Consider the following 143,485-nt stretch of genomic DNA (forward strand, 5'->3'; position numbering starts at 1 on the left):
CTGCTTGAGGTTGAGTTCCCAACATACTGTCCCCTTGAGAGCATACTTTCCATTTCCATGGAGATTCTCCTTAGGACAGGCCCTGAGAACTGACATGTGCCCAAAAAAAAACTTAACTTTGTCACAGGTGTCAGCAGTTACAAATAGAAATAGTGAATAAAGAGCAAATTGCTCTCTGATGCTTATAAAGCAATCAGTTTTGGGTCGGTGCTGTGGCAGCGGCCTGCAGTGGCCTACAGCGCTGGCATCCCATGTGGGTGCCAGTTCAAGTCCTGGTTGCTCCACTTCCAATCCAGCTCCCTGCTAACATACCTGGGACAGCAGCAGAGGACGGCTCAAGACCTTGGGTCCTTGAACTAACTTGGGAGACCTGGAAGAAGCTCCTGGCTCCTGGCTTTGGATCAGCTCAGCTCCAGCCATTGAAGCCATTTGGAGCATGAACTAGTGTATGGAAGATCTTTCTTTTTGTCTTTATTTCTCTGTAACTCTGTCTTTCAAATAAATACAAACAAATCGTTAAAAAACAAAACAAAAAGACCAAGTTTTGTGTGGGATAGGTTGTTTTCAAAGACCAGAGACTTGTGGTTTTGTGCAGACAGGGCCAGGGACCCATTCTCCCTCCTCCCCTCCTCACCCCAGAAAAAGGATAAGGAGTATTCTGGAACAGGGCCTCAACCCTCTGGTACTGGTAGCCCCATTTCTTTTGTTTCTGAAGCAGATAGACATTTCTAAACAAACAGCTTTCCTATTGAGAGAGTTATTCTGGCCAAATAAGGTACCAGCCTTGTGGAAAATGTCAGAAATAACAAATATGATCTCACACAATTTCTGGTTGGGTGATCTGGCTCAGAGTTCCTTATAAGGCTGCACTTAAATTGTTGGCCAAGAGTAGTCTCTCGAGATTAAACTAGGGCTGGGGATCTACTTCCAGCCTCACTCTTGTCAGTAGGCTTTAGTTCCTTGCCATATGGACCTCTCTCCATGATTGCTCATGACAGGCATGACTCCCCTAAGCATAAATGGAGAGGGGAGATGGGAGAAGAGGGTGAGGTGGGGGAGGGTGGGAAGAGAGAGAGATCTATTGGTTTACTCCTTCAAATTGTTGGCTATGGCCAGGGCTGAGCCAGGAGAAAGCCAGGAACTCCATCTTGGTTTCCTACCTGGGTTGTAGGGGCCAAGGTACTGGGCCATCTTTTATTGTCTTCCCAGGTACATTGGCAGGGAGCTGGATTGAAACAGAGCAGCCCAGGGGCTGGTGCTGTGACCTTCGCCTGCAGCACCGGTATCTCATACGGGTGCCGGTTCATGTGCTGGCTGCTCTACTTCTGATCCAGCTCTTTGCTGTGGCCTGGGAGGGCAGTGGAGGATGGCACCAGTGCTTGGCCCCTGCACCCATGTGGGAGACCTGAAGGAAGCTTCTGGCTTCAGACTGGTCCAGCTCTGGCCATTGCAGCCATTTAGGGAGTGAATCAGTGGATGGAGGACCCCTCTTCTCTCTTCCTTTTCCTGACGGTGACACTGCCTCTCAAATAAAAAAGAAACAGGGCAGCCCAAACTGAATCTCAAACCATTACTTCAGTCATGGGATCTGGTAGCAGTGTCAGCTTAACCCTGCTGTGCTGCAATGCCAGCTCCTTGCTGTGAAATTTAAAGTCTCCTTTCAGTCACCCATTTCCTTATCTCCCTTTACAATAAAACTCATTGAAAGAGTTGCTAAAATTATGGTCTCCAATTCCTTCTACTGTAAGTATACCCCCAACAGGTTTTGCTAATTGCTCCAGACGTGCTCGTTATAAAAATTATGAACTACTTTCACATTGTCAAATCCAAGTCAATTTTCAGCATTCATCTTATTTGACCTGTCAGCAGGATTTTAACATGGGTCTGTCTTCATTGGATCATCCTTTTTTAAAAAACATGTCTTTCAAGGTATTATGTACTCCTGGTTTTCTTCTTTAGGTTACTGACTGATCCTTCCCAATTTCTTTGCATTCTTCTCCTCTTGTTCTCAGACTACGATTAGAATACACTGTGGGACTGGTGCTGTGGTGTAGTGGGTGAGGCCATCGCCTGCAGCACCACATCCCATATGGGTGCCGATTGGAGTCCCTGCTGCTCCACTTCCAATCCAGCTCTCTACTATGGCCTGGGAAAGCAGCGGAGGATGTCCCAAGTCCTTGGGCTGCTGCACCCACGTGGGAAGACCCAGAGGAAGCTCCTGGCTTTGGATCAGCGCAGCTCCAGCCGTTGCAGCCAGTTGGAGAATGAACCAGTGGATGGAAGACCTCTCTCTCTGCCTCTTCTCTCTGTGTAACTCTTTCAAATAAATAAATAAATAAATAAATCTTAAAAAAAAAATACTGTGGGGTTAGCTTTAGACTTTTTTTTTAAAAGCCTGTCTTTAAGTCACATTACGGCATTCCTTTGCTCAAAACCTACAATGGTTCCCTATCTCAACACCTTATGGTGGCATACAATGCTGCATATATGACTGACCACTCCCTAACTTTTGATTTCTGGTCTCAACACTCTTCCCCTCTCAATCTGCTAGTCACACCAGTCTCCTTGCTGTTTCTCAACCACCTGGGGGCATTTGTACTTGCTGTTCCTGCTACCTGGAATACTCTTGTAAAATACTCCCTTGAAGATTACGGTGGCTTGTTCCATGTAAGACCTGTTTAAAAGTACCTCAAAGAAACCGTCCTTGAATATCCAATATGTCAATACTTCCCACACAGTGTTGTAAACGTAATGAGTCGCACAGAAGATTAGTACGGTTTATTGTTGGCTTAGTCTGTTTCTCTCGGAAGCCCTGTTGCGCCCACCTTCCTTTCATCCTTTTTCCGTGCTTCACTCAAGAAGGACCTCCGGCCCGTCCTGTCGTTCTGCTCACCAGCCCAACATATGTCTTTTATTGGGAGATCTGGGATTGTCCCAGCGTTGACAGAGCCACGATCAGCCAGCAGCATTCGAGCTCGACCACGGTCCCGCAGCCCTCACTGACCCCGCTTGTTCCCGCCCCACAGTCCGACAGGAAGCGGAAGTGACGAAACCACTGGAGCCTGCAATCCCGCCCCTCCCGCCTTGCCAGACCTCGGGATTCGACTTGGGGCCCGGAAGGGGCGGGTCGAAGGCTGCAGAGAGGCGGGGGCCGCACCGCCCAGCGGAGAGTGGCGGTTTACTTGAGGCTGTTACCTTAGTACTGGAGCAGTTTTGAGCCTGTGGCTAGCAGCTGACCGATACCTGTGCGGTGCCATCAGCAAGAGTGAGCCTCCGGTGCCTCAGAAGCAATCTCCCATCTGGCCCGGGACTCCCACTTCCCCCAGGTTTACCCCCTCTTCCTCCGGCCGCTACTGTCATTCGTCCCTTTTCCACTTCACTGTTCCCGCTACTGGGCATGAGTCTCAATTCGCTTAGTCTGAGCTGCTTTCTCCTATCATCGTCTTTCCTTCCAGAAAGGGATTTTAAAACGTTTCCTGCCCTCCGTTTCTCGCCACTTGTCTTCTTTCCTTCCTCTTCCCGCTTTCCCTAGAACCCTTGTTTTTCCACTCCTTGCTAGGCTTCTGCTTCCACCAGGGCTGCTTCGCTTTTGAAGATTTTTAAGCTCCTCCCACCCGCTTCCCTTCTAATTAGGAGTCCCAGATGCCAGGAGGCATGGCGCCCCTCAAGAAGCCTCCAAATTCCACAAGGTTGCCCCTGGCCTTAAACCCCCAGAAGAGCAAGGACGTGCTGGCTGTGCTGGCTGAGAGGAACCAGACCATAGTACCAGTTGGGGCCTGGGTGGAACCTGCTTCACCAGATAGTTCCGAAATCCCAGCCTATGTGAGTGTCAACCTCTCCCAATTATTAGCCTTCTTTAATCCTTGGCGTTTAGATAAAGGTAGACATCTGCGGGTGCTGCTTCTGTACAGTTATAAATAGATGTGTTCTTGTGTAAGGATTATAAAACAAACATGTATTTGCCAAAACGTGGGGTGGCAGCTTTAGCTGGCATAATCACATGTTTATTACTTATCTACTATACATACAGATCATCATCGATGTGGGATGTGGGTTGGCATATGGTAGATCTTTTTGGAGTGTTTATTGAATGAGTAAATGAGGAAATATGACGGTACTTCCAAAAGTTTGTAGAAAAATAGAATTAAAATGAAGTTTATTTTGGTATAAAAATTGTTTGAAATCTATGCACAGTTGTTTGAGGGTATGAATTTTGTATGAGCTTTTTGAAGACCTCTCCCATGGTCTGTGGGGGTCCTTAAAGAATGATAATGCAATAAGTACAGATGTTGGGGAGGAGCATCTTAGATAAAGGGAACCTTTTGGAAAGTTAACATGCATATGTTTACATGATGATTCTCATAGACCAATTAGTCACATGGAGATATTTTGACAGTCTTTCACTCCTCACATTTTATTGTGGCACTTACCATCTTATATTATGGGAGGTGACTTATATATCTACTTTTCCTGATAGACTGTGAACACCTTGAGTGTAGGGAACGAATCTTATTTATCATTACACCCCTGCTTTTCTCTTAAATAAACATGGCCTGATAAATAGAGGCAGTCAGTAAATTTCGAAGGCATAAAATGTGTGAAGGTCTTTTGCGTATACAGACAGGGTACCGAACATGGGTGCAAAAGTACATGTAGTTGATATAGGAGAAATGAGACATGTTTAAATGTTAAATAACAATACAGAATATTCATTCATTTTAGTTATGTTTGTATGTATGTACATATATGTTCATTGGTTTACTCCTACCCTGCCTATTTCCAGAAAGGATTTTAAGCGTCTTAAAAGTATATAAGGAAGGCCGGCGCCGCGGCTCACTAGGCTAATCCTCCGCCTAGCGGCGCCGGCACACCGGGTTCTAGTCCCGGTCGGGGCGCCGGATTCTGTCCCGGTTGCCCCTCTTCCAGGCCAGCCCTCTGCTGTGGCCAGGGAGTGCAGTGGAGGATGGCCCAGGTGCTTGGGCCCTGCACCCCATGGGAGACCAGGAAAAGCACCTGGCTCCTGGCTCCTGCCATCGGATCAGCGCGGTGCGCCGGCCGCAGCGCGCCGGCCGCGGCGGCCATTGGAGGGTGAACCAACGGCAATGGAAGACCTTTCTCTCTGTCTCTCTCTCTCTCACTGTCCACTCTGCCTGTCAAAAAAAAAAAAAAAAAAGTATATAAGGAAGTGCTGAAAATATGATGCTTGATCAAAAAAGAAATAGATGATTTTGGTTTGATGCAACTCACAAAAGTTTAATGAAATATTTGGGTAATCAGAGGAGAAGGAGATGATTCTTCTATAAGAAGAATGGGGGCCAGCGCCGCGGCTCACTAGGCTAATCCTCCGCCGGCGGCGCCGGCACACCGGGTTCTAGTCCTGGTCAGGGTGCCGGATTCTGTCCCGGTTGCCCCTCTTCCAGGCCAGCTCTCTACTGTGGCCAGGGAGTGCAGTGGAGGATGGCCCAAGTGCTTGGGCCCTGCACCCCATGGGAGACCAGGATTGTGGGGAGCAACTCGGACTAGACTGTTACTGGAATTAAGACTTATTCTATGCATCTGCTCTCCCACAATATGGCGCTGGGAGAGGAGGAAACAGCTTCTACACAGCTGCCTCCAGTTCAACCATTAAGCAGCAGGACCTGCTCCTGATTGGAGGAGAGCAGCGTACTCGGCGTGTGGGTAGCAGAATTGGGATTGGTGGAAGAGGACTATAAAGGAGGAGAGAGACAACATGCACCAGGAACATCTATCTGAAGGAACACCTGAGCAGCCCCCGAGAGAGCCGGCCGGCCGGCGGTGTGCCGCTCCCCCGCGGAAGTGGGGAAAGTGGCAGGGGGAACCGCCCTTCCACGGAGGTGGAGGGTCGGTGGAGGGTCGGTAGCCAACCCGGGAAGAACCAGCAGCAAACCCGGGGAGGGCCGAGCAGACAGAAGAACAGCGCAGGGTCCTGTGTCGTTCCTCCACGAAGAGGGGGAGCGACATAATGGTGCCGTGACTCGGATATGAAGCCTAGGCAGGGTTTAGTGTCGTTCCTCCATGAAGAGGGGGAGCGACAAGGATAAGTACCTGGCTCCTGGCTTCGGCTGTATGCCATTGGAGGGTGAACCAACGGCAAAGGAAGACCTTTCTCTCTGTCTCTCTCTCTCACTGTCCACTCTGCCTGTCCAAAAAAAAAAAAAAAAAAATGGGGAGGGGTAAGAAGTAGGCAAGGATTCTAAGGGTGGATTAGATTGTTTGGAGTGGAAGTAGGGTACTGTAGGACCATACACAATTTTGGAAAAAGGATTGAGTTTATTCATTGTAATATTTACAGATGAATTTCATGACCAAAGTTTTCTGGGTTTAGAGGGGGACTGGATCATGGAGGACAAGTTAGGATATGATTATGATAATTTAGGCATGAATTATAGTATCAAAACTTCTTTGTTGGCAAGGAATGGGGAGGAAAAAACCAAGAAAACAGTGGCTAGGGCCGGTGCCGCGGCTCACTAGGCTAATCCTCCGCCTTGCAGCGCCAGCACACCGGTTCTAGTCCCCTTAGGGGCTCTGGATTCTGTCTCGGTTGCCCCTCTTCCAGGCCAGCTCTCTGCTGTGGCCCAGGAGTGCAGTGGACGATGGCCCAAGTGCTTGGGCCCTGCACCCGCATGGGAGACCAGGAGAAGCACCTGGCTCCTGCCTTTGGATCAGCGCGGTGCGCCAGCCGCAGCGCACTGGCTGTGTGGCCATTGGAGGGTGAACCAACGGCAAAGGAAGACCTTTCTCTCTGTCTCTCTCTCTCACTGTCCACTCTGCCTGTCAAAAAAAAAAAAAAAAAAAAAAAAAGAAAGAAAGAAAAAGAAAGAAAACAGTGGCTAAAGTGGGAATGAAAAGGATAAGTGCCAAGAAACATTCCAAAACAATCAGTAAGATTTGGTGCACTGGTATTTTGCTTCTTAAGTTATTGACACTTTTTTTTTTTAAAGATTTATTTATTTATTTGAAAGGCAGAGTTACAGAGAGGCAGAGAGAAAAAGAGAAAGAGAGAGTGAGAGTGAGAGAGAGAGAGAAAGAGAGAAGCAAAGAGAGAAAAGAGGTCTTTCATCTGCTGGTTCACTTCTCAAATGGCTGCAATGGCCGGAGCTGGGCCGACCTGAAGCCAGAAGCTAGGAGCTTCATCCAGGTCTCCCACGGGGGTGCAGGGGTCCAAAAACTTGGGCCATCTTCTACTGCTTTCCCAGGCTATAGCAGAGAGCTGGATTGTTAGTGGAGCAGCTGTGACTCAAACCAGCACCCATATGGGATGCCAGCACTGCAGGCAGCCACTTTGCCTGCTCTGCCACAGTGCGGACCCCAATACCTTTTTTTTTTAAATTTAATTTAATTTATTTGAAAGACAGAGTTACAAAGAGAGAGGTCTTCCATCTGCTAATTCACTCCCCAGGTGGCCGCAACGGCCAGAGCTGTGCTGATCCAAAGCCAGGAGCCAGGAGCTTCTTCTGGGTCTCCCATGTGAGTGCAGGGGCTCAAGGATGTGGGTCATCTTCCACTGCTTTCCCAGGCCATAGCAGAGAGCTAGATCGGAAGAGGAGCAGCGGGGACTACCCACTGTGCCACAGCGCTGCCCCCCCCACTACCTTTTTTAATTGCTCAAATTATGACATCTTTATAATGCTAGTAGCATCAAAATATCTAAAATTTGACACTGTTTAGCTTTTCTTGTTATAAAAGGGTTGAATCTTACATTTCACTATATTAATTCAAATATGTGTAACATGTCTCATTTTCTTTGTTTAGAAACTTCTGATAATTTCAAGCCAAAAGGAATTTGATCAAGCATCTAGTAGATGCTTTATGGCTTTACCATATCTAATATGTGACTACCCTTATTAACAGATGTAGCTATGTCAACTCAGGATAGATGCTCACTTCTCCTAAGACATGGTTACCTAAGATCATATCTGTTCTAAAGGGAGACTCCTACTCATTTTCTCCTCAAAGCTTCAGGGGGTTATGAGAATTCCTAAAGATATCATAGCTTCAAACACCCCTTATCAATAATTAAGTTGGCACCTGAAGACAGTGTTGTTCTACCATCATATATGGCTGTTATTATTTTATACATTTTCCTGATTATCTTTTGCGATGTAATAAAGCACCCCAGGACTTAGTGGCATAAAGCAAATAATGATGTGTCAGGAATTTGAGCAGGGTACTGTGTGTGTGTGTGGGGGGGGGGGGGATTATCTCTGCTCCGTAGTATTGGAGGCCTCTGTGGGCACAGATCCAATAGCTGGATATGTCTAGAACAGCTTAACTGGATTCTGGCTGTTGGTTGAATTCCTTGGTTCTTCTTCATGTGACACCTGGTAGACTGCAGTGTCTAAAATGGCTTTTTCACTCACATGTCTGGCACTTGGACTGAGATCACTAGAATGACTATGGACTGACTGGGCATTTTTCTGTTTCGACATGGCTGAGTTGGCCTAATAGCTCTGTAGACTCCAGGTGGTCAGAATTCTTATGTGGTCCTGACTTCTCCTAGAACAAGTACTCCCAGCAGCCCCAGGTAGAACTTGCTTTATGACCTTGCTTTGGCAACTAAAGAACCAGCACTTCAGCCTTGATCTTTTAAATATGCAGAATCAGACAAAAATCAGTATGGGAAAGGACTACACAAGAGCATAAATGCCAGGAAACTTGATTCGTTGAAATGAGGGGAGAGAGTGTCTTTGGAGAAGTGCTGCGTAATCTAAGCATTCCTTTCATCATATGTGAATTATCCAAATGTGTTATTTGATTGTTGTGAGAAACACTTCATTCCCTAGATAGTCCTTAGGATGTAAAAAAGAAGTTAGTTATACAATCAAGACAATATTTAACCTTACTTATTCCAATATTTCCCAAATTTGTTTGACTTTGGGAACCTTATCATATCCCACTGAATAAAAGGTCTTGGGTTCTGATTGCCTTGCACAATGATATTTGATAAGAAAACTATATTTTAAAAATCTGGAACATTCTTACCTGTGGTTTAAAACTGAGTTTCACAGTCTGCAATTGATGAGAACACTTCAATGAGATGTTTGAAAATCTCAGCATGAGAATAAAAGAGGGACAGACAGAGAAAATGAAAGAGCAAGAGGCGAAATAGCTTAAACTTGTCAGGGGCTTGAGTTAATCTGGGTCAGTTATTTTCTCCTTTGGAATTTTTTATCCTCATCGTTCTTTGACATTTGCATTATACACTTCACTCCTGTGGTCCATCTCTTGTAGAAAGTTTATGGGATCTATTTCTTGGAAAACTTAATCTAAAAATTTAAACCATTTTAATATGGAGAATTTAATGACAGCCTTTAAGATAATTTGAAGCACCCTAAGAAAAAGAATAGGTAGGAGATAATGATGATGATTTTGTTTAATTAGAAAATTCCTTATAAAAGGAAACTTGCAGGCAAGAGAAGAACAGTACAGGATAAAACATAAATATTAGAGTCAGAGAGACTTGTAGCTCTGCTACTAACCAGCAGAACTCTAGTTCCTTATTTGTATTCTAAGTCACTGTAGGTAGTTTGAGGATAAAATGATAGAATGTAAAGAGCTTGTCATGTAATAGATCTTCAATAGTGATAATAACTTCTTATTATCAAGACTGTGATTGTTATTCAGAGCACACAGAGGAGTTGAATGCAGAACAGGAAAACTTAAGTGGAACAAAATACTCCAGGTTGTTTAGAATATGTTTTAGAATTGAGAAATTATATAAATATCTATTGAGCACTTTTATAGTCAAGACCCTGTACTATATGCTTTAAGGGAAACAGGAGAATTAAATACACCTCACCTGCCCTCATGGAGTTCATAATCCACTGGGGGAGTTAAAAAGAACTATACCCATATAAGAGAGTGCAGATGAAGGAGTTGTGGAAGGCTCTGGGGGTGGGGAGTACTAGATGATTTTGAACACTGAGTAGGTTTTTTACTAGATGGAGATGAGAGGAAGGGCATGCTGGGTTAAAAATGAAATATAATTCTGAGCATGAATGCATTTTTACAGTAGGTCAGTCATATTTGGTGGGGTGATAAACCAGTCTGTTGTATCTGGGCTGTTACTCATTTTAGAAAATGTGTAACATAAGGTGGATTTGAAGTGATTCATTAAGAATTAATGAACATAGAGCCGGCGCTGCGGCTCACTAGCTAATCCTCCGCCTTGCGGCGCTGGCACACCGGGTTCTAGTCCTGGTCGGGGCACCGGATACTGTCCCAGTTGCCCCTCTTCCAGGCCAGCTCTCTGCTGTGACCAGGGAGTGCAGTGGAGGATGGCCCAAGTGCTTGGGCCCTACACCCCATGGGAGACCGGGAGAAGTACCTGGCTCCTGCCATCGGATCAGTGCGGTGCGCTGGCCGCAGCGCGCCGGCTGCAGGGGCCATTGGAGGGTGAACCAACGGCAAAGGAAGACCTTTCTCTCTGTCTCTCTCTCTCACTGTCCACTCTGCCTGTCAAAAAAAAAAAAAAAAAAAAAAAAGAAGAAGAATTAATGGATATAGATACTGTTAATTTCAATTGTATAAAAATTTAAGATTTAATTTGAGTGCTCACAAATTTCAATTCTTAGTTTGCAACTTGGTTTCTTTGGTACTTACAAGCTGTATCTAGATCATTGTCTCTGAGCTCTTGTGATTCCCTTACTCTTCTGGGAATTTCAGATTATAGAACTCTGTTGTTTTTTTCAGGATTGTATTCTTACTGCTGTGTGTTTACAGTAGCCCTAATGGGCAAAACTTGACATTTTGTTTTCTATCTGTCTTCTTGAAAGACTTCAGCATGCATGATTGAAGAAGAACTGAAGGAACAGCAAAGAAAAAAGCAAGAAGCTTTGAAGCGTTTTCAGAGACAAGTCAAATGCAGAGTAAATCAACAAATTAGGCTGAGAAAAAAGCAACAGCTTCAGAAGTCGTATGAGGCAGTAAGTTCAAGAGTGGGGCTGGGTACAGACTGGGTAGAATGTGTTTTGAGATAAACTGTTAGGCAGTAACAATCACTTTTAAAAATTCCATGCCTTCTGTTATCTGATTGCTATTAGGGCAGTGGATTTTTATTTATTTATTCTAACTTTTTTGCTTTCATCAAATAGTTAAAAATAATATCAGAATTTGGATTCAGATTTGAGTTTGAATATATTAGCCAGGTGACTCCAGGCTAATTATTTAACTTTTCTGACTGTAGTTTCCTCATCTATGGAATGCAGATATGATACTTGTCTCACAGGATTATGTGAGAATTAGATGAGATAACCTGAACTATTAGCACATAGTAGATACCTGGTAAGTATAAGTTTCTCTGCCAGCGAAAGCTTCCCCCCTGCCCCAAGTGAAAATTTTTTGGACTACTTGGAGGCATTGTTTGATTGCACTGACTTAGAGAGGGATCTCACTCTCGGTCCCCCACCTCCACCCCTCTTCTTCCTTTATGTAGGCAGAAAAAGAAGGCTGTATAGCCATGCAGTCTTCAAATACAGCACACTTCACTTCTAAAAGGACAAGTGTTTTTCCTAAAAAGTTGAATGCTGCTGTTGGAAGTCCTAGGTTACCTCGTTCCCAGATGCTTGGGGATGGAATAGAAGATGGCGAGAATGAGAATGAATTATTCCAACAACAAGCTCAGGCAGTAAGTACAGATTCATTTGATTTTATGTTTGTGATATTTTCCTTATCTCCTAAACTAAAAATATGATATGAAGTAGGGATTAGGAGATGTCACATTCAACCTCACATTTCATCATCTCTTGTTTTACCTTTCTCAAGTGGGGAGTTGTGAGACAATGCTTAATTTTTTTGTATGTATATTTTAATTTGCATTTTTTGGGTAAGATAATTTTAGAATCATCTAAAGAAAAGTGCCGAAGTATTACATTCAGGATTTGTTAGAAAGTACTTTAGATTGAAGAATGGATTTTCCCAATTATACTGAAGTTATTTTTGGGGTAAGTTATTATCAGTTTGTAGCGTGTAGACAGAAGTGATTCTTACGTTTGTTGCAAAGAATTTCAGTACATATAAAGGGGTCTTTCATTTATTATTTGTCTTTATCTCTTTTTTTCTTAATACTTTCTTTTAATCTGATTACCACAATGATGAATCTACCATTAAACATCAGGCAGTGATATAGCAAACACTTAATATCTCCAGAGTTTTTGGAAAAATGTAACTTCTGTCCACTAATTTTATACCCAGACATTTAAAAATTAACTGCTGTGAGTAGACTAACCCATTCAAGTCACTTGCCTCATCCAGTCATTTCCCTCTGTAGACTCCTGGAGCTAGTGTTGAGTTAATACATTCTGCAACTCTTCCTTGGGTATTTTCTTCACCTTATTTAAAAACATATTCTTAGGGATAGTGACAGGAAGAAAGGAAGCATGGGAAATGATGAGTATGTGGAAATAAAAGCTGTGTTATGCCTAAGCTAATGTGGTTGGTCATAATTCCACTGTTCTGTTAGTGTAAATGGGAACGCTTTAGAAGTATGTTGAAATACTTTCAGCACATTTTTTTCTTTGTTCAAAACTTGACTTTTTCTTGTCATTATTCAGTTTGTAACAATCATTTTTTTTTAAGACGATGAACAATTTGTTTAGCAAATATTTACTGAGCTAGACACTGCAAAAGGTAGAATGGATAGACCATTGACTAATACAGACACAGTCTTTGCCTTCATGGTGCTTCTAGCTAAAAAATCCCGTCATAGTGAGGATTTTACTTCCTCTATATAAGGATGAGTAGAACTCATCAGTCAGCAGATATCTGAATATATGTGTCAAGCATTGTAGAGATTCTAATGAAATGCTAAATAGAACCCTCTGTGGGTTTATATTTCCAAGTAGAGATACAAAGCTAATAAAAACACACAATCTAGATAATAATGTAGAGACATTTACTGTGTTTCACAATAAACTTGTGCTATGAGAGTTCAGAAATTTAAAATTCCAAGGAAAGGGTAGAGGAAGAATTCATGGGAGAGATGGAATTGAACCTATATAGTTTGAATTGGTAAGTTGAATTGGTAAATTCAGGAGAATTTTTGAGATAAGAATGGTTAAAAGCCTAAAATCTGTAATGAATTTAATATATTAGAGAATAAGTAATAGATAGAGCCTTTCTAAAATTGATAGTTCGTAAGAGAGTATCAAAGAATGATTGGATGCCTTGCGGAGCCGGCACACCGGGTTCTAGTCCCGGTCGGGGCGCTGGATTCTGTCCCGGTTGCCCCTCTTCCAGGCCAGCTCTCTGCTGTGGCCAGGGAGTGCAGTGGAGGATGGCCCAAGTGCTTGGGCCCTGCCCCCTATGGGAGACCAGGAGAAGTACCTGGCTCCTGCCATTGGATCAGTGCGGTGCACTGGCCGCGGCAGCCATTGGAGGGTGAACCAACAGCAAAAGGAAGACCTTTCTCTCTGTCTCTCTCTCTCTCTCACTGTCCACTCTGCCTGTCAAAAAAAAAAAAAAAAAGAAAAGAAAAGAAAAGAAAAGAAAAGAATGATTGGATAGGTTGGGGGAAATCAGGTTATAAAAGGCTTTAAAAGTTAGGGAGCGCTGCGGCTCCCTAGGCTAATCCTCCGCCTTGCGGTGCTGGCACACAGGGTTCTAGTCCCTGGGAGACCAGGAAAGGCACCTGGCTCCCGACTTTGAATCAGCACGGTGCGCCGGCTGCGGGGGCCATTGGAGGGTGAACCAATGGTAAAGGAAGACCTTTCTCTCTGTCTCTCTCTCTCACTGTCCACTCTGCCTGTCAAAAAATAAAGAAAGAAAAAAAGAAAACTTAAAAAAGTTTTTATACTCTGTTTGTTTTCCCCTTGAATGAAAATGAACTACTGAAAAAAGTTCAGTGACTATTATTTAGGGTCTGTGAAAACTTGAATATACAACTACATAGTAGGTTCTTTTAATTTTACCAGGTCTGTTACAGTTTTTATCCACTAGATGTCACTATGAAACTAGACAATGAAACTCTCCCTTAGTTGATCTAGAACTGGTTGAGTGAAAAACATAACTTTCTGAATGTTAGTGGACTTTTCCATTTTCTTGTATCTTGGAGCCACAGAAACACAAAATCTTGGAGGTCAAAGGTTTTTTTTTTTTTTAAGATTTATTTATTTATTTGAAAGAGTTACACAGAGAGAGGAAGAGAGAGAGATGAGAATGAGAATTGATCTTTCATTCATTGGACCAGGCTGAAGCCAGGAGTCAGGGAGTCAGGAGCTTCTTACGGGTCTCCCATGTAGGTATAGGGGCCCAAGCACTTGGGCTATCCTCCACTGCTTTCCCAGGCACATCAACAGGGAGCTGGATTATAAGTGAAGCAGCTGGGTCTTGAACTGGCACCCTTATGGGCTGCTGGTGTCACAGGTAGAAGCTTTACCTGCTGTGCTATAACACAGCCCTGCAGTGGAAGTTTTTTTTTTTCCCTCCCAGAAATCTTTTATTTAAGGAATACAAACTTCATGCATTTCATAAATACAACTTTAGGAATGTAGTGATTCTAACCACCGTACCCACCCACATTCCCACCCCTCTAGTGGAAGTTTTTTTTTTTTTAAAGATTATTTATTTGAGAGGTAGAGTTACAGAGAGGTTGAGGCAGAGAGAGCTATAAAGAGAGGACCTCCTTCCACTGGTTTACTTCCCTAGTGGCTGCAACAGCTGGAGCTGGACCCATCAGAAGCCAGGAGCCAGGAGCTTCCTCAGGGTCTCCCACATGGGTGCAGGGGCTCAGTGACTTGGACCATCTTCCACTGCTTTCCCAGGTGATAGCAAAGAGTTGGATTGGAAGTGGAGCAGTGGGACTCGAACTCGCTACACCACAGCACCAGCCCCTAGTGGAAGGGTTTTAAAAGTTTATTTAACATAAATATTTAAGGATTAGATGATTTGACATTTGGAATATGCCTCAAAATACTCCAAAGATGAGGTAAAGTAAGGAGTTATGGATAGAGCAAGATTGGCCAGGAGTTGAAAATGTTAAAGTTCGGAATTACTTAGTATTTTTTCTGCTTTTGTGTATGAAGTTTTCCATATGTTTTAATTTAAGCTTTTAGTTAAACATTAAAACAATATTATTTCATCCAGGCTTTCTCTCTTTAAAGAATTATTTTGTTCTAGCTCTATTATATAGTTGTTCATCTTATTTCTGCTAAAACACTTCTCTTATTGGATAATTCATTACTTTCTCAGAGTGCTTCATATGTAGAAACTTAAATTTACATCTTTTTTTCAGTATATGCTATAACTTTTACTCATGATCTTAGTTTTGTCTCTTAAAGAATAAAATCCATCTCAGAGTACTTCAAGTATTAAATTACAGTTATCGTTTTTCTTCTTGGGGTTTCTATATTCCAGATGCCTTGATTGATTTTTCCTATATGGTGTATAGTTTTTTAGTGCTCTCAAATATAGTCCCCTAAACTGAACACAATACTGTATTTCAAATATGATTTGTCCAGCACTTTTCTTATTCTGTACTCCTACCCAACACTCTGCTTACTAATACTTGGTATTATCTACTTGTTTAGAGATGAGACGGGGTGAGCATTGTGGCACAGAGGATTAAGCCACCTCTTCTGATGCCTGCATTCTGCATTGGAATGTTGTTTTGAATCCCAGCTACTCTGCTTTGGATCCGGCTTTCTGCTAATGTACCTGGGAAGGTAGCACATGATGGCCTGAGTACTTAGACCCTGGTCACACACTTGGGAGACTCAAATGGAGTTCCAGGCTCCTGGCTTCAGCCTGGTACAGCCTCAGCTATTGAGGGCATTTTGGGGAGTCAACCAGTAGATGGAAGATTCTCTCTCTCTCTCTCTCTCTCTCCCCCTCTCCCCTTCTCCCCCCTCCCCCTCCTTCCTCTCCCTCCCTCTCTTTTCTCTCCCTCTTGCTCTTTCCCTTTCCCTCCCTCCTTCTCTTTCTTTTCCTTCTCTCTCTGTCTCTCTCTCTCTGTCTCACACACACACACACACACACACACACACACATTCTGCCTTTAAAATAATAATGAAATCTTTTAAAAAGAAAGATCATATAAAATCAGGCACTTAAAATTAGGAGTTAGAATCATAGAACTGTAAGAAGTTTTAAGTGTCACCTAAAATAGAACTATCCCTTTTTTTTGTTAGGACTGATATTTAAGGATTAAATTTCTGTGGTGTCCCATGATAACTTTATTTTGGTGGAGTATGGAAAACCAACTTATTACTGTTTCATTTTCACCATATAATAATTTTTTTAGAGATTTATTTTATTTATTTGAAAGGCAGAGTTACAGAGAGAGAAAGAGAGAGACAGAGCTCTTCCATCTGCTGATTCACTCCGCAAATGGCCACAGCAGCCAAGCCTGGGCCAGGCTGAAGCCAAGAGCCAGGAGCTTCATCTGGATCTTCTATATGGATACAAGGGCCCAAGCACTTGGACCATTCTCTACTGCTTTCTCAGGCACATTAGCATAGAGCTGGATTAGAAGTGAAACAACTGGGACTTGAACTGTGGATCTTCCAACCACTGGTTCACTCTCCAAATGCCTGCAACAGCTTGGGCTGGACCAAACCAAAACAAGGATCCCAGAGCTCCATCCCAGTCTCCCACGTGGGTGACAGGGATCCAAGTACTTGAGCCATTATCTGCTGCCTTCCAGGATACACATTAGCAGGAAACTGGATTGGGGCCGGCGCCGCGGCTCAATAGGCTAATCCTCTGCCTGCGGCGCCAGCACACCGGGTTCTAGTCCCAGTCGGGGCACTGGATTCTGTCCCAGTTGCCCCTCTTCCAGTCCAGCTCTCTGCTGTGGCCCGGGAGTGCAGTGGAGGATGGCCCAAGTGCTTGGGCCCTGCACCCATGGGAGACCAGGAGAAGCACCTGGCTCCTGCCATCGGATCAGTGCGGTGCGCTGGCCGCAGCGGCCATTGGAGGGTGAGAGGGTGAACCAACAGTAAAGGAAGACCTTTCTCCCTGTCTCTCTCTTTCACTGTCCCCCTGCCTGTCAAAAAAAAAAAAAAAAAAAAAAAAAAAAAAAAAAAAAAAAAACTGGATTGGCAGCAGAAGAGATGGGATTTGAACCAGGCATTCTGTTATAGAACGAGGATGTTCCAAGTGGCAACTTCAACAGCTGTGCCAGAGCCTGCTCCACATTTTTCTTGCTTTTTAAGATTATGAACTTAGTTGCATTTTCTAGTAAAGGTTTAAATGATGTGAAATAACCTATTAAATTCTCTTGTACTCTACCATTGGAAAAAGCAAAGCTTTTTTAGCTAGGATCTTTTGGCTACAAGAATTCAGGCTAAACTAAGTAAAAGGAAAGTTGAGTTCAAGAATATACATGAGATATTAGAGGGACAATGAGAATATCCCACAAATTCAAACTCCCCTAAGGAGACTGCAGCTGGAGTTTTTCTGGATCTGAGGTAGCTCTAATGGCTGCAAGGGCATGGGACCTTTGATTGTCACACTGGTATACGATCATTAATTTGACTGATTCAGTCGCTGTTATAGGGTGACTAGCATTCCTCATTTGCCCAAGAAGGAGAGGTTTCCCAGTATATGGGACTTTTTAGTACTAAATTTAGGACTGTTCCAGGCAAACCCAGATAACTACTCACCTTGCTTCTACATGTGTGCTTTTTTTATTTAGTTATTTTTCTATTTCTAATATGTATTTCCCCCTCTTCTTCAGTTTCATAACTTTGAAATACTTGAGATTCTTCTTTGTCTATTTTCTTCTGTTTAACTCCTTTTAGGTTCTGGTCCTATCACTGACTTTTCCCTAAATGTTTCCTGGTTCATTGTCCGAGATAAGGAATCTTTAATGGCCTAGCTTGCCTTTCTACATGAGGTGTAGGTTACCAGCCATCCTATAGATTGATAGTAATAGTGATAAAGTTTGTGCTTGTGGACTATAAGAAGAAGCTCATGGGAGATCATGGTTGACTTTTTGTGGCCATCAAAAAGTCAACAGATTTAAAAATCAGTATGGTATCATTTGTAAATAAACTACATTGTACTTTAATAGAACTCAATTTTGGGTAGATTTTTATGGTATAATCACACATTTTCAATTGGTATTAGGACTCCATTGGAATAGAATAGATGATATTCTATGAATTTTAATGAAATTAAAATTTATGAAGTTTAATGTTAGCTCTCATCTATACTTTTTTCACATGTCCTACATGGTGGTATTGTTTACTTCATATAATTACATATAAATTTCATGTTTATAATTCCTAATTGGCTAAAAAATGAACAACTGAAAAAGAACTGAAGAAATTATGAACAATGAACAGTATCATAGATGTATATATTTTTAAAATTTTATCCTACATATATACTTGATTTTTTTTCTTAAGATTTATGTATTTGAAAGCAGAGTTACAGAGAAGCTAGGAGTCTAGAACTCAATCCAGGTGTCCCATGTGGGTAGCAGAGCTCCAAGTACTGAGCCATCACATGCTGCCTCCCAGAGTATTCATTAGCAGGAAGCTGGAATCAGAAGCAGAATTGGGACTCAAACCAGGTACTTTAATATGAGATATAGACATCCCAGGTGGCATCTGAACTGCTGTATCAAATGCCTGTACACCTTTGTTTGCTTTAGATTTTAAGATTTAAATCTCAGAATTCATTTATAAAGTACAGTATTTGATACTTCACACAAAAGCCCCTTTGCTAATTATTAATGTTATTATTTCTGTGTGTAAAATAGACATTGCATCAAGACCTTTATTTATGAGTGTTTGAAATCCTGGTGAAGAACTCCCGCTCCAGACAGCTAAAGCAAGGGAGGAGGCACAAAATGCTGTCCCTTTATTAGGGCTTGTAAGAAGGGCAATTTTTCTTGGAAGGTTCTGTGATTGGTCATCTGGTATGACTGGAATATAGTCTCTAGAGTTCAGTGCAAGTGAAGTTTGGTTGGCAATAGTTTTTCTACTGGATGGAAGAAAATCTAGGCTTTGTGTGGGTGTTTTGCACAGTTGGTTAAGATGCTGCTTGGGCTACCTGCATCCCATATCCAAGTGCTAGTTTTAGTCCCAGCTACTCTGCTTCTGATGATGTTGGCTCAAGTACTTGAGTTCCTGCCACCCATATGGGAGAGTCAGATGGAGTTCCTGGCTTCTGGCTTTAGCCTGGCCTAGCCTCAGCTATTGCTGTGACTTTTGGGCAAGGGAACCAGTAGACAGAAGCATGATCACTTTTTCTCTTGCTCCTTGTCACTTTGCCTTTAAAAAAATGAAAGAAAATGTAGGCTTGTTTCTCTAGAACATTCCTGAGTTCTGGTTTATGTGTATATCTATTTATATATGCAATTGGGGAACCCAGAATGCATCTACATGCTTATTTTTTTTTCTTTGACAGGCAGAGTGGACAGTGAGAGAGAGACAGAGAGAAAGGTCTTCCTTTGCCGTTGGTTCACCCTCCAATGGCCGCCGCGGCTGGCGTGCTGTGGCCGGCGCACCGCGCTGATCCGAAGGCAGGAGCCAGGTGCTTCTCCTGGTCTCCCATGGGGTGCAGGGCCCAAGCACTTGGGCCATCCTCCACTGCCTTCCCGGGCCACAGCAGAGAGCTGGCCTGGAAGAGGGGCAACAGGGACAGAATCTGGCGCCCCCGACCGGGACTAGAACCCGGTGTGCCGGTGCCGCAGGTGGAGGATTAGCCTATTGAGCCGTGGCGCTGGCCCATCTGCATGCTTATTTAAGAGTAATTGTCGGGAGCCGGCGCTGTGGTGTAGCAGGTAAAGCTGCAGCCTGCACTGCTGGCATCCCATATGGGTGCCAGTTTGAGTCCCAGCTGTTCCACTTATGATCCAGCCCTCTGCTATGGTCTGGGAAGGCAGTAGAAGATGGCCCAAGTACTTGAACCACTGCACCCATGTGGGAGATCTGGAAGAAGCTCCTGACTCCTGGCTTCAGATTGGCACAACTCCATCTGGGGAGTGAACCAGTGAATGGAAGACCTCTCTCTTTGCCTCTGCTGTGCCTCAGCCTCTCTGTAATTCTGTCTTTTAAATAAATAAATCTTTAAGAGAAAAAAAGAGTAACTGTCAGGGAATCTTTTTCCCCTTTTACACTTCTAGTTTTATTAAAATTATTTATGCACATAGTTATATATGCACATAAAAAAGAAATAGTTGTGTGAAATGTTTGTAATTAAAAAACATATTTTGCCCATTACCTCATTTCAGTCTCCTCAAAAACAACTACTTGAATTATTTTAGTTAAGCTTTTGGTATCAATATTCCTATTTCTAAGCAATCTATACTGCTGCTTCTTGATTTTTAAAAAATTTAGTCATTTTTATTTATATCCCACTGGGAAAAATGAGGACTGAGCTTTCTATCCCCTCTTGCCACTTATACATGTTCCTTGTTCACCTCTTGCCTCTTTCTAGTTACAAAAGTAATTTTATAGTTTTGCATAGATTGGTATTTAGCATTTACATTGCTATGACTATGTAGACATTAACCATAGCTGAGCAAGGCAGTAGACTATTAATTTTCTTTCTATGTATGGCTTTTTGTTTTCACTTGACTTTTCCAGCTTTTGGTATCTACTGGCTATTCCTTTGCTGTGACCACATGGTATCGATCTCTGCACATCACCTTCTGTATGTTGAATCTCCCTCTGCCTCTCTTTTATTATGACACTAGTGATAGCACTCAGGACCCACCTGAATAATCCAGAATCATTTCCTCATTTTAAGAATTTTAATCACATCTGCAGAGGACTTTTTTCCTTAAAAAAATCAGTTTCCAGATTTAAGACCTGGTATTTTTGGGTAGCCATTATTTAGCCTTTTATGGTCCTCATTGGTGGATCATTGAAAGGCCTTTACAAAAATGAGGCTTGGTGCTTGCTTCATCAGCTTTATCCTTCATCTGCTTTATCCTTGCTTCTAGGTCTATACATCTAGCTAGAGAAATTCACTTGAAACATTACTATTTGTCCTACCAAGAGGAGTTGCAGAGTGGATAAAGGGGTTAAGACAAATAATAAATAAAAATTGAGGCTTGATGAAGGCTTATGGTAGCCAAAGAGAAACGAACAAATATATGTATATTCCAACTGCTGGGCCATTTGAAATATCCTGTTTAAGGACTGTGCTCAATTTGACTGCACTAGGAGTTTGGACTTGTGAGGGAAATGGAGACTCTGAATCCCTATTTTATTTTTTATTTTAAAAAAGGTTTTAATTTATTTATTTGAAAGGCAGAGTGATAGAGAGGGAGTGCCTGCCTCCTGACCACCTATTTTAGATGGGGATTTTGAATCCTTGGTCACTTGGTGTTGGACATTAGGATGAACCATGCATGGGCTTGAATTAAAGAAGGTGTATTTATGGCTCTTTGTATCTTTTTTAAAAAGATTTATTTTATTTATTTGAAATGCAGAGTTAGAGGGAGAGAGAGAGACAGAGAGACACCAACCCTCCATCTGCTGGTTCATTTCCCAAATGGCTGCAGTGGCTGGGACTGGCTCAGGCTGAAGCCAGAATCCAGGAACTCCATCTGGGTCTCCCACCTGGGTGGCAGGGGCCCAAGGACTGGGGCCATCTTCCTCTGCTTTCCCTGGGCACATTAACAGGGAGTTGGATTGTAAGTGGAGCAGCTACTTCCGATCCAGCTCTCAGCTGTGGCCTGGGAAGGCAGTAGAAGATGGCCCAATCCCTGCACACACATGGAGACCCGGAGGAAGCTCCTGGCTCCTGGCTTCGGATTGGACACAGCTCCAGCCACTGTGGCCAACTAGGGAGTGAACCATCGGATGGAAGACCTCTCTCTCTCTGCCTCTTCTTTTCTCTGTGTAACTCTGACTTTCAAATTAAAAAAAAAAAGTGGAGCAGCCAGGACTTGAACTAACACTCTTGTGGATGCCAGTGTCCCATTGGTTTAACCTGCTATGCCACAATGCCCGGCCCTCTGTATGTAATTTCAATCGATTATATATCTCTTTGCATTGCATATTATTGTCTTAACCCCTTTATCCACTCTGCAACTCCTCTTGGTAGGACAAATAGTAATGTTTCAAGTGAATTTCTCTAGCTAGATGTATAGACCTAGAAGCAAGGATAAAGCAGAAGTGATGTACTGCCAGAAAATGAGACTGGTAGTGAGAGACAGTGTTTTTATCCCTAGCTTATTAGTAGTTTAATCATAAAGTATTTGTTAGTTAGATCTGTAATTCATGGTCATCATTTCCCTTCAAGGGACAAATTATATTATTAAACTTTCAGTGACTGCCTGTGGTCCTGGCTTTGCCGTCATTTCACTAAGTAGTGTAGGGATATGCTTTTCTTTCACGTGATACAGTACGTATGCTAAAAAATGGTAGTTATTTTTTTCTTTTCCTGAAATGGGGCATTTTGGGGCACTTTTATGAGATATAAAATAGCCTTTGCTTCTCTGAAAAAGAAGTCGACATAGGTGTATACTGAAATTATTAGAAAGAAGAGTAACACGAAGTCAACATATTTTGTGTTTTTTTAAAAAAGGTGTATTTGTTTAGTTGAAAGGCAAAGAGAGAGAGAGAGAGAGAGAATCTTCCATCTGCTAGTTGATGTTCCAATGGCTGCAACAGTGGGAACTAGGGCAGGCCAAAGCCAAAAGCCAGGAACTCCATCCAGGTCTCCCATGTGGGTGGCAGGAACCCAAGTACTTGGGCTATATCTGCTGCCTCCCAGGCACGTTAGCAGAAAGCTGGATTGAAAGTGGAGACAAGACTTGATTTTAGGCATTCCAATAAGAGATGTGAGTGTCCTAAGTACTAGTTTATCCTGCTGTTATAAAACACCCATCTTAGCTGGTTTAATATTACTAGTTATTTGTTAGATTCTACTTAGAGTAGTTGAAACAGGTGGGTTCTGTTGAGTTGGTTTGAGTTTGTGTTCTTAAGTCAATTTAGGAAGGCCTACTGAAGGAAGGGGCATCTGAGAAAAGAATTTAGATAACTGTAGTCTTCAAATGTTAGGAGTGGAGTAGTGATTCATGAAAATGGGAAAAAGAGCTTAAGGGAAACTAAAAATAGAGTCTTGTAGTACAGAATGATTGAAAGCAATTAGTTATGCAAGGACTAGTTTAAAAAATAACTCTTTACTGAAAAGATAAGTAGAAGGTAAGGAGTATGCCTGCTTCAATGATTTCCAAGTATATTAATTCAAACTTTAAGTTCTGATATTTTTGTGTATGTACTTAATATAAAATATATATGAGAAAAACAGTTTTAAATAACAGCTTTTAAATCAAGTTCTTAAGTACAGTCTCTTAGAAAAATAATGATAATAATGTTGTAAAACACTCAGCAGATCAAAGTCTTCTTTGCAAGTAATCCTCTTGTCTTAGGCCTGGCTTTTTTTTTTTTTTTTTTTTTTTTTAATAACAGGGACCTGTTTTCTTGTTGGAACATTGAGTACTTTTGATATTGAGACTTTAACTTGTTTTTGTTTGCTTTTTTTTTCCCCTTTCGCTGGCAGCTTAGTCAAACCATGAAACTGGCACGTCAAAGGCTGGCGTCCTTTAAAACTGTGACTAAAGAAAAGGCATCAGTGTTTACAGATGATAAAAGGAAAAGCATTCTCACTCAAGAGGTAAATTAATTTCTAGTACACTGCTTTAAAAATACTGATAAATTTTATTAATATCTCACTATATAATTAAATAGTAAAGTGATTGGAAACAACCTTAATATTCAATAGTCAGGAATGCTTGAGTAACTCATTAAATATCCATATACAGGCATTCTAGAAGATAATGTGTTTTCAAAGAATATCTGAAGACAAGGGAAAGTGTCCCTGTTGTAAAGTGAAAAAAGCAGGGTACAAATTGATATTATGATATGATCAGAATTTTAAAAATTTATATATGTATATTCACTCAACAGATATTTATGGAATACCTGTGATTACCAGACATTGTACTAGAAGTAGGACTTAATAGTAGTACAAAGATAAATAAAGATTCCCTAAGGAGCTTCTATGATAGTGAGGACATATATAATGATCATGCAAATAAATAATAGAATTTAATATCAAGTGACAAGTACAGTGGAGAAAAATAAATAAAATGAAGAAATGAGGAGAAAATGCTACATGCATAGACAAAAGTCTGATAGAAATTGTAAAAGAGATTCATACCAACTATTTCTCCATATTATTGTAGGTGATTTTTTTTTATTTTCTTCTCTTTATTTTTAAAATTTTCCATAATTACATGTTTTACTTTTTTTTTTTTTTTTTTTGACAGGAAGAGTGGATAGTGAGAGAGAGAGAGAGAGAGAAAGGTCTTCCTTTTGCCGTTGGTTCACCCTCCAATGGCCACCATGGCTGGTGCGCTGCGGCCAGCGCACCGCACTGATCCGAAGGCAGGAGCCAGGTGCTTCTCCTGGTCTCCCATGGGTGCAGGGCCCAAGCACTTGGGCCATCCTCCACTGCACTCCCTGGCCACAGGAGAGAGCTGGCCTGGAAGAGGGGTAACCAGGAAATAATCCGGTGCCCCGACCGGGACTAGAACCCGGTGTGCTGGCGCCGCTAGGTGGAGGATTAGCCTATTGAGCTGCGGTGCAGGCCACATGTTTTACTTTCTAATCAGGAAAGAAACCAATGCTATTATTTTTAAAAATCAAAGAAGTTATTTTGATTCAAATGTAAGGTTAGAATGAGTAATCGGAGCCTAACTGTGGAGCTAGGCTATTTAAGTGTACACTTGTAAAATGACATTGTTGATGTGCCTGTTTATTTTAGAATTCATAAATTTGGAAGCCAAATTCATGTGCTTTCCTGTGTTCACTTAATTTTGGCATTAATTTCAAGTTTTGATAGGCAGCATCTAGTAAAATAGACCGCTAGCCTTTTTTACTTTATTATCTTTTTGCCATCATCACCTGGCTTTTATTCAGTTCTTTCACAGTTTTATTTCCTAATTGGTATATTCTTTTACATTCTCCTGGATTATGTTCCTGTACAGTCATGTGTTGCTGAACAAGGTGGAGATATTCTGAGAAATGTATCCTTGAGATATTTTGTCAGTATGCAAATATCATATAGTGTACCTACACAAACTAACAGGGCTACTAAGTTCTAGGTGGTAATAATCTTATGAGACCTCTGTTGTATACGTGGTCTGCTGGTGACTGACACGTTGTTATGAGTACTGACTATATTTTAATATTTTTCCTTAAGTATCAAAATTTTTTTCTTAGGTATCTCAACATTTGTCTCTATCTCTCTTCAGTAATAATTAAGAATTATATAGTTAAATTTTAAAAAATAAGTGGGCCTGGTATGTGTCCACAATATCTATCCCAACCTATCCTAAATGCATTCAGTGTGGTTGCCTTTTTGTACCATTGTCTTACTGTGGATCTTGAGATGGAATTTCTTTTAGACTTAAATTTTCCTCAATAATTTCCATACCCGCTATGAATTTTGCAGTTCTATAGTTTAGGCTATTAGACTGACTCTAAGGTACTGTTAGAATGAGGTGATTGGATACTTTCTAAATAAACCAGGACAAAAAGGGTTATCAGAGGCTAGTAGTGACTGATATTTTATATTGTTTGGAACATACTCAGACCTTTCCGATTGGTGTTTTTCCAGAAAGAGTACTATTCACAGGTCTGACTGAAGTAATTATCCAGTAGAAGGGAGGATTAACTCTAAGATAACATCCTTGTATAAACCAGTTTTTTACGTCACAGGTGCCATTTAAGTGCAATTTATTATTGTTATGATGATGATAATGAATTCAAGTTGACTGCTTGTTTCCACAGAATATAGTGGTGTATTTTTTTGTGTAACATAGCAGAACTAAATCTCCTTAATTAGGAATGATGTAAGAAATTAGTGAAATTTTTCTTATCAGTTAGATCAAGTATTTCCCTCAAATCTGAACAGTTTTATGCCCTCTCAGTTGTGTGAAGTAGGAATCTGCCAATCAGAAAGAATAATTGATAACCCAGCTGAGCCCTGATTTCATTTCCTTTTTAGACTTTAGTGACATTAGGATCTATCTGGTTGTTATTGTTGTTCCAGATTTGGAGATATAAGTAGAACATATATTTTTTGTTGTTGTTTTTTTTTTTTACCCAAAGAAATCTTTTATTTAATGAGTACAAATTTCGTAAGTACAACTTTAGGAATACAGTGATTCTTCCCATCATACCCACCCTCCTACGCTCACTCCCACCTCACTCCTCCTCCCTTTCCTATTCCCAGTCCCATTCTCTCTCTCTCTCTCTTTTTTAAAAAATTTATTTTATTTATTTGAAAGACAGAGTTACAGAGAGAGGTAGAGACAGAGAGGTCTTCCATCCACTGGTTCACTCCCCAGATGGCCGCAACGGCTGGAGCTGCGCTGATCTGAAGCCAGGAGCCAGGAGCTTCTTATGTGTATCCCACGTGGATGCAGGGGCCAAGGACTTGGGCCATCTTCTACTGCTTTCCCAGGCCATAGCAGAGAGCGGGATTGGAAGTGGAGCAGCTGGGACTCAAACCGGCATCCATATGGGATGCTGGTACTTCATGCCAGGGCTTTAACCCGCTGTGCCACAGCGCCAGCCCCCTCCCCCACATTCTCTTTTAAGGAAAAAAAAAATACAAAACAAAAAAACTTGTTACTTGACAGTCAAGACAAAGACTTCATGTCTCAAGGTGTCCATTTCACTTCTACAGATTTCCTTTTAGGTGCTCTATTAGTTATCACAAATTAGGGAGAACATATGGTATTTGTCCCTTTGGGACTGGCTTATTTCACTAACTATGATGTTTTCCAGATTCATCCATTTTGTTGCAAATGACTGGATTTAATTTTTTTCCACTGTTTAGTAGTCCATAGACTACATATCCCATAACTTCTTTATCCAGTCTTCAGTTGACGGGCATTTAGGTTGATTCCATGTCTTAGCTTGTGAATTGAGCTGCAATAAACATGGGGGTACAGATAACTCTTTTATTTGCTGATTTCATTTCCTTTGGCCAAATTCCCAGGAGTAGGATGACTGGGTCATATGGTAGGTCTGTATTCAGATTTCTGAGGTATCTCTGAACTAATTTCCATAGTGGTTTTACCAGTTTACATTCCCACCAACAGTGGATTAGGGTACCTTTTTCCCCACATCCTCACTAGTTTTTGTTGTTTGTTGATTTCTGTATGAAAGCCATTCTAACTGGGGTGAGGTGAAACCTCATTGTGGTTTTGATTTGCATTTCCCTGATGGCTAGTGATCCTGAATATTTTTCATGTGTCTGTTGGCCATTTGGATTTTCTCTTTTGAAAAATGTCTAAGTCCTTGGCCCATTTCTTAATTGGGTTGTTTGTTTTGTTGTTGTGGAGTTTCTTGATCTCTTTACATATTCTGGTTATTAATCATTTATCAGTTGCATTGTTCACAAATAATTTCTCCCATTCTGTTGGTTGCCTCTTAACTTTGCTGAGTGCTCTTTTACAGAAAGAAGCTTCTCTAGTTGATGTAATCCCATTTGTTGATTTTGGCTTTGATTGTCTGTGCCTCTGGGGTCTTTTCCAAGAAGTCTTTGCCTGTGCCAATGTCTTACAGGGTTTCTCCAATGTTCTCTAATAATTGTTTGGTATCAGATTGCAGATTTAGGTCTTTAATCCATTTTGAATGGATTTTTGTATAAGGTGTAAGGAGGGGTCCTGCTTCATACTCCTAGTTTTCCCAGCACCATTTGTTGAAGAGACTGTCCTTGCTCCGCGGATTGGTTTTAGCTCCTTTGTCAAATATAAGTTGGTTGTAGATGCTTGGATTGATTTCTGGAATTAGAACATATACTTGTATACTTGTTTACCCTCTGTCAGTTGTCTGAACTAAGATCATAAATCTTATAAAATTGTTATTGGCTAGAGTAGTAGCAAGTTGTTATTTATAAAGTTTATGTATTCTCCTACCAGTCTTTTTCTTCCTGTATGTTTGACATGTGGTTGGTTGATTGTATGTTTGAACTAGAATTCACTATTTTTAATTCTTTTTTTTTTCTTTTTTTTTTTTTTGACAGGCAAAGTGGACAGTGAGAGAGAGAGACAGAGAGAAAGGTCTTCCTTTGCCGTTGGTTCACCCTCCAATGGCCGCCGCGGCCGGCGCGCTGATCTGATGGCAGGAGCCAGGAGCCAGGTGCTTTTCCTGGTCTCCCATGGGGTGCGGGGCCCAAGCACCTGGGCCATCCTCCACTGCACTCCCTGGCCACAGCAGAGAGCTGGCCTGGAAGAGGGGCAACCGGGACAGAATCTGGCGCCCCAACTGGGACTAGAACCTGGTGTGCCGGCGCTGCAAGGCGGAGGATTAGCCTAGTGAGCTGCGGTGCCGGCCTTATTTTTAATTCTTAATTCTTAATTTTTTTAAAAAAATTATTGATTTGAAAGAATTCCAGAGAGAGGTAGAGACAGAGAGAGAGAGAGAGAGAGAGAGAGAGAGAAAGAGGTCTTCCATCTGCTGGTTCACTCCCCAAATGGCCACAATGGCTGGAGCTGAGTCGATCCAAAGTCAGGAGCCAGGAACGTCTTTCTGGTCTCGCAAATGGGTGCAGGGACCCAAGGACGTGGGCCTCCTCTGCTTTTCCAGGCACATTAGCAGGGAGCTGGATAGGAAGTGGAGCAGCCTGGACTTGAACCTACACCCATGTGGGATGCTGGTGCTGCAGGCTGGGGCTGAGCCACAGTGCCAGCCCCCAATTCTTCTTCTTCTTCTTCCTTCTTCCTTCTTCATTCTTCCTTCTTCTTCCTTCTTCTTCCTTCTTCTTCCTTCTTTCTTCTTCTTCTTCTTCAATTTGAAAGGTAAAGAGAGAGAGAGAGAGAGAGATTGGTTGGTGGATCTTTCATCAGCTGGTTCACTCCCCAGATGCCCTCAACAGAGGCTGAGTCAGGCTGAGGACAGGAGCCTGAAACTCCATCTGGGATCTCCCACATGGGTGGCAGGGATCCATACTTGACCCGTCACCTGCTGCTTCCCATGGTATACATTATCAGGAAGCTGGAATTGGAAGCAGATCTGGGACTTGGACCAAGGCACTCCCATGTGAGTTTTGGGTATCACAAGTGTTATCTTAACCACTATGCCAAATGCCTACCCTTCTTTATTCTTTAAAAATACTAGCATAACTTGTGGGCTAACGCTGTGGCCTAGCAGGTAAAGCTGCCGCCTGCAGTGCCAGCATCTCATGTGGGTGCTGGTTTGAGTTCTGGCTGCTCTACTTCTGATACAAAAATACTAGCATAACTTACTAAGATCAGGTGTTTCAAAAAAACTCAGCTTAGTGTCATGAGAATATTGCTTTCCTTACATCATTTATATATTTGTATTGATTTTTCCCCCAGAGAGCACTTTCTAGGAAACCAGCATTCATCAGGATAAATATAGGAAGAGGAGAGTTCTCTTTTAAGGGCCATCAAGATCTTTTAACTACTGTACATTACGAGAACTATATGGAAGATCAGGTAGGGAAATGCAAAGAGTAAAGGGGAAAAACAGTGGTTTGTTAGAACTTCCACAGCTATTTTAGGATAGAATTAAGGGTTAGGATTATAATGTGTAGTATTTATATTTTTAGCCAGCTTTATTTTATTTTATTTTATTTTATTTTTTTTTTTTTTTGACAGGCAGAGTGGACAGTGAGAGAGAGAGACAGAGAGAGAAAGGTCTTCCTTTGCCGTTGGTTCACCCTCCAATGGCCGCCGCTGCAGCCGGCGCACCGCGCTGATCCGATGGCAGGAGCCAGGAGCCAGGTGCTTTTCCTGGTCTCCCATGGGGTGCAGGGCCCAAGCACCTGGGCCATCCTCCACTGCACTCCCTGGCCATAGCAGAGAGCTGGCCTGGAAGAGGGGCAACCGGGACAGAATCCGGCGCCCCGACCGGGACTAGAACCCGGTGTGCCGGCGCCGCAAGGTGGAGGATTAGCCTATTGAGCCACGGCGCCGGCTCTTAGCCAGCTTTATTGAGATGTACTTCATATACCATACAATTCAAATTGTACATTCAAACTGTACAGTTGAGTGGTTTCCTAGTATATTCACAGGGTTATGTGACTGTCACAACAATTTAATTTGGAGCATTCTGTTCACTCTTAAAAAGAAACCCCCATCCCCATTAATGGTCACTTCCCATTCTTACCTGCGCCTAACTCAGTCCTAAGCAACAACTAATTTGACATTTTAAAAGATTTATTTATCTATTTGAAGAGGAGAGTGATATAGAACACACACACACACAAACACACACACAGAAAGATATCTTCTATCTGCTGATTCACTCTTCAAATGATGTTAATGGCCAGGCTGAAGCTAAGGCCTGGAGCTCCATCCAGGTGTTTCACGTGGGTGTTAAGGGCCTAAGCACTTGGCCATCCTCCACTGCTTTCCCAGGCACATTAGCAGGGAACTGGTTTGGAGGCGGAACAGCCAGGAACCCAACTGGTTCTGTGACCCAGAATGCTGGCATTACAGGCAGCAACCAAGCTCTCTGCACCACAACATCAGCTCCTACTTTTTGTCTTTATAGATTTCCCTATTCTGGGCATTTCAAATAAATGGGATCGTGTGATATGTGGCATTTTGTGACTAGTTTCTTTAACTCTGCATTTTTTCAAAGTTCACCTGCATTGTAGCATGCATCAGTACTTTCATTCCTCTTATTGTCAAATAATATTTCATTGTATACCACATTTGGTTTATTCACTCATCACTTGGTGGACATTTGGGTAAGTTCCGCTTCTTGGGTTTTATGAATAATTGTGTTGTGAGTAATTGTGCATCCATTTATGTATGGATATTTACTTCTCTTGAGTAGATACATAGGAGTGAAATTGCTGGGCCACTCTATGTTTAACATTTTGAGAAACTGTTAACCTGTCTTCCTCTACCAATATATAATGATTCCGTTTTCCCCACATCCTCTCCAACATGTTATTGTTGATCTTTTGATTATAGCTATCCTTGGTATTTCATTGTACTTTTCATGTGCATTTTGCTGATGGCTAATGATGTTCATATTTTTTCTTATACTTATTGCTCAGTTTTACCTCTTGTGGAGGAAATACCTATTTAAATACTTTGCCTGAGGCTGGCACTGTGGCACAGTAGGTTAATCCTCTGCCTGCAGGGCCAACATCCCAGATGGGTGCCAGTTCTAGTTGTGGCTGCTCCTCTTTCTGTTCCAGCTCTCTGCTGTGGCCTGGGAAATCAGTAGAAGATGGCCCAAGTGCTTGAGCCCCTGCATCCACATGGGAGACCCAGAAGAAGCTCTAGGCTCCTGGCTTCGGATCAGCTCAGCTCCAGCTGTTGTGGCCATTTGGGGAGTGAACCAGTGGATGGAAGACCTTTTTCACTGTTGTAACTCTACCTCTCAAATAAATAAGAATCTTTAAAAAATATTTTAAAGAATTCCTTTTTAAACTTTTATTTAATAAATATAAATTTCCAAAGTACAGCTTATGGATTACAATGGCTCCCCCCCCCACAACTTCCCTCCCACCCGCAACCCTCCCATCTCTCGCTCCCTCTCCCATTCCATTCACATCAAGATTCATTTTCAATTCTCTTTATATACAGAAGATCAATTTAATATATATTAAGTAAAGATTTCAACAGTTTGCACACACACAGAAACACAAAGTGTAAAGTACTGTCTGAGTACTAGTTATAGCATTAATTCACATTGGACAACACATTAAGGACAGAGATCCTACATGAGGAGTAAGTGCTCAGTGACTCCTGTTGTTGACTTAACAAATTGACACTCTTGTTTATGGCGTCAGTAATCTCCCTAGGCTCTAGTCATGAGTTGCCAAGGCTATGGAAACCTTTTGAGTTCGCCGACTTCGATCTTATTCAGACCAGGTCATAGTCAAAGTGGAAGTTCTCTCCTCCCTTCAGAGAAAGGTACCTCCTTCTTTGATGGCCCGTTCTTTCCACTGGGATCTCACTCGCGAGATCTTTCATACAGTTGTGGTTTTTTTGTTTTTGTTTTTGTTTTTTGTTTTTTGCAGAGTGTCTTGGCTTTCCATGTCTATAATACTCCCATGGGCTCTTTGCCTGTGGATTTTTTTTTTAGTTGTGTCATTTGTCTTTTTTTTTTTTTTTTCCCAAGATTTTATTTGTTTATCTGAGAGAGTTACAGAGAAGGGGAGAGACAGAAAGGTCCTCCATCCACTGGGCCACTCTAAAGTCAGGAACCAGGAGCTTTCTCTGGGTTTCTCATGTTGGTGCGGGGCCCAGGCACCTGGGCAGTTCTCCACTGCTTTCTCAGGCCATAGCAGAGAACTGGGTCAGAAGTGGAGCAGCCAGGACACAAACTGACACCCATATGGGATGCTGGCCCTGCACGCGAAGGCTTAGCCTACTATGCCACAGTGCTGGCTCCTTTGTGTTTTTTTTTTTTTTTATTTTTTTTATTTTTAACTACTGAACTGTAGGTATTCTTTATATGTTATGAATAGCAAGTCCCTTACTAGATTGAGTTACATATATTCTGTGGGTTGTCATTTTATTTTATTAATGGTATCATTTACAACACAAATCTTTTAATTTTGGTGTAAATTTATTTTCTTTTTCTTTTGTCGCTTATACTTTAAGTGAAGTATCTACTAATCATTGATTAACCCATAGTCATGAAGTTTTATTCTGATGTGTTCAAAAATTTTACAGTTTTAGTTCTAACTTTTAGGTCTATGACCCATTTTGAGTTAATTTTTATATAAGGGGTGAAGAAGTGTTTCAATTTAATTCATTTACATGTTGGTATTCAGTTATCCTAGCACTATTTTTTGAAAAGACTGATCTTTCTCCATTGAGTAATCTTAATACCCTATTGAAAATCAAGTGATTAGAAATCTGATAGTTTGTTCTGAATTCCCAGTTCTATTTTATTGATCTCTGCGTCTGTTCTGCTAATATCACACTGTCTTAATTACTGTAGGTTTGAAGTAAGTTTTTTTAAAAAAAGATTTTATTTATTTATTTGAGAGGTAGAATTACAGACAGTGAGAGGGAGAGACAGAGAGAAGGTCTTCCGTTGGTTCAATCCCCAAATGGCCTCAATGGCTGAAGCTGTGCCGATCTGAAGCCAGGAGCCAGGTGCTTCTTCCTGGTCTCCCATGCGGGTGCAGGGGCCCAAGCACTTGGGCCATCTTCTACTGCTTTCCCAGACTGATTAGTATTCCACTGTGTTTATATATCACATTTTCTTTATCCATTCATCTGATGATGGACACCTTGATTGATTTCATATCTTGGCTATTGTGAATAGTGCTGTGATAAACATGGTAGAGCAGGTGTCATCTTTTTGGTACAGTGATTTCACATCTTTTGGATATATGCCCAGTAATAGGGTTGTTGGATCATATGACAGTTCTATTTCTAGTTTTTAAAGAAATCTCTGTATTGTTTTCTGTAGTGTCTGTACTAATGTACATTCCCACCAACAGTGTGTAAGAGTTTATCTACATCCTCACCAGCATTTGTTACTTTCTGTCTTTTAGATAATAACCATTCTGACAAGATTGAAATATCTCATTGGGGTTTTGATTTGCATTTCACTGATGGCTAGTGATTTTGAGCCTTTTTTCATGTATTTTGTTTTGTTTTTTTTTTTTATGAATGTTTTACTTTTAAAGGTCCTTTCACATGAGTTTCTTGATTAAGTTATTAAATTCTGCAACAAAGCCAGCTGGCATTTTAACTCAGTCAAATTTGGGAACTATTGCCATCTTAACAGTATTGTCTCCTAATCCATGAATCTTGGATCTCTTTTCATGTATTTAGGTCTTTAATTTTTTCAACAGTGTTTTATAGTTTTCAGCTTACAATCTGTCACTATAAACATTTAATTCTACTTGACTATGCTATCCTGGTAAAATTATATTTGCAGTGTCCTGAAGCCTAGGATTGTATTATAATCACATTGTTTCTACCTGTAATAATTACTTTTGCTGTTTTTTGGGTTTTTTTTAAAATTGTTTTTATATTTTCTTTAGGAACTTGACTATGAGGAAATTTCATCTGTTGTAACCAATGAGGAAGGAGGAGATTTATTTCAGGGGGATCAACAGGATCTCCTTTCTGAAGACAATGATGTGTGTTTCAGTAAAGTTCAGGTAAAACAAGGAGAAAAAGTAAACTCGTTATGATTTGGATTATGGATTGCTGATACTGTTGTACTGGTTTTGGGTTGTAAATGTAAGGTTCTGTTAAATTGGGCAAAGATTATAATTTTACATTTTATGTTGGTGATTTCTTTGACTACATTATTAAGATTATTTAAGGAATCTTGTGTTAAGCCTAGAATGTTGCTATTGTGTAACATTCTATACTTTATGTTTACTTTTAGAAAGTAAAATTCAAAAGTCCCTTATTTGTTGTGATGGAAGGGGAAGAACAAACGCCATCATATCTTCAGGGCTTTCAACATATTCTTCCAGAAGCCCAGGATCATCTTCCAGAAGCGCAAGGTGATCTTCCGGAATCCCAGAGCGATTTGACAGACGTCCACAGTGTTGACTTGGAAGCTCAGAGTGTTGAGCCTAGTGCTCAGGCTGTTGAATTTCAAGTTCAGGCTGTTGAGCTGGAATGCCAGACTGTTGAGCTAGAAGGCCAGGATATTCAGACGGATACTCAGAATAGTATGATGAAAGCCCAGAGTGTTGAGCTAGAAGACGAGAGTACTGAGTTGGAAGCCCAGAATTTTTTACCCCCAAACCAGGCTTTTCTACCCAAAGACCAGAACACTCTACCTGGATATCAGGACCAGGATTTTGTACATGTACGTGAAGACAGGGATATACTACCTGAAGACCATAATGTTCTACCTAACTGTCAGGACCAGGATTTTCTGCCTAAAGAAGATCTTCTACCCAAAAAGCTGTGTGTTCTCCCCAGAGACGAGAATATTCTCAAATGTCAGAACCAGGATTTTCTGCCCAAAGACCGAAGTGTTTTCTCCAAGGGTCAGGATATTTTACACAAATGTCCAGACAAAGATTTTCTACCCAGAGACCAATGTGTTCTCCCCGAAGAACAGACTATTTTACCTAACTATCAGGACCAGGACTTTCTACCTAAAGACCAGAATTTTCCATTTAGAGATCAGCATGTTCTCCCCAATAACCAGAATATTCCATCCAATTATCAGGACCAAAACTTTCTACCTAAAGACCAGAATATTTTACCCAAAGACTACCATGTTCTTCCCAAAGACCAGACTTTTCTATCCAGATGGCAGGACCAGGATTTTCTCTCTGAAGACCAACATTTTCCCTTCAGAGATCAGCATGTTCTCCCTGATAACCAGAATATTCCATCCAATGATCAGGACCAGGATTTTCTCCTCGAAGACCAGAATACTTTACCCAAAGGTCAGAAGCAGGGATTTCTACCCAAATACCAGGTAAAATAGAGTGGTAAGGAGATACAACAAGAAGAAATAAGCTACTTTTGCTTGTGGAGTGAGATTTATAAGAACTGTGTTATAGCTGATTTGGAGATTTGTAGTTTCCTGATTGATTTCTCTATAATCTAGGATTATTGGTAAGTGTTGAAGTATTATCAGCAGTACATTTCCCCTATTTGACAATTTTTTTTTTTTTTTGGACTGGCAGAGGTAGAGAGAGAGAGAGAGAGAGAGAGACCGAGAGAAAGGTCTTCCTTCCATTGGCTCACCCCCCAAATGGCCGCTACGGCCGGCGTTCTGCGCCGATCTGAAGCCAGGACCCAGATGCTTCTTCCCGGTCTCCCATGTGGGTGCAGGGCCTTGGGCCATCCTCCACTACCTTCCCGGGCCACAGCAGAGAGCTGGACTGGAAGAGGAGCATCTGGGACAGAATCTGGTGCCCCAACTGGGACTAGAACCCCGGGGTGCCGGCGCCGCAGGCAGAGGATTAACCTAGTGAGCCACAGTGCCGGCCTTGATAATTTATTTTTTAAAAATCTTCTTTATTAGGAAAAATGTTTCTGGCAGCCATCATCTGCTCTGACAGCTGAAAGATGGAAAAGGAGAGGCTCACAAGCACCCAAGAGATTCCAAGGCCCGTCCTCCACCAGATAGCAGTTAGAACATAAGGAAGAAGGGATCAACAGGAAGTAAATTACTTAGGGCTGTGGTTGGACTTTTGATGAATATAATTTTTTTTATTATTCCATAAGATGCCCAATTTTTTTCTGACCTCAGTTAACTACAGACTTTTCCTTAAAACCTAAAGTCTTAGTTAAGCTGTAATTCTTAGCTTAATAAGTGATATTTTTTAGAAAACAAACTTGCAGCAGCTGGCATCAATTTTGATAGGTAGCAGAGGGAGGGAAGCACATCTTTTGGATGTCCATTGGGATTTTTTATACAGGCTTTTTCAGGAGCAAGGTAGAACAGAAAAAGGCCAGGAATTAGTAGGAACTGAATTGTTTAGGGTTTAATTTGGAGCTTACAAAGATTACTCTCAGCTAAACTTTAGAACTGACAAAAAGTAAGATTTTCTGTTTTATTCCATAATATTTCATATCATTCTGAGTTTTAAAAAATGCTCTCGACAGAGCCTAGGATGTTATCATGTTACTCCTACCAGACAATTTATAGTTTGTGTTTTTTCTCTTTTAGAAAGTACGCTTTAAGGAGCCATACTCTGATATGACAAATGAGGAAGGGAGAGAAGACTTTTCTTTGATGGACTATCAGTATCAGTCTCCCAAACTCCAAATCCAGGACGTCATCAGAGATCAGGTAGAGCAGAATAAAAAGAGATGAAGAGTCAGGAAATAAAGTAACTGGGTTTTATAAGTTCTCACTAACTGGTAATTTTGGTATCATTTTGCATATTTTAAAATTATTAATTTTTCTAAAATTAATATTTTGAGAGCCCTTGCTATCTATTTAGACAAGAATTCTAAATACCAGCTCAAATGAAGCAGGTGATGTGGTAAGGTTTAACATTTATTTAGAGAGTGAGAGAAATACACAGGAATGTAAGGACTTTATTTAAAAAAGAGAGGGTGATCAGAAAAATAAACTGGGAATTCCATACCAGGCAAAAAGCAGATCAGGGCCTACATGTAAGAGTTCACAGGCCAGAGCCATGCAGAGAAAACCATGCAGGCAGGAATGATTGCAAAATGGTGTAACATGCAGGCAAAACAGGGGCAGGCCCAGGGTGCTCCATGCCTTTTATTTGCTTCCAAAAGGGAAGTGGTTACATAGTTTGATTAACAGATACGTGTATACAGGTGGGATCAAGTAGGGATGGCTCTAGCTCATGAGCCAAATCCTGTCTGTCTATATAAATTTGAATGATAGAATCAGAAACTTTAGAGTTAATGTAAAAATATTATATCTTTGATTCTTTCCCACGTTAGTGGGAAAGTAGTCTTAAGTCCTATTAAAACAGGAGCTCTGCTTCAGGAAGGATGGGCACAGATTGTTAAACCCTAAGCAGTTCATTTCCTGCTGGTCTCTCCCCTTTTCTCTTCACCCTTGCAACTGATGATACAAAAGACTGATCTAATGGACTATATGAATGAAATCAGTTGTGTCACTCATGAGGTTAACATACCACATTCATGTCGATTGAGTTGGGCTAAAACTATAGCATCCTCACTCATACCAAAATGTATCAGAATATTCTTACTTGGTACCACTTCCTAGGGGTTCTCACTGAAGCCTACAATATTATGATTAGTATATTGCCCTGGTTAAATAATTTGCTTTCTGTTTTTGTTGTTCCTTTAGAACATGTTTCCAAAGCAACCCTCATATTTTATGAGAGAAGAGAAAGTGAGAGAGGAGCTACCTCTCGGGTATCATCAGCATGTTCCACCTAAAGTTCAGCAACAAGCCTCCCTTAGAGAACAGGTAGAGCTGAATACGGTAGAAGGACTACATATTTTCTAAAAGAGCAGCAAGACTAAATTACTTAAGACTGGGGACAGAGCTTGTCAAGTTAGCTTGTATGTGGAATACATAGAATTAAGGCATCCAGAGTTAGGTTAAAAGCAAAATGTCTTCATGTTGTTTCAAAATGTGCCAAGATAGTCTGTGATTTGCTTTAAAATCCTCTAGGAAAACAGTTGAGTTAGATGAAAAAGCAAAATGGGACTGGGCATTCAACCTAGTAGTTGGGTTCTTGTGTCCTGTGTTGGAGTATCTGGGTTGATTCCTGGCTCTGGCTTCTGATTCAGCCTTCCTGTTAATGTAGACTCCAGGGGAGGTGGGGGGCGGCAAAAATAATGCTTAAGTAGTTGGGTTCCTGCCACCCATGTGGGAGACCTGGATTGAGTTCTCAGCTCCCAGCTTCAGCCCTGGCTGGTCCTAGCTATTGTGAGGATATGGGGAGTAAACCAGCAGATATTAACTCACTCCCTCTGTCCCTCTGCCTCTCAAATAAATAGATAATTTTAAATAAAAAAGACAGTGTTGAAGCTGAGTGATGGATATCTTGGGATTTATTATGGTATTTTTCTCCTTTGATTGAAAATTTTTATTTTAAACACATATACCCCAATTATGTTCTATTATATTCACCTATTATCATTAATCTGGGTTTGTCATTGAAGTCTATAATATTGTTACTAGCTCATGACTTCTGTTCAATCAGTTTATATTTTGTTGTTCTTTTAGAACAAGTATATCAAACAACCCTCATCTTTTGAGAAATGGGAGATTGCAAGAGAAATTGTTTCAGGAGTGCCTTTGGTATGTTTCCCCAATGTTCTCTGTAATTTGATGTTATTAGGTTGTAAATTTACGTTTTTCATCCATTTTGAGTAACTTTTTGTGTAAGGTGTAAGATAGAGGTCTAGTTTCATAATTTTTCATGTGGAGATCCAGTTCCCAGCACCATTTGTTGAAGAGACTGTCATTGCTCCAGGGATTGGTTTTAGCTCCTTGGTTGAAGATAAGTTGGTTATAGATGCGTGAATTGATTTCTGGAGTTTCTGTCTGTTTCATTGGTCTACCCGTCTGTCAGCCCAGAATACTGTACCCTGCAAAGTTCACAATTATGAATGAAGGTGTAAGAAAGACTTTCCATAACAAACAGAAATTAAAAGAATTTGTCACCACTCGTGGAGCCTTACAAAAGATACTTAAGGATGTGCTATGCACAGAAACACAGAAAGCCATTACTATAAAAGAATGTGCAAGCAGAATATCCCCCAGTAAAAGTACCAAAAAAATCCAAAGTAAACAAAATAGACTTTAACACAGAAACTGTTCAAAAAGACAAAGAAGGGCACTATGTAATGATTAAGGGATCAATTCAACAGGAAGATGTGACTATAATAAAAGTATACACACCCAATTACAGGGTGCCTGACTATTTAAAACAAATGTTAATGGAACTAAAGGGAGACATAGACTCCAATACAATAGTAATGGGAGACTTCAGTACCCCACTTTGATCAATAGACAGATCAACTAGACAGAAAATCAACAAGGAAACAACAGAGCTAATTAACACTATGGACCAAATGGACCTGATATCTACAGAATGTTTCACCCCACAGTTGCAGAATACTTATTCTTCTCACCAGTGCATGGAACTTTCTCTAGGATAGATCAGATTCTAGGCCATAAATCAAGTCTCAGCAAATTAAAAAAAAATCAGACTCATGCCGTGCATCTTCTCTGAGCACAATGGAATGAAGTTGGAAATCAATAACTTGGGAATCTCTAGAACATATCTAGACTGAACAACATGTTCCTCAATGAACAGCAAAAATTCTGGAAATGAATGAAAATGATAATACATCATATCAGAACTTACAGGATATAACAAAAGCAGTGTTAAAAGGAAAGTTTAGGGGCCGGCGCTGTGGTACAGTAGGTTAATCCTCTGCCTGCAGTGCTAGCATCCCATATGGGTGCTGGTTCTAGTCCCAGCTGCCCCTCTTCCAATCCAGCTCTCTGCTGTGGCCTGGGAAAGCCACAGAAAAAGATGGCCCAGGTGCTTGGGCCCCTGCACCCACATGGGAGACCGGGAAGAGGCACCTGGCTCCTGGCTTCTGATTGGCGCAGCTCCGGCCATTGTGGCCATCTGGGGAGCAAACCAGCGGAAGGAAGACCTTTCTCTCTGTCTCTTCCTCTCACTATCTGTAACTCTACCTCTCAAATAAATAAATAAAAATCTTTAAAAAAGAGAGAAGTTTATAGCAATTGGTGCCTACATGAAGAAATTGGAAAGGCACCAAATAAATGAGCTATCAATGCATTGCAAGGACCTAGAAAAACAACAAACCAACCCCAAATTAGTAGGAGGAAAGAAATCATTAAAATTAGAGACGAAGGGAATGGCACGTGGCACACTGACCCAACTCAATAGAATCAGAGATGAAAAATGAAATGTAACAATAGACACCACAGAAATAAAAAGAATCATCAGGAATTACTACAAAAAAACAGCTGTATGCCAACAAATCAGGAAACCTAGAAGAAATGGATAGATTCCAGGACACATAAAACCTACCAAAATTGAGTTATGAAGATATAGAAAACCTAAATAGAAAAATAACCAAAATGGAAAGTAAGTCAGTAATAAAGACCCTCCCAACAAAGAAAAGTTCAGGACCAGATGGCTTCACTGCTGAATTCACCAGACATTTAAAGAACTAATTTCAGTTCTTCTCAAGCTATTCAAAACAATTGAAAGGGAGGAAATCTTCCCAAACTCCTTCTATGAAGCCTGCATCACCTTAATTCCTAAATCAGAAAAGGATACAACAGAGAAAAGAACTATAGACAAATATCCCTGATGAACATAGATGCAAAACTCCTCAAAAAAATACTAGCTAATTGAATCCAACAGTACATCAGAAAGATCATTCACCCGGACCAAGTGGGATTTATCCCTGGTATTCAGAGTTGGTTCAACATTTGCAAATCAATAAATGTGATACATCACAATAACAAACAGAAGAACAAAAACCATATGGTTATCTCAATAGATGAAGAGAAAGCGTTTAATAAAACACAACACCCTTTCATGATGAAAACCTTAAGCCAATTGGTTATAGAAGGAACATTCTCCGACACGGTCAAGGGAATTTGTAACAAACCTACAGCCAGCATCATATTGAGTGGGGGAAAGCTGGAAGCATTCCCCCTAAGGTCCAGAACAGACAAGCTTGCCCACTCTCACCATTGCTATTTAATACAGTCCTGGAAGTTCTAGCCAGAGCAATTAGGGAAGAAAGAGAAATCAAAGGGCTACAAATTGGAAAAGGAGAAGTAAAACTATCCCTAATTGCAGATGGCATGATTCTATATATGGGAGATCTAAAAGACTCCATGGAGAGACTGTTGGAACTCTTTATAAAAAAGTTTGGTAAAGTTTGGTAAAGTGGCAGAAAAATCAATGGCCTTTGATACACAGATAATACCATGGCTGAGAAAGAACTTTTAAGATGATGAGTCCCATTCACAATAGCTCCAAAATAATTAAATACCTTCAAATAAATTTAACCAAGGATGTCAAAGATCTCTACAATGAAAATTACAAAACACTAAAGACAGAAATAGAAGAAGACATACACACACACACACAAAAAAGGAAAAATCTTCCATGTTCATGGATTGGAAGAATCAACATCATCAAAATGTCATACTATTTACCGATTCAGTGCTATCCCAATCAAAATACCAGCAACATTCTTTGCAGATATAGAAGAAATGATGGTGAATTCATATGGAAACACAAGAGACCCCGAATAGCTAAAGAAATCTTGTACAACAAAAACCAAGCTGGAGGCATCACAATACCTGATTTTTTTTTAGATTTTATTTATTTATTTGAGAGGTAAAGTTACAGACAGTGAGAGAGAGAAAGGTCTCCCGTTGCTGGTTCACTCCTCAAGTGGCTGCCATGGCCAGAGCTGCGCTGATCTGAAGCTAGGATCCAGGTGCTTATTCCAGGTCTCCCATGTGGGTGCAGGGGCCCAAGCACCTGGGCCATCTTCTGCTTTCCCAGGCCACAGCAGAGAGCTGGATTGGAAGTGGAGCAGCTAGGACTAGAACCAGTGCCCATGTGGGAAGCCGGCAACACAGGCAGAAGATTAACCTACTCCACCACAGCGCTGGCTCCACGATACCTGATGTCAAGACATACTACAGAGCAGTTACAATCAAAACAGCTTGGTATGGGCACAAAAACAGAAGGATAAACCGTCGGTATGTTTGACCCAATAGTCACAACCTAGCCCCTCCCAGAGAATAAGTGGAGCAGAACATGTTGAAGAGTAAGTAGAAGAGAGTAAATTCCTTTGGTTTTGGCTCAAGACTGACAGTGATGTAGTAACTACCTCAGGGCTTTAGTGTTAAGGTCAGTAATAAAGGGCAAAGAATAGAGTCCTCTTGTTCTGCATGTAGCACATCTTTATCAGTTACTGTAACAACTTCAGAAGCTTTAAATATTGCTACCACAGCATGATGCTCCTGCTTAGATAATTTGTGTTCAATGTTTATGTTGCCTTTTAGTACAGTAGCTATGGATAGGCCTCACATGGTAGGACAGATGAGAAATGGAGAAATGAGTTATTTCCAAGCTGCCATAAATGTGTTTTATGTAAAATCCAGGATCCAGGCTCTCTCAGAATACAGGTAGAGCAGAGTATAGTAAAGAGGAAGCGGTGGAGAGTTTGGATTGGTTTTGTCGGATCTGTGTAACTAACCAAGATGATAATAGTGTTACCTATTAAAATAGCACTAATGAAATAATTTTGCTTATTAATATTTCCAAAATTAATAAGCTGTGTGGGCTCTTGCCATGAATTCAGAGAATTCTGAATGCTGGCTCAAATAGACCAGATGACATGGTAAGTTTTAAGGATTTTATTCAGTGAGAGAAATGCTTAGGAGACTGAGGGCTATATCTAAGGGAGAAGGGGAAGTCTAGATCCATACCAAGAGGAGAGCAGGCCAGGAGCCACGTTCAGAAAGCGTTTGGTTATGAGCAGTGACAAGCGGCTTAGCAAGGGTAGCGAGGCAAAGGCGGAAAGAGAGCAGGTGGACAGAAGGTCACCCACCCTGAAGGTGCAGGGCAACAAAGGGCAATGGTGAAAAAAGGGCCAGGCCCACTGTGTTCCAGGCCTTTTATCCACTTCCAAAGGGGAGTGGTTATGTAGCCTGATTGGCAGGTGGGCATACAGGTGGGGTCAGGTAGGGGTATGAGGTCACACAGGGGTGTGGTGAAGGCATGGCCTTCCAGCTCACAAATTGATCGATTTTATCCTATCTGCCTGCCTACATCACTAGTATTATATATAATGGCTTGCATTCATTGAACACTTACCATAGCCAAATTGGTTTCAGAATTTTGTGTGCATTATCTCATTTAATTCTCACAATAACCCTGGGAGACAGATATGATTATTACTTTATGGATTAAAGTCTGTGATCTGGGTAGAGTTAAAATCCATGATAGTGACATGAAATATAATGTCTTGTATTATCACTACTGTTATGTCACTGCTCACACGATGTGATGTGCTGTTTTCTCTTTCAGAGCTTATCCTTCAGGCAGCAGCCATCTGTTGGGACAGCTGAAAGATGGCGAGAGGATTTGCCACTGGATAGCCATCAGCATCTTCCATCCAGGACCCAGAGAGATGCTTCCAGCAGACGACAGGTAGAGCAGACCAGAGTATGAAAAGTAGATTTCAGACAGGATTATAGGTACCTACTAATTGAGGGCAGTAAGGTTGATCAAAAGGCAGATTTTTAAGTTCATAGGATACAAAACCTGTCCTGATCTAAGATGATTTTAGAACTCTCACTGAAACCTAGGGTATTGTGGCAGCACCTATTGCCTCTTGGAAAACCCGAGGTCTTTTATGGGTATGGGAATCTTCCACCAGAGGCTAAGAAGAGAGCTCCATCAGGAAGTTGGTAGAGCATCAGATACCAGCACTAGGAAATCAATTGCTTGAGATTGGGCTGGAATTGCCTAAGGCTTGGGGGCATTGAGTTAAGATAAGAGCTATAGTTTTCAAGACAGTGTTCTCTTGGCTTACTAAAATTTGCTTAACTGAAGACTAGTTTATTCCCACTAGAGTTTTACCACTCCAGATAATTTCTATTTTGTAGTTTTATGTAATTTAAAAAACAAGGCAGTAGGAAGTGTTAGATTACATATGAGAGATAAAGAGAAATTTCCTTAAGTCTTCTCTAAGAGAGCAGAATGAAAACGGGGCAAAGTGACAGAAAGTAGGATTTGGGCTAAAATTTCAGGACCAAACTCTAGCTCTTTTGTGATTTTCAATTTGGGTTTCTAGAGTTGGCTAAAAGGTAAACTGTCATGTTTTATTCTAGGTTGGCATTTATACATATCCTGAGTTACACCTAGCTCTTCCCTTCCTCAGATTGTTTTGTATATGTTCCCCTCCCCGACATAATCATCCCTTTTTCCTGAAAAATTTTGTCTTTGCTCATCCTTCAAATTTCAGCTTAAAAGATACTTCTTTGTGTCACCAGAGAAAAGAGCCATGGAAGCCTTGGGGTTCTTGTCTTCACACGTAAGAAAGAATTCAGAATGGAAGGGATAGGGAGAGAGTTCCTGGTCACTCGGACTGGGGGAGAGTGAGGTTACATGGTTGAATGGAGAGAATACACCTGAGTAGGCCAGGTGGTGGGTCAGCAGAGAGCGGAGAGCTGAGCGCCCCAGTCTTTGTTTAGACTGGGGATTTTAAAGGAAAAAGGGGGCCAGGTTTCTCCTTCCCCTCCTCCTTCTCTATGACAAAGGGTTTGTAGAGGGTAAATTAGCAAATTCCTCCCCAGATATGTTGGCACCAGGCAAAGGGGGCCGTCTGTGAAGGTTTTATTGCCCCATGTTGTCAGGTCAGGTAACCCATTTGGTCCTGAGGAGAGAGAATTCTCCCAGGAGCTTTCCTTGGGGAAGGGCTGGGACCATCTGGAAGATTCTTAGGGTCTGGGCAGGACTTTCAAGTGCAAAATTCTGGGCTTCTGGGGCTTCTTCAGTAGGTGCGGGTCTCCAGGCCCTTCTCACACACACATGGGCTAATTTCTCACTTCCAGCCTAACACTTGGAAAAGACCACCCTGATCACCTTATCACAGCTTTTCTCTTTTTCTCCATCCTTGCATTCTGTTTGTTTGCTTCTCAGTGCAAATATTTTCTCCTATGTCCCATGTTATCTTTCTACTATATTCATAGTGACCTTTGATGCGAAACAGTTTTTAATTTTAATTAGCCTGATTTATCTATTCATTTCTTTTGTTACTTACGCTTTTGGTGTCATATTCAAGACATCTTTGCCAAAATCAATGTCTTGAAGCTTAATTCCTGTGTTTCTGTTTTAGCTAATTGGGCCCAAGGTACATGGTACATTTTGAATTAATTTTGTAGATAATGTGTGGCAAGGGCACAGCTTCATGTGGTCAGTCCAGTCTTGCCGCCCCTATTTGTTGAAAAGACTGTCCTTTCCCCCTCAAATGGCCTTGGCTCTTTTGGTGAAAGCATGTTGATATTGTCTAGCCTATTAATAATATTAAATATTAATATTTGGTGGGTTCTTGCTGTCTATTCAGAGAAGAATTCTGAATATCAACTTGAATAAACCAGGTGACATAGTAAGTTTTTAACATCTATTTAGTGAAAGAAATACACAGGAAAGTGAGAGCTTTATTTAGGGTAGACAGAAGTCTAGAAGCTAAGTTGGGTCCATACCAGGCAGAAAGCAGGCCAGGAGCCACGTAGAACAAAGCCACAGGTAGCATAGTGCAGGCAGGAAAGCAGAGACAGAGCACCAGAGGTGCGGGACAACAAGAGCAGGCCCACTGTGCTCCAGGCCTTTTATTTACTTCCAAAGGGGAGTGATTATGTAGTCTGATTGGCAAGTGAGCATACAGGTGAGATCAGGTAGGGGCATGAGTTCACACAGGGAGCGTGGTCTCCAGCTCATAAGTCTAATCAATTTAATCCTATCTGCCTGCCTATATAGGTCTTGGCTCCCTTGGTGAAAACATGTGAACATACATGCCAATATTTCTTCATGGGTTCTCTCCTTTGTCTCATTGGTGTTTAAGCCAGTACCATATCATCATCTTATTGATTACTGTAGCTTTGTGATAAGTTTTGAAATCAGGAAGTGTTAAACCTGTAATTATTCATCTTTTTTTTTTTTTTTTTTTTTTTTTTTTAAGATTTTATTTATTTGAGAGGTAGAGTTACAGACAGAGAGAGGGAGAGACAGAACAATCTTCCATCTGGTGGTTCACTCCCCAAATGGCTACAACGGCCGGAGCTGTGCTGATCCGAAGCCAGGAGCTTCTTCCAAATCTCTCACGTGGGTGCAAGGGCCCAAGTACTTGGGCCATCTTATGCTTTCCCAGGCCATAGTAGAGAGCTGGATTGGAAGAGGAGCAGCCAGGACATGAACCAGCATGGGATGCTGGTGCTGCAGGCAAAGGATTAACATACTACACCACAGTGCCGGTCCCTATTTATCTTTTTAAAGATTATTTTGCTGTTTAGAGTCTCTTGAGATCTCATATGAATTTTAGAATGCATTTTTCTATGTATGCAAAAATAATGTCATTAGGATTTTGTTAGTAATTGTATTAATTTTATAGATTGCTCTGTTGGACCTCAGAGAATGATATCCCAAAGGAGGTCTCACAAAGCAAAGTCTCTGACCTGTCCTCCTATCTCCTGTTTTCCTTTCTCCTTCCAGAAGGCAAACGCTTGAAACTAGAATTTCCCTTTCACAAGGCAAGTCATAGAAAGTAGGAATCCTTACCTTGTTTTATGATATTTCTGTGAAAAGACACCTTACTTAATATATTGAGTTCACAGCCAATAGCACTGTAATTCATACCTAGCTTGAATAAAGCTTATCTATATATTTTCTCCGTAAGGCTAATCGCACCTATTTTGTGTTTAGAATTGATACATGGTACTTCAGTAGTAAAATAGGGCCCATTTTAAATGGTCAAATCACCAACAAAAAGCCCCCAAAATACAAAAAAAAAAAAAATACAAAACTACAAAACAAAACAAAAAATCCTGGCCTAAATAGACTACAAAAAGTACATTTATCTATGAGGGCTGAAACAAAAAGGTAGAGCATCACCTTTTTTTTTTTTTTTTTTTTTTTTTAAAAAAAAAAAAAGAAAGAAATGCAAAGTTACAGAGAGAAGGAGACAGAGAGAGATCTTCCATCCGCTGGTCCATTCCCCAAATGCCTTCAATGGCTGGAGCTGTGCTGATCTGAAGCCAGGAGCCAGAGGCTTCTTCTGGGTCTCCCACATGGGTGCAGGACCCAAGGACTTGAGCCATCTTTCCCTGTTTTCCCAAGTGCATTAGCAGGGAGCTGGATTGGAAGTGCAGCAGCTGGGACTCAAACTGGTGTCTATATGGGATGCTGACACTGCATGCAGTGCCTTTACCCACTATGCTACAGGACTTGCCCTACTTTTTATTTTATTTTTTTAAGATTTATTTTATTCACTTGAAAGGCAGAGTTAAAGAGATGGAGAGACAGAGTGAGAGAGATCTTCCATCTGCTGGTTCACTCTCCAAATGGCAGCAGCAGTCAGGGCTGGGCCAGGGTGAAGCTAGTAGCTAAGAACTGTATCTGGGTCTCCCACACTTAGGCCATCTTCCACTGCTTTCCCAGGCTCATTAGCAGGGAGTTGGATGGAAAGTGGAACAACCAGAACTTGAACTGCTGCCCATATGGGATGCCAGTGTCACAGGCAGCAGCTTTACCCACTGTGCCACAACACTGGCCCTGAGCATTACCGTGTTTGATCTCACCTGTCAGTGTGTGTTGTGTGACCCAGATTTTTCATACTCCTGTGCATGTCTGCAAAGTACCACATGAGCACTGTGAATATTGAATTTTTAATTTTAATGATAGGCAAAATTACAGAAGTCAAATATGGAACTAATGAGGATTGACTGTAACTCACATGCCAACATGCCATGCAGTTAACCTATTTTCAAGTATAAAATTCAGTGGTTTTAGTATATTTATAGGATCGTGTGAGCATTACCACAATTTGAGAACTTTTTTTTTTTTTTTTTTTTTTTTGACAGGCAGAGTTAGACAATGAGAGAGAGAGACAGAGAGAAAGGTCTTCCTTTTTCCGATGGCTCACCCCCCAAAGTGGCCGCTACGGCCATGTGTTGCACCTATCTGAAACCAGGAGCCAGGTGCTTCTCCTGGCCTCCCATGGGGTGCAGGGCCCAAGCACTTGGGCCATCCTCCACTGCACTCCCTGGCCACAGCAGAGAGCTGGCCTGGAAGAGGGGCAACCGGGACAGAATCCGGCGCCCCAACCGGGACTAGAACCTGGAGTGCCGGCGCCGCAGGCGGAGGATTAGCCTAGTGAGCCACGGCGCTGGCCAGAGAACATTTTCATCACTCCTAACAAGACCTGTTCCCAGTGGTAGCCAATCCCCATTGCACCTTAGCCCCACCTCCAGCCCTATGCAACCAGTAAGCTATTTTCTGTCTCCATAGATTTGCCAGTTCTAGGGATGTCATATGAATGGGATCATGCAAGATGTAGCCTTCTGTGACTGATTTCTTTCACTTGCCATGACGTTCTCAGAGATCATTGATGTTGTAGCATACTACAGTACTTCATTCCTATTCATTGCTGACTAATATTCCATATTATGCACACAGCATGTTTTATTTATCAGTTTATCAAATGATGGACATTTGGCTTATTTCTACTTCTTGACTATTATGAATAATGCTGCTGTGAATATTTATGTACAAGTTTTTTTATGGACATATTTTTTCATTTCTCTTGGTTAAATATCTCATAATAGATTGCTGGGACATGTTCTTTTTTTTAATGTTTTTTTTTAAAGATTTATTTATTTATTTATTTATTTTTGACAGGCAGAGTGGATAGTGAGAGAGAGAGACAGAGAGAAAGGTCTTCCTTTTTTTGCCGTTGGTTCACCCTCCAATGGCCGCCATGGCTGGCGCGCTGCGGCCGGTGCGCCGCACTGATCTGAAGGCAGGAGCCAGGTGCTTCTCCTGGCCTCCCATGGGGTGCAGGGCCCAAGCACTTGGGCCATCCTCCACTGCACTCCCTGGCCACAGCAGAGAGCTGGCCTGGAAGAGGGGCAACCGGGAAAGAATCCGGCACCCCGACCGGGACTAGAACCCGGGGTGCCGGCGCCACTAGGTGAAGGATTAGCCTATTGAGCCACGGCGCCGGCCGGGACATGTTCTAACTCTGTACTTAACGTTTGGAGGAGCTACCAAATTAAATTCCAAAGTGGCTACACCATTTTTCATTCCCACCAACAGAGTATTTGGTTCAGATTTCTCTACATCCTCACCAAAACTTGTTATTATCTTTATTTTGATTATTGCCACCCAAGTGAGTATAAAGTGGTACTTCACTGTACTTTTTATTTGCATTTTTTGATGACCAATGTATTCATCACTTTGCAAGTGTTTATTAACCATTTGTATATTTTTTTTGGAGAATTGTCTATTAGATTTTTTGGCCCATTTCCTAATTGGGTTTGATTGTTGAATTATGAGCATGTGCTGTTTTCCAGCAAGGTTTGGAACCGTGAGTCAAAGGATGGGCAGGGACTACTGTCAGAGCAATAGTCAAATTTTATTAGTTTTACAAGGCTTTCATACTCGCACAATCATAGCATGCTCCTGTACCCAGGGGGCTAGTACTAGGGAAACAAGATTAGTTCAAGGAAACTTTTATCAAAAGAGATAATATTCATGTTTCATATAATCTGAAGGAACAATTTGTATTAAAAAGGTGGCCAAAGTATTTTCCTTCAAGGACAGATAGAGCCTGCAGCTGCTTGAAAAAGGGAGGTTGTGATGTCTGACCAAGGGACATTCTCAGATTAGCACATGATGCACAGTGAAGTGTCCTTCAGGCTGCTCATGTACATCTCTGATTCGACCTAGCCCGGGCTCCACATGAGAGCTTTTAATATTTTCTGCATACAGCCCCTTATAAAGTATTATCTTTTGATAATTTTTTTCCATTCTGTAAGTTATCTTTTAACTTTGTTGATGTTTTCCTTTGTAGCACTAGATTTATAACTAAAGTTATAAAAATATTTTTATTTGAAAGTCATATTTACAAAGAGTGAGAGGGGAGGGAGGGTGGGAAAGAGAGATTTTCCACTTGCTTCCAAGATTGTTCATAAAAATTATTGAAATACAGCTGATTTTTGTATATTTATCTTGTATTCTGCAACTTTACTGAAATATAATGTTTTTTTTTTTTTTTTTAAGATTTATTTATTTGAAAGGCAGAGAGAGAGACCTTCCACTAGTTCACTTCCCAAATGGTTGAAATGGCCAGAGTTGGGCAGGTCTGAAGCCAGGAGCTTCTTCTAGGTCTTCCATGTGGGTGCAGGGGCCCAAGGGCTTGGGCCATCTGCTGTTACTTTCCCAGGCACATTAGCAAGGAGCTGGATTGGAAGTGGAGCGGCTGGGACTCAAACTGTACCCATATGGGGTGTTGACACTGCAGGCAGTGGCTTGACCCACTGCTCCAGTGCTGTCCCCATATAATTTTTTAAAATGTGTATTTATTTAGTATTTTCATTTATGAGAGAGAAAGATATCTCCCATCTGCTTGTTCACTCCCCAAATGTCTGCAACAGCCAGGGCTGGGCCAGGCTGAAACCAGGAACCTAAAACTCCATCTGGATCTCCCACATGGGTAGCAGGGCCCAAGCACTTGAGCCATTATCTGCTGCCTCCCAGGATGCGTTAGCAGGAAGCTGTATCAGAAGCAGAGTAACCAAGACTCGAACTCGCATTCTTATATGGGATGATGGAATCCTTAGTAACAGCTTCACCCATTGTATTCCACACCCACCCCAAGTTTTTAATTTTGGTAGAGTCCAAGTTACCTGCTTTTTCTTCTGCATCTTACGCTTTTGGTTTTATATCTAAACAAACAAATAAATAAACAAACAAAAAAAACCCATCATCTAATCCAAGGCCATCATTAATCCATATGTACTTCTAAATGTTTGTCTAAGAATTTTACAGCTTTTAAATTTAGGTCTGTAGTTCACTTTGATGTTTTTACACATGTTGTGAGGAAGTGGTCCAATTTTATTCTTTAGCATGTGGATACCACTATGTCTCAGCACTGTTTGTTAAAATTATTCTTTCCCATTGACTTGTCTTTGCATTATGGTAAAAATCAGCTAGTCATAAATATTCAGGCTTATTTATGAATTCTCAATTCTGTGTCATTGATCTGTCTATGTATTCTTTTTGCTTTTTTTTTTTTTTTTTTTTTTTTAAAGATTTGCTTATTTGAGAGGCAGTTACAGAGAGGGAGAGGCAAAAGCAGAGAGAGAGAAATCTTCCATCCACTGGTTTCACTCCCCAGAGGCCACAACAGCCAGGAACAGGGCAGGCCGAAGCCAGGAGTCAGGAGCTGAGAGAGTCATCCAGGTCTCTCATGTGGGTGAAGGGGCCCAAGGATTTGGACCATTCTCTGCTGCTTTCCCAAGTGCATTGACAGGAGTTGGATTGAAAGTAGAGCAGCCAGGACTTGAACCATCGGTCATATAGGATGCTGGCATCACAGGTGGTGGCTTAACCTGCTTTGCTACAATGTTGGCTGGTTCCTGGCTATATAGTCTTAAGCCAGTGAAATCTGTCTTGATTACTACAGCTTTGTAGCAAGATGTTGGGAAAAGTGAGTCCTCCAACTGTGTTATTTTTCAAGATTGTTTTAACTATTCCTTTGCATCTTCATAGGAATTTTAGAATTGTACTGTCAATTTCTGTAAAGAATTCAACTGTGATGAAATTGGATTTAAATCTAAATCTCTTGACCAATTTGGGGTGCACTGCCATCTTAAAATTAGATCTTCCAATCTATAACTATTGGATGTCTTTCCATTTATCTAGGTCTTCAATTTCTTTCAATAATGTTTTCTAGAGTTAATAAAACTTATACTTCCTTTGCTAAATTTATTCCTTAATTTTTTTATTCTTTTTGATGGCATTGTCACTGGAATTTTTTCCTTTATTTTGCTTCCCAGATTGCTCATAAAAATTATGGAAATACAGCTGATTTTTGTATATTTATCTTGTATTCTACAACTTTACTGAAAGCTAATTGAGTTTTTTTAAAAAAAGATTTATTTATTTGAAAGGCAGAGTTGCAGAGAGAGTAAGAGAGAGAGAGAGAGAGCTAGAGTGAGCGAGCAAGCTGCTGGGTCGCTCCCCAAATGGCTGCAACAGCCTGAGCTATACCAGGCTGAAGCCAGGAGCCTGGAATTCCATCAAATTTTCCCACATGGGTGGCAAGGTCCAAAGTACTTGGGCCATATTCTACTGCTTTCCTAGGTGCATTAGCAGGGAGCTGAATCCAAAGTAGAGCAGCCCAGACTGCAACTGATGCTTATATGGGATGCTGGTGTTGCAGGTGGTGGCTTAACCTGCTGACCATGGTGCTAGACCTTATAATAACTTTTAAACTGAAGAAATTAAAACAAAACCTATTTTTTTATTTCTGAAAATTGCAGATCATAGCTTAATCCATAAAATGTCCAAGTAGATATACCAATCTATATGATAGCTTAGTAAAATTTGGAGAAAAATTAGCTTCAATTTCCTCTGCCACATCAGTTGATTGATATAATATTTTTAGATTCTTATACTCCAGATCCAACACCTATCAAGAGTTGTATAGATTGAAAGTGACTGTAGATTTGCGATATTAGGAGATCTGGCTTTATAGCCTGGATTCAATTCCAAGCACACTTGGGAAAGAGTAATTTCCAGTAGCCACTTTAGAAGAACTGAACTTTTGATTTATTATTTGTTCATTGTTTGTTTTTGAACATTTTGAGCATTTTCTTTTTGAACACCTTTTGTTTGGTGTAATTTTTTGGGGCTTTGTCAATTTCTTTTTATAATGCTTCCTTTTATTCTTTTCTGCTTTTTAGAATATTGGCCTTTTAGTTCTTTATCCAGTTGAGCTCAAAGTTGTGGGAGAAAAGAATTAATAAATTAAAAATTTCAAAAAAAGTTTACAAGGCTAACTTCTCATATTTTTGTTGCTTTGTGTGACTTGATTTTCTAACAGGTTTATAATCAATCAAGATCGAGCACTGAATTCCGGGCTCCCCTGGCATTTCAGTCTGGAGTAGATCAAGAAGAAGACAAGAAAGAAGTATGTAATGATAATGCTTTGGGACATCAATATTTCTGTTATGATGGTATATATGAAACTGGAAACAGTGTGTTGCTTTCTGATACACTAAGAGCTAACACCACAAATTCTGAAGAAGTTGATTGAATCATTACAAGGTGTTGGACTTCTCTTCTAAGCTCGTAGGGTTGATGTGAACTCAAAGATCTGATCTTAGTGAATTTCTCCAACTAATTATTTCTACCATGACTTATTTGAAGAAAAATTTTTAATTTATGTCTGGTTTGCCCATCCACCCTCCCTTCCTCCTTTACTCCCCCCCGTTCTCCCTCCTTCCTTCCTTTTTTTTTCCTTCCTTATCTAAACTTAGCTTGAACCCAACAGTTCTTAATCCTGACCATGCACCAATATCAGATGTGGAGTTTTTTCTCAAAATACAGATGTATAGACCCTAACTAGATATCTTGAATCAATAAGTGAAGGGAGAGATTTGGAGCATTTATACTTATAAAAGATACCACTGGTGATTCTTATACAGCCTCAATATTGAGAACTACTATTTAGACTTTTAATAATTCTTTAACAAAAAATATTATACTGCCATAGTATATGTATAGGTATGCTTTGTGTATTTTGTATCCTAAAAAGAGAATTAAATAAATCCAGAGATATGAACAGATCCCACATAGTGTAGTAGCATTTATTTTTCTGATCCTTGTTCCAATTGTGAATATGATGCCCTGATGTACTGTAAGCCCTTTTACCCTCCTCCCTGCCATTAAAAAGTTAAAGTGATTATTGTTCTGTTATAAAATACCTCTCACATTCTTTCTGTGGCCCTGCTTTTATGGTACTTACTGCTTGGGAACACAGAGTAAATATAGTATATATCTTACTTTGTCAAATATAATCATTTCCTTAAGTACTATTGACAAGGGATTATACTAAGTCCAAACTAAATTAGTATTCTGCTTTGTGGGTGAACAATGAATTGCTATGTTCTTGAAAATATAAAATTCTTGCGTGTGATATTGTCTTGAGTCACTATAGACAAAGGGAAATTAAGGACATAGTCCTATGTGACATATGGTTTTCTTATCTATAGCAAAAGAATATTTTCTTCCTTGGAAAGTTCTCTGGGAGTAGAATCTTAATAATTTTACTTCTTTTCTTTAGCGTCAAAAGCAGTACCTGAGACATAGACGACTTTTCATGGATATTGAGAGAGAGCAAGTTAAACAACAACAAAGGCAAAAAGAACAAAAGAAGAAAATTGAAAAGTAAGTTCTTTGATTCTCACTGTGAGCCTTAAATTACCAGTTAAGATGTTTTGGGAACTACATTTTAGAAATAATCAGGCAATAGTCTTTTTTTTTTTTAAAAGATTTATTTATTTATTGAAAGGCATAACAACAGAGAGATTGAAGAGGGGGTAGGGGGCAAGTATCTTCCATCTGCTGATTAACTACCCACATGGCTGCAACAGCCATGGCTGGGTCAGGCTGAAGCCAGGAGCCAGGAACTCCATCATCCTGGTCTCCTACATGGATGTCAGGAGCCAAAGCACTTGGGCTATCCTCTGCTGCCTTCCCAGGCACATTGGTAGGAAACTGGATTAGAAGCAGAGTAGCTAGTACTTGAATCAGCACTGTGATATGGGATGCCAGCACTGCAAGCAGCAGCTTTACCTGTTATGCTGTGAAGCTGGTCCTTAGTAGTTTAGTCTTTTAATTCGTATAGGAAACAACTAGTTTGATGTTGCTAGAATATGGAAAGATAGTGAACAGCTATTTTGTTTAATTTAAAAAAAAATATTTGAAAAGCAGAGTTAGAGGAGAGGGAGAGGAAGGAGGGAAGAGAGAGAAGAAGAGGGAAGGAGTGAGTGAGGGAGGGAGAGAGAGAAAGAGAGAGAGTTATTGATCTTCCATCAGCTGGTTCACTCCCCAAATGACTGCAACAGCCAGGGCTGGGCCAAGCTGAAGCCAGTAGCCCAGAGCTTCATTCTGGTCTCTCATGTGGGTACAGGGGCCCAAGTGCTTGGGCCATCCTCTGCTGCTTTCCCAGGCAGATTAGCAGGGAGCTGGATCAGAAGTGGAGCAGCCAGGATTCAAATCAGTGCCCATATGGGATGCCAGCACTGTAGAGAGGGGTTTAACGTGCTGTGCCACAGTGCCAGCCCCTGTTTAATTTTTTAAATAAATCTTATTTTTGAGAGCAGTTTTCAAGTTAATAGCAAAACTGAGCAGAAAATACAGAGTATACCTCCTGTGGCCACACATACAGCCTCCCCCACTATCAACATCCTTCTCTTATATGGACATATTATTACTCAAAATCTGTAGTTTACATTAGGGTTCCCCCGTGGTGTTGTGGCTTCTGTGGGTTGTGATAAAACATAAATGACATGTGTCTACCAGTATTACTGCCCTGAAAATCCTGTGTGCTCTACCTATTACTCCCTCCCTATCCTCAGGGCGCTAGCAAACACTTTCTTCTCTACTGTCTCCATGGTTTTGCCTTTTCCAGAATATCATATAGAGTGTTTTTTATTCATATGTGGGTGTCCAGTTGTTGTAGAACCACTTGTTGTAGAATTTTCTTCCTTGCATTGCCTTTGCTCCTTTTCCAAAGATCAGTTGACTATATTTGGATTTTTTATTCTATTCTGTTGATCTATTTGTCTTTCCCTTTATAAATATACCATCTTGATTACTGTAGCTTTATAGTAAGTTTTGAATTTGAGTAGTTTCTGCTCTCTAACTCTGCTCTTTTTTAATATTGTGATGGCTATTCTTGATCTTTTGCCTCTCCATATAAAGTTTAGACTCAGTTTGCTGGGAATTTGACTGGGGTTGTGTTGAATCTGTAGCTTAAATTGGGAAGAACTTACATCTTGACAGTATGGAGTCTTCCCATCTGTGATCATGGCGTATCTCTCCATTTATGTAGGACTCCTTGATTTCTTCCAACAGAGTCTTGTAGTTGTGTTTATGTAGCTCTTCTATATGTTTTGTAGGCTTGTAACTAAATGTTTCATTTTTTAGGGCACTAATGTAAGTGGCATTGTGTCTTTAATTCTAAATTCTACCTGTACATTGCTGCATATGGGAAAGTGACTAATTTTGTACATTAACTTTGTATCCTACAACCTAACTATGTTTGCTTATTAGTTCTAGGAGAAGTTTTTTGGAATTTTGGAATAGATGATCATGTAATCTGTGAATAATTTTATTTTTTTCTTTCTTTACCAATGTGTATACCTCTTCTTTCTTTTTTTTCATTCATTCTCTCTCTCTCTCTTTTGGTATGATTGCATTAACTTGGACTTATGGTAATTTTTCTTCTCCAATATTATTAATAAGTTTTCCTTTATCTTGGTGGTGATTATTCCTATAACAGAAGTATTCTTTAAATAAAAAAATTCTTTAAACATGCACACACGCACACATACACAGATACCCTCAATATGGCAGTCATGGCAAAGGAAATATTTACTTGGATTCTTTTAAGTGCTTTCACATGTATTTTATTTTATTTTATTTATAGTTTGTTCACGAAATCATTCAATCAAGCTTGTCCGTAACAGTTGTAGGACTGAAATAGAGTACAAATGCAGACTTAAATACCTTATATCTAAATATTTAAAAATCATAAATAAAGCAAAAATTGTTAAATGAGGAATATTCATTCACCTAGCTCAACAATATTATTTCTGCTTCATTGTTTTTTTTTTTTTTTTTTTGACAGGCAGAGTGGACAGTGAGAGAGAGAGACAGAGAGAAAGGTCTTCCTTTGCCGTTGGTTCACCCTCCAATGGCCGCCGCGGCCGGCGCATTGCGGCCGGCGCACCGCGCTGATCCAATGGCAGGAGCCAGGAGCCAGGTGCTTTTCCTGGTCTCCCATGGGGTGCAGGGCCCAAGCACCTGGGCCATCCTCCACTGCACTCCCTGGCCACAGCAGAGGGCTGGCCTGGAAGAGGGGCAACTGGGACAGAATCCGGCGCCCCGACCGGGACTAGAACCCGGTGTGCCGGCGCCGCTAGGCGGAGGATTAGCCTAGTGAGCCGCGGTGCCGGCCTCGACAATATTATTTCATAAAGACCTAGAAGGTCAGGTTCAAATTTGTAAGTACCAGAATTCTCTAAGTTACATGTAGAAATATGGCAGCATGGGGAGAGACAGCCCCTAACCTAGCTCCTTTCCTTTCCTACTATAACTCTATTTCGTACTGCAAATTATACATTATGCTGAACTCAGCCTAGATATCTAAGTTCTGTACACATGGTCTATAAGTAGCCACCTCTTAATATCCCACTGATTCTATGTACACACATCAAAGATGCAGTGTGCTCTCAGGAAAGCAAATGTGGAAAACAGAATTGTCTAAAAGATCCTGAAAACAGTCTTGAAAAGTTGAGGAAAGAATTGGGGGGGGGGGGTGGCGCTGGTGCTGTGGCATTGTGGGTAAAGCCACTGCCTACAGTGCCAGCTAGCATCACATATGGGTGCTGGTTCAAGTCCTGCATGCTCCACTTCCAACCCAGCTCTCTGCTATAGCCTGGGAAAGCAGTATAAAATGGCCCAAGTCCTTGGGCTCCTGCACCCACGTTGGTGATCTGGAAGAAGCTCCTGGCTTCAGATTGGCCCATATCTGGCCTTTGTGGCCATTTGGGGAGTGAACTAGCAGATGGAAGGCCTCTCTCTCTCTCTGCCTCCACCTCTGTAATTCTGCCTTTCAAATAAATAAATAAAAAAAATTAAAAAAAAAAGAATTCTAGGGGCATGAATACCTGGAATAGAACCTACAACAATAAACAGAGGCTTCAGATAAGCATATTCCTCTAGCTGCTCAGTCTCTGAAGCCTTTAGGAAGACAGGTCTCCAGAGGCAAGCCAAAGAGAGACTACTACAAAAGCGTGTCCTTTGGAGGTGCATATTTGGCCTAGCAGTTAAGACAGCAGTTAGAGTGCTTTCTTCCCACGTTAGAGGGCCTGAGTTCAAGTCCTGGCTCTACTCCTGATCCCTGCTTCCTGCTCTGTGCATTCTAGAAGGCAGCAGGTTTAAGTAGTTGGGCCCCATCACACACATGGGAGACCTGGTTCATGTTTTTGTTTCCCAGTTTCAACCGTGGCCAAAGCCCAGCCATTGCAAGCATTTGGGGAATGAATGGAAGCTCTCTTTCTTTTGCTATTTCTCTCTCTCTGTGCCTCTCAAATTAAATCTTAAAAAGAAATTTAAAATGAGCATCCCAAGGTAGGAACTCCCCTTTAATCCAATTAAGAGTGACTTTTCACTTATTCAGAAAACATTCATTTAGCATTTTCTACATCACAGACATTATTTTAATTGATATAAAGATAAGTAAAATATAGTCCCTTTTCTTGAATAACTCAATCAAGTTGGGGAAAGAAGCTAACAAACCAATATATGCAGGTAAGTAATATGATTAGTACTATTGCAGAAATAAGTCTTCCAAGAGCACAAACGAAGGGATCACTGGTTGTGTCTGGAGAATTAGAGAAATTACTACATTTCATTTGGGCCTAGGTGGACAAAATATGTGTTGGGGACAGGGATAAGGATGGTGAATTAAAAAAAAAAAAATCAAGATAAGCCAAGTGAGAGTAGAAGGAAGTAGCAGTGTTTCTTCTGAGTTTTACAGTTTACAAAAGCATTTATATATTATCTTGTTAGGTACTTATCAACAACAAAGCAAACAATCATTGATAACGTATTGCTAAGCCATGTACTATATGCTGATATATGTGGTAGGATAAGTTTGAATATGCTATTTGTTAGCTATGTAAACTTAAGTGAGTTACTTCACCTCTGAGCCTCAATCTCCTTAATTATAAGATGGAAGTTATAATACCTGTCTTCCAGTTTATTGGTAGAATGGAGACATATGTAACATATTTTCCATTTTATAAAATCACAATAAAAATTATCTGTAACTACCATGATGTTGATAGTCTCCTGTGGCCAGGGAGTGCAGTGGAGGATGGCCCAAGTACTTGTGCCCTGTACCCCATGGGAGACCAGGATAAGTACCTAGCTCCTGCCATCGGATCAGCGCGGTGCGCAGGCCGCAGCGCGCCGGCCGCGGCGGCCATTGGAGGGTGAACCAACGGCAAAGGAAGACCTTTCTCTCTGTCTCTCTCTCTCACTGTCCACTCTGCCTGTCAAAAAAAAAAAAATTAAAAAAAAAAAAAAGATAGTGATGGAAGGGTAGGAGTGCTGGTGGTGGTGGGGATGATTAATAGAATGAACATTAATGGAGGCCAGACAAATGGAAAAGAAGACAAAGTTTTTATAATGATAAAAATGAGGGGGCCTGCAATAAAGGGGGCAGCAAATAAAGCTGCTGCCTGCACTGCTGGCATCCCATATGCGCACTGGTTTGAGTCCTGGCTGCTCCAGCTCTCTGCTATGACCTGGGAAGGCAGTGGAAGATGGCCCAGGTCCTTGGGCCACTGCACCTGCATGGGAAACCCAGAAGAAGTTCTGGCTCCTGGTTTTGGATCGGTGTAGCTCTGGCCATTGCGGCCATCTGGGGGGTGGAACAGCAGATGGAAAACCTCTCTGTGTGTATCTCCCTCTTTCTGTCTGCAATTCTCAAGTAAATAAATCTTTAAAAAAAATGATGTAAGGATAGTCTGGGGAGACCAAGAAAGGCTTTGTAGGTAAGTTAATACTCAACTTTGATCTTAATAAATTTGAGTGTTCCAGGTGGCCAAGAAATTTAGCATGAAAGCTTAAGATATGCCTGAGAAATACTGTGAAAAGTGAGGTGGTCTTGGCAGAAGTGACAGAGGGGCTATAACAAAACTGTTGAAAGATTTTAAGACATGAGACTTATGGTTTGATTTGTTTCTTATATGTCTGGGAGTAGAATGCAGAATAGTTTGAAGAATAAGGAAAAGTAAGGCAAAGCGCGAGTTAAGAAGTTATTACAGGAAGAGTTAGGGGAAAAAAGGCAGAGAAAACTCGACACAAATTAAAGGGACACTGTGGGCCTACATGGAGGGTGTGGACATGCACAACTCAGGACCCCAGCAGCTCTGGAATGAGGGGAGACCAGTCTGCAGCAGCCCAAACCACTGGCAATAAAACTGTGGGAAGAGCCAAGCGGGAATCTGGAATGGAGCCCTGTCGGGAACAGTGTTCCTGCCAAACTAGAGGAGAAAAAAAAAATAGGGAGGGGGAGCTCATTTCTCTTTTCCCGACCACCCTGCAACTGGCATCCTATAACAAGCTGATAAAGGGCGGGCGCCATTTTGGATATACATTAACAGCTGCACCAGCTCATGTCCGTGTGCCCAGCAACCAGCCAAGTGGAGATGTCTGAGTCCAGCAGGGAGAACTGCCAGGGGGCTGGGTGCTCGTGACTGTGGAAGACTTGTGTGCTGGGTCTGTGAAAACACTATGGCTGCATGGGCAGTCTCAGAGTGTGACTAGGACTTTGGGCAGTCACTATGGGAGGTTCCACATGCTCAGGACTCCCTGATTCCCTGGTGAGGGTCGTTGCTACTGAATTTGTGCTTACACCAAGGACTGCACAGATTCTTTGGTTCTTGTGGCAGTGTGGATGAATATTATACAGACTGGATCTACTGCCCAGGCACTGGTCTCTGAGCAGAGGAGGTGAGCTGAAACTACACCAATAGAGCTAAACAAACCTACCCTCTGATTTAAAAAAAAAAAAAAAAAAAAAAAAAAGAGAGAGATTTGCCATGCCCAATCTGAACGTCACCTTGGACACTCCCTCCACCCTGGAGCACTGAACAGAGCTCCCTGAACACACCCACCACAGGCCTCTAAGTATGCACTGAGAAAGCAGACACTCCACTGATCCACAGAAGCACAGTCCAGAGATTAAAGCCATCACAGGGGAAAAACAAACAAACAAACAAAAAAACAAAAACAAAGAAGAAACCAATGAGTATCTCCACAAATGCTGAATAATAAACTCGATAATTCAAGAAACAAGAATAGGAGACAACATGACACCCCCAAAAGAACACAATTTAATACTAAAATGTGATGATGAAGAGATTGAAGAAATGCCAGATTGAATTTAAAAAATTGATCATAGGATTACTTAGAAGTAACCAGAAGCAAAGTCACAAACTCATGAAATCTGTACATGGCATGAGAGAAAATTTCTCCCATGAAATTGAGATCTTAAGGAGAAATCAAAATGAAATCTTAGAAATGAAGAATTTGGGGCTGGCGCTGTGGTGCAGTAGGTTAATTCTTTGCCTGTGGTGCTGGCATCCCATATGGATGCCAGTTCTAGTCCTGGCTGCTTCTCTTCCAATCCAGCTCTCTGCTGTGGCCTGAGAAAGCAGTAGAAGATGGCCCAAGTGCTTGGGCCCCTGCACCCACATGGGAGACCAGGAAGATGCACCTGGATCCTGGCTTCAGATTGACACAGCTCCGGCCAATGTGGCCAGCTGGGGAGTGAACCAACGGAAGGAAGACCTTTCTCTGTCTTTCCCTCTCACTGTCCATAACTCTACCTCTCAAATAAATAAATAATAATAAAATCTTAAAAAAAAAAAGAAATGAAGAATTTAATAGAACAAATAAAAAATGCAGTGGAAAGCCTTAACACCAGAATTGGTGAAGCAGAAGAAAGAATATCAGACTTAGAAGACAAATCCCAGGAAATGTTACAGTCAGACAAAAAAAAAGAAGAAGAAATTAGAAAACTAAAAAACACTGTTGGAGATCTATAGGATACTATCAAATATATGTGTCTTGGAAGTTCCTGAAGGCATGGAAAGAGAGAAATAATTAGAAGGCCTTTTTAGTGAAATAATAACAGAAAACATCCCTAATTTGGAGAAAGAAGTACAGCAAGCACATAGAATTCCTAATAGACATGACCAGAAAAGATCTTCACCTTGACACTTTGTAGTCACAAACTCTCCACAGTAAAACATAAAGAAAAGATTCTAAAACGTGCAGGAGAGAGTTTATGAGTTTTCATTATATATTTTGACATGAATTTGGACCAGTCAAAGGCTACTGCTGGGAACAGAGAACTAAGCTGTACTTTTGTTGGTCTTAAGGAACTGAAGTAACAAAGTGGCAGACTCAGAGAGTCTCAAACACTTGATTGGTTTTCTCCTCAAAACATTTCTGAAGTCTAAAAGGCTAAAAGACTGGGTAGAAATTTCTATCTGTAAAGTGGATTAGGCATCTATTAGTCTATGGTGCAGAGGAGATACAGAGTTCAGGACTCGCTGAGTTGGAAGAAAGATTCAAGGAGTAAATCTACATAATTTCAGTTGAAATCCATGAAGAATATACATTAAAAAGATGATTTAACTAGCTGTAGATTAAACCTACCTAAACTGCAAAGCAGCCTTGATTCTTCTGAATTTTGGATTGGATTAAGCCAATGAATGTGGTGTGGCTGGCATCCCATGTGGGTGCCAGTTCGAGTCTTGGCTGCTCCACTTCTGATCCAGCTCCTGCTAATGGCCTGGGAAAGCAGTAGAAGATGGTGCAAGTCCTTGGCCCCTGCCCCCAAAATGAGAGACCCAGATTAGACTCCTGGCTGGTGAAAGACTCTCTCTCTCTCTCTCTCTCTCTCTCTCTCTCTCTCTATATATATATATATATATATATATATATCCCCCTCTCTCCCCCTCCTTCCTACCCTCCTTCCCCCCCATCTTTGTACCTTTGCCTTTCAAATAAATAAAATAAATCTTTTTTAAAAAGACAATAAGGCCGGCACCGCGGCTCAACAGGCTAATCCTCCACCTAGCGGTGCTGGCACACCGGGTTCTAGTCCCAGTCGGGGCGCCGGATTCTGTCCCGGTTGCCCCCCTTCCAGGCCAGCTCTCTGCTATGGCCCGGGAGTGCAGTGGAGGATGGCCCAAGTGCTTGGGCCCTGCACCCATGGGAGACCAGGAGAAGCACCTGGCTCCTGCCTTCAGATCAGCGCGGTGCGCCGGCCGCAGTGTGCCGGCCGTGGTGGCCATTGGAGGGTGAACCAACAGCAAAAGGAAGACCTTTCTCTCTGTCTCTCTCTCTCACTGTCCACTCTGCCTGTCAAAAAACAAAACAAAACAAAAAGACAATGAATGCTGCACTCTCTGACAGAGAAGTGTGAACTCTCTGTGGTTATAGATAACATTAATTAGAGCCTCTAAAAAATGTAAAGCAATATTCAAAATGCAATCAAAATTGTTCAACTATATGAAAAATAGACCAGATGGCCAAAAGCTAAGAGAAAGAACCAATAATAGAAGCAGACTCACAGATGACACAGATATTGGTGTTAGCAAAGACTTTAAAATAATTCATTAATATGCTCAATAGAGGAAGAGATGTATAAAGAGGTGAAAATATGGAGAATTTCTATGGAGAATTGGAATCTGTAAAATAGAAATAAAATAGATATTCTGAAATTGAAAAATATAATTTTAAAATAAGAACTCAATTTTTATACAATGAGGAGCCACCTCAGACTCACTAGAATAAATTAGGCAGAAAGAGAACACAAACTTAGCAAGTACAGATATTGACGAGAATGCAGAACAACTGTAACTAATATATTGATAGCATTAAGTGGAAAAAAGCACAGTCTTTTTGGAAAGCTGTTTAGTATCTTATACTGTTAAACATAAGCCTACCCTATGACCTGATAATTTTATACCTAGCTATTTACTTAAGAAAAATGAAAACTTAAAAAATACCAAATGATGACAGAATATATTCCTTCCGAACATCTTTGGAATAGTTTCCAAAATTAGTTATATTCTGGGTTATTTTTTAGAGTATGTTCTCTGACTATAGTTACATTAAGCTAGAAATCATTGAGCAGTACATTTCTAAAGAATTCTGGGTCAAGGTTAAAATTACATTGGGAATTGGGGAATACCAAGAATAACAATGAAGGCAAAACATATCAAAACTTGTAAGAAACAACTAAAATAGGAGCCGGCACCGCGGCTCACTAGGCTAATCCTCTGCCTGCGGCGCCAGCACACCAGGTTCTAGTCCCGGTCGGGACGCCCGATTCTGTCCCAGTTGCCCCTCTTCCAGGCCAGCTCTCTGCTATGGCCCGGGAGTGCAGTGGAGGATGGCCCAAGTGCTTGGGCCCTGCACCCGCATGGGAGACCAGGAGAAGTACCTGGCTCCTGGCTTCAGATCAGCGGGATGCGCCGGCCATTGGCGGGTGAACCAACGGCAAAGGAAGACCTTTCTCTCTGTCTCTCTCTCACTGTCCACTCTGCCTGTCAAAAAAAAAAGGGGGGGGGAACCAAAGCCAATCTTTTAGCCTTCCATTTTTAGAAGCTTAGAAAAACTACAAATAAAAAAAAAGAAGTCTTCAGAATAAGTGTAAGTGCTGAAATTAATGAAATAGAAAATATGCACAACAAAGAAAACCAATAAAGCCAAAGTTAATTTTTTTAAAATGTAGTTTTGCTAGGAACATCTCACTTTTACTAATCAATACAAAAGAAAAGAGAGAAAGCATGGTCTGCCAGTATTAGGAAAGGGAAAAGAATCAATACTAAAGAGCCTGCAGACATTAAGTGATAAGAAGAAGGTATTCCAAATAACTTAGCACTAAAAAAATTGATATTTTGATGAAGTAGACAAAGCTCCTTTTTAAAAAACAGCTGAAATGGATGCAAGAAAAATTTAAAAATATGAATATTCTTGTATCACTTGGAGGAATTAAATCAGTTTTGTTAAATCCGCTCCATGGGACCAGCGCTGTGGTGTAATAGGTAAAGCTGCCGCCTGCAGTGCCAGCATCCCAAATGGGCACAACAAGTCCCAGCTGCTCCAGTGATTAAAATACTGCCTGGGATACCTATTTTCCATATCAGTGTGCCTGGGTTCACCTCCTGGCACCATTCTCCATTCCAGCTTCCTCTAACGCAAGCCCTGGGAAGCCATAGGTTATGGCTCAGGTAGTTGGGTCCCTGCCACTCAAGTTGGAGACCTGGATTGACTTAGCTCCTGGTTTTGGCCTGGCTCATCAGTAGCAATTATGGGCATTTGGGGAGTGAATTGGTGGATCGGAAATCTCTCACTGCCTTTCAAATAAAATTTGTGTGTGTGTATGTGTGTGTGTGTGTGTAAATATGTATTCACACTTGCAGATTTTTTTAAAAAAGAATTATTTTGGCTACTAAAATAAATGATTTTTAAAATCTTTTTGTGTATTTCTAAATTTTTTTAATTTTTCATCACTAGTGTGACTTTGGAAGCCTAAGCCACATAAGCATCATAAGGCACCCTTTACTGCTAAATATCTTTTTGTTTTGTAGTACCAATATAAGAACTCTGGAAATTTCTGTATGGCAACTCACCACTGACAGTAGTTTTCCTGTGAGATGGTTGCTGGTTCTTTTCTGTATGTTTTTATTTTCACATGCTTTTCTGCCTCTTGAGATATGTAATAATACTGTTGTCTAAAAGTAACCTGATAAAAACTTCTACAATTGAGTGTGTGTGTGTGTGTGTGTGTGTGTTGGACTAAGGTGGGTGAGGTTTGGGAAAAAAATCCTTATGAGATTGTCTAGTATATCTTGTAGGCAGAATCCTATTTAAATATTTCCGCAGATCTTCTATTCTTAATGTGCTTTAGAACTATAGTTATATAATCTTTCTCAATTTCAGAATCTGAGAATGTTGACTCCCAGGAAATCATTTTTATATCTAGGCTAGGCTTATTTTACAATAGGCTATAAGATTTTAGCCATAATTATGATCTGATTAGCATCAAAAAATCTTTCAATTTGGTAGTACCCATGTATAAGCATTTTACAAACTCACTGGGTTAAAGACAGAATGGGAATGCAGTTCAGTTCATTTAATGGAAGCTAATGCACCCCTGCTGTGGGTATTTTATTTCTAATCTAAATCTCCTTATGACATGCTTACCACATGGCATAGTCAGTGGGAAATTTTCCTTTAGCAGTGCTCTGACCTTCTTTGAAAGTTTTTTTTGCTTAAGATTTTTGTTTTATTGCCATTTTCTGCTGGATAATATGAAGACCTCTAGTTGTTTTACAGATGGTATCAGGAGGCTTAATCTTGTTGATAGTTGACAAATAATTAAAAATTTTTTTTCGCCTTTTTCATGTTAGAAACTAATGACTAATGCCTTCTTTGCATGGAAACTATATGATTTAACTTGACAGACAAAACACTTTGGCAGCATTCTAAAATAATACATCTGCTTTGTAAATAAAAATTGATAACTGCTTAACTTAACCCAGTTATGATGAAACTCGAATGGTAAGGTTTCATTCATTTATTTAACAGTCAATTATTGAGCACCTATTGATTGGTAGACATGATGCTAGACTTGTAAGGTATAAGAAACAAAAGGCATGATCTTAGTCTTCAAGGAACCATTAGATGGATTTGACCAACTAATGGTAAAACAGGTAAGTAAATATATCATGATAATATCCTAAATTAAGTATTACAAGACAATACAGCATGTGGTTAAGGACATGGAGAAATATATGTTTGAGTCCCAGCTCTGCTACTAACTATGTTTCTTTGGGAAAGTTACCTCTATAATCCTCAGTTTCCTCTTTATAAAAGAAGGATGATAATGCTGTATATCACATAAAGTTTCTATAAGGATTAAATGGAATAATATGTAAATATGTTTAACACAGAATCTGGCACATAGTATATGCTCAGTAATGTTAGTAGCTGCTGTTGTCATTAGAAGAAAAAAGTACAAGAGCACAAGAGATCGTATGGAAACAAAATTGGGAATATGGGTGGCAGAAGGAAAGGGATGACTTTCTGAGCCAGGTTTTGAAGGATAGGAGAAGTATGGGACAAAATGGAGAGAAGATTGGGAAAACAGTAGACAGGAATTTTAGGCAAAAGCAGTGATTCATGAAAGCATAAGAAACTGGGTTTTATGTGAGCTGAGCTAAATGAATGACAAGAGGTGAGCCTTAAGAAATAAGGAAAGGGGCCAGCATTGTGGTGTAGTGGGTAAAGCTGCCGCCTGCAGTGCTGGCATCGATATGGGCACTGGTTCAAGTCCCAGCTGCTCCACTTCTGATCTCTGTTATGGCCCAGGAGAGCAGTGGAAGATGGCCCAGGTCCCTGGGCCCCTGTACCGACGTGGGAGACCTGGAGGAGGCTTCTGGCTCCTGGCTTCTGATTGGTCTAGCTCTGGCCATTGCAGTCAACTGGAGGGTGAACCAGTAGATAGAGGACCTCTCTCTCTCTCTACCTCTGCCTCTCTGGCTTTCAAATAAATCTTAAAAAAAAAAAAAAAAAAGAAAGAAATAAGGAAAGACAAGATCATAAAGAGCTTAGTATGCAATGTGAAGGAATTTGGACTTTAACCTCAAAACAGATAGAAGCCAATTAGAGACCTTGTAGGGGATAGATAAGATTACTAAGACTAAATGTTAAGAAGTTGTTGAAATAATACACTTAGAGAAGAGGGTGAAATTTATTATTTTAAAAAAGATTATCATATATTAAATTCTTACTGTTTCAAGGGCTTTAACAGATTAGCAATTCATTTAATTGATAGAACAATCCTGCAAGGTAACAGTAGCTATTCAAGGAATATTCAGTTTGCTGGGTGTAATATTGAGTGCTTAAGAGGCATTAGCTCATTTACTCATTTTGATAATCTTGTAAGGTAGATGTTTACTATTTTTAATTCCCAGATGTGAAAATGAGCCCTAAAGAGGTTAAATAATTTGCCTAATATTAATATTGCCTAATCTCACACTTATCAAGTGGCAGAACTAGAATTCAGTTCCATCATCTAGCTTCTTTAAAGCCTGTAACACAGCTTCATAAGACATGACCATGGGAGAGAAGGCAGTTTTAAGAGAAGTCAAGAGAATTGATAAGATTTTTCAGAGGAGAGTTTCAGGTTAAATCCCAGATTTATGGGATGAGCCACCAGGTAAATGGGGTGTTATATAATACAGATTTGAAAGGAAGAAGGTAGAGATGAAGAGGAAATGTTTAGATTGGGGCATATTGGATTTGAGATGCTTAAGGTAAATCCAAGTAGAGAATCCAATAGGAAATAGGAAATTATTCTTAGTAATGACTTCTGAAGTCACTAAGGAACAATATATCAGAACTAGGAATGGAGAAACAGAAAAATAGAATAGAAAAACAAGATCAGTAGGGAACAATTTAGACTGTGCTAGATTAGACATTACTGTTGTATCAAAAAGACAGAATTCTTCGACCTTCCTTGAGAAGTTATTTTTCTCATAGAGTATCTTTCCTACTGAAATGAATAAACCTGTTAATTAATCTTAAAAGCAGAATTCCTTTAATTTCAAAGTATTGGTATTGGCAGATTTCTGTGATTGCTCAGGAAGAAAGAATCCATAGAATCAAAAGATTTCCCTCATTGTTGGGTCTAGATCTCTATTTTAGATAACGCACTAGAGGATTAGGGTGTGGGCATATCATATGGAAGATAACTGAGTTACAAGAAGAGTTTATGAGTTACTGAAATTATAAGGATATACATTTATATTCTTTTATATATAGTTTTCCTTTGCTATCTCTGTTTTCAAGATTCTCCTTGAAAATGTAAATATTGATATCTACTTGTTTAATTGTTCAAACAGCCAATATATCAAGTTTATAAACCATTTTTTTTTATTCTTACCTCTCTTATTGAAAATATGACACTGGTTTCAGAATACATTTCAGCATAGCCGGAGAACCATTGTGATAGTATTCTTCTAGGAAAAACAGACACATTGACAATATTAATTTCTGATGACCTGGTCTAACTTCTATTGTGTATCGGTATAAGGTGTATTTACTCAAGAGGCATTGGAGGCATTAGAAAATAATACAAACTTGTTTATAGAGTAATAATTTATATCAGATTTTCCGGTTAGTACTATCATTGTTTTTTTCCCTTAATACTAGTTCTTTTATTAAATTTTGATTTAGGATACATAAATTTCATATATCAAGATTTAGGAACATAGTGATACCTCCCATCCAAACTCCCTCCCACTGACACTCAAACCCTTCTTCCTCCCTCCTCTCCTATTCCTACTCTTAATTTTTACAAAGATCTATTTTCAGTTTACTTAATGATTGTAAAGTTAATCCTAGATTAAGTAAAAGAGTTCAACAAATAGTATGAAGAAAAAAACACTGTTCCTCAACAGTAGAGACAAGGGCTGTAAACAATCATTTAATCTCAAAATATCAATTTCATTCCAATACATTACATTTTGGGTGCTCTATTAGTAACCATAGATCAGGGAAGACATATGGTACTTGTCTTTTTGGGACTGGCTTATTCCACTAAGTATAATAGTTTCTGGTTGCATCCATTTTGTTGCAAATGACAGAACGTCTTCTTCTTCTTCTTCTTCTTCTTTTTTTTTTTTTTTTTTTTTTTTTTTTTTTGTTTTACTGCTGAGTAGTATAATTTCTTCATCCAGTCATCAGTTGATGGACATCTGGATTGATTCCATATCTTAGCTATTGTGAATTGAGCAGCAATAAACATGGGAGTACAGATAACTATTTCATATGTTGATTTCATTTTGTGTGGGTAAATTCCCAGGAGTGAGATTGCTGGGTCATATGGTAGGTTTATATTCAAATTTCTGAGGTATCTCCATATTGTCTTCCACAATGGTTGCAAAGTTTACGTTCCCACCAACAGTGGATTAGGGTACCTTTTTCCCCACATCCACCACAGCATTTATTGTCTGTTGATTTCCTTAAGAGAGCCATTCTCACTGCGGTTTTGATTTGCATTTCCCTCATGGCTAGTGATCCTGAGCATTTCTTCATGTGTCTGTTGGTCATTTGAGTTTCCTCTTTTGAAAAATGCCTGTTCAAGTCCTTTACCCATTTCTTAACTAGATTGCTTTGTTATTGTCAAGTTTCTTGAAATCTATAGATTCTGGTTATTAATCTTTTATCAGTTACATAGTTTGCAGATATTTTCTCCCATTATGTTTGTTGCCTCTTCACTTTACTGAGTGTTCTTTTGCTATGCTGAAGCTTCTCAGCTTGATGTAATTCCATTTGTAAGTTTTGGCTTTGATGGTCTGTGTTTCTGGAGTCTTCTAAGAAGTCTGCCTATGCCAATGTCTCGCAAGTTTCCTCAATGTTCTCTAGTAATTGATGGTATCGTGTCATAGATTTAGGTCTTTGATCCATTTGGGTTTTTTTAAAGACTTATTTATTTATTTGAGAGGCAGAGAGAGAGAGAGAGAGAGAATGAATGAATATCTTCCATCTTCTGGTTCACTCCCCAAATGGCCCCAACACCTGGAGCTGGGCTGATCCAAAGCCAGGAGCCTGGAGCTTCTTCCAGGTCTTCCATGCAGATGCAGGGACCCAAGCACTTGGGCCATCTTCCACTGCTTTCCTGGGCCATAACAGAGAGCTATATCCAAAGTGGAGCAGCCAAGACATGGACCAGAATCCATATGGGATGCTGGCACTGCAGGCGGTGACTTTACCTGCTACGTCACAGTGCCAGCCCGTCTTTGATCCATTTTGAGTGGATTTTTGTATAAGGTGTAAAGAGGAGTTTTGTTTCATACTTGTAAATGCAGAGACCAGTTTTCCCAGCATCGTTTGTTGAAGAGACTGTCCATGCTCCAGAGATTGATTTTAGCTCCTTTGTCAAAGATTAGTTGGTTGTAGATGCTTAGATTTATTCCTGGAGTTTCTGTTCTCTTCCATTGGCCTACACATCTTTTTTTTTTTTTTTTTTGCCAGTACCAGGCTGTTTTGATTATAACTGTCCTGTAATATGTCTTGAAATCAGGTATTGTGATGCATCCAGCTTTGTTTTTGTTGTGTGAGATTGCCTTAGCTATTCGGGGTCTCTTGTGTTTCCATATGAATTTTAGCATCATTTTTTTCTAGATCTGCAAAAATGTTGTTGGTATTTTGATTGGAATTGCATTAAATCTGTAAATTGCTTTTGGTAGTATGAGCATTTTGATGATGTTAATTCTTGTAATCTACAAACATGGAAGATTTTTCCATTTTTTTGGTGTCGTCTTCTATTTGATTCCTTTTTTTTTTTTTTGACAGGCAGAGTGGACAGTGAGAGAGAGAGAGAAAGGTCTTCCTTTTTGCCATTGGTTCACCCTCCAATCAATGGCTGCCACAGCCGGCACACCATGCTGATCCGAAGGCAGGAGCCAGGTGCTTCTCCTGGTCTCCCATGGGGTGCAGGGCCCAAGGACCTTGGGCCATCCTCCACTGCACTCCCGGGCCATAGCAGAGAGCTGGCCTGGAAGGGGGGCAACTGGGACAGAATTCAGCGCTCCGACCGGGACTAGAACCCGGTGTGCCGGCGCCACTAGGTGGATGATTAGCCTATTGAGCCGCGGCGCCGGCCTCTATTTGATTCTATAATGTTTTCTAATTTTTATTGTAGAAATATTTGGCTTCCTTGGTTAAATTTATTCCAAGGTATTTAATTTTTTTGTAGCTATTGTGAATGAGATTGATCTTAGAAGTTCTTTCTCAGCCATGGCATTGTCTGTGTATCCAAAGGCTGTTGATCTCTGTGTGTTAATTTCATATCCTGCCACTTTACCAAACTCTTTTATGAGTTCAATAGTCTCTTAATGAAGTTTTTTGGTTCCCCTACATATAGAATTATGTCATCTGCAAATAGGGACAGTTTGACTTCCTTATTTCCAATTTATATTCCTTGATTTATTTATTTATTTGCCTAATGATTCTGGCTAAAACTTAAAGGATTATATTGAATAGCAATAGTGAGAATGGTATCCTTGTCTGGATCCAGATTTTGGTGGGGATACTTCCAGCTTATCTCCATTAAATAAGATGCTGGCTGTGGGTTTGTCATAAATTGCTTTGACTATGTTAAGGAATGTTCCTTCTATACCCAGTTTGCTTAAGGTTTTCATCATGAAAGGATATTGTGTTTATCAAATGCTTTCTCTGCATCTATTGAGATAACCATATGGTTTTTGTTCTTCAGTTTGTTAATGTGATGCATCATATTTATTGATTTGGGAATGTTATATCATCTCTGCATACTAGAGATAAATCCCACTTGGTCCTGGTGAATAATCATTTTAATATGTTGTTGGATTTGAAGAGCTAGTATTTTTACATCTATGATGAGGATTTTTACATCCATGTTCATCAGCGATATTTGCCTATAGTTCTCTTTCTTTGTTGTTTCTTTTTCTATTTCAGGAATTAGGGTGGCTTCATAGAAGAAGTCTGAGAATATTCCCTGCTTTTCAATTGTTTTGAATAGCTTGAGATGAATTGGAACTAGTCCTTCTTTAAATGTCTCATAGAATTCAGTGAAGACATCTGGTCTTGGACTTTCTTTGTTGAGAGGGTCTTTATTACTTATTCAATTTCCATTTTGGTTATTGGTCTGTTTAGATTTTCTGTATTTCCAGTGACTCAATTTTGGTAGATTGTATCTGTCCAGGAATCTATCCAATTCTTCTAGGTTTCCCAATTTGTTGGCATACAGCTGTTTGTAGTAATTCCTGATTATTCTTTTTATTTCTGTGCTATCTGTTGTTACATTTCTTTTTTTCATCTCTGATTCTATTGATTTGGATCTTCTCCCTCTTTATTTATTTTTTTTTTTTGGTTAATTGGGCCAATGGTGTATAAATTTTGTTTATTCTCTAATTTTTTTGACAGAGTTAGATAGTGAGAGAGAGAGACAGAGAGAAAGATCTTCCTTCCGTTGGTTCACTGCCCCCAAATGGCCACTACGGCCAGTGCGCTGCGGCTGGCGCGCTGTGCCGATCTGAAGCCAGGAGCCAGGTGCTTCCTCCTGGTCTCCCATGTAGGTGCAGGGCCCAAGCACCTGGGCCATCCTCCACTGCACTCCCGGTCACAGCAGAGAGCTGGACTGGAAGAGGAGCAACCGGGACTAGAACCCTGGGTGCTGGTGCTGCAGGAGGAGGATTAGCCTAGTGAGGCGCGGCACTGGCCTTTATTCTCCAATTTTAATGATTTCTTTCTTCCTACTAATTTGGAATTGGTTTGCTATTTTTCTAGGCCCTTTCAATGCATTGATAGCTCATTTATTTTGTGCCTTCCCAATTGCTATAAACTTCCCTCTTAACACTGCTTTTGCTATATCATATAAATTTGATATGCGTATTGTCTTCAGTCATTTCAAGAAATTTTTTTAAATTTCTCTGTTGATTTCTTCTATGAACCACTGTTCATCAGGAGCATGTTATTCAGTCTCCATGTATTTGCATATGTCCTAGCAATTCCTCAGTTGTTAATTTCCGGCTTCCTTAAATTATGGTCAAAAAAAGATGCATGGTATAATTTTAATTTTCTTTTTTGAATTTACTGAGACTTATTTTATGGCCTAGCATCTGATCTGTCCTAGAGAAAGTTCTATGCAGTGATGAAAAGAATGTGTATTCTGCAACTGTGGGATGATAAGATCTGTAGATATCAGGTCCATCTGATCCATAGTGTTGATTAGCTCTGTTGTTTCTTTGTTGATGTTCTATATAGTTGAACTGTCCATTGATGAGAGTTGGATGTTGAAGTCCCCCATTACTATTGTATTGGAGTCTGTGTCTCCTTTTAGATCTATTTACATTTGTTTTAAATAGCCAGATGCCCTGTAAATTGGGTGCGTATAAATTTATTACAATCATATTTTCCTGGCCGGCGCCGCGGCTCACTAGGCTAATCCTCCGCCTAGCGGCGCCGGCACACCGGGTTCTAGTCCCGGTCGGGGCGCTGGATTCTGTCCTGGTTGCCCCTCTTCCAGGCCAGCCCTCTGCTGTGGCCCAAGAGTGCAGTGGAGGATGGCCCAAGTGCTTGGGCCCTGCACCCCATGGGAGACCAGGAAAAGCACCTGGCTCCTGGCTCCTGCCATCGGATCAGCGCGGTGCGCCAGCTGCAGCGCGCCGGCCGCGGCGGCCATTGGAGGGTGAACCAGCGGCAAAGGAAGACCTTTCTCTCTGTGTCTCTCTCTCTCACTGTCCACTCTGCCTGTCAAAAAAAAAATTATATTTTCCTGTTGAATTGATCCCTTAATCATTACATAGTGCCCTTCTTTGTATCTTTTAACAGTTTTTGTGTTAATATCTATTTGTCTGATATTAGGATGGCTACACCTGCTTGTTTCTGCTTTCCATTAGCATGGAGTAGCTTTTTCCATCCTTTCACTTTCAGTCTGCATGTATTTTTGTTAGTGAGATATGTTTCTTGTAGGTAGCAAATAGATTTTTTTTCCATTCAACCAGTCTGTATCTTTTGACTGGAGTGTTGAAGCCATTTATATTCAGGGTGACTTTTGAAAACGACTTGGCCCTGCTGTTTACCCATAAATATTCCTATTTTTACTTTGGACTTCCTTTGTACTCCTGCTGGGAGATCTTGTGCCTTCATCTTCTTTCATAAGAATGATCATGTTTCTGTATTTCTGTGTGTAGCACATCCTTAAGCATCTTTTGTAAGGCTGGACAAGTGGTGATAAATTCTTTTTATTTCTGCTTGTACGTAAGGTCTTTATTTTTCCTCTTTCATAAATGAGAGCTTTGCAGGGTACAGTATTCAGGGTTGACAGTTTTTACCTCTTAAGACTTGGAATATATCTTGCCATTCTCTCCTAGCCTGTAAGGTTTCTGATGAGAAGTCAGCTGTGAGCCTAATTGGAGTTCCCCTGAAAGTAATCTAGTGTTTCTCTCATGTAAATTTTAGAATATTTTCTTTGTGTTTTACTGTGGAGTTTGACTACAATGTATCATGGTGACTATCTTTTCTGGTCCTGTCTATTAGGAGTTCTATGTGCTTCCTGTACTTGGGTCCCTTTCTTGTTCCAAATTAGGGAAGTTTTCTGTAATTATTTCATTAATAAGCCTTCTAACTCATTCTCTGTTTCTACATCTTCAGGAATTCCTAAGACCCATATGTTGAATCATTTGATAGTATCACATAGATCTCTAACACTGTCTTCTAGTTTTCTGATTTCTTCTTTTTTAATTTTTGGTCTGATTGTAAAATTTCCAGAGATTTGTCTTCTAAGTCTGATATTCTTTCTTCTGCTTCACCAATTCTGTTGTTAAAGCTTTCCACCACATTTTTATTCGTTTACTTGTAGTCTTCATTTCCAGTATTTCATTTTGATTTTTCTTTAAGATCTTAATTTCATGAGAAAAATTTTCTTTTATGTCATATATGGATTTCTTTAGTTCGTGGATTTGCTTTTGATACCTCTAAGTAATCCTATGATTAATTTTTTTGAATTCTATTTCTGGCATTTCCTCAATCTATTAATTTTCATATTCTAGTATTGAAGTGTTATGTTCCTTTGGGGGTGTCATGTGTCTTCCTTATTGTTGCTTCTTGAGTTGTTGCATTTATTTTTAGGCATTTGTGGAGATACTTGTTTTTTTGTTTTTTTTTTGTTTTTTGTTTTTTTTTTTTTTTTTTTTTTCCTGTGATGGCTTTTATCTTTGGACTATGCCTCTGTGGATTAGTAAAGTGTCTGTTCTTTCAGTGAATACCCTGAGGCGTGTGCTGGGTGTGGCCAGGGAGTTCTGTTCAGTGCTGCTGGGTGCAGGAGTGTTCAAGGTGACTCCCAAATTGGGTGTGGTAAATCTTTTTTTTTTTTTTTTTTTTTTTTTTTTTTTTTTTTTTTATCAGTGGGAAGGTTTGTTCAGCTCTATTGGCATAGTCTCATGCTCACCTCCTCTGCTCCAAGGAGACCAATGCCTGGGTGCTATCCCAGCCAGTATAGTATTCATCCGTGCTGCCACAAGAACCACACAAAGGATCCATGCAGTCCTTGATGTGAGCAGGGATCCTGCTGCAGTGACCCTCACCAGGCAGTCAGGTAGCCCTGAATTTGTGGAGCTGCCTACAGTGACTTCCTAAAGACCCAACCACACCCTGTGCCCTCACACGCAGCCACAGTGTTTCCACAGTCCTAGCACACAAGGCTGCCACAGTCACAAATACACAGTCCCCTGTCAATTCTCCCAGCCAGACTCCGGCATCTCCTCTTGTCTGGTTACTAGGTATGCAGACACTAGCTGGTGCAGCTTTTACATATGTCCAAAACAGTGCCCACCCATTCTCGGATAGTTACAGGACACTGGTGCCAGGTGGCTTGGGAGAGAGAAACATGCCCTCCTTTTTTCCCCTCTAGGTTGGCAGGTATACTGTCTCCCACACGGCTCCAAGTCAGACTCACACTAGGTTCTTCCTGCAGCTTTATCGCCAGTGGCTTGGGCTGCCACAGTCTGATCTCACCTCACTCCAGAGCTGGTGCTAAGGCTCTTGACTGCTGGGGTCCTGAGCTGTGCGTGTCCACACCCTCCAAGTAGTTCCATAGTGTCCCTCCAATTTCTGTGGTATTTCCTCTGCTGTTTTCTCCCTAACTGTTCCCTGATATTGCTCTCCACTGTCTTTCATCTTAACATTGTTTTTTAAAGAGCAAAAGTTTTAAATTTTGATTAATTCTTGTTTTTTGCGTGTTCTTTTACAGATTGCACTTTTTGTGTCATAAAAACACAAGGACACAAATATTTTCTTCTAGTATTACCATTCATTTTTTAACATTTTATTTATTTGAGAGATAAGGGTGGGGAGAGACAGAGCTTCCATCTACTCTCCCATTCCGTAAATACTTGAAACAGCTGGGGATGGACCACATCAAAGCCAGGGTCCAGGAAGTCAATCCAGGTGACTTGAACTATCACCTGTGCGTCCCAGGATCTGCATTAGCAGTAAGCTGGAATTGGGAATACAGCTGGGACTAGAACCCAGGAACTGGTACAGAATATGCAGGCATCCCAAGCAACACATAACTGCTAGGCCAAATACCCATCCCTAAAGACTGTCATTTTAAGTTTTACATTTAGATCTGTGATCCAGTTTGAGCTGGTTTTTGCTTATGGTGCAAGGCATGTTGTGTGTGTGTGTGTGTGTGTGTGTGTACCCATTTGCTGAAAAGGCTGTATTTTCTCCAGTACATCACTTTTGTATGTTTGTCAAAAATCAGTGGTCCAACAAACAATAAGAGACAAGATTGGTAAGTTGGACTTTATCAAAATTAAAAGCTATCAAGAAAGAGAAAAGACAACTACAGAATCAGACAAAATATTTGTAAATCATATCTAGTAAGAGACTTGTATCCAGAATATATAAAGAACTCTTAAAACTCAAAACAGGCAAAACAATTAAAAAGTCCCAGAAAAATATGCAAATGGATAATATGTACATGAAAATACAGTGAACATCATCAGTTATTGGGAAATGCAAATCAAACCATAAGATACCATCATTGGTTGGCTAGGGCTAGGGGTAGGGATTAGAAAGTGATTGTTGGCCAGCGCTGCAGCTCAATAGGCTAATCTTCCACCTGTGGCGCCGGCACACCGGGTTCTAGTCCCAGTTGGGGCACCGGATTCTGTCCTAGTTGCTCCTCTTCCAGGCCAGCTCTCTGCTGTGGCCCAAGAGTGCAGTGGAGGATGGTCCAAGTGCTTGGGCCCTGCACCCGCAGGGGAGACCAGGAGAAGCACCTGGCTCCTGGCTTTGGATCAGCACAATGTGCTGGCTGCAGTGTACCAGCCTCTGCGGCCATTGGAGGGTGAACCAACGGCAAAAAGGAAGACCTTTCTCCCTGTCTCTCTCTCTCTCATTGTCCACTCTGCCTGTCAAAAAAGGAAAAAAAAAAAAAGTGATTGTTAATGAGTATATGGTTTTTTTTTGAGGATGATAAAATGTTCTCTAACTAGATTTATAGTAATGGTGAATTTCATGGCATGCAAATTATGTCACAGTAAAGGTGGGTTTTTTATTTTTATTATTATAAAGAGAACAGATTTCATGTATTTCATAGATAGAATTCTCAGAAGATAACCAAGTAGTGTTGTTTTTAAAATGACTTGTGTGTATGTATATGTATATACACACACACCTATTTGTCTATCTTTATGCTAATACTGTGAGATTCTGATTAGTGTAGCTCAGTAATAATACTTGAAATCAGATAGTGTTATCCATCTAATTTTTTTGCTTTTAGTTGTCTTGGCTATTCAAGGTCCCTTTGTATTTTCATGTGTGTTTAAATATTAGTGTTTAATTTCTACAAGAAAGTCTTCTTGGATTCCAATTATGATTGTGTTCAGTCTAGAGGGAAAAAATTAGAATTAACATCTTAACAATATTGAGTCTTTCCACCCATAAACTGGCGTATCTCTCTGTGTATATAGCTGTCTAGCTCTTCTTTAATTTTTCCAAGCAGTATTTTATAGTTTTCAGTGTATAGGTTGTCCATGTCTTTTGTCAAATATCCCTAATTATTTTATATTTTACATGCGTTTAGATGCTATTGTAACAGGTTCTTTTCTTTTCTTTTCTTTTCTTTTCTTTTGTATTTCAGTGTCTGATTGTTGGTAGTATGTGGAAATGCACAGTTGATTGTGGGATGTGTATTCTTGGCCCTTCAGTCATACTAAACTCACTTATTAAGGCATTGGATTTATTTTGTTTTTTCACATAGTGATCATCTCATCTTCAAATAAATATTTTTACTTCTTTCTTTTTTTTTTTTTAAGATTTCTTTATCTATTTATTTGAGAGAGTTATAGACAGTGAGAGGGAGAGACAGAGAGAAAGGTCTCCCATCCGCTGGTTCACTTCCCAAATGGCCACAACAGCCAGAGCTGAGCCGATCCCAAGCCAGTAGCCAGGAGCTCCCTCTAGGTCTCCCATACAAGTGCAGGGGCCTAAGCGCTTGGACCATCTTTTACTGCTTTCCCAGGCCACAGCAGAGAGCTGGATCAGAAGAGGAGCAACTGGGACTTGAGGCGACACCCAAATGGGATGCCGGCGCCATAGGCGGAGGATTAACCTACTGGGCCGCGGTGCTGGCCCCTTGCTTCTTTCTTTAAATCTGACTCTCATTTATTTCTTTTTCTTGTCAGATTACACTGGCTAGAATCTCCAGTGCAAATTTTTGACTAGAGGGGTGAGAGTGGACAACTCTTGATTTTAGAGAGAAGGCATTTAGTTTTTTATCATTAAGTATAATGTTAACTGTAGGTTTTTCATAGATACCCTTTATCAAATAAAGATACCCTTTTTCATCTTACTTAATGGAAATTTTTAAAAATCAGCAATGGATATTGTTCCTTTAATATATAGTTTAAAGCCGGCGCCGCGGCTCACTAGGCTAATCCTCCACCTTGCGGCGCCGGCACACCGGGTTCTAGTCCCGGTCAGGGCGCAGGATTCTGTCCTGGTTGCCCCTCTTCCAGGCCAGCTCTCTGCTGTGGCCCAAGAGTGCAGTGGAGGATGGTCCAAGTACTTGGGCCCTGCATCCCATGGGAGACCAGGATAAGTACCTGGCTCCTGCCATCGGATCAGCGCAGTGCGCCGGCCGCAGCAGCCATTGGAGGGTGAACCAACAGCAAAGGAAGACCTTTCTCTCTGTCTCTCTCTCTCACTGTCCACTCTGCCTGTCAAATAAATAAATAAATTAAATTAAATAAAAATATATAGTTTAATTATATTTGCTAAAATTTTGTTTAGAATTTTTGCATCTATGTTCTGAGAGATGTTAGCTTTTACTTTTATTTGTGTAATATCTCTTTCAAGTTTTGGTTTCTGGGTATTGCTGGCCTCATAGAATGAGTTGAAAAGTATTTTTTACTTCCAATTTTGTTGAAGGAGCTTATATACAATTGGTATTTTTCCTTAAGTATTTGGTAGAGTTTGTCAATGAATCAATCTGATTCTGCACTTCTCATTGTAGAAAGGTTCTTAATTATAAGTTTCAGTGTCACTAATAATGTTGTTCAAGGTTATCTTTTTTTCCTTGAGTGAGCTTTAGTAATTAATGTCTTTCAGAGGTTTTCCCATTTATGTTGTCAATTTTATTAGCATTAATTATTATTTGTAGTCTCCTATTACCCTTTTAATATCTAGGTATTGATATCAGCAATTTGTGTTTTCACAAATTGTTGACTGCTTTGAGATTTATCAATTAATCTTTTCAAATAACTGGATTTTGGTCTCATTATTTTTTCTCTATTTTCTGTTTCCTATTTTACTAATTTCTGCTTCAATCTCTATTATTTCTTCTGCTTGCATTGGATTTGATTTTCTCTTCTTTAATTTTCTTAAGATACAGTCTAAGGTTTTTGATTTGAGACACCCCCCCCCCTTTTTCTGATGTAGACAGTGCTATAAATGTGCTAGTACATACTTTTTTAGCAACATCCAATACATTCATTTTAATTCAGTTCAAATACCTTCTAATTCCTTCTCCCTCTCATTTCCTAAGATTTATATATTTATTTGAAAGTCAGTTACAGAGAAATGAAGAGCAACAGAGAGAGGGAGCTCTTCCATTTGCTGGTTCACTCTGCAGATGGCCACAGCAGCCAGGGCTGGACCAGGCTGAAGCCAGAGCTAGGAGCTTCCTTTGAGTATCCTACATGCGTGGCTGGGGCCCAAACATTTGGTTCATCTTCTGCTGCTTTCCCCAGGCAATTAGCAGGAAGCTGGATCAGAAGTGGAGCAGCTGGGACACTAACTGGTGCCCATATGGGACACAAGCATTGCAGGTGGTGGCTTTACCCACTACACCACAATGCTGGCCCCCTAGTTTTTTGCAATAGGATAATAAGTATTCTGTTATTCTGTAAGTGCTGCAGGGTGTTTTTATAAATGTCTACTAGGTCAAGTTGGTTAATAGTGTTGGTCAATTCTATAATATCTTTGCCATTTTTCTGTCTACTTATCCAATCAATAATTGAGGAAAGTGTACTAGTCATCCTATCTTCACTATAATGAAATAGCTGAGGCAGCCTAACTTTACAAAGTAGAGACTGTTTATTTTGGCTCATCATCTGGATATTCGTAGTTAAAGATCAGTCAGGCCTCATTGGTTAGGCCTCTGGTGATGTTTTTGCTGGCAGTGACAAAGAGCATCACATGGCAATACAGGGAACACGTGTGGGTCCTGATTCTGTGGTCTCTGATATAAAGCCACCAGGAGTCAATCACTGGGGGGCCATTGCAACAAACTAATTTAATCTTAGTCCCTTCCCACAGGCTCTACCACTAAACACCATAATTGATTAAGTTTCCACCCTCTTAGCCAGTGGGAATTTTTGAAGATACTCTTGGAGTGTTAAACTGATTTCCTGGCTCCTTTGTTTCTGGGAATTTCTTGAGTTAGTTGGAACTCACAGCTAATTTTAAATAGCAATTTTATGAAATCCCTAACCATGTTGTGATTTTATTCTCAGAATTAAGAAAAAGAAAGAGCAAGAACGTTATGCTGAAGAGCAGAGGGTCCTAAGAGAGAACCTTCACAAAGAACCATGTTCAGGGGAAAAGATGAGTGAGAAACTAGCCCAGTTACAACTTGAAGAAAAAAAAGGAGCTAGAGAAAAGCAGCAACAGAGAGAAAAGGAATATTTAAGGTAATTTGAAAAGTTATATGTGAAATTCTCGCTCTAAAGAGACTTTGTAGGCAGTTGGTGTTCTCATTTTCCTTAAAAGAGAACTTACTGTCTTCTTATACTCTTCCTCATTTAGACGTACACAACCTTGCCAAGTCTCTCTATGCATTAATACCTCTCAAGAATAGCACTGTGTTTTCCCAGTGCTCTTTCCCAACACAAAGAGGGAGAATTGAGGCGGACATATGAAACAATTTTAAGAGTTAAATCTGGTTGTAAAATCAGGATTCATGCTCATTCTTTTCCTTGTAGTTCACTTTGCCTGATTATGCTATATTTTTATAGATATGTGGAAGCTTTACGAGCCCAGATCCAGGAGAAAATGCGGCTATATAATATTACTTTACCTCCACTATGCTGTTGTGGTCCTGATTTTTGGGATGCTCATCCTGATACCTGTGCCAACAATTGTATCTTCTATAAAAACCACAGAGGTAGGTTTCTTAAAAGAATAGTTGAGGCCTAATGGCAGTTAAGAAAAAAAAATAAAAATAATAGTAATTTAGCATGTTTTGAGTATTTACTATGTATCAGAGGTTATTATAACCTCTTTACAATTCAACTATAAGAGGCAAAATAATAATTGTAGTGAGTTATAGTTCTCTTTGAGATCTGTTATTTTCTTGTCCTCATTTGTGCTGGGGAAATATTTCTAGCTCATTCACTGTAGAGAGACTTGGGTTCCAGGTCCCTTCTTTTCAGACTATTACAATTTGCCGTTTGTGGCTGTCTACTTTAGGACTCTTCATTTGAATTCCCTGTTATCCAGATGCTTTAATGGCACCTAGTATAGATTCACTACCGAAAGTATCCACATTGTACTGCCAGGTGTTCCAGGCTACACTGAGGAAAAGGAACAACAGTATAAATTCTGTCGGAAATCCCAGCTAGAGAAAATGGAATCCTTATTGTCACTTATTGTTTCTGTTTCCTGTTCATCCTTAAATATATTGATTTATACAGGGTAGACATTAAGTAGGTCTCATGTGCACACTGAAAATACTGCCATTATTTGTATTCCTGGTGCCTTATCTGTGTAATATGAGTTTCTTATGGGTCCTCTGAGTTATATTTTTAAAAACACAAATCTGATCATGGCATTCCCCAATTCTAGGACCTCTAGGGCTCTCCATTGTATTACCAAATGCACGGCATGTTCAGCATGTTTTCTCTGGTCCCAGGTCCCATATCAAACTTGTTATCCCCAGTAAGTGGCTTATTTTTGAAAAACCCGTTTGTACCTTATACGCTGAGTTTTCCACTTACAATGTCTTCTTTCTTTTACTCTGATTAATCCTTCAAAGCTAACCTTGAATGTTACCACTTCTGGAAATCTTTTCTGTCCTCTTCCAAATAGTTATTCAATCCTTACAATATCTTTCTGGGGGTGGCATTTTGTTTATGCCTCTGTTTGGAAGTATTACATTCAGTTCAGTATTCTTGTGTTCATCCTCTCCATTATCTTTAATGTCCTCACAGAATGCTTGTCATATCTGAATATTCAGTAAATATTTATTGAGTGTGTAAAGTTAATATGAAACTACAAGTAGAGAAGCAGTGCTAATAGAAAATAAGGTAAGAGAATTGTTTAGCATTTGATTATTTACCACTGTGCAAACTTTTATTTGCAGCATATAATCGGGCACTACATTCAGTCATCAATTCCTGTGATATCTCTGAGGGAAACTCAACTCTTCGAATTGCCATTCATAATTTTGCTTCTGCTCACAGACGGACTTTGAAAAATCTGTAGTAAGAATCTGAAATCAACTCATTATATTTGAGCCTTCATTCAAAATGAACCCTGAGAGATTGTTTAGGAAAAGCTTTAAAATGTGTAAGATGTATAATCTGAGGAGAAATACTCTTCTGTAAAATAACTTTCTCTTTAATTAGATCAGAGGTTGTTTCAATCTCTGCCTCATGAATGCTTATATAAGAAGTGTAAGTTGACTTGCAAACTTGCCTCTTCTTTGTGAACTGTGTAGAGCTTATTATTTTAAAAATGATCAGACAAATAAGTTCTTTTACTTTGCTCTGATCAGAAGAAGCCATGAGAAATCTTTGAGATTATTTCAGTGATCATCTTTCTACAATTGTGTGTTTGAATCTTGACATATTGAGAATGTCTGGATAAAACAGAAAACAAAGTGATGAAATGAATTTCTGAGCATCAGTGGCCATCTGTATTGCCATTAGCTTTTCTTGTTGCAAAACCACTAAAGGTGAGAAGAATCTGAATTGGATGCACAATTTCATCGCAAAATTTTCTCTTTCCATTTTTTAAAAAATTTATCACCTCTTTCCCCATTCAGTGACATTGAACACAGAGCTTTATAGTTGTATAATTTTTATTACAAACATAGAGACAAATAAATCTGTCTTTTGAATATCTTCTACGTGAAATAACTGGGCGTGAGATTTCAAAAACGTGAATCTGAATTTAAAGTGAGCAAAGTCCTGCCTTGTTTCCCTATCGTAAAAAAAATCCAGTGAGGCAGATGTGTAACCTAACAGTTAAGGTACCCAAGCCCCACATCGGAATACCAGGGTTCATTCCTAATTCCAGCTTCCTGATGCAGACCTTGAGAGGCAGCAGTGATGGCTCCAGTAGTTGGATTCTTGCCACCCATATGGAAGATCTGGATTGAGTTCACCACTTCCAGCGGCAACTCAGACAAGCCCTGGTTGCTTTGGATATTTGGGAAGTGAACCAATGGGTAGGAATGGTCTCTCCCTCCATCTCTTCCTCTCAGATAGCTAACCAAATGTTTAAAATTTGATGAATGACATGCCTACAGAGCAAAATTGCTGTGGCTTATATGAATTTGTTACTTTTACATAGTATTCCCTAACACGAAATATGAAAAGGCTTAATATTAGGAATTAAGGACACATACTGACAGTTTTCTTTTTCCTGCTTTCCATAGTGTGCAGTGCTGAAGGAGCACTTAGGTTATGTCCCAAAAATGCTTCCATGTCTGTCCAGATCATTGCCTATTGACTGGTTATTTAAACAGATTGATTTTCTAGTTCAGTCAGAATCCTGGGGGTAACTATATATTTGATTTAGCCTTTAGAGTTGTGGTTTTTATAGTTCTATTGAGGTATAATTAGTATATCTTACACATTGTACCTATTTAAAGTATACAGTTCAGTGTTTTTTTAGTATGTTCACATGGTTGTGCAACCATTACCACTATCAAATTTTAGAACATTGTCATTATTCTAAAAAGAAGCCTCCATGAGCCATTATGTATCAAAAAGAACTGAAAATAGAATCTCAAACAGATATTTGCTCAACTTGTGTTTATAGTAACATTATTCACAGCAGCCAAGACATAAAAGAAACCTCAATGAGTGAGTGGATGGACAAAATGTGGTACATACATAACAATAGAATAACAGTTGAGATTACAAAGGAAATCCTGTCACATGCTGCCACATCATACTAAATGAATAAAGCAGTCAGGGAAAAGTATTGTATGATTCTACTCATTCAAATTTATGGAGACAGAAAGCAAAATAATAGTTTCCAGGAGCTAGGGCTAAGAGGACAGGAGGACTTATCACTTAATGGGTATAGAGATTCAGTTTTGCAAAATGAAAAAGTTCTGGAGATCTGTTTCACAACTGTGTAAATATACTTAACATTACTGAGCACTTAACATTCTTACTGGGTTACTGGGGCCTGCATTGTGGTACAATGGGTTAAACTATCGCTTGCAACACTGTCATCTCCATATGAGTGCTGGTTCAAGTCCTGGCTGCTCCCCTTCCAGTCCAGCTCCCTACTCATGCACCAGGGAAAGCAGTGAAAGTTGATTCAAGTATTTGGACCCTTGCCACCTACGTGGGAGACCCAGATGTAGCTCTGGGCTCCTGGCTTTTGCCTGGCCCAGTCTCAGCCTTTGTAGCCATTTGGAGGAATGAACCAGATGAAAGATATCTTTCTGTCTGTCTGTCTCTCTCTCATTCTGCATTTCAAATAAATAAATATTTAAACAAAGAATGGTTATACAGGTGAATATTGTGGTACAGTGAGTTAAGCCACTACATAGGATGCCGACTTTACATAGTGGAGTGCCTGGTTAGAGTCCCAACTTCTGTGTTTTCAATCTAGCTACCTGTTAATGCAACACTGGGAGACAGCAGTTAATGACTCCAGTGGTTGAATCCCTACCACCCAGGTGAGCCTACTTCCAGCTGTTGCAGCAAATGGGTGTGTGTGTGTGTGTGTGTGTGTGTTCTACCTTTCAAATAAAGAAAGAATAATTACAATGGTGAAATTTAGAGGTTTTTTTTTTTTAACACAATACATCTTTAAAAATAAAAAAGAACACCTCCCATACCCATTAGTAGTCACTCCCCATTTTCATCTCCAAAACCTCCCTTCAACCTTTAGCATCTGCTGATCTACTTTCTATCTCTATAGATTAGCCTATTCTGTACTTTTCACATAAATGGAATGTATAATATATTTTGTGTCTGAATTCTTTCACTTACGCTTCCAAGATTCATGCCAGTTTTAGTATGTATCAGTGCTTCACTGCTTCTTATTGCTGAATAATATTGCATTTTAGGTTATAATGCATACTGTTTATCCTTTCATCAGTTGTTGGACATTTATATTGTTTCTTGGATATTAAGAATACTGCCATGAATATTTGTTTTGCAAGTTTTTCTGTAAACATAGGTTTTCCTTTCTCTTGAGTATATACCTAGGAGTGTTGGGTCATAAGAGAGCTCTATGTTTAACATTTTGAGAAACTATAACCTATTTTCCAAAGTGGCTATACCAGTTTACAATTCTACCATTGTGAAGATGTGCCCGTATCTTCACATCTTCACCAAGCTTGTCATTGTCTGTCCCTTTGATTATGTAGCCATGCTAGTGAGTGTGAAGTAGTATCTCATTGTGGTTTTAATTTGCATTATCCTGATGGCTCTTGATGTTGAGCATATTTTCATGACTTATTGGCCATTTTTATATCTTTTCTTTGAAAACTGTCTCTTCAGAAGCTTTGCCATTTTATAATTGAGTTATTTGTCTTTTTATTATTGAGTTACAGAAGTCCCTAATTTATTCTACATGGAGTTCTTTTATCAAATTACATGATTTACCAGTCTCTTTTACAGCATAGAAGTTTTTAATTTTGGTGAAGCCCAGTTTATTTATTTCTTCTTTTTGTGGTTTTTGCTTTAGTCATCATATCTAAGAAACCATTACCCAACTCCAAATCACAAAGATTTATTCCTGCGTATTCTCCTAAGTCTTAAAGAGTTAGCTCTTAGATTGGGCCTGTGTACCATTTCAAGTGGACTTTTGTGTATGATGTTAGATAGGGCTCCTCTTTCATTCTTTTCCTTGTGGGTAATCTGTCCTAGCACCATCTGTTGAAAAGATTATTCTGTGCCCTGCATTGAATTGACCAGAGATGTAGGAATTCGTTTCTGAGCTCTTAGTCCCATCCCATTGATCTGTATGTGTATTCTAGGCCCGAACAGTCTGTCGTGTTACTGTAGTTTAGTGGTTAGTTTTGAAGTTAGGAAATGTGTATCTTCCCCCTTTGTTCTTTTTCAGGATTGTTTTCCTTTCTTAGTCCATTGCATTTTCATGAATTTTAAGATCACTCCCCTACAAAACAGCCAGCTGGGACTGCATTAAATCTATTGATGAATTTGGTAACAATTTCATTTCTTTTCTTTCTTCAGATTTCCTCGTCTTCACTCTCTGCTGGTGACAGTGCTTTCCATATCACTAAAAAAGCCAAGCAGGCAAAAGCTTGAGCAGTCCTCCAGCTCTTGCTATCATATCTGCCGTTACTTGTTTCTGTTCATTTTTGTTCCTGTGGATGAACTGTTTGTTCTCCTATCTACAGTGGTACGTGGGAGGATCCATTTCCCTCCCACTTACTCAAGGACATTGCCTCACCATTTCTTCCCACTCTCTTCTAGATCATCAATTTCCCCCTGACTACTAAAGTATTCCTATAAGTATATAAATCTGTTGTAACTTGTCCCATCTTAGAAACTGTCCAACTGGAAAGAAAAAAAAAGAGAAAACAGCACCTTTCTTTATCTCACATATTTATTTAACCACCACCAAACTTCTCTGCTTCCCTTTGTAACAAAACTCCTTGAGTGGTCTGTGCTTTCTTCTTCTGTTTCTCTCTTCATTCTCTCCTGAATGCGTTTTAATAGGACAGTTTGCCTTTGCTTCTCTAATGAAAGTGTGCTTTTCAAAGTCACCAGTGACTTCCACATTGCTAAATCCAGTTGTCATTTTCAGACTTCATCTTATTGAGCTGTCAACAGGATTGAATACAATTGATCAATCTTTCTTTCTGATGTACCTGATCACCTGATTTCTACCACACCAGAGGTTTTTATTTTTCTTCCAACTTTAACTGTCCATTGCTTCTTAGTTTCCTCTCTTATTATGTTCCCCATCCCCATTCTCTTAATATTAGAGTAACCCAGGGTGCAGTCCTTGGATGTCTTTTCTATCTTATCTCTTCTAGTGTCATTTTTTTTTTAAAAGATCTATTTATGTATGTATTTATTTGCAATGCAGAGTGACAGGGAGACAGAGAGGGAGAGCTTCATCTGCTGGTTCACTCTCCAAATGGCTGCAACAATCAGAACTGGGACAGACCATAGCTACGAGCCAAGAATTCCATCTGGGCTTCCTATGTGGGTGGCAAGGAGCCATGTACATGGACCAACATCTGCTGCCTTCCCAGGCTCATTAGCAGGAAGCTGGATTGGAAGCAGAGTAGCCATAACTCAAACAAGCATTCTGATATGGGATGTGGGCATCCCAAGGGGCAGCTTAACCCATCTACCACAATGGCTACCCCTAGTTTGATGGCTTAAAATATCAACTACATACTAACAACTCCAAAATGTCTATCTTTAATTCATACCTTTCCCCTAAACTCTAGACCACTGACTGCCTTCTTGACATTTCCACATTTATCTTTCTCAAATATACTCTTCTGTGGGTCTTCCCCATATCATTTAATAGCAGTTTTGTCTTTCTGCTTATTGAGGCCAAAACTTTTGTAGAATTCTTTCTCTCTCATCTTTCAGTATTCCATCAGCAAGTTGCATAAGCTCCACCTCCAAATGTATATGCAGTTTACATTACTTCCACTGCCAGACCTGTCCAAACCACTATCATCTCTTCCATGGATTGTTGTGTTTCCTAAGTAATCTTCCTGCTTGAACCTCTGTATTTTTTCAGTACAGTAGCTAAACTTAACATACCCCAACCCAGCCTTCTGGTCACCCCCTACACACGCACCAACACCAATCAAACCAACCAGTATAAAGCTTGTTTCTTATAGTCTTCCCCAGCACAAAAATTGACATCTCCATCCTCCATTTCTTCTGGCAGAAAACACATGGAGTCAGCCTTCACTCCTGCTTTCTTATATCACTCCTCTACAGTCTTTGTTGCCTGTACCTTGAAAATATACTCAAAATACAACCGTTTTCCAATACTGTCCACTATTGTGGTCCAAGTCATCATGTGCCACCTGAGTTATTGCAGAAGAGTAGCCTCTTAGTTGATCTTCTTGCCTCCATCCTTGCACCCTGTAGATTGTTCTTAGCCAGGCATCCAAAATAGACCTTTCAGAATGAATAAGATCACACCGCTCTACTGATCAAAGCCTCTTTTGACTGTTCATTTTCTCATGAAAAGCTGGAGGCCTAGAGCAGGTACTTAGCCAAGCAGTTGGGGTGCTGGCCCACATTGGAGTACCTTGGTTTGACTCTGTGCTCCAGTTTCCTGCTAATGCAGACCCTGGGAGGCAGCAATGATGGCTCAAGCAGTTGAAGACTGAGTTCCAGGCTTCAACCTCCCCTCCCCACTCTGATGCCATTATGGGCATTATTTTTTAAATATTTAGTCATTTATTTTAAAGTTGGAGTTACAGAAATGGAAGGAGACACACACAGAAAGAGAGAGGGAGAGAGAGTATTCATCTGCTAGTTCACTCCCCAGATGACCACAACAGCCAGAGTTGAGCCAGGCCAAAGCCAGGAGCTTCTTCCAGGTCTCCCGCGGGGGCCCAAATATTTGGACCATCTTTTGCTGTTTTTCCCAGGCCATTAGCAGAGAGTTGGATCAGAAATGGCACAGCTGTGACAAAAACTGGTGTCCATATGGGATGCTGGCATTGCAGGCATTATCCACCATGCCACAACACCAGCCCCCATGTGGGGATTTGAGGAGTGAACCAGGGAATGTAATATCTCTTACTTGCTCTCTCAAAAAATAAAACAACAACAACAAAAAATCCTAGAGTTTGCACAGTGTTACACAAGGCTCTAAAATAAGATATTGACTGCTCCTGAGGCTTTGCCTCTCACTACTTTCCTCCTTCCTACCTCTGCTCAGCCATATTGACCTTGTTTTTCCTTAAATATTCCAGGGATGCTTTTGCTTGAGGATTTTTCATTTGCTGTTTGCTCTGGCTGGGGACTCCTCTCCCTGAGACAGTGTTTGACCTACACCTTTACCTCTTTTGATTTTTTACTGACCTTCTGTGGGGAGCAAACCGGACTAGACTGAGTTACTGGAATTAAGACTTATTCTATGCATCTGCTCTCCCACAATATGGCGCTGGGAGAGAAGTAAACAGCTTCCACACAGCTGCCTCCAGTTCAACCAATAAACTGTAGGACTTGCTCCTGATTGGAGGAGAGCAGCGTACTCGGCGTGTGGGCAGCCGAGTTAGGATTGGCGGAGGAGGACTATAAAGGAGGAGAGAGACGGCATGCACCAGGAACATCTAAGGGGAACATCTAGCTGAAGGAACACCTGTGCAGCCCCCGAGAAGAGCCGGCCGGCAGTGTGCCGCTCCCCTGCGGAAGTGGGGAATGTGGCCAGGGGGAACTGCCCTTCCACGGAGGTGGAAGGGATAGTAGCCAACCCGGGAAGAACCAGCAGCAAACCCGGGGAGGGCCGAGCAGACGAAAGAACAGCGCAGGGTCCTGTGTCGTTCCTCCACGAAGAGGGGGAGCGACAACCTTCCTATTTTAAAATGCAGTCATCCCAGGGCTGACTTTCTGGTGCAGTGGGTTGCCACTGCTTGTGATGCCTGCATCCCCTATGGGAGTTCTGATTCGAGTCCTGGCCATTCTGCTTAAAATCCAGTTCTCCTGCTTGGGAGCTTGGAAAAGCAGCAGATGATGGCCTGAGTATTTTGGCCCTTGCCACCATGTGAGAGGTCTGCGTAGAATTTCAGGCTCCTGTCCCAGTCCCCACTTGTAGCTGTCATTTGGGGAGTGAACCAGTGGATGGAAGATTTTCTCTTTCTCTCCCTCTCCCTCTCCCTCTCCCTCTCCCTCTCCCTCTCCCTCTCCCTCTCCCTCTCCCTCTCCCTCTCCCTCTCCCTCTCCCCCTCCCCCTCCCCCTCCCCCTCCTCCCTCCTCCCTCCTCCCTCCTCCCTCCTCCCTCCTCCCTCCTCCCTCCTCCCTCCTCCCTCCTCCTATCCCTGGTACTCTGCTTTTCAAATAAATACATAAACCTAAAAAAGAAAATAGAACCTTCCCATCCCCTCCAGCAAATACTCCCTTATCCCTGTCTTCGAGCTTTTTCTCCATAATGCTTATTGCTCTGTTAGACAGTATGCCTTTTACTTAATGTTCATTTTCTCTCTCTCCCGATTAGATTGTACATTCCAAAGAAAGGGGATTTTTTTCTAGATGTTTCTACACTATTAGTCATTTTACCTAATGTTTGTGATCGTTACTCAATAGTCATTGGAATATTTTTATTTTGTTTTGCATTCCCTCGTTGCCACTATGGGAGAAAATAGTATCTCTCTGCAATAGTTTTCTCCTGTGTAAAATAAAGGGTTATACTAAGCCACCTGCCTCTCCCCTGTAGCTCCACAATTCTGTGAATTTTTTAATTATGTTTTATACTTTTGACCTCACTCTCAAGTTTTTCTATTCATTTGCTCTTCGTGCTGAGGTGTGGACTGGTGGTGAGTTTTACCACTAGTGAGATAAGGGTGACACAGGTTCATTGTCTGCTGGAACTCCAAGACTGATCGTGTTGTTAGCATAGATGCAAATTCATTAGGTTGCAGTGGAATAGGAGCGCGCAAAAGAAAGGTATAGGAGAGTAGGAGGTCTCTCTGGCTCTCGGCCAGAAGGGAACTTTATTAATCTCTAGTATCCGTATCAAGAGATGGAAGCATGTATGTGATGGCGGTGATTCCAAGACTGTGGTGCTAGCACAGGATGTTCCTGTCTTAGTGTTCCAGTGAGAACCACCCTCTAAAGCATGTAAGACGTGTTTTCCTAGGCAGTCCAACTTCAAACAGCCTATTCCAGATTTTTTGATTTAGTAAATTTCTGTGTCCTCTCCCTTGCATTGTAGCGTATAACTGAATTATCCAGGCCTCACCCTTCCCTATTTAGCCTTTTATAATGGGCAGGAATAAGACTATCAACAACTTTATTGACCACCCCTGAGTGTGCAGATTAGAAACTGCTGCTGTCATCCTGTCATCCTCTACCATGTGAGGTCTGATAAAGGAGGTAGCAGGTATCCTTTTTCTGTTAGATTCTGTTTCAGGAAGCAAAATATTTCTTTTCATTTCCCTCTAAGCGTAGTGAATATAATTTGCTTTGTATCTCATCTTGGACATTTCTTCATGCTTCTCAGATTGGGAGACTAGAAATACAGTGGAAGACAATAGCCAATATCCTCCTGCCATGGTAGGCCCATTCTGGGTGGAAGATGTTTAAGTATTTTGATTTAGATTTCTAATGCTGTGTTAGGGTAGAAATGAATGGTCCCTCTCTGGTCTTACACTTAGTATTACTGACCACTATTACAGCAGTATGCCAAAGAAAAGAAGTCAATCTGATTCCTTTTGATAAAAACGATTTGGTATTGTACCTCATGAGCCACCCCTTCCAGGCCCCAAGATGAGCTGGGTCTTGGAGGAGTTTTCACTCAGTTCTTTCCATGTGTGCCCCCAGGCTCAAACACCTGCAGTGATCACTCACAGATGAACCTACTAGACACAGTCATCAGCCGAACACACTAATCCATCCCAGCACCACTGAAAGAGAAGCAGACATTGTGTGCCTCCTGCTAAGATGCAGTAGGAGGGAGATAATGCCTCCTATCAAGTACTTGTGCCAACAAGAGGTTGAAACTGAGTATAATCAAGCCTCTCAGCCTTTCTCATCTGGGTTCCAGGAGAAAATTAAGCCCTAATTCTCTAAGGAATCCATTGTGTGTAATAAATTAACTTCTATTCATCTAGAATGGTACTAGTCAGACACCATCCTTGAGGGGATTGAGAAAATAGTCACTCAAATCATTTTCTGGCTTAAATGAGGACAATATGTAAAGAGAAAAGCCTTGAGGATTCCATTTATAAGAAATAGAGAGGGAAGCAAGTTAAATTCTATGAAGCAGAAACAGAAATCCAGAATATTGGCCACTCTGTAGGAAATCTGACCCCATTTCTCCAGCAAGTTAATGGTTTACATTAAAACAGACAAGGAGGTAATTCTAGATTAAAATAGATTTGCAGAGATAAAGTCACCAAATATAGTGCATGCATTTGCAGAGGTGTCAACCACCAAATAGAATCCATGGACCTTGTTTGGACCCTGCTGGGAATAGTCTGGACGAGATGACTTTGAATCAGTCAGGAGAATTTGAAGTCTCATTTATTTACTTTGTTAGGAATGAGGATGGTGCTGTGGTTGTACATGGTATCTATATCTACATCTATGTGTATGAATGATACACACTATATCTATCTGTAGATAGACGGGGAATACTGAAGTATACAGGGATGAAATAAATTGTGTTTGAGATTTACTTTAAAACCAATAAAGTGGGACAACAAAGATGAAGTAAATGTAGTAAAAGCTTGATAATAGTGATTCTCGGTAACATGTTTATGGGGTTTTCATTGCATTATTCACTCTTTAGTGTGCATGTTGGAATTTTTTAAAGTAACTTATTTCAAAAACTTTGATCTTGAAAGGAGTCTGTTAACATTATAACTTTTCTTTTCCCCATCCCCTCAAATAGCTGGGAACAGGAAATTAGTATCCCTCCATTCTGCGACTTCTGACACAGTTACTTTCAGGCAATGATGAGAACCTACAACCCACAGCATTTTGTGGCCTCTCTAGAAGACTAGTTAAATGGTAATTGGGTTCATTGCGGAGACCAGGTCTGTGCGGAAGCTCCCTGACATAGCCCACACCCTGAGTAATCAGAGAAGAACCTAGTCACCTGGTTTTATGAAGCGTATCTGGTGAATTCTCAGGTCTATAAAAGTTGAGAAATCAGGGATGAAAGACCATGAAGAACGTTAGGGTAAAAATGGCAAAAAGAACAAAATACCATTGGTAACTTAGTTGGTAAGCAGTTTAGAAATCTTTGGGTGAGATGAGGATAAGAGAATATTTTTATGTGATTCAATTCAGGGATAATCAATGCCACTTATAATCTAATATTCCTTTTAAACAGGGCATCTGGGGTTGGAAAAATTGCTCTTTGTTTTCAAAGCTCTTTACCCTGTCTTCAAAGAAGACAATGGTTAAGATTATCATCACAGTTTAAATGTTGGTTCTACCACATACCAGCTATGTGATCTTATTGCAGAACAACCTCCCAAGCTAGTTGGAAGTGTTGCTATAGAACCCCCAAACCTGGTCTGCTCACCTGACATGCAGAAAGTCGGTCACTGACATCAGGGTGCTGGAAGTCAGTAGGTACTTATTGTGAAGCCCAGAGCAAGGAGTTGGCAGCTATTTCTGAATTCTCATCTGAAGAGTGAGGGGTGAAGGTTCTTATAGATTGAAGATGGGGCTGAGAAGTACATGTTCAGCTCATGTCCATGTTCCTGATTGGTCAGTGGTGGTCCTGACCTTCCTCTGATTGGTCAGTAATGCCGTGTTCTTTAGGAAATTTTTATGATGGCAATTGGGCTTAAGTTGGTCTGGGAGATTACATGCAAGTGGGAGCCACCTTCTGCCCCAGACCTGAAATTTCCCTGCCTGGACCTAGAATTCCCCTTTACAAACCCCTCTGGATAATACTAGCCCATCAGGGTTTTATCTATCAGAGACACAAATTACTTCTTGATTCTGGTGGTTAGAACCTTGTACAGCCAGGTGTATCACACTCCCTTAATGCAGTGAACTGCTTTTGATGAAAGGCACAGGTACATTAGGCTAAGGGAAGCAGATAAGAGCCTGCGTCCTGCCTTTACATTATAGGGGTTTGGTCCCAGTTCACCCCTGTTTCTTGTTACTCCTCAGTCTTGAGGGGCTAGGGATAATGACTGCTCTGAGAGCTTCCTGATGTTTATGGAGTGAAGTAGGGTTTTTCAGGAGAAGAGGTGAGGAAGTTGTAGGCATATCTTTCAAGAAAGTTCCTCATCCCGGGTTCAGCTTTGGAGAGCCTCTGCATCACCAGAGGGTTTGGCCTAGCCAGTTTCTGTACAGCTTTACCTTGCAGATGGATTATCACCACTCCACAGCAGCAATAAAAGCAACAACATTCTAGTATTTCTACCCCTTGAATGCTGGAGAAGTTAGTAATTTTTCTGCCAGACAACTTTTAGTCCCAAACCAGGAGTAGAGCCATTGGTTAAGAGTTAGTGTGGGGTCAGACATGGCACTAATCTGGGTGTGTGGCACTGTCATTTTAAGACACATTGGGTATAATTTGTCAGTGCTTTAATGTGCAAAGTCACACTCTTTAGCCCTATCCCTAGAACGAACAAAGATGGGTAGCAAGTGATCATAGCAGTGGGAGACAGATCTATCTGGTTGTTACTTGGAATCAGTATGGGTGTTTACTCTTGCTTCCTCTAAGGCATAAACCAAAGTGAAGGCTTTGAGTTCAGCCTTCTGAGCTAAGACACCTGGTGGCAATGCTACTGTTTGCAAAGTTTCCTGGGCAGTTCTTACTGCATCTCCAACACTTGATTTGCCTGGTCCATGAAGCTGTTTCCTTCCATGAAGAGTTCCAGATCAATACTGTCTATACTGTCTAACGGGACATTAGTCAGATATAGCCTGCTAAGACACACTTGTTCAATAGCCTATAATTATTTACAGGTTTCCCCAGAGGGGGCTAGGGGCAAGGTGGCTAGATTAAATCATGATACAGTTTTAGAATTTCACATTTCAGTTATCAGATAGTAGGGTTTGGTATCTCTCAAATAGCCAGAAGTGAGCTGGTCACCTTCCTTGTTTCAGAAGTGGCAGCACACGGTGAGCTGTATTCGGTGGGGGTGGGCTGTCCAAAAGTGAGCTACCCTGTCTCCTGCAGTACAGCACAAGTGGCTGTTATTCTCAGACACATCAGTCAGCCCTGGGTAGCAATGTCCAGATTTTACACCATCAGTCATTTTATTTTTTCCAAAGTTTGAGTCATTACTCCCAGTCCCAATCCTTGCTTCTTGAGTACAAAGAGGTTAAAGAGCATCCTGAGCACTTCACTGTGCGTGCTGCGTACAGATTCTAGCATTAGCTGTGAGAATAACAGGTATCACATCCAGTTAGCATTTCTCTTTTGAAATGGGGGCATTCTCTAGAGCATGTAGTTCTAGCAGTCTTTCATGATGTTTGCTGTCATACCATCATGCATAAGAACCCGTCCTTTATAACCTCTCAGCTTTATCTCACCTGGTTTAGAGTTGACACCAGTGACTCCATCTTGATTTTTATTCTCTCATTTCCTCTTGGTCAAGATCCACTTATGAAAACGCAGCTGATGAATCATGTTCCGTTAGTCCCTTGTTGCCAGGTTCTATTTTTTCTGGTTTTTGATCCAGTCCCATATTGGGAGAGAAGTATTTGGCAACCAGGAATGGGTGTCAAAAAGCCTTTTAGCTACATTTGAGCAACAGAGAGGTTTTAGGAGGAGTGATCCTTCTGCTAACTCTACCTGAAGTCCATTGTTAAACTTAGCTTTATCTGTTCTGTAGGCATGAGCCATCCTCTCCAAGTGCCAGGCTGGCATCATGTTTTTGGGAATTGTGCTTTGGTAGAATTCTGACAGGCAAGAGGCACAAAGCTCAAAAAGGAAAAATATATAACAAAGCCAACAAGAACATAACAAATCAAGGTTGCATCTTAAAAACAATGAACAGGGTTACAGTCTAAGAGCAGACATATTATAATTGACCATTCATGTAAGTACAGCAGGGATGATTGACTAAACATGGAATAATCAGAGCTAGAAAACTCTGAAGGTTAGCAAGCCTGAAAACAATGAACACAATCTAAAAACAAATGTATTATAGTTTGTCGATTTACTATTCATATTAAGTGCATATAATAATCTCATATTCAGAAATGCTCAGAGTTAAAAAGCCAGTCCAAGGCAGACTTAGTTTTGTTTTGTTTTTAAACTATGTTTCTAACCTTTTGAAGTTTTAGGACATACTATAGAGTGACAACTCCATTCACTTACTGCAAGGCTGGGAACTCTTGAAGTCAAGGCGTTCTGTGCATAATTTTAGATGCCAGTGTTTCCAACTATGTCCTTTTAATTTTTTTAAAAGATTTATTTATTTATTTAAAAGAGTTACACAGAAAGAGGAGAGGCAGAGAGAATGAGAGAGGTCTTCCATCTGATGGTTCACTCCCCAATTGGCCTCAACAGCTGGAGATGCACTGATCCGAAGCCAGGAGCCAGGAGCTTCCTCCAGGTCTCCCACATGGGTGCAGGAGCCCAAGGACTTGGGCCATCTTCTACTGCTTTTCCAGGCCATAGCAGAGAGCTGGATTGGAAGTGGAGTAGCCAGATCTTGAACTGGCGCCCATATGGGATGCTGGCACTTCAGGCCAGGGCGTTAACCTGCTGCGCCACAGTGCTGGCCCCCTAACTATGCCTTTTTATAACAAGAACAGATTCTTATTGTTTTTGTGCCAGCAATCATACTGCCACGAGCAACCAAAAATCCTCTGAAAAGTTTTCACATTTTACAGGAATGAAGTAGGGGAAAAGGTAAACACTTCCATCTGTTTACAATGTTATAGCAAAGCACTGTAAACAATAGAAATCACAGAGAAAAGTCTGCCTGAACCTAGAAGAGAAGAACATTCAACCAGCGCCGCGGCTCAGTAGGCTAATCCTTCACCTAGTGGCGCCGGCACAGCGGATTCTAGTCCCGGTCAGGGTGCCGGATTCTGTTCCGGTTGCCCCTCTTCCAGGCCAGCTCTCTGCTGTGGCCCGGGAGTGCAGTGGAGGATGGCCCAAGTGCTTGGGCCATGTACCCCATGGGAGACCGGGAGAAGCACCTGGCTCCTGCCTTCGGATCAGCGCGGTGCGCCGGCCGCAGGTCGCCGGCCGTGGTGGCCATTGGAGGGTGAACCAATGGCAAAGGAAGACCTTTCTCTCTCTCTCTCTCTCTCACTGTCCACTCTGCCTATAAAAAAAAAAAGAAAGAAAAGAAAAAGAAAAACATTCAAATACAGAACCAACAATATTTTAAATATGACCTAGAAATCCACAAATTTCATTAATTCATCTGGTCTTATGTAAATAATTCTTATGTAATACCCTTTAACAGTTTTATGGATTTTTTTTCCCCTCAAAGTTCTGAAACTTCTGATCTAAAGCAATCACAAATCTGTATTTAAGAACATCTGTTAGAGTCTTCTCTGAATCTGATTCCAAGTGTCCTTAGAGCAGAATACAAAACTGCAGATAATGAAAGATTTTAGTAGTAGTCATAGTTAAACTTACAAAACTCATTAGCTGACAAGGAGAGCCACTTATGTTCATTGCATACAGCAGTTTAGGAAGCACTTGAAGGGGTGTACAAAACTTTTGTCCCTTTACGCCTCTGGGCCTCCTTTACATCAAGATCTCCATAATGAATGATAACACAAAAGGATCATCAGACTTTTATTACAATTTTTGTATAATTTCTAGCATCAATAATATATATTAACATAACTCTTAAGGCAGTAAATGAAACTTTCTGAGCCTCAATTACATCATCTGCAAAATGGGAAAAATAATAGTATTTATTTGTAAGATAGTGTATAACCTGTGGCTAGCATAGCGCCTGGCACGTGATAAGTATAGTAAATGCTGGATGCTAATATCAGAATTGCTATGTTTATTATAATCATCTTTACCACGATGTGTCATCTGTCCTATATATCTGATTATTCCTACTCATTTGTGTTAGTTGTTAGTAGTTGAAGTGGCAAGGCCTTTTTCCCTTATGTTGACTGATATTTCAGATATTTTATCCGGAAATGAGCCAGTTGGACATGGGAACACAGGAACATCCAATTTGGCTGGCCTTTTGTGTTACTGCCTAAAAGAAGAAGTTTTCTATGTCCCTATGTTACGACAACATTAGCATTTGATTTGCATTTGGTTATTTGATTTTGTTCTCTGCTGCTTCCTACATTGAACCTACTTACCACTAAAGCTACATTTTTTGGAAGGTAGAAGATCAAGGGAAGAGAGTTGCCAAATGAATGGGTAGGCCATTTAAAATGCAAATTGGCGTGTCTTTTTTATTGCTCAACCTGAGGATTAGATGATGTCTACATTTAAATCCTTCCTGGTTCAAAGCTGTAAGAAAGTATCCTCCATCTGGCAACATCCACCCACCTACCACGCTGCCAAGATTGGGTTAGGTTTCAGCCAGAGGAGGACTTGCCTACCCTATGTTCCCTAGTGGGCACAGTGTTTTCTCTGATGAGTTCACGGCATTTGCCTTACAAGTGACCAACACAACTTCTGCCACTCATTAGGACTCTATGTCCTGCACATCAAACTCAACTGTGCTACAGCTCTGTCTTTTAGGGTTCGGGTTCAGGTAATTTTATTCACACAGCTGTAGCTCTTCGTTCCTACCTTACAAGTAACTTGGGTCAGGGAGAGTATTTGATGGGGGCACTGAAAGGGAGATTACACAGACAAAGGCAAGGAGCAGGATGAGACAAAGATTGACAATATTGACAGTGTGAGATCAAGGGAAGAGAGAGTTTGGCAGAGCAGGCTTAGATCTTGAACCAACACACCAAGAGTCAGTAGTTTAGCTAGACATGGGTCTCTTAGAACTGCAGAAGTGTTTCTTACCAGTGTAATAGACTTGCATGTATCAGCTTAGACTGGAAAATCCATGCAAGGAATATGTTCTGATGTAGGTAAACAATGATTGGCAGGATGCTTAGGTAGTGTTCTATAAACATGTATTTTTCCAGGTATTACATTTTCTGAACCCCTTACCCACCTCTTCCTCATAACCACTGGCAAAATGAAAATGCATAAATGAAGATCTGTTAATGAAACCTGGTTTGATTCCAGAAGTGTGATGCCATTGGATCCATATCACAGCATTCCTGCCCATCGAGCAACAGAGGATGTGGCGTTTCTAGGCTGTGGTGTAGCATGTGATGTCATTCTGCTATGTGGTATACAGGAAATGGGTTGTGATCTCCTTTCAGGACACATTGTTTTGAATTCATGAGCCACTTACCACAGTCTTCGACCAAGTAGGTGGGACTATAAGCCTTGTCTTGGAGGATGATGTGAGTAGATAGGAAAACTCGCTGGCATTGATTCCAGGTTGGGTATTGCTCCTACATGAATCTCATGAGGTTGAGTCTGACCTCTCCTTGGGAATGCAGGAAGCTAGGTGCTGGCTAATAGTGTTTAAGTCGGTTGGCAGCAGAGTCCCTGAGAAATAACAGGCCCTTTGTTTGCCTGAAATGTCCTTGAAATTCAGTCCTAAAATCCTATTCACCCTTAAAGCAAAGAACTACTACCAACTAGCTCTATGAAAACTCGTCTGACTTCTCCCAATCAGAAGCAATTACTCCTGCTCAGCTGCGGTATTGTTCCAGGATCTCGATACAGTTCATAAGTTTTCTGTATTACCTGATAATTTTTTTTTTTTTTGACAGGCAGAGTGGACAGTGAGAGAGAGAGACAGAGAGAAAGGTCTTCCTTTGCCGTTGGTTCACCCTCCAATGGCCGCCGCGGCCGGCGCGCTGCGGCCGGCGCACCGCGCTGATCCGATGGCAGGAGCCAGGAGCCAGGTGCTTTTCCTGGTCTCCCATGGGGTGCAGGGCCCAAGCACCTGGGCCATCCTCCACTGCACTCCCTGGCCACAGCAGAGGGCTGGCCTGGAAGAGGGGCAACCGGGACAGAATCCGGCGCCCCAACCGGGACTAGAACCCGGTGTGCCGGCGCCGCTAGGCGGAGGATTAGCCTAGTGAGCCGCGGCGCCGGCCTGATAATTTTTTATATATGTTAAAACAATTCTCATAAAATGTAAAATTATGATTCATACAGATATAAAAATGAGGCCGGCGCCGCAGCTCACTAGGCTAATCCTCCATCTCTGGCGCCAGCACACCGGGTTCTAGTCCCAGTCGGGGCTCCGAATTCTGTCCCAGTTGCCCCTCTTCCAGGCCAGCTCTCTGCTGTGGCCAGGGAGTGCAGTGGAGGATGGCCCAAGTGCTTGGGCCCTGCACCCCATGGGAGACCGGGAGAAGCACCTGGCTCCTGGCTTCGGATCAGCGTGGTGCGCCGGCCGCAGCACGCCGGCCGCGGCGGCCATTGGAGGGTGAACCAACGGCAAAAGGAAGACCTTTCTGTCTGTCTCTCTCTCTCTCACTGTCCACTCTGCCTGTCAAAAAAAAAAAAAAAAAAAAAAAAAGAATGTGTGTTGAAGGTTTTATTTAATTCATGTGGGAAATAAATAGATGCTATGATTGATTTCAAGAAAAATGAAAAGTGAACAAATGTGTATGGATGCAGGGCTAGTGCTATGGCATAGTCGGTAGAGCTGCCAGCTGCAATGCCAACATCCCATAGGGGCGCCAAGTCGAGACTGGCTAATGCACCTGGGAAAGCAGTGGAAGTCCCTGGGCTCCTGCACCCACATGGGAGACCTGGAAGAACTGGCTCCTGGCTTTCACCTGGCCCAGTCCTGCTGGTTGCTGCCATCTGGGGAATGAACCAGCAGATGGAAGATTCATTCTCTCTCTTTCTCTCTCTCTCTCTCTCTCCTCCCCCATAACTCTACCTTTCAAGTAAATAAATAAATCTTTAAAAAATGTGTATGGATGCAGGAATGGTGAACTGAATATTCACAGGGAGGCACATAGTTAACTACAATTTGCAGAACTGTGAAACAGTTCGCATAGAACTAGCTATAGGCTAAAATAAGGTAATTTTGGAGCGGTCTCCTCTAAACAATGCATAATTTTGCACTGAAACATAAATTTTTCCTCCAGTCTTCACTCTTTGAAAATATTCTCCAAGAAATACCATGTTGGATCACAAAAAAGGCTGATCTCATCAGATTGCATTTCATCATTTCCATAGGTGCAAAAAGATTGTTAATTTGTCATGCAGGCCTTATTAACTTGACTTTCCTGGAAATTTTCATAAGGAATCTCAGATTTGACTTTTTTTAAAAAGGTTTATTTATTTATTTGAAAGGCAGAATTACAGAGAGACAGAGAGGGAGAGAGAGAAAGAGAGAGGTCTTCTATCCGCTGGTTCACTCCAGATGGCCGCATTGGCTAGAACTGCGCTGATCTGAAGGCAGGAGCCAGGAGCTTCTTCTAGCTCTCCCACAGGGGTACGGGGCTCAAGCACTTGGGCTGTCTTCTACTGCTTTCCCAGGCCTTCATCAGGGAGCTGGATTGGAAGTGAAGCAGCCAGGATTCGAACCAGTGCCCATATGGGATGTCCGCACCGCAGGCAGATGCTTAACCTACTATGTCACAGTGCCGACCCCTCAGAATTGACTTTTAAAATACTTGTTAAGTAATTGGACTATGTATCCATTCCTGGTTCATCTGTTTTCAACCTGACTGGATTTTTAAATTTTGAGATGTACATGGTGTACCTTCAATTCACTCTGTGCAATAGACAAGGACTCAGTAAGACAAGCTCCTGAGAGAAACTGATGTGTTTTCTGTTCTTTCTAAAGATGCCTGTGCATATCCATTTCCCTGTGGCTGAAACCCTTATAAAGGGAGAAGAACTTATTCCCGTTCATTTCTAGGATGGGGGCAAAGATTTGGTAACAGAGAGGAATGATTAGGACACACTGACATACGGTGAACGTTTAGATGGTATTTCGCTCTGAAGAAGGGATGATTTGGGCCTGAGAATAAGTTTCTAAGAAGGCAAGTCTAGGGTTAGGGCTCTTTCTCCCAGGAATGTCAATCCTGGACCTGACTCCTGAGTCTTGTAATCTGCCCTTTTCATATTTTGCAAGAAATGCCACCAGTACACTAGAGAGCCTGGGCTCTCAGGCCAGTGCTAAGCAGTGGTGTGGAGAAATTCTACAGTGAAGGCTTTGGTGGCCGGAGGAAGTGGAGGAGTCCATTTTTCCAGATCTGGGGCCTGCCTTGGCTGCCGTAGTTAAGTTCACAGCTATGGCTGCAGTCTTTGTGATGTGGTGCTGACTTGTTGATTCAGGACTTCCTTAATCTCACTAGTAAAACTCTTCCCTTCAAGACCTTCCACCCCTTGTCTGTGAAAAGCATCGGAATTTTTTTTTGCAATCACATTCTTTTGATTTCTAAACCCAATTTCCATTTTTCATTTGTAGAACCTGTTCTCCCTGTTTCATTCCTTTAGTTGCACCATGTTGCTGTAAGAATGTATTCCCAACTGGGGAATTCAGACATGCCTGTTCTCTACAAGTGAAATTGCTGTGTCTGAGAAATTAGGAGGAATATTCCTCTTGGCCATTCATACGTGCTGAGGAAGGCATTTGATCAGAATCTAAGGCACAGTACTAGATTCTGTACCCATGAGGGCAAGTTAGATGCTAACTAGAGTTAATATGCACAGATGACCATGCTGCTTCGTAGCACAGTCTACAAAGGTTTATATTTAAAAGGTACATTTCTGGGGCAGCTTGTGGCACAGGGAGCCGAGCTGCCACCTGCAATGCCAGCGTCCCATATTGGAGCACTGGTTTGAGTCTTGGCTGCTCTGCCTCAGTCCCTCCCTGCTATGTGCCTGAAAAAGCAACAGAAGATGGCCCAAGTACTTAGGGCCCTGCCTCCCACGTGGGAGACCCAGATGGAGCTCCTGGCTCCTGGTTTCAGACTGTACCTGGCCCCAGCTGTCATGGCCATTTAGGGCGTGAAACACAGATGGAAGATTCTCTCTCTCTCTCTCCCTCTCCTTTGTATGTCACTCCCTTCAAATAAATTTTAGAAATTTTTAAAAAGTCATAGAATTTCATATGCATTTTATAAAATAAAATAGGATAAAATGTAAATTTCTGCCATCTCATTTCTAGAATGAACAAACTAAGAACTACTAGAAGGAAACTGAAAGTTGATAAAGAGCTTTTCAATTTTATGAAACAAAAAAAAAATGTAGATTCATGGGGGAATTAGAAAAGTACTTTAGAGAGATTCTGGATACCTGTCAGCCAGTTTCTCCCCGTGGTTGCATTTGACATAGCTATAGCTCAGTATCAGATCACAGCTGGCATTGCACAACACGCATGTGCAGTTCTGTGCATGCCATTTTATCATGTGGTGCTTCGGGTAAACACTACCACAGTGATGATACAGGACTGGCATCTGGTGCTATAATATGGTGGGTTAAGCTGCTGCCTCTGATGGAAGCATCCCTTACCAGAGTGCCAGTTTGGGTCCCAGCTGCTACACTTCCAATCCAGTTTCCTGCTAGTGCACATCGGAAGGCAGTGGAGGATGGCTCAAGTGCTTGGGCCCCTGCTGCCCATATGAGAGACCGGAATGGAGTTCCTGTCTCCTGGCTTTGGCCTGGCCCAGACCTGGTTGTTGTGGCCAATGGGGAGTGAACCGTCAGATGGAGGACCTCTTTCTCTCTCTCTCTACCCGTTCTGTCACTTTGCCTTTCAAATAATTAAGTAAATCTTAAAGATATGGAACTGTTCCATCACCACCACGCTCTCCTTTGAGTTACCTCTGTAAAGGAAAACCTGCACCCCTCCCCACTACCATCATCCCTTCCTGTCTATCAGTGCCTATTTCCATTCTATAATTTTGTCACTTCCATAATGTTGTATAATGAAATGATACAGTACGCAGCCTTTTGAGATTGATTTGCTTCACCCAGTTTAATGCCATCGAGGACCATTCAACTTGTTTTGTGTGTCCGCGAGTCATTGCTTTTTAACTGGTGAGCTGTTTGAACGGTATATGTATGGTATGAATGTACCACAGTGAGTTTATTCGCCTTTTGGAGAGCACTGTGGTTATTTCCAGCTTTTTTGATAATAGAAGTAATACTACTATAGGCGTTTGTGTATAGGCTCTTGTATGGATAGAAATTTTCACTTACATGGGACAAATGGACAGGAGTACAATAAAAATGTATTGTACATGTATTTGAGGTTTTTAGGGAAGTCATGTATTTCAGTATGTTTTTTATTTTATTTTTATTTTTATTTTTTATTTTTTTGTATTTGAAAGTCAAAGCTTGGGGCTGGTATTGTGATGCAGTGGGTTAATGCCCTGGCCTGAAGCACAACTGGGTTGGTCTCTTCTCCCTTGCCCTTTGAGGGAGGATTGTAAATTCTTTGAGATTGGGTCTGTGCCTGTGTAGATATATCCTCAGTGCATAGCACTGTGCCTGGCACATAACTGGTGCTCAACAAATATTTAGTAAGTGATCAACTGAATGAGTTACATACTAAAACAATCAAAAGTTGTCCCCAGCTTATGTGATTAGGCTACCTGAAGCTATGTCACTTTTCTCATTCCTGTATGTTCCTTTCTATTTTTCCTCTAACAAAGTGACTTTGGGAAATCACAGTAATTTAATCATTCATAAGGACTGCCTGCTTTCAGATTGTCCTCATATGTACCTGGTGCCACCACTGGTAACCTAGAGGTAGACAACTGAGAGTAAGACTGCCTGGTGGTTGGCTGATGTGTACAGTCCATTCTTCAGGTCATTATTAACTATCAATCCAGTCTTCAGTAGACTGAGGTCCCTCCTTTTGACTACTTAGGCTGGGACTTTCTTTGCCAAGCATTTTCCAGAGTTTTGATTTTATTATTATTTTTAAATTTATTTGACAGAGTTATAGACAGTGAGAGAGAGAGAGAGACAGAGAGAAAGGTCTTCCTTCCGTTGGTTCACCCCCCAAATGGCCGCCACGGCTGGTGTGGTGTCAGTCTGAAGCCAGGAGCCAGGTGCTTCTTCCTGGTCTCACATGCTAGTGCAGGGACCCAAGCACTTGGGCCATCCTCCACTGCCCTCCCGGGCCACAGCAGAGAGCTGGACTGAAGAGGAACAATCGGGACTAGAACCTGGTGCCCATATGGGATGCCGGCGCCGCCAGGTGGACGATTAACCTAGTGAGCCACGGCGCCGGCCCAGAGTTTTGATTTTATTGAGAAAAAAAATATCTTTTTGGATACATGATCATCTTGCTTATCTATCTTTTGACTAAGTTGGTGGGAGGAATTTAATCATAATTATTTTTAGTGAGATTTCAGCATCTGATGCATTTAGAATAATAATAGCTTCTTTCATTTTTTAAAAAAATATTTATTTATTTATTTGAAACTCAGAATTACACAGAGAGAGAAGGAGAGGCAGAGAGAGAGGGAGGGAGGGAGGGAGGGAGGGAGAGAGGTTTTCCATCTACTGGTTCACTCCCCAACTGGTCGCAACGGCGGAGCTGCGCTGATCTGAAGCCAGGAGCCAGAAACTTCGTCCAGGTCTCCCACGCAGGTACAGGGGCCCAAGGACTTGGGCCATCCTCTACTGCTTTCCCAGGCCATAGCAGAGAGCTGGATCGGAAGTGGAGCAGCCGGGACACGAACCAGCACCCATATGGGATGCCGGCATTGCAGGCACAGCACCGGCCCCAGCTTCTTTCATTTTTATAACACTCACTCAACCCATTCATATATCCTCGTCAACTTCAAATTATACATGTATCATAATGCTAGTAACAACTCAGTAAATCGTGTATACACACAGAGAAACAGATAGCCCCTGCCCCATAAACATACACACACAAACACATGATGTTAAGGATTTTGCAGGCCAAAACTATCCAATCATACTCATTTTTAAAAACTTGATCTTAGGGCCCCTACATTTTGTTCCCATTTATTACAGCCATTGTTTTCTCTCAGTTGTATTCACTCTATGATCCTATTGCTGTAGATAAACTCATGCACAAGTAGTAATTGCTCTGCTTACCAAGTGTACTTCATAAAATGCAGCGTCATGCTTTTTTATAGACATTTTTAAAATTCTTACAGCCCACCTTGCAAGGTAGGTGTTACCCGTGTTTTGTAGATCAGGGAACTGAGGCTCGGAGCAGTAGTATCTGAGCCAGATTAGCTCTGGCTCCAAACAAGGCCATGTTCTTTTTGCTGTGCCACTCTGTCTCTCATAAAAATGCCCAAGACAAACTTGAATCTTGAGAGGATTGAATAATCACAACTTCCTCTAATATCCCAACCCCTATCCCCTCCACCGAGGCTTTGGGTCTTTATTCTATCACACATACATACACAAGATGCTGCTATTCTATACTTCTTAAGACAGAAGGCAGGAGATATGTTCAAAGACTGTGTCTAGGTGTAGAGAAATCTTGGGGTTCTGTGGCCTAGAAGTTTGTTCTCATAGCATGTGCTCTCAGACTTTCTCACACATTCAAGTCTTTTTGTCTCTCTTAAAGAACCAGGGAGGACACTCGCTGCCGAATCTAAATTTAGGGGCGGCAACAGCTAACTGGCTACCCAAAAAGTCCTATGGGTAGTGCACGACATGTCAGCCAAAGGAACTGATATTTTATGGGTTAAAAAGAGTGTTCATTGGCCTGCGCTGCAGCTCACTAGGCTAATCCTCCAGCTGCGGCGCTGGAACCCCGGGTTCTAGTCCCGGTTGGGGCAGCAGATTCTGTCCCGGTTGCTCCTTTTCCTGTCCAGTTCTCTGCTGTGGCCCAGGAGTGCAGTGGAGGATGGCCCAGGTCCTTGTGCCCTGCACCCACATGGGAGACCAGGAGGAAGCACCTGGCTCCTGGCTTCAGATCGGCGCAACGCACTGGCCGCAACACGTCAGCCGTGGCAGCCACTTGGGGGATAAACCAACGGAAAAAGGAAGACCTTTCTCTCTCTCTCTCTCTCTCTTTCTCTCTCTCTCTCTCATTGTCTAACCCTGCCTGTCCAAAAAAAAAAAAAAAAAAAGTGTTCATTATCTGTCAGCTCTTAAAGTGTCTCACATTCTTAAGCATTTGTGGCAAACAATAGATGTACACCTGTAAGAAGTGAGGATCTTTCCCTTTAATAGTTCCTCCTTTCCCTCTTTATTTTCTTCCAACACTGCCCACATCCTGTGGGGTTTGATAAGGTGGTGTGTGAAGGGGCCCAGATGACCAGAGGAAGGTGAGTTAAGTGTGGAGAGTTTGCGGAGGTGAGTGACAGGAGGACCAAGCAGCAGGAAACAAAGAGCTCAGCCCACCCCCTGTAGAAGCAAATGTGGAAAACTTCCTGTGTTGGCTGGAGTGCCCCAGCTGCCATCTTGGCCCCTAAACAGGGACACACTCAGGAATTCAAAAGTAACTGGGACAAGGCAAAGCCTGTTTCAGGACTGGCCCTTTTCCCAGCTCTTTGTTGAACAACAAACAAATTATCACTAGGGTGTTTTTCTTTTCTTTCATTTTTTTTGAGAGGCAGAGAAAGAGAGAGAGTGAGTGTGTGTGTGTGAGTGTGTGCTCCCATCCTCTGGTTTACTCCCCAAACACAACAGCCAAGATTGGACCAGACTGAAGCCAGGAACCAAGAAGTCAATCCAAGGCTCCCAGGTAAGTGGCAGAGGCCCAATTACATCACCGCCTCCTCCTAGGTTTGCATTAGCAGGAAGCTCGAGTCAGAAGCCAGAGCTGAGTATTGAACCCTGGTACTCCAGTGTGGGACACGGGCTAAGTGCCTCTCTTAGGGCAAATTCTTAATGCCTCTCTGAGAGTTCCAGCACCAGACAAGCATGGTCCGCTGGGAGGCACAACACTGCTTTTCTAGATGGGCAAGAAAAACAAGCAGTACTGAGCTTTATTCCTTGGCTTCCCTCTTTCTGAAATGGAAAGATGCGACTGAAGTCTAGAGAACTCAGAGGCTCTGGAGATGGTCTCTTCCATCCCCGCCGTGATGTCCTCTGGTGCAGCATCAAAACCCAGCAGCTTCCATGGCTCATTTGTATCCCAACTCATCCCTTCCCCCTTGTTCTTTAGAAACCAGTAGTCTCTGGTTAATGTTCTGCTGGTCCCTCGTCCATTCAGGGACATCAGCTGTCTTCAGGGATTTCCCAGGCAAACCAGGACATCCAGACACTCTGCCCAGATAATAATACCCAACTTAATTGACTCATAAAAATGAAGTGGACTACACGTAGGCACAGTGGTGTTGTAATTAAGGATTTGATTAAGTGAACTCCTGTTAGGCACACTCTTTCTCTGGTGTTTGGACTCTCTTCCCCTAAATAACCTGCTGTCTCTGCCTGCCTTCCATCTGTCTTTCCTCCCTGCTCCTCTCCTTGTGTCCTGAGCTTGTTGCCCTCTCTGTGTCTGCCACTAGCCCCCCGCAGGTGACTGCCTGGCATTAACAGGGCTGGGGCCTGGCAATCCCATCATTCTGGGTCCTCACCTGCTTGGCGGAGTTGTTGCTCCTTCTCCGTGACCTTGTCGTTAGGCCTGGACACTCCTAGGAGTCAGGGGCAGGGTGGAGTCAGGACTGAAACCCATTTGCACAGACACACTTCTATTTTAAGTTCTATTAACAACTTTATTTTTCACACAAAGACTTCCCTTTCCGGCCCTCTGTAGTTCACCCTTGGATCATCACAAAGGATCTCACAATATCTTCTTTATAGGAGGAAACATACCTGAGATCTTCACCCTAGAGGCAGTCACTTTTATGAGCCATAAGTCCCTTCCTTCTCTGTAGCCCTTCACCGCAGTCTGGCCACCTGGGTGTAGAAGGGAGAGCAGGGGCGACAGCTAGTTAGTGCCAGGAGTTGGAAGGACTGTGTCTGTCAAGGGGGCGTGGGAGGGTCCTGGCTGCCTCCAAACCCAGTCTGGGAGCCAGAGGCTGGGAGGTGGGTTTGGGTCAAACACGAGTATTGTCCCTCCCCGAGACCCCTCCTGCGCTGGTAGGGGGCGCCCGCCGCCCAGGGGTCCGCTCCAGGCGCCAGCCTGCCCCAGGTTCCCTGTCTCCTCCGGGTTGAGGCGGTGCTGCAGGGACAGCGGCGGGCAGGGGGCGTCGCAGAGCCGATTACGTCTGGGATCACTGCTCTCGGTTCCCCGGCGGCGGGCAACAAGCGGAGCCCCGGAAACTGCGAGCTGTCAGGGGCTGGCGCGGAGGTCAAGCGCGAGAAGGCCCAGGTGCCGGCGAGCCCCGCCGGGGATGGCCAGCCGCTTTGCGCCCGGCCCGACCCGGAGGGCGGTCAGGTGCAAGGGGGCGGGGGCTCCTGTCGTCCGGCCGCGGGACCGGGGCGGGCCGGCCGGCGGGGCATTTAAACCCCGCTGACAGCCGGCCTGGGACTCGCACCCGGCTTGCGCCCTCCTCCGTCGACTGAGCTTCGGATACCGGCCGAGCAAGATGCGGTCCTCCCTGGCTCCGGGAGTCTGGTTCCTCCGTGCCTTCTCCAGGGACAGCTGGTGAGCAGGGCTGGGAGGGGGTACGCTGTGCTGGAACCGTCCCTCGCCCCGGGCCGCGTCGGGGAGCCGGAGCCGGTCAGCCGGGGCGTCCGGCAGGGTTTGGCCGCGGGTTCCGTCGGTGGCGCGCGCCTGCGTCCCCGGCTTCTCGGGCGGCGAGACGCCGGCGAAGAGCAGGCTGCCTGCGAATCTCGCCGCGTGCGGCGTACGGTCCTCACTGCCACAGACACACACCGGGTACCTGCAGGGCGCCCCACTTGCCTCTCACTGGGCACCGAGGGACTGGCACTTGCTGGCTGGGGAACGGAGTCCCGGGGGAGGTGGAGGGAAAAGGTGGCCACTGGAGACGCCGAGTGTCCTTTTGGCCTCTTTTAGCCCTTGGGTGACACAGAAGCCAGAACTCAGTGGCTCTGGGAGCCTGCCCTGAGGGGTCCCAGCCCCAGACGTACCTGGAAGCCAGGCAGGTGGCTGGCAGTTGGGTGGTCACACGGCTTCCACTACAGGGCCGCGGAGGCCACGTGTCTGGCTGGGCGGTGGGTGGAGGAGGCTCAGCGACTCTTCATCAGGCACCTTCAAAGCCTGGAGCAGTTTGCCTGGTCTGCCCAGCGATTTTTAGTATTGCGTTAGTGGCCGTCACATAGACGTTACAGAATTTAACAAAAATAGCCGGATTCCTGGCCTGTCTTGAAAAGCAGATAGATGATAGTGCAGTAGGCGGCTGGATTCCCAAGTTAAAGTCATAAGACTTGGAGATTCCCCTTTAGACACAGCAGACACTTTTTAAAGGTGACCGACTTGTCCTGGTTTTAAAAACAAAGATTCCTGTCCCCCCTCCCCAAATGCCAGTCCCTGGCAAAGCAGGACAGTTGGTCGCCCTAGGCACGTTCCCTTTGGGGTTGGACCGCGTGGCTTCCAAGCTTCTTTCAGAGAGCTGACTTGCTCCTCTTTGAGTTTGGGAATGAAAAAAAAATAAAGCCATTTTTCAGGAAGAACTAAAATGTTAACTCCCATGAGGATACGGAAGGGAACATGTGTGAAAGATTTTATTTTACTCCTAGTGGGGGAGCCGGAGATGTTATAGTTGTCTCCAAGGAGGATCTAGGGAGGGAGAATAGGGCGTTTGGGTTCCTATGGGAATTTCATTCGGGAAGGCGGGAAGAGTTCAGGTGGTGGTTGGTGGTGATGATGGCACAGCAGTGAGCATGCCCTCAGTGCCGCTGGGGTGCACATGGAGAAATGGTTAGAATGATACATTTTATGTTATGTCTATTTTACCACAATTAAGAATAACAGAGTCCAAAGAACACTGAGGCCAAACTGGCTTTTCCTGGGGTTGGGAGGGAAGATTAAGGAAACTGTAGTCCACAGACATGTTTCACGTGACTTGCCACTTGCCTATGCCTTGTTTTACCTATTGTAAACTAGCTCTAGGTCAATGAAAATCCAGAATCAGATAAAGGAAAGGCTGGAACCAGATAACCTAGAGGGCAATTCTCTAGATAATGCATCCTTTTCTGTCAACAGACTTTTTATTTCCAGTCTCCCCTGTTTTGATAAAGACTAATCTCCAAGAAAGATTATAAAGCTGGTCTGGTAAGATGTTATCTCATTATTTATATAAGGACAGCAAGAGTGTTAATTTATCAGATAGGTCTTATTAGGTTTGCTCGGCAGGAAGTGTTCATTCGGAATCCCGGATTGGACTTAGAATCTGTTTAGTATTTCTTGTCTTGAGATTAGGAAGCCAACCCAAGAAATTGGCTCCATAAGGTTTTACCTGCTGTACCTACAGGTGAGGACAAATTGTTTTCTTAAGGTCCTCCAAAGACCCTAGGATTCCTGGTATTTATAAGGCTGGGAACCCAGTAAGTCAGCTTTCTTGGGAGGATTTTACTAGTATTTTCTCCATACAGTGAACCTTAGTTCCTTAAGGCTGGTTGGCTACATCTGAGTAGGTAGGCAACCTTGTCAAATACAGCTTTTTAGGCAAGGCCTTGATTGCATAATCCATTTTTCTAATTATGCTCTCATAAAAAGGACAGGTTCTTGTTGAACTCATACAAACAGCCATATCCCTGTGACAAACAAGGAGACTCAATAAGTGTTCATGAATTCTAAGGAGACAAGGAGAGAGAATTAGATATTCATAAATGTCTCATTTCAGCTTACAAAAGTCAGATCTACTGCAGTGTTCAAGTGGCAGTAGCCTAGGAAGAAAAACATCTTCATGACACACCTATCCAGAAAATAGAACACTATAACAGTATTCCAAATATAAATGACAGCAATCATCCTTCATCTGTTCATTGAGTTCAAATGGTTTAAGGAAAAATGGAAATAAGAGATAAATTCATTTTGGTCTGAAAAAATTAGAAATCCATGCATTATGTTTTCCGTAATATTCATTTTCCATGAACTTTTTGAGAACACTTCATCTTTTCCATTGACTCTTGGGCTAGGCATCTCATAAACCCATGGGTCTGTTGAATAAAGGGTTAGGGAACTCCTGACTCAGTCCAGTAGGGTGTATTATTTTTGAATTCTAAGTGCTGTCATCAGAAGCTCTGTGCAGTGCTTTCTGAGACAGTTCTTGGTTGTTAAAGATAAAAATTCTAATCTGTGGCTGATTACAGAGCCTTTAGGAAGCATCCGAGTAAAACAGAAACTACCTGTAGGTGACAAAGAGTAAAAAGCCCTGGCTAACTTACTACTGATAATTTTCAAAAGTGGACAATCTAGTGAGAGTTCAGGACAAAAAGAAATAATGCAACTGACAAGGACATTTGATTGCTCCTGTGTCTATAAAAGAAAAATAAACTACTCCAAACAACAAAGACAAGATGGTGTCTATAAACATAATCAGGGTGATTCCAAAGACAGCAAATGTTACATCAGTTTATAAAAACGAATGTATGTAATTCTTTCAGATGTAGCATATAAAAAATCCTGGGATTTACATAACATCCCAGGAATGTCAACTAAAGAGATTCAGTAAGTCTGGGGTTAGTCTTAGGCATTTATATTTTAATAAAACTCTCCAGGAAAGTCTGATGCACACATTCCAGTTGAAAACTATTGGCCTGGAAGATGCTTCACGCTGAACAAGTGAAGTTGCAGCCCTGACAACATTTCAAATCATGACTGAAATCATGGCTAATATCGAATACTGCTGTCATTGGTCAAAGCGCTGGCAGGAGGCTGAGCAGCAGCATTTCATGGTCACTGAGAAATCTGGAACTTCTCATACAGCGTATCATTTGTGGAATATTGGTGTCGATAATAAAGCCTTTTGTGTATAAATTTAACTTAGGGAAGGCTGAGTATCTTTTCTGAGAGGACAGTTATTCCCACCCATGAGATACTAAATAAGCCTAATTAAATATATATGTTTGTTTAAGGTTTATTTATTTACTTGAAAGGCAGAGTTAGAGAGAGCGAGAGCTTCCATTTGCTGGTTCATTCCCCAACTGGCCGCAAAGGCTGGGGCTGGTTCACTTCAAAGCCAGGAACCCAGAACTCCATGTGATCTCCTTTGTAGATTCAGAGACCCAAGGACTTGGGCCTTCTTCTGCTGCTTTCCCAGGCACATTAGCAGAGAGCTGGATCAGAGGTGGAGCAGCAGGGACATGAACCAGCATCCGTATGGAATGCTGGTATTGCAGGTGGCAGCTTTACCTGCTGTACCACAATGTTGGCCCCAAGCCTATTTATTTATGGCACCTTCCTTTTTAGAGGTGAAAGAACACATCTTTGCAATTTCCCAGGAGCCTTCATTTTGAAAATAATATGAATAAACTCATCAAAACTGAACCAGCTTTGGCAAAATTCTAACATACTTAATGGCTTTGCAGACTCCATAAGCCCAAGTAAATCAAATTCCCTCTCCACAAACCTATCTCTTATTCTGGAACAACCAGTCATGTTACTTGGGAGTAAAACTGCTCTTTTTCCTCCTTAATCAATGAAAACAAGTCTTGTTACCGTGAGTGCACAGCTGTACATCTCTATATCTCTGCCACTATCATATAGGTTTGGATTCCCATCCAGCACCACAGGGGACGTAGTTCTACTGTAGGCAGGCTATGGGGCCGGAGAGGGGCCTGCGAAGACAGTTGCAACATGGGCCTGCCGCCTCGGAACCAAGGCTCAGACCAGACAGAGCATGTGTATGCCAAGTGGACATTTTGAGAAGGCGCTGCTCTAGGTGCGGAGTGACAGACGTTGATGTTTCTCATGTACCACGCACTCTGCGGCCACTCGAGGTCGTTTTGAAGAGTCCCCTTTTCAAGCATGTCTAACACTTAAGGTGTTAAAGCTTCCCCGTGTAAACTGCTCGGCATCCAGGAAGCCTGCGATGAATGGTGGCTTGTACTGTTGTTATTGCAGATGACGTTATTATCATCACAGATAAGAAGTTAACCCAATCACTCCTCCTATACTAAATGAAAGACTGGCCCTGGGTAGAGGCAAACAGGGTCAAGTCATAGAGTCTGAAATGGCATCAGAAATGAACCAAATGCTTTCACGCATAGCCATGGAGCAGGGCAGGGAATGAAGCAAATGGAGTAGGAAGCTGGAGGGGTAGTAGTGATAACCTACTCTCTAAGATTGCTGTGAGGTACTGCGTGCAAAGTACTCATACTAAGTTCTGAGTACACACTACTTGCTGGCCATTCATTTTTCCTCCTGCTTTGTGCCGGGTATTATTAACTTGTAATTCCTGCAGAAATGTGAAGCCAGTGGCACATATCCTCCCTGTAGAGCTCCATGGGCAAGGTGAGGGTGCAGAGAGGTGAAGCAGCCGGGCCAGCACAGCACATCCCTGGTCAGTGACCGAGCTGGAGCTTGACCCAGCTTTGTGGGACTCCTACGCTCCTGGGCTCTCTGCTGTCCTCCTGCTGATAGTGTCACCTGGCCCTTCCGCCTTAGACAAATCACTTGAAATGACAAAGACTCCATTTGCTTAGCTGTAAGGTAGAAATTTCAGTGTGCCTACGTTACAAAGGTTTGGTGGGATTCAATGAGACACTGTTAAGCTCTTAGCCCAGAGCCTGGCATGTCTGGTTCTTTCGAGGTGCTTCTCAGTATCTGTGCAGGGAGGGATACGTCCTCTGTGTGGGGAGCAGGTAGGCTCTACCTGGGCGGATCTGGAGGGATTCTGAGCTGAGGCCACAGAGCCAGTGAGGACTGGAGGTGCACATATGGCCTGTCCCCAGACAGCTGGTAGGAATGTTGGGGGCCGAGGGCACAGTCTCGGGAGATGGGGCAGGTGGCACCTGGTGTGCAGAGGCAGCTGCCTCCAGCAACATCAGGGACATCCTCTTCCTGCCCAGGAAGATGTTAGTGTTCATCTTCCTCCTGCCAGATCCTCTCTGCCAGGGTGGGGGCGGAGAGCTTGCTCAGGGCATTTCAGAGCCCCTGAGCATCCCGGGGTTCCCGGGCCCAGGGCCTGGCTGGCTCCCTGCCTCTGTGCCAGCGTCAGCGTGGGCATGTCTGGGGGCAGCTGGCAGCATGGGCATCTTTCCAGAGACATGACTGTGGCTGGTGCTTACAGGGCAGGGCCCATTTCCTGGGGCCCTGGGAGGGGGCGCAGCTCCGGAGGTGGGGAAGAGAAGCCTGTGGGAGGAGGGACCAGGTGAGGCAGCACTGGCTGAGCAGGAATAGGTGGGGGGCGAAGCGGGCTGGCAGGAGGAGCAGGCACAGTGAACTCCCACACTGCTGCTGTTTTCCCCACACCCTGATCTTCCCACCGCAGCCGGAAAGGGCCACGGCGGTGCTGGTGGCGGCCACGCGGGCCAGGCCTTCCACCGCCAGATCCTGGCACCATGGGAAGACGTGGGAGAAAGACAAGGGGCCGCGCACCAACAGAGAACCTGCTGCGTGCCGGATCCCGTCACACCCCTTTCTGTTTTCCTTTCATCCTTACAACAATCTTGTGCAGTAGGAGTTTATTATCTTATTTAAAAGAAGATCAAACAGGAGGCTGAAAGAGGTTCAACAGCTCGTCCAAGGACACAGGAAGGAGCAGACATGAAGACACCTCCTTAGCTTAAGTCTGATGTCTTTTTCCCTATTCTGCCAATGTCCTGGGTCACACTGGAGGCCCCTCGTGCCGCCCAGATTCCTTTCTCTTGTCTTCTGCCCTGATTACTGTGAGGAGCTGCTTGGTCAGGGCAGCAACAAGAGCTGCTTATGGGTGCGCTGTGATGGGAAGACCTGCTCTTGCAAAGGGAGGAGGGAGCCTGGGGACCGGGAGGCTCTGCCCACCCTGCCTGCTGCCAGCCCCAGGCTGCTCATGTGGCCCTGCCTGTCCATCCCCCAGCCCTCGTGACTGCCTCTGCCCCAGCTGTCACAGCGCTTCCTCTTCTTCCCTTGTTTCCTCTTTCCCCCCCTTACAGAGCAGACCTCACTGGCTGTGGGTGGGGCTGTCTGACTCACCCACAGACTGGTCTGGAAGACAGAAATGATTTCTTCTGTCCAAGCTGCACCAACCAAGAGCTGAGGTTGGAGCTGAGCGGTCTCCAAATAACAACAGCATGAAGACAGACACCAGGGGTGGGGTCCCCAAAGCCCAGGGGCCCCTACCTGGTCGCTGCGAAGGTGGCTGTGTGTGCGTGTGTGACTGGGCTAGGTGACTGTATTACAGCTCTCCAATCGGCCTCTGGCTCATGGCTCATCCCCAGGGCCCTTGGTGCTCTGGAGGAGTGGGAGAGGACATGATGTGGGGGGAGGGAAGCTCCTGTCCCCTCCCCAGGAAGGACACAGCTCTGCCATCAGCAACACGCTCCCATGTGTACCCTTCCCACAGCCTGCATGCGCGTCGGCCACTACTTCCCAGGCTCACAACCCTCACCCTCTTCCACTGTTGCTGCAATTGCCTGCACAAAGCAGCCGCGGCTTCTCTTTATCCGAGCTTCCAGGTCCCTACTCAGCTTTCTTCCCAGAGCAAAGCAATCTGTCCTGTATCTTCCTCTCTCCTAAAAAACATCACCATTCAAGTCATGAATTTCAGAGCCCTGGGTTGTCCTGGGTCCCTGGGACTGCTAGCCAATGGCTCCCTTTCCTGTGAAGGATCTTGGCAGCCAAGCCCTGGGTCTATTTGCTTCCTCTAAGCAAGCACCCAGGCCGCAGCCCGAGAAAGAGGACAAAAAACAAGGGACTCCTTGGGCTGACTCCCCGTCCCAGGTGAGCTTTGGCCCTCAGTCCTCAGGGGCCTCCTGACCTGGCCTGCCCCTGTCCCATCTCACAGGCTGCAGGCCTGGCTCAGGACAATTGTCCTATGGTATCTACTCTGGGCTGGCCTTTCTCCACCGGGATATCTCAGGGTGGTGGTGGAGGACTCGGCAGGGGGTGGAGGTGGTGTCACTGTCAAAATTGGCCCTGACCTGCCCAACCCTCTATCCTTTTTAGATCTCACCCTAGAACAGGCACATCCAAGAACAGGCCACTTAGTCCATTTCCTCAGAGCCAGGGCCAAGGTCACCTCCAGCCACAGCCCGCCCAGCCTCCTGAGCAGCCCTCGACATCTCCTAGCAGGGATGACTGGGCAGGCACCAAGGAGACAGAGAGTCCTTGACCAACTCTTAGGTTGGGAGCGCTCTGCTGTGCTTGTTCTTGTTTTTCTGTTGTGTTCATGATGGAGGTGCAATGTTCTTTGGGGGCCTTGTTTGTTTGTTTTTGATCCGTCCTTACTTTGGGACATACTGTTCCTTGCTCCTATCCCACAAGCTTTCTTAGTGCAAAGTCTTAACAAGATCTATAAAGCTATTATCACTTGCCTTCAGAGGAATAAGGGGACTGTATTAGCTGAGAGATAGCTAGTTCCTCTCTCTATCTGACTTGGTTACTCAGTAACCAGCATCCGGTGGGAGGAGGTGGGACTCCAGGAGCTGGCACCTCTTGCTAACCAAGACTTAGAGGGTCATGGGGCAGCCAGCCCCGCCTGGAACAGCCTGGGGGCCTTGTCCCTTCACCCTCCTGGCCCAGCCTGGCCCAGCCTTGAGCTGCCATCCCTTACCCCGGGGCTAGGTAAGACCCAGCTGTGCATATTTTGCCCTCTGCTCCCCTTCTGGGGCCTCTCGATTCACGCAGGAAGGACTTGTAGGAAGAGAAGTGAAACCCGCGAGCGCACAAGGCTGCATGTCAGCTGTCTTTCTGTGAGTTAGCCTGGGGTTGGCAGCCTCGGCCTCAGCCTAGCCCAGCTGAGTCCTGACCCGTGTCTCCCCGCCCCTTTGAGCTGTGGCCTCTTGGCTTTGCCTCAGCACACCTCACAAATGGGAATGGAAGAAGCACCGTTCTGAGAGGAGGCCGTGCCTGCGACTTTCAGCTCATCCCTCCACTCTCCGGAGTCTAGGCAGGAAGTCCTGGGAGAGGCCAAGGCCAGGCCTAGCACCACACAGCGCAGCTGAGTATCTCTGACCCCCAGGAATCCTGACTCTCCTCCTGTCTTGGGTGTCCGGTTCCCCGCAGGGGTCAGATGCCAGTGTAGCTCCTGCTGGCCTCCTGTCTGACCCTGAGAAGCAGTGGGATGGCCCCAGCAGGTTCCCCCATAGGTACTCGACCCACCCCAGGCAAGCTCTGCAGGGGTCATGTACAGCTTCAGCGGATCTCTGTGTTCCTGCAAATCCAGGTTGGCATCCTGGGCAGACACAGCCCCCAAATCTCTGCCTTCCAGGGATTCCAAGACCTTGAACCCCCACTCCTCAGAGGAGTTTGGTGCCAGCCCCCAGCCTCACTCAGCTCTCACAGCAGAGCAGCCTGGGCTGCCTCAGCCCTTCTAGCTCCTCTTCCTCATCTGAAACAAGACCAGCTGCCATTTTTAAGTGCCTCCTGGGGGCCTTGTGATGGTCACCACCTTGCTAACCTGTCATTCATCCTGCAAGAAAGGCTATAAATACCCTGCTTTTCCAGTGAGCAAACAGGCTTAGGCTTCTGCCTGTCTCCCAAGCCCTTGCTCTTTTGTCTTAGAGTCAGCAGGTCCTTGGCAGGCATCTGCTTGGGGCCCTGTGTTGCTGCCATGTGCCTGGGAGTGGCCAGCAGGATGAAGAAGGCACAGGGAACAAGCCCTGCCCTGCAAGGAGGAAGCCTGTCTGGGGCTCCCCTCCAGAGTCAACAGGGTACAGGCCTGGGTCTTCACTTGCCTTAGCCTCATTGCTGTCCAGAGCATCCTAGACCTAGGAAGTCCCTTCCCTTGCAGTGGCTTCCCAGTACCCTCAAAAGATGGCCTGAATTCCACAGCCTGGACCCCAGGACCCTGCCTCCTCTCCAGCCACCTGTCCTCCTGTGCTTGGCTCAGTCCCACCTCCCAGATGTCCTGACTGATGCAGAGTTCCCCAAATAGGTAGTGTTATTTCACGCCTCTGTGCTTTTGCACACACTGCTTCCTCTCCCCGGCACGTCCCTCCTGCCTAAGCCCCGCTGGCCTGGCCACCTCCTCCTTGTTTTGGAAAGTGCAACTGAAGCCTCACCTCCGGGAACCCTTTCCTGACACTGCTCCCATCCCACTGGGCTCGGTGTCCCACCTCTGTCCTTCCGGGCCACCCTCTTTCATAGCACCGATTCTGCCTGGGGGCTGCAGGAGGGCGGTGGACCCTCTTAGGGGTCCTCTCACTGTAGCCAGATCCCCAGCACAATGCCTGGCCCCCCCCCGGATGGAGGGGAAAGCAGCCCATGTGCACCAGAAGCATGAAGTCTTAGTAACACGCAAAAGGCCACCTATAAAGGATTGAGAAAGTCCCGCAGGCTTGCCGTGTTTCTCCAGAACCCTGCAGCATCCCGGGCAGGGCGCTGAGCTGGGGTTAACTGTGGAGCTTCTGTCTTCTTCCATCGGTTGTTCTTTGCAGCGGGGTGCCCTCTCCAAATTCAGAGCCCCTGAACCAGGAATCCTGAGCCACACGGCAATCGGTGGGACCCAGAAAACCCTGCTGCCACCAAGCTTGCCCATGCCAGTCACCGTGACAGGCCCTTGGAGCAGGTAGCCAGAGAGAGGTAGCCAGGTGGCTCGAGAGGTCAGGCGTGGAGCAGCATGAAATCCAGACTACACGGTTAGAACATGGTTCTGACGGAATGCCAAGGCACTGGCATGTGTAAGGAAAGTGCTAGAGCTGGTGTAGCTTCATTCCCTTAAGAAGACAAACCATGGGCGATGGAGGTGATGGGCCCAGATAGGAAGCTCAAGTTCAAGGGTGCAGGAGGCATGGCCCAACCCAAATTCAACTTTGTGAAAACACTCCTTATTTCACAAGTGTCAGGCCGCATTGCTTCACGGCACGGCCCTGGGGAAGTGAGGCTGGGGTTTGGAGCAGATTCCCAGGCAGCGCAGGGTGAACATCCAGTGTCTGCCATCGGGTCCGCAGGGGTGGGGGAAGGAACGGACTCAGGGCTCCCACCCCTCTCGCGAGAGCTGTAATGGGCCAAGGCCACGGTTCTTTCCTGATGCCCGGCCCTTCCTCCCAGCCTTGGGGACCAGACCGAGCTCTCTTCTCCATGTCCTTCCTGACTACGGGCTGCTGACTCGGCTCAGCTGATGCCCTGCTGGTGACTCAGGCCTTCGGGAGAGGGGAAGGGGCCGCGGTGCAGTGGAAACTTTGAGTGCAGCCCCACTGGACCGTTCTTTCCATCCCAGACCAGCACAAGGGCCGAGAGGCAGGGGGTGGGAGAAGGCACATGAGGTGTGGGAGCCACGGCTGGAAAGAATGATCTTCCTGTCTGGAGGGGAACGGGCCAGCCTGGGGCCAGCTGTCCCACTGTTGAGTCATCCTCAGCTATGGTCTGGGCTTCTTCTAATGGGGCCCAAGCAGCTGCTGTGTCTGCTGTGTTCCAACTTAAGAGGAGCACTGGCCTCACTTTGAAGACAGGCATCCACCTTTGAGCTTCGCCCATCATTTCTGACATTTTACAAACCATTGTATCCCCCTACCCCAGTCCCCGTCACTCCTGTGCAGACTGAGCGCACTTACCTTAGAGAGGCTGGACAGGAGCAGAGCGGGGTGGCCAGGGGCTGGAGCAGGAGGAGGGGTTTCCCTGGGGCATGCAGGGTTGAGCCAGCTCTGTTACAACTCCAGGGGTCAGCCAGCATTGGGGAGATCAGTTCCCTGTCCCCCTGGCCTGTGAGCATTTGTTCGTTGCCTTCCCTTGGCCTCTGTGCCCAGGGAAACTTGTGTCTCCAAGTGGGGTGTGAGGGAGAAGAGCCGATGAGGCTGTGGCTGTGGCTGCCGGCAGCGTGGGCCCAGGTGGGGGGCTGCCCAGTGCTGCCAGCCAGGCCTGACTTCCTGCTGAGCCCCACCACTGCTTCTCCTGCAGGTTCCGCGGTTTCATCCTGCTGCTGACCTTCCTCATTTATACCTGTTACCACATGTCCAGGAAGCCCATCAGCGTCGTCAAGGTGAGGCCGGGCAGCACGGAAGATTGCCGGAGATGCTGGTGCCGGCAGAAATGCACGAGAGTGTCTGGACCTCAGTCCATAGCCCTCCCGTACCCTGGCTGTGGTTCCCAAAGCTGCTCCCTGCCCCCTGGCAGACCCACGTTAGGAGCTCTTCTCCCCAGGGATGTCGCTCTAGGTGTTCCTTTTGCGTTTATTCAAGACAGCTGTGTTGGTGGGTGTGGATGGGATAGGAGAGCAGGGCCCCTGGGCTGTGTGGGTCCGATGTGACCACTTTCCTTGTAGTCCATCCCTGCAGGAGATGGCGCCAGCAAAAGCAGGGGGACTTGGGATATGGTGGGGAGGCAGTAGCACGAGGGTGGCTCCTTCTGAAATCTGGGCCACGTGGACGCTGGCGTGAGGTGATGAGCCCTGACCTGTGTATGCCAATGCCTCTGCAGAGTCGCCTGCACCAGAACTGCTCGGAGCTGGAGCCCGTCAACAACACCCACAGCCCCAATGACACCACGTGGTGCAGCTGGGCCCCATTCGGTAAGAGCAGGGCACATTCCCCATTCCCTCTTCCTCAAGATGGGGCTGTCCAGAGCCAGAGAGGCTTCCTGCAGGGGCAGCCGGGCAGCCAGCTTTCTGTCTCTCCCATCTGCTTTCAGACCAGGACAACTACAAGGAGTTGCTGGGGGCTGTGGACAACGCCTTCCTTGTGGCCTATGCCATTGGCATGTTTATCAGGTAACGAGAGCTGCGTAGGGTGGATGGTTCAAAGCTTCTGTCCTCTCCCCGTCCAGCCATGCCTAACCCGGGGGCAGCTGGGCTGAGGTGAGAAAGCTGATGGCTCCCTGAGGTGGGAATGAGACCAAGACTTCCTCTCGTGCCATCAGCTCCTGCCCCACCTCCTGTCCTCACCGTGGTCTCCGGGGTCTGCTCCTTCACCTGCCGACTCCACTGCTGGCAACCCCTGCTCCTGGTCAGGCCTTCCTGGGCGCTGCTTTTGGGTTTCTTCACTCAGAGAGCAGCGTTGGCAGGTGTAGACTGGGTTCTCTAGGGGTAGCCCCGGATGCAGAGAGAGCCAGGACCATCCCTACCCTGGGCTGCGTCGGCACGGGCACACAGCAAGCATGCACTTGGTGTAGCAGGTGTGGTGCACACTGTCTGGCATGACAGCTGCATAAGGCAGGGCACTTCCTCTGAGAGCTCACCGCAGGGGTGGCCTGTCCGTACCTCAGTAGCTGATGGCAGAACAGGGAGGCGGCGCTGTGACAGACGTGGCCCTCGGCACCCCTCCTCCCCCGCCCTGGGAGCTCGGTCACTTAGTCCAGGCTGGGATTAGAGAAGAGGGGCCAGGGAGGGCTTCTTGGAGGAGATGACAAACGACCTGGTGACGAGGAAGGAGGGTTGGGATCGTGAAGCTGGAGACTGGGTGGAAGGATGCAGTTACAGAGAGGGTCTGTGTCCTGCCTGGGCGAGGGGCAGCCCCCGAGGGATAGCACCCTAGGGTGTTGAGCTGAGATAGGTAACTCCCAGGGTGGGAGGCCAGACTGGTGTCCTGAGAGCCCAATCTGACGACAGCCTGGGCTGCAGAGATGAGGAAGGCTCGAGTCCCTGCTGCGGTGACAGAGTGTCGGAGGTGGACAGGGCAGCCCTCGGAGACGGAGTGAGAAAGCTGGGGAGGAGGGGTTGGGGGCAGGGGTGGCTTCAGGTCTGGTCTCTGTGGCCAGGTGTTTGGTGAGGGCTCGGGCAGGGGCCTGGTTGGCAGAAGGAGGCAGTGGAGCTCAGGGGGCTGCATTTCGAGTGCTCTGGGGACATCCGAGCAAAGATGTCCGGAGGGCCCCTGGTTGTGATGCTGCAGCTCTGCAGTGCAGACCGGGGCTGAGGATACACAGCCGGGCTGTTGGGCAGATAGGTGGTGGTTAAACCGTACAGGTACTGAAGAGACTGCTCTGGGGGGAAAACCGGTGACAGAGGGTGCCCAGCCAGGAGGGAGGAGGATGGGCAGTGTCACGGCTTGGCCAGCAGGGTCAGGGAGGGCAGAGGGGTCCGATAAGTGAGGCTGAGGCTGCCCATGACGCGAGGCAGCACAGAGGTCATGGGCGGCCGTCTGGGCCAGGGCTGCTCCAGCTGCACGTGGTGGAGATCTGAGGAGTGGACATGGGAGACTAACCACAGACCCCCCTCTCTGTTCCAGTGGGATTTTTGGGGAGCGGCTCCCCCTCCGTTATTACCTGTCAACTGGAATGCTACTCAGTGGCCTTTTCACGTCGCTCTTTGGCCTGGGATATTTCTGGAACATCCACATGCTCTGGTACTTTGTGCTCATCCAGGTACAAGTCTCCGTCTTGCATTCACTTCTTGGTTCCTATGGCAGAAAGGACCCTGGGGACCGCTGGTCCTTTCCAACCACCCAGGTCATCGCAGATGGGGACTTGGCCTCCTTGCTCCCAGCCAGGGCCCCTTCTGCCACCCTGCGGGGGGCCCTAGTTCCCCACCCCGATGCCATGCGTTGTGTCCAGGCCAGTCTGCCTGGAGCACTTTCCTGAGCTCCTACCGCAGAGAAACCAGCACGTGACACTGGGGTGTGTGTGGACATGCTTATGAAGGGAAGGCCAGGTGCATCATGTCAGGTGTAGAGGGCCCCTCGGCACCTGGGTGCATGGCCCAGGCAGGTCCCACCCTCTGCCATTCTCCCCGCAGATCTGCAATGGCCTCGTCCAGACCACAGGCTGGCCCTCCGTGGTGACCTGCGTTGGCAACTGGTTCGGAAAGGGGAAGTGAGTGATGAGGAAGAGGGGAGGGAACGGCCAGGGAGGGCAGGGGTTCCCGTGGTCACTCGAGGGCCTCTGATGTAATCTCGGCAGGAAAGATTAGAAAGCTCTCTCCCCCTTACCGATTTTCACCTGCCGAGATTCAAACATTTCAGTGGCTAAAGAGCTGTGCTGCTCTTCTCGCCAACGAGGCTTTAACCCAGAGAACAAGTACCCTTGGTTCTATGTGAGGACTTCAAAAACTTCATGGGAAAATGAAATTAAAAGTTTATTAAAAGTAAATTAAAAATGTACTGTGGTGCAAACAGTTTTGAAATCCATTCATACTTTTTTTAAGGTTTGTTTATTTATTTGAAAGAGTTGCAGAGAGTTTGATCTTCTATCTGCTGGGTCACTCCCCAGTTGGCCTAAACTACCAGGGCAGGGCCAGGTCAAAGCCAGGAGCCAGGAGCTTCATCCAGGTCTCCCATATGGGCAGCAAGGGCCCAAACATCTGGGCCGTCTTCCACTGCTTTCCCTAGGCCATTAGCAGGGAGTTGGATTGGAAGTGGAGCAGCTGGGACATGAACTGGTGCCCCTATGGGATGCTGGCAGTGCAGACAGCAGCTTAGCCTGCTACACCACAGCACCAGCCCTTTAATGCATACTTTTCTCAGAATACACATTTTCGTGCATGGATTTTAATCTTCTTGCCCCCTTCACCAATAAACTTATCTTTTAATTCCATTTTCTCTGAACTTTTTGAAGTACACTTGTACTTTTTTTTCCCTCATAACAGATGAATTTCCATTTCTTTTTAAAAGTTGCAGGACTTCTAAAAATATTTATTTATTTATTTATTTGAAAGGCAGAGGGACAGAGAGAGACACACTGAGAGAACTCCCAAAGCCAGGAGCCAAGAATACACTCTAAGTCTCACGTGGGTGACAGGAGCCCAATTACTTGAGCCGTTGCTGCTTCCTCCCAGGTCTGCAGTGGCAGGAAGCTTGGGGCAGGAGCCAGAGCTGGGTATGAACCCAGGCACACTGATGTGGAATGCAGGCGTCTTAACCAACATTTTAACTGCTAGGCTATGGCTGGCGCCGCGGCTCACTAGGCTAATCCTCCGCCTTGCGGCACCGGCACACCAGGTTCTAGTCCCGGTGGGGGCGCCGGATTCTGTCCCGGTTGCCCCTCTTCCAGGCCAGCCCTCTGCTGTGGCCAGGGAGTGCAGTGGAGGATGGCCCAGGTGCTTGGGCCCTGCACCCCATGGGAGACCAGGAAAAGCACCTGGCTCCTGGCTCCTGCCATCGGATCAGCGCGGTGCGCCGGCCGCAGCGCGCCGGCCGCGGCGGCCATTGGAGGGTGAACCAACAGCAAAAAGGAAGACCTTTCTCCCTGTCTCTCTCTCTCTCACTGTCCACTCTGCCTGTCAAAAACACACACACACACACACACACACACACACACACACAAAACTGCTAGGCTAAATGCCTGTTCCTGAATTTCCATTTCCAATGAAGGCAAAAAGCAGCCTGTGAAACTGTTCTGCTTTTTTGTTTGTTTGTTTGTTTTTGTTTTTTGTTTGTTTGTTTTCCCCCTTGAACTGGCTTTTGTGCAAAAGAAAAAGAAAAAAAAAATGTTGCTTTAGAGCAGGGTTTCTCAGCCTCTGTCCCGTTGACCTTTTCGGCTCTTAAACTCTTGGAGCAATGGGGATGTCCTATGCGCTGGTGGGGGGTTTAGCAGCGTCCCTGGTGTGTGCCCACCTGATGCCAGTAGTATGCCCCCAGCCCCAGGCTGTGACAATCAAAAGTCCCCAGCTGTTCCCAGATGTCCCCTGGGAGGCTTAACCCCCTGTTTGAGGACTGCTGCTTTAGAATGAGGTCCATGGGGCAGAAGAGAAGAAAGGGGGGGCACACCCTCACTGAGTAGACAGCACCTGCCTGGAAGCCCTGTGGGTGCTCACTTGGGGAGCTAGCCCAGGGCAGTGGGACCCCAGCAGAGGCCTCTGCCTCTCCCTGACCACGTCTTTGAGTGTCCTGGTTTTCGGTGGCTCCTGGAGGCCATCAGTAGCCAGCCTTTGAGCCTGCTGCAAAAGTTGCCCTGAACAATATGCTGCTTTTTTATAAGACAGATTTACAGAGAGAGCTAGAGACAGAGAGAGAGAGAGAGAGGTGTGTTTCATCTGCTGGCTCACTCCCCAATGGCCAGAGCTGGGCTGATGCAAAGCCAGGAAGGAGCCAGGAGCTTCTTCCAGGTCTCCAACCAGGGTGCAGGGGCCCAAGCCATCTTCCACTGCTTTTCCAGGCACATTAGCAAGGAGCTGGCTCTGAAGTGGAGCAGCCTGGACTAGATCCGGCACCCATATGGAATGCTGGTACTGCAGGCCAGGGCTTTAACCTGCTGCGCCACAGCTTTTACATTGTTTTTTAACCTTTTCTGTTCTTCCCCCCTTTTGCTCCAGGCGGGGGCTCATCATGGGCGTCTGGAATTCCCACACATCCGTGGGTAACATCCTGGGCTCCCTGATCGCCGGCATCTGGGTGAACGACCAGTGGGGCCTGTCGTTTGTGGTCCCTGGCATCATCACCGGGGCTGTGGGTGTCCTCACCTTCCTCTTCCTCATCGAATGTGAGTACCCCTCTGTCCCCACTGGGCACCCAGGGGAGCCTCGAGCCTCTCTGCTTCCGGGAGGAGACTGCGGTGTGCAGGAAAGATTACAGGTCATGGAGCTGGGAGCCCAGTGGTGACTCTGGAAAACATCCCCTGGAGGCCAGGTTTTCTCCTTTGCAAAACAGGAATAACAATACTATCTACTACTTAGGGTGTCTGCAGGCTTACATGAGACAGTGTAGTTACCGATTTTGGTCCATAGCAGAGGTGTGAGAGGGGGTATGGAGGGGAAGGAGCTTTCTTAGGGGAACAGATGTCTCACCTTGGGTGCAGATAGCCTGTCTTCCCCATGCTTGGACAGCCTCCTGAGTTAGCAAGGCCAGATGTTCACAGCCACATCTTAGCCCACCGCTGGTTGTTAAGAGGGCCAGGCCTGGGTTCCTGCACATTCCACATGTGGGATGTGCATTAGCACACTGAGGATGGCGTGGGGCTGGCTGCCTGCATGGCTTGGACCTAGAGCAGGCTGGCCGCTGGGAGGCTCCTTAGAAGGCTGGTTTCTTTCAGATCCAGAGGACGTGGACTGCACCCCTCCTCAGCACCACGTGAGTGTGAGCCCCAGCCCGAGCCCGAGAAGCCTTGTCCCCGCCCCCTGTCCCACTCCTTGCAGAGGGACGGCTCCCCAGGAAGGGGGGAGACTGGAGAGGGAGCTCAACCCCCCAGTGCCTTCACAGATGTAATGTCAGGCCCTTGGGTTGGCTCCCCAAGTTTGGTTCCTGGCCGTGAGTCCAGCCCAGGAGAGGGCTGCACCCCCTCCAGCTCACAACACGGGTTCCTCTCCCCTGTGCAGGGCGGGCCAGACGAGGACCAGGACAACCCTGAGGACCCCGGGAATGGTCCCTATTCTAACAGGGACAGCAGCCTGGAGGCTGCGACCAGCTCCAAGGAGCCCTGCGCTGAGCCTGCTGCCATCAGCTTCCTGGGGGCGCTCAGGATCCCGGTGAGACGGGTTGGGACAGAAGGAAGGCAGGGCCTCTCTAGACTTTTCCGTGCATACATGTGTAGGGTGGGTGGCCTGCCTGGGGAGGGCGCTGTGGGAGACGTGTCTGGATGCAGTGTGGAACAGCAGGTGCACGCTGCCTCACCAAGCTTGGACATGTGCTTGAGGCTGCTTTGGGTGTGGATGATGGACAGTCCTGGGGTGGTGCTGAGCTGCGCCCTGGGCATCACGCCCTCTGTCCTGCTCTCCAGGGTGTGATCGAGTTCTCTTTGTGCCTGCTTTTTGCGAAGCTGGTCAGCTACACCTTCCTCTACTGGCTGCCCCTCTACATCTTCAATGTGGGTGAGTCCGAGGGAGGAAGAGCCGAGGGGAGCAGTCTAGGAGGGTGTCCAGTCTAGGAAGGTCTCCAGGCCGTCGCTGGTGGGAGAGGAAGCCCACATGTGACAGATGATTCTAGCATAGGCAAGATTTCTCCCAAGCCACTTTTCCCGGGACCCAGTGAGATTTAGCTAGTGCAGTGGGAAGCTCAGCCCCATGTACTAGCTCCAGGCCCTTACTGTAGGGGACCATTAGGAGACTGCATGCCTCCCCACCTGCTTCCCCAGGCTTGTATGGAGGAGAACCCCTCTCCAGGATGCTTGGCTCCTAGGTGGGTAGGATTGCGGTCCTGTAAAAGTCTGCCCTTTGCATCCCTCCCCCAGCCCAAGGAAGAGGGCCAATCAAGCTGCCCCCCACCAGGTAGCCTGGCAGTGACCCCAGTGTCCTGGGCCGGCTGGGCTGAGCTGGGAGTACTGCTCTACCTTGCACACTCCTCTCACCTGCCTCTCCCTGCCCCAGCCCCTGCCCAAGAACACATAGATGAGGCATGATGGCTTTTGTGGTTGCAAAAGTAAGTTTCCTGTCCACCCGGCCTGGGTCTCTGGCTTTTCCAAAGGTGGGACTGCTCTACCCAGCCCCCAGGAGCCTCAGACCTCTTACCCAGGGCCGCTGCACTCCCTGCCAGCCCCGGGGCACCGACGCTGCCCTGCAGCACATGTACTTGCTCCAGATAGGCTGCGCTGGGATTAGTCACGCGGCCGAACCTCAGGCCGAGGCTTGCCTCGCAGTCTGCCCAAGGGGCCTGCCTGTGATAGGGGCAGAGTACCGGGGCGGTTTCATGGACACTGCGACTCTTTGTTTGTGGCCTTGGTGCTGACTTCAGCACATGAGTCAACCTTGAGGGTGGGGCTCGGGCTCCCCGTTTTTCCTGCAAGTTCCCTTCCGGCTCTGTTTAGTAGCAGAGACCTAAGGTGACAGGGAAAAGCTCCCGGTGGGATCGGCCGGACAGTTGGAGCAGAGCAGAGAAAGCGGCCGGCTGGACCGGGGGACTGAGGCCCAGTCTGTAGCAGCTGTGCTGTAGGAGGATGGCCCCTGGGACTGGGTCCTCAGGGCCCAGACCCCAGGCTTGCAGGGGAGGGGCGTCCCGCTGGGGAAGAGGGCGGTACAGGACTGGGCATCCACCCCAATCTGCAACACGCTTCCTCCGTGGCCCTGGCCAATTACTGCCCCACGGGTCTGAAAAGGAGGCAGTGGAGATGGATGGGTTCCCTGGCCCTCCAGGGTGGGTGTCCTGAGCCCCTGTTCTGACTACATGTGTGTGTGTCCCACAGCCCACTTCAGTGCCAAGGAGGCCGGGGACCTATCCACGCTCTTCGATGTCGGCGGCATCATAGGTGAGGCCTGCCCTGCTCTCCCAGGGGGCTGTCTTCCCTGCTCCTCTTGTGGGGGTGCTAGAAGAAGGGCCAGGTCCAGTGGGCCCTGACCTGGGCAGCTGGTGCCAGAGAGGGAAGGCCTTTTGTATTTTCTCTCATTTCGGCTCCTATGGGGGAGTCTAAAAACGATGGCCTTGGGTTTGGTCTTCTTACAGTGACAGGTAGAGGGAGGGCTATAGAGGATGAAACCCTGCTGTTTTTTTTTTTTTTTTTTTAATTTACTTATTTATTTGAATGGCAGAGTTACAGAGAGAAAGAGACAGAGAGATATCTTCCATCTGCTGTTTCACTCCCCCCAGATGGCCACAATGGCTAAGACTGGGCCAAGCTGAAGCCAGGAGCCAGGAGCTTCTTCCAGATCTCCCATGTGATGCACGGGCCTAAGCACTTGGGCCATCTTCCACTGCTTTCCCAAGAGCATTAGCAGGGAGCTGGATCAGAAGTGGAGCAGGGGCCAGCATTGTGGTGCAGTGGATTAAGCCACTGCCTAGGATGCTGGCATCCCATATGGGCCCTGGTTTGAGTCCTGGCTGCTCCACCTCCAATCCAGCTCCCTGCCAATGTGCCTGGGAAAAGCAGTGGAAGATGGCCCAAGTCCTTGGGCCTCTGCACCCACATGAGAGATCTGGATGAAACTCCTGGCTCCTGGCTCCTAGCTTCAGCCAGTTGCAGCCATCTAGGGAGTAAACCAGTGAATAGGTCTCCTTCCACCCCGTCTGTAACTCTGACTTTCAAATAAATCCTAAAAAAAAAAAAAAAGTGAAGCAGCCGGGACTCGAACTGGCACCCATATGTGATGCCTGTGTAGTAGCCAATGGCTTTACCTGCTAGGCCACACACAAGCCCCTCTGTTGGTTTTTTATGATAGGCCCAGGCCAGTGCTGGCCAGGACGAGAGGACAATGAGGACCCCATGAGGGATGGTGTGGGCTGCCCGGGTGGCAGTGTGTGAGTGGGTGTGTGGGTGTGTGTTCCAGGTGGCATCATGGCAGGGCTCATCTCGGACTATACCAACGGCAGGGCCACCACTTGCTGCGTCATGCTGATCCTGGCTGCCCCCATGGTGCGTATACCCTCTAGGGTGAAGAGCGTGTGCCTGTGAGCCTCCATGGGTGCATCCTGGATCTACACACATGGCTGTCTCGCATATGCACGTGTGTGCATCCCTGCGCACGCGTTAGGGGTGGAGAAGCAAGGGTCAGCAGAGGAACAGGCACCCTGGAAAGGGAATTTTGGGAAGGGATTAATGAGGATTTGGCTGTGGTGGAGAAGGAGAATAGTTGCTCACTTTGGCCAAGGAAATGAGAAGAGGTCAAGGTCACAAGACATGAGAGAAGACTTTGGGGGGAAACAGAAAGCAGTAGACCCTGTTTTAGACCCTTCGTCCCCGGGACACCTGTAAGATCTGAGAAGTGTGGAGTGAGAGGGAGAAGGAATAAGCTGACATGTGGGGTTCCAGGGCAGGAGAGGGTTGTCCCACACTTCCGTGCTCCAGCCCAGTGAGGGGAGCCGGGGAGTGACTCCGCCCTCCCCTTGTCCTCTCTCAGATGTTCCTGTACAACTACATCGGCCAGAACGGGGTCATCAGTTCCATAGGTGAGGAGGTGGTTCCACTTCCTGCCAGGCCCCGGGAGAGGCACTGTCTTGGAGGCCCAGGAGGATGGCTCGGGGGTTCAGGGGGAGGGCTGGGGGCCATCTAACCACACTGTCCCTGCTACTGTCGCAGTGATGCTGATCATCTGCGGGGCCCTGGTCAACGGCCCTTACTCACTCATCACCACCGCTGTCTCCGCTGACCTGGTGAGTGGGGTCACTTCCTGGGGGCTTGGTCAGGGCTTTTGTCCCCAGGTCCCTTTCTGACACACCCTGCAGAGGCGAGACCCTCAAACGCCTTCAGAGCCCACCACGGCCCCTCTCTCCTCCCCGTCACTACCCTCTGTGAGTCAGTCCCTCTACCAATCCTGGTCCTTCCCATGGTGCCGCTCAGCTCAGGCCTCCCTACTCTGCCCTCTCCCCCTGCCCCAGGGCACTCACCAGAGCCTGAAGGGTAATGCCAAGGCCCTCTCCACCGTCACGGCCATCATCGACGGCACCGGCTCCGTAGGTGTGTAACCCTCGTTTTCGGCTCCTGGCAGCTGAGCCCTGAGCTGTGCTGTGGGCAGACCCCTTGGCGCACTGCTGTCACTTGGGCGGGCAGGTGCGGATCCCCTTCTCACGTGGTGTGCTCTGAGCAGGTGCGGCTCTGGGACCTCTGCTGGCCGGGCTCATATCTCCCACAGGCTGGAATAATGTCTTCTACATGCTCATCTCTGCCGATGTGCTGGCCTGTTTGGTAAGAGTTCATGGCGGGGGGCTCTGTCCCGCCAGGCTGGAGCCCTGGAGGCCCAATCATTGGCCACTGGGTCTCTGGGATGATGCAGACAGCTGAGCTGTGCTCACAGTTCTTACCTCCTGGGGGCCCTTGCAAAAGAAGCCGCATGCCTGCCGCCTTTCCTTCCAGCACTGCACCTGACACGGGACACTCATGGGTCCTCATGCTAATGGTGCCCTGCCTGCCCTCTGTGCCTTGTTCTCCCCGCAGCTCCTCTGCCGGTTGGTATACAAAGAGATCCTGGCTTGGAAGGCATCCCTGAGCAGAGGCAGAGGGTGAGTCCCCCAGGGAGCCGCAGGCCCCTCTCCCAGCCTTATTCCTTATGGGAAGCCACTCAATGCTCAGTTTCTCTAAACCCAGGCTGAGCCCAGTCCCGCCCAGACCTTGGGAACGCTGGGCCAGCCCCTGGACGTCCTGTGTGAAGCACCCTCACCCGGCCTGCTAACCTGTCCTCTGTTGTCCCCGTGTGTCTCCCTAGCTCTAGTTTGGCCCTAACCTGCCCGCGATAGTATTTTCCTCAAGTCCCATGACTTTTGTGAGTATTTGCTGCGAGTCTGTGGCTAATGCGCCACGAGGACGTGGGCTGCATGCAAATCGTGTCTCCTCAGCGTGATTTCCGCACCTTTCCTTTCTCCTCGGGAGCCAGGCGCAAAGATTCTGGGCCCCGAGGAGAGCCCGGTGCTTGGGAAGCGTCTCCCCAGGGGTCTGAGACGCCACGGGGGCTGGTAGTCTCTCCTCTGAGGGAAGGTGTTAGGGTTTTACGTGTGTCCCCCGGACAGAGGAGGCAGAGATGGTGTGGCCAGTTCCTCTCTGAACTCAGACGGAGCTGCAAGTGCCACCTGCAGTTCAGAAACCAAGGTCATCTGGCCCCTCTGTCCAGGGCATGCAGCAACTGCCAATCAAGGCCTGTGAAACAAAATTCAAATCAAGTGTTGGGGGCTGTCCTGGTGCGCTCTCTGCCTGGTGGCCAGTGGTGGCGGGCATATAGGTGGTATGCATAGACCAGTGGCTGAGGCAGGGGCTGCCCGCTGGTGCTGGTGGCTGGGCGCCCCTCTCCCCGTGCCCTTTCAGGCTCTCCTTCTGAGAGCTCTTAGCTCTTGCTAAGGAACTGTCTGCACTTGGGTTGGATGGGAGAACCTGCTGGGGCCATGGTGACCAGCACAGTGTCTGGACAAGTGCTTCCCTTAAAGAATCCTCATCCAGAGGGTAAAATGGAAAACAGGAAGAATCAGGGGAAGCAGGAAGTGGTCCCGGAGGGCCCATCCTGCCAGGCCCTGCCCTGGTCCTGCTCGGGGACGCAGGGATTGGCAAGCGTGACCCAGTGCTCCTCCACCTGTTCTCCTTTGGGGCGGCCCTCAGGGCAGAGCGGCAGAGGAGGGAAGCAGCGGAAAGGGAGGAGCCTGGGATTGGGTGCAGTCTCCGATGCACGTTCGCACATCTCTCAGCCACCTTGGGAGGACGCTGTTCTCACTTGGAGGTCAGAGAACAGAGTGGCAGAGCCCATGAGATAAGCATCAACCTTCTGTGTGGCCTGACATTGGACTCACCTCTGTGGGTCGTTTGCCTTTCTCTGCACTGCTGCTGCCCCAAGCTGGCCCTTCTTGGAGGCAGGCTGGTGAGGGAGTGTGTGGAGTGCTAGGCCTGGAATCCAAAACCCCTGGGCAATCCTGGCTTCTTTGTTCACTCAGCGCTAGAAACGCGGGCATGCCCTTCCGCCCAGGCTCCCATTCCCTGAACCTCTGTGTCCATAGATTTTTTTTTTAATATTTATTTATTTATTTGAAAGGCAGAGTTACTAAGAGGCAGAGGCAGGGAGAGAGAAAAAGGTCTTCCATCCACTGGTTCACTCCCCAGATGGCCGCAACGGCTGGAGTTGTGCTAATCCGAGGCCAGGAGCCAGGAGCTTCTTCCTAGTCTCCCACACGGGTGTAGAGGCCCAAGCACATAGCGGAGAGCTGGATCGGAAGTGGAGCAGCCAGGACTCAAACTGGCACCCATATGGGATGCCAGCACTTCAGGCAGCGGTTTTACCCGCTACGCCACAGCGTCGGTCCCTGTGGCCATAGACATTGATGCAAGTGTGCTTATCAGATGTGTGCTTATCAGCAGGGCTGATCCGATGCTGCGATGAGATGGGATATGAGATGGTGCTTTGTAAAGCTGTCAAATGTGGCTGTACACCGCACAGTGTTTCACATACCTTTTAAGCTTGTCACTTGTGTGTGTGTGTGTGCATATTCCTGCCTTGCTATTCCCTGCCCGAGAGGTGAGAGGGGGCCCTAATTATAGGGCGCAGAGATGAAAGGCAGTTATTAAGGGGCCCTGGAAGCCTGCCTCCTCTCTCCCCAATTAAGGGTCTCACTTTCTCTTCCATCACCTCTCTCCTCTCCATTCAGGTATAAAGAAATATGAGGCCCCGATTGGAGGAGAAGCATGGAGGGTCCCAGCGGGGTCCCCAAAGTGAAAGACACTGGAAACGTCCATGGTTGGGTTTGGCAAAACCTCTTCCTCCAACATCAGCCCACTCAGCTCAGCTTAGCCCAACGCAGCTGAACTCAGCTCACAGGGCTGCTAAGAGAATGGGAGATTCTGCACGGGACGGGGACTGCCAAGCATGAGGAAATGGGAGATTCAAGGGCCTGAGCTTGCGCACTGTGATGGAAGTACCACTGCGGTTCTGCCAGGACTGGGACGAGGGTGAGGCAAAGAGCGACCTCGGGCACAGAACTCAGAGGAGCACTCGCTCTCGGGCCTGTGCACCTGCCGACCCTTGCCTTACGCTGGTCCTAGCCCGGCTGTCACAGTGCAAGATGACATCTGGGTCAGCGTGGTTGTGAGGCCAGGATGAAGGGGCAGGACTGAAAATACCAGTGTGTGCAGTAAGAACTTTGAGAATGAAATGCTGATTGTTACTGAGTGCCCACTGCATGCCAGCTCTTCTCTGGGGCTGGAGCCGACGGTGGGCACAGGCAAAGGACTTTGCCCTCAGCACAGGCACTATGGTGACCTAAACAAGCAGGTCATGAGTGAGCCAGCAGGTGCATTCCTGTGGCTGCTCTGTATGCAGATCATTGCATGGGCCACCCGTAGCCCCTTCTCTACCCTGTGTTCCTACCTTCCACCCCTGTCTTGGGAGTCCTGCGTTGCTACAGGTGGCGCTGGCTCTTGGCATTGCCACCTGACCTCTACAGCTGCCCATCAGCGCCAATACAGATTTCTTTTGCCAGTGGTGCCTTGCTCATCCTTGGTAGGGCGTGGCAGGGCAACAAATGGAGTCCCCAGACCACAAGCTCGTGCTGGGGCTGGTGACAACTGGCATTCCCAGAGCATGTGAGGCTTGATGGTGTAGGAGCCTGGAGTCCCATATAAGATAACAACCGCTGCCTTTACTGCGACACCTTGTGGGCTGGTGTTTCAGCTGGAACTGAAACTGGAACCGCAACACTAAAATAGGTCGTGTACACCCCAGTGATAACAAGTTGGTACATTTTGTCCTGCCAGATGCTCACTGGGGCTCTGAAAGCAGGAGTCTTCGGAGCCTACCAGGGCAGGAGCTGCAGCCTACGCCGCACTCAACACTGAAGACCTTGTCTGTGTTACTCACTCGAGCCACTAGGTGGTGACACGATCCTGCTAGAGGCCGCGTGGGGCTGTGTCCTGCCTCCGGGAAGGGAGCCGGGAGCAGAGTTTTCTTGGCTTGTCCTCAACCTTCCTTTTGCTGCAGACAGATCAGGGTGGAGTGGGCGGCTCTGTGGAGGTCTGTTTCCTCGTCCCGAAAATGGTGCTAAGGGAGACAAGCATTAACTACACTCCCTGACTGTGAGGAATTTGTCTAGTTAGGGGATAAGATAAGAATACCAAAGCACTTATAAACAATATGCAGAAAACACGCAGAGAGAGTGAGTCATCTGACAGCTATGCCACTCATTAGCCCAGCCCTGGAAGGGGGCAGGGCTGCAGGGCCAATGATCCTCGTGGCAATGGGAGGAAAGAAACTGTAGGACTTGGATGATCCCTTAGATAAGGGAGTGGGAGAGGGAGGAAGTTAGCATGAATACCAAGCCCCAAGTGTGGGCACTTGCGATGTGCAGAAGGCATTGTGGGAGCTCAGAGCCTGGCCTCAGAAATGAGGACTTGGGCTGTAGGTGAGGGTTTGGGGAAAATGGCAGAGGAGGGGAAGGGGTTGTGGGCGGGGGTTGGGGGGCCACCAAGCTCTGAGGTCTGCCCTTGGGCACTTAGCTTGCAGTCCTAGGCCACCTGCTCACTCAGCACTGGGCACTGACTATGCACCAGAGCCTGGTACCTGTCTCCTCTCTGGGTCCCAGCATTCACACGGGGCTAATACAGGAGCATTACTTTAATTAGTTATTCATTTAATTTAACTTCACATTTGGTCTCAATTAAGCTTAAAATGTTCTTCCTTATAGATGCCACAATAGCACTTGTAATTAAAAAGCAATAACTCTTTGCGTTTCTCCTTTAGAGATCCACCGGGAAGCTGGGCTTGTGTGTGTGTGTGTGTGTGGTAGAAGGGCTGGGGGAGGAGGAGGAGGCGGCAAGAAGCCATGAAAAGGAGGAGAAGGACTTTGCACTATCAAGCCACCCTTAAGACCGAAGTTGTGGGGAGGAACTCTTAGCACGTCAGAAAACCTGAGAAGTGGACACAGGGGCAGACCTTGCACATAAAGGAGTGGGGTAGGAGGGGTGTGAGAGGGAGGGTAGGAAGATAGGCCACATACTCTGTGGTAAGCAGAGCACCCCTACCCCCAAGTCGTCCACAGCTCAGTTCCCAGAACGTGTGGAAATGCTACCGAACATACAGATGGGGCTCTGGGGATGTGAGTCAGGATCCTGCAGTGGGGAGACCGCCCCAGCTCATCGGGGGGGAGCCCAACGTAGTCATGAGACTCCTTAGAAAGCACACAGCCAGGCAGGAGGATCCGGGACTGGAAGATGCTATGCAGCTGGCTTTGAAGACAGAGGGAGAGCCCCAGCCAGGGAAGGAGGGCAGCCTCTAGACACTGGAAAGGGCAAGGAGATGGGCTCTCCCCTGGGCCTCCAAAGCTGTTCTTTTAGCCCCTGGAAACTCAGTTTCCATTTTCTGACCTCCAGAACTGCAAGACAGTTGAATCTGTGTTGTTCTAAACTGCTGAGTTTGTGGTGACTTATTACGGCAGCAATAGGAAACCAATGCATGCAGTCCCAGTGTAAAACTGGATCATAATCAAATTAAAGGCAGGAAAGCACACACACAGGGGAACAGGAGACACTGTCAGGACTTACAGACAAGTGCAGGGGATGCCACGCGGCTTTCAGGTACAGCACGAGTGCTCTGTGTGTCACTAGGCCTCGGCTCCCTGAGGGCAGGACCTGGGCTAAACGTAAATCCTCTGCCAGCAGCACCTAATGGGATGCAACCATAAACATGAACTTTCTCATTTTGCCTGTGATTTGGGGCCCTGGTTTGGATCCTGGCTGTCATTCCTTGGGTCTCAGGAAACAGAAAAGAGGGTGTGTGTTTGGGGGTGTGTGTGGGGATGGGGGACCTTTTCTTTTTCAGTGAATAAACAGTAACCACCAATAATCTGCTAGAAACAGAGATCAAGAAATAAACAAATATGCTTAGCTTGGTGTGTGTGTGTGTGTTTTCCATTTTTACTCACATATTTTTATCTATTTGAAAGAAAGCTCTCTTCTGCTGGTTCACTCCATAAATGTCCACAACAGCAGGAATTCAACCCAGGTCTGGCCAGACATAGACCAGGAGGCAGGAACTCAATACAGGTCTCCCAAATGGGTGGCAGGGACCCAACTATGTGAGCCATCATTGCTACCTTCCAGGGTGTGCACTGGCAAGAAGCTGGGACTTAACCTCGGGCACTCCAACATGGGCTGTGGGCATCTCACCCCCCAGGTCAAATGCCTGCCCCTGGCTTGTGGCTTTTATTCTTCCACTGGCTCTTCTATAAACCAATCCAAGTGTCCACATCCCAGGTGGGTGGTGCATAAAAGATGGCTGGGTATGTCTTTCCTGAAAATTCCACCTACTGCTGCCCAACTTTTTAGTATCTACACAAGTTGCTAGGACTCGGGCTTTTTCGTAATTTCTGTGAAATAGATTTACGTTGCCTAACCCTGGTCCCTTCTTTTCCTGTTTTCATTTTATGGAACAACATAGTACAAGGGTACATAAAAGGTTCACAGAAAAGTAGAATCAAAAGATAAATTTATTTTGGTGCAAATTGCTTGAAATCCAGCTTTATCATAATATGCCCTTCTATGAACTTTTTGAAGACCCGTCATGTAATATAAGGGAGTTAAGAACTTAAGATACTGGAACCAAACTGCTTTTTATCTCCCCCTCGGCGAGTGGCCTGAGTCACCTACCTTCCCAGTCTGCGGTTGCTTCCCTCTGTGAAATGGGGGTCGCAGGAGTACTGTCTCCACAGGGCTGACAGGAAGATGACCTGAGTGAATACTTAGAGTGTACTTAGGAAAAAAATGCCTGGCATATGTTTGCTAACTGTAATAAAAATTGTGTTCTCAGCATGTGAAGAGTAGACTTATTTCCAAGTATTGGGATGGAAATAGAGATTAAAGGTTGAACTCTGTGAACTATAAAGTCTCTTCCAATCCTGAGTTTTTATGCTCCTAGAAAGATAATCAACACTTTTTCCAGATCCGTTTCCATACGGTTCTGATTCCCACATCTGGAAATTTGTTTCTAAGTAACAACAGCCAAATGCTTAAAGGTTTAAGCCAAGGAGTTATGATAAAATATTTGGGTTTTGTATTATAAATGCTAATTAGAATTCTTTTAAAGAAAATTTGACCTTTTTGGACAGGAGTTAGGGAGATGGTGGGTATAAATCGCTAAGAAACAATATTAACCGGGGTAAGGACAAGGAGTTATTCAAAAGCCAAAAAAATCCCTAAACTAGCTGAGAAAAGAGGGGTCAGGAACCCTAATGTCGAGTTTGAGCACCACTACTGAATGGCTGTGACCCTTCCAATCCCCTCTCCTTTCCGCCTGTTTCTCTTCTGTAAAATAAAGACAGCAGATTTCTTGACACATTGCAGAACAGCAACTAAAGGAGAAACGCAGCACTAATGAAACGGGGTCGATAGGAAAGTTTATGTCTCACACGGAGCAGAACGAGGAATGGCTTACTTTCTGTTAGAACCAATACGTTTAAAAATACTTTGGATGCCTTCACCCTGGGATGGAGTTAGATGAAAGCCTGCACACCTCATCCTGGTTCTTCGATTAGCCTATTCCCCAGGACCAGTGCTTCATGCCTGACTTGCACAAGACACGTGCTGAGTGAGGAGCAACGTGTGCTGTGTGCACGCATGGGTTAAAGACTTCCCTGGTGCCTGGACATTGGTACTGTAACTCTGAGGCAGTTTTAGACTAAACATCTGATACGGTGCTTCATCAGTAAAGAATGTCCGCTTTACTTCTGTTTTTATAAATGAAAAGTTTAAAGAGCTTATAAAAAAATCACCCTTTCAGTATGTTTGTCTGGCTTAACTTCTAAAACATAACATACAGCGCCACCTAACGGACTGGACAAACAGCTCCACTGCAGGGTGGTGTGATGTCTTGCCAATTTAGCTGTCGTCAGATACAGTTTTAAGATCCTGTGAAATAACAGGTTTTCTTATATAGGAGCCCAGATTGACTTCCCTCCCCACCTTCTGGGCAGTGGGGATCACCGCTGTCTGCCAAGCAGTTCTGTCTGGGGAGGTGGGAGCGCAGCACAGCCTGCTCTAAGACCACTGCTCAGATGGCTAATGGCGCACAAAGGTGCTATCTGCTTGTATTTAAGGGTTGACCTCTGAGCCCCGTCTCCAAGAAGACCCCGTGCAGATGGGATGGCATGTCAGCCACCAATTACGGGTCTCCGCGACTTCCACTGTGTGCTCTCTCAGCTTTCCACTTAGCCCAACTGCGTGGTTTGGGGCGGGGAGGGGATTTTGAACACAACTACTTTGAGCTCATAGGTAAAAAGTAATCTCTCATTCATTTCAGTTGAAATATAGACTTGGGATCTATACAAAGTAGGCACAATGTATTTTTACCTAAAAGCAGCCCATAACACATAAGCCTGCCATGTACATGAGGTACCAACAACAGAAAAAGAAAAAAGAAAAGAAGCTGCATTAGACAGCAGTAGTGTTTGGGAGGGAAATTGATTTCTAACTTCAACACATTTTTCTCCATGTAAATAGTCACCCCAAACCTCCAAGCTATTGCCCATTGATCTAAAAGTTGGACACCTTTTTGAAAGAATAAAAAAGATGAATTCATGGTCAGGAACCTCTAATAGTTTTTCCAGAGTTGCTTTTTCAGCAAGTCTCTGAGGAGAGGGTGACAAATGGCAGCCTGTGCTTGTTAGAGTCGCTGTTCCTCTCCGGCTGGCTCAGCGTGATGACCCAGAGACAACACAGGCACCTGCACGGTTTGGAGGTGTGTCCTGTGCCTGAACCCCCATCTGGTCCTACTTGCCTCAAATTCCAGCATTTTCCTTTCTCTCCCCCCATCTGTTTGAAGGGACGTTTCTTACCTTACCTGTGGGCATAGGCCAGATTAAGAAATGACTTCCTTTGAAGGCTTCTGCATAAAGCCTTGTCTGCAAAGTTTTCCCAAACCAAATGAGACAAAGGAGACAGCTGAAGTGTGGGAGTAAAGACGGCTGGTGCAGCCCATGACTCTCAATGGTCACCATTTCTCTTCTAGTCTGGAGCTTAGTCTGCTTGGGGGTGGCAGGACTGGGTTCCTTCTCTACGCTGATTGTAGGATTCAGGAGAGAAAGCAACGGAAGTGGCCCTGAGCTTCCTCAAGCTCTCAAAGTTCAGAGCTGAGTGACTTTTTTTTTTTTTCCAGTCTGAGACAGGCCCTGGAGCCTCCAGACCTGGGTTTGCACACTAGATGTTATGTGATGCTTGAGCGAATTTCTCTCTTTAAGCCTCAGTTTTTTACTATTTTTAAGTAAGGATAACAGTCATTAAAATTAAATTAATTAAACTTCAAAAGAATTAGTATATTACTAGCAGAGAGCATGTATTCAATCTTTCCAATTTATTTTCTAGGCTCTTAATTTTAAGACAGAAGACCCTTCTTCCAACAGCTCTAGAGTTAGGGTGAGTCTTACAAGGGGGAACCCGACCAGAGCCTCTCAATTTAATGACAAGCTTCACTTGACCCATGAGATCACACAGGTACAAAGTTATGTCTAATGCTGAGAATACACATTTCTTACTAGGTTTGGGTAAAGGACTACAGAGATGAAAAGAAAGGACAATTATTCCAAATGGACTTTTTTAAAATTTTATTTAAGGTATACAAATTTAATGTATTTCCTATATACAGATTCAGAAACATGGTGATACTTCCCACCGTATTCTCCCTCCAGACCACACTCCCACCCTTCTTCCTCCTCCCTCTCCTATTCCCATTCTTATTTTTTACAAAGATATATTTTCCCCAAATGGACTCATGGAAATTAAATAAGACACACAGGGGCCACAAAATCCTGGGAGAAAAGGAACCCAGAGATACATGGCAGAATGACAAAAATACATTTCAATACCTTTCCTCTAATCTGCAAGCAAATTTAGGAAATAAAAATACTGGAATCAGAAAGCTATAGCCAAGAGTTGGAATTGAAAGCCCTTTGGTTGCTGCTTATTGCTCTATTAGAGCCGGGGGAAGTGATACCGTGGCCTTTGTAGCTCTGTTGAACTAACTGCGGAGTTAGTTGTCAGTAGCCAACATCTGAATCAGTCTTCCAAATTACTGCTTTATTGCAACACAGTAGGTTAGTGTAACCTTTGAAATGTGAGTGCCTTTCCCTTCCAAATGATTTCAACCTAAGAATTTTACATATTATCAAAAAGGACAGGGTTCCTGGGTTGGACCAAAAGTCCAAGTGCTCCTTTTCCCAAAACCCACTTACTAATGACTGAAAATCTACTCCCAGCAGATTGCTATTACTACTTCCCTTGCAAAACAGATGGAAATCCTGAGGTACAGATACTAAGAAGGCAGCAATCTCCCTCCACAGGTAGTAGGAATCTACTGCCACAGGAACAATCTTGCAACCCTGAATGCAAAACCTGGAACTCCGGAGGTTAGACTTAGCGATGAGGAGATGGCCCTCTAACCTCTCATGGCATGAAGACTGTCAAAACAAGGCTCTGAATAGTGTTTCTTTGCTCATCAGTGACACCAAAACGAAAGAGACCAGAGTCCTGGTTTTTCCAAATAATGCTCAGTATGACCGCAGTGGTTTGGCATAGATTGGCTCCAGGACGTGATGAGTTAGAACCAAGAAGAGGCTTCCAAGGAAGACAGCGCTGATGAACGCCAGCAGGACATAGCGGCCTATGAAAAAGGCATCCACAATCTGGGGAAGGCAAACATGAATGTGAAACTCCTACCACTGCAGCCCCTGGCTGTGTTCATCTGAATTCTATGATCAGTGGACCAAGAATTAGCTCATGTTTGTGACTTCCGGTAACATCCTGCCTGAATCTCCTCTGTGTATGGATGAGAAAGAGTCTTTTTTTCAACTCTCTGAGGAGGAGATACCGGGTAAAGAAGGGATTAATGGCACATATGGCTCAATTTAGGAGGTTCACAAACACTTTGAAATCCCTGGATGAGTGCATCTATGTTCTGAAACCAGAGTTAATGACAAGCTTGCCTGTTTCTAGAAAGACTCATTTTTGCTGTTGATTAAACACTTTTTATTATAGGGAACTTTAGACATACATAAAAATCTAATAGTATAATAACTCCCCATGTACCTAAGACGTAACCCTAAAAATCGTAACCCATTATCTCATGGGGAAAAGTTCTAAACCCTAACATTCATTACCCAGCATGCCAAGGGATAGGGAAATGGCCATTTATCTGAGATCCCAAAGCACTGGGAAAGGTAACTCGCCTCAAATCACACAGTTGCCTGCCCAGCAACTAGTCACATCTGAGGCCCAAAAGATGTTGGTATCTGCAGACAACAACCTAAAACTGGTGTTGGTTCCATCCACTTGTTTACTGTCCCCCACCAGACACTTCCACTCTCCCCAGATCCAAGTGGTGGTGCCTAAAATGGAGCAGGACAAAACCACTTGCTCTACAGATCTAATGGAACAGCAACACAAGTCAAGTGACTGAGTGATTTCTCAGAACCTTTAAAAAGCCATTACCTAGAAAAGAATCCAAAACTCCTGGAGAGTGAGTGTGGTAGACAAAACAATGGTCCAAAGATACGCACATCCTAATCCCCAGAAATTGTGACTATG

The 143,485-nt window shown here is 44.0% G+C and overlaps 3 protein-coding genes across 34 annotated transcripts in view; 2 read left to right on the forward strand and 1 right to left on the reverse strand.

Annotated features, from left to right (window-relative positions):
* The first annotated feature begins 3,118 nt into the window (after window positions 1-3,118).
* On the forward strand, window positions 3,119-84,032 carry CCDC15 (coiled-coil domain containing 15). 11 transcript variants are annotated; one of them, XM_051848399.3, is made up of 17 exons: window positions 3,125-3,326; window positions 3,634-3,822; window positions 10,797-10,946; window positions 11,456-11,647; window positions 23,485-23,598; window positions 29,339-29,458; window positions 33,991-34,110; window positions 34,344-35,399; window positions 36,600-36,722; window positions 37,725-37,847; window positions 38,613-38,687; window positions 43,492-43,614; window positions 53,072-53,158; window positions 54,314-54,417; window positions 81,423-81,599; window positions 81,924-82,072; window positions 83,270-84,032. In XM_051848399.3, the coding sequence occupies exons 2-17, from the start codon at window positions 3,643-3,645 to the stop codon at window positions 83,389-83,391; spliced, it is 3,015 nt and encodes a 1,004-aa protein (XP_051704359.2). In that variant the 5' UTR covers window positions 3,125-3,326; window positions 3,634-3,642; the 3' UTR covers window positions 83,392-84,032. The 11 variants fall into 11 exon arrangements, with proteins under 11 accessions (XP_051704370.2, XP_051704359.2, XP_089191260.1 ...); XM_089335128.1 differs by having other exon boundaries at window positions 3,132-3,265; XM_051848410.3 differs by lacking the exon at window positions 29,339-29,458 and having other exon boundaries at window positions 3,119-3,326.
* Window positions 84,033-109,981: 25,949 nt separating this feature from the next.
* SLC37A2 (solute carrier family 37 member 2) lies at window positions 109,982-135,398 on the forward strand. 2 transcript variants are annotated; one of them, XM_008259829.5, is made up of 19 exons: window positions 109,982-110,323; window positions 121,622-121,703; window positions 122,141-122,231; window positions 122,351-122,429; window positions 123,883-124,018; window positions 124,389-124,465; window positions 126,903-127,069; window positions 127,619-127,656; window positions 127,902-128,051; window positions 128,303-128,393; window positions 129,701-129,763; window positions 130,779-130,864; window positions 131,349-131,397; window positions 131,528-131,601; window positions 131,827-131,905; window positions 132,036-132,133; window positions 132,383-132,447; window positions 132,651-132,707; window positions 134,569-135,398. In XM_008259829.5, exons 1-18 carry the CDS (start codon window positions 110,265-110,267, stop codon window positions 132,679-132,681), a joined length of 1,515 nt encoding a protein of 504 aa, XP_008258051.1. In that variant the 5' UTR covers window positions 109,982-110,264; the 3' UTR covers window positions 132,682-132,707; window positions 134,569-135,398. The 2 variants fall into 2 exon arrangements, with proteins under 2 accessions (XP_008258051.1, XP_008258061.1); XM_008259839.5 differs by lacking the exon at window positions 132,651-132,707.
* Window positions 135,399-141,630: 6,232 nt separating this feature from the next.
* The window catches only part of TMEM218 (transmembrane protein 218), a 13,012-nt gene continuing 11,157 nt past the window's right edge, over window positions 141,631-143,485 (reverse strand). For all 21 annotated transcript variants that reach the window (XM_089335229.1, XM_051848366.3, XM_051848360.3 and 18 more), the window contains one exon: window positions 141,631-142,584. In XM_089335229.1, coding sequence (XP_089191355.1) covers window positions 142,450-142,584 — 135 coding nt within the window. In that variant the 3' untranslated portion in view covers window positions 141,631-142,449. The remainder of the gene's footprint in view (window positions 142,585-143,485) is intronic.

This window comes from Oryctolagus cuniculus, chromosome 1, assembly GCF_051225735.1.
Source record: "Oryctolagus cuniculus isolate XC-2025 breed Fujian yellow rabbit chromosome 1, ASM5122573v1, whole genome shotgun sequence".
In the NCBI taxonomy this organism is placed as follows: domain Eukaryota; kingdom Metazoa; phylum Chordata; class Mammalia; order Lagomorpha; family Leporidae; genus Oryctolagus; species Oryctolagus cuniculus.

Coding starts and splice junctions, on each gene's coding strand:
- CCDC15 (XM_051848399.3), top strand. CDS start 3,643: ATGCCAGGAGGCATGGCGCCCCTCAAGAAGCCTCCAAATTCCACAAGG. Junction 11,648..23,484: donor TCCAACAACAAGCTCAGGCA/GTAAGTACAGAT, acceptor TTTCGCTGGCAG/CTTAGTCAAACCATGAAACT. Junction 34,111..34,343: donor TGTGTTTCAGTAAAGTTCAG/GTAAAACAAGGA, acceptor GTTTACTTTTAG/AAAGTAAAATTCAAAAGTCC.
- SLC37A2 (XM_008259829.5), top strand. CDS start 110,265: ATGCGGTCCTCCCTGGCTCCGGGAGTCTGGTTCCTCCGTGCCTTCTCC. Junction 127,657..127,901: donor GCACCCCTCCTCAGCACCAC/GTGAGTGTGAGC, acceptor TCCCCTGTGCAG/GGCGGGCCAGACGAGGACCA. Junction 130,865..131,348: donor TGATCCTGGCTGCCCCCATG/GTGCGTATACCC, acceptor GTCCTCTCTCAG/ATGTTCCTGTACAACTACAT.